The 144,179-nt window shown below is 40.7% G+C and overlaps 1 protein-coding gene and 2 long non-coding RNA genes across 3 annotated transcripts; all 3 read left to right on the top strand.

The window, feature by feature from the left end:
• Positions 1–23,418: 23,418 nt before the first annotated feature.
• On the top strand, positions 23,419–32,322 carry LOC142209565 (uncharacterized). The gene is made up of 3 exons (XR_012716947.1): positions 23,419–23,609; positions 32,102–32,168; positions 32,270–32,322. It is a non-coding gene; the product is annotated as an uncharacterized LOC142209565 (long non-coding RNA).
• A 1,236-nt stretch (positions 32,323–33,558) lies between these two features.
• On the top strand, positions 33,559–132,889 carry LOC142210010 (uncharacterized). The gene is made up of 60 exons (XM_075279041.1): positions 33,559–33,652; positions 33,777–33,923; positions 34,298–34,381; positions 36,838–36,969; positions 66,219–66,296; positions 67,312–67,461; positions 67,930–68,073; positions 68,797–68,925; positions 69,470–69,613; positions 69,897–70,040; positions 70,754–70,897; positions 71,145–71,288; positions 72,501–72,629; positions 72,934–72,978; positions 75,853–76,081; positions 77,803–77,852; positions 78,150–78,304; positions 78,388–78,514; positions 82,752–82,926; positions 83,651–83,751; positions 84,301–84,522; positions 85,365–85,539; positions 86,037–86,114; positions 86,305–86,354; positions 86,447–86,591; positions 87,507–87,617; positions 88,215–88,356; positions 88,533–88,676; positions 88,929–89,066; positions 89,312–89,413; positions 89,538–89,648; positions 90,504–90,660; positions 90,748–90,774; positions 90,864–91,019; positions 91,138–91,413; positions 91,507–91,624; positions 91,831–91,910; positions 92,003–92,043; positions 108,902–109,004; positions 110,011–110,057; positions 110,147–110,252; positions 110,956–111,051; positions 111,448–111,476; positions 111,978–112,010; positions 112,384–112,489; positions 113,993–114,094; positions 114,261–114,298; positions 114,575–114,677; positions 115,167–115,207; positions 116,199–116,216; positions 116,310–116,412; positions 116,822–116,862; positions 125,341–125,446; positions 126,350–126,445; positions 126,573–126,595; positions 127,184–127,225; positions 127,331–127,436; positions 128,288–128,380; positions 129,804–129,874; positions 131,670–132,889. Exons 1-60 carry the CDS (start codon positions 33,559–33,561, stop codon positions 131,985–131,987), a joined length of 6,639 nt encoding a protein of 2,212 aa, XP_075135142.1. The 3' UTR covers positions 131,988–132,889.
• LOC142210786 (uncharacterized) lies at positions 97,129–98,363 on the top strand. The gene is made up of 4 exons (XR_012716996.1): positions 97,129–97,237; positions 97,339–97,440; positions 98,117–98,157; positions 98,260–98,363. It is a non-coding gene; the product is annotated as an uncharacterized LOC142210786 (long non-coding RNA).
• Positions 132,890–144,179: the final 11,290 nt, after the last annotated feature.

Here is a 144,179-nt window from a genome sequence, read left to right as displayed (position 1 = left end):
CTTCAGAAGTAGGCTGAGAATCTATTCACCAGTTTTTCTCATTCCAAAATCTACAGGAGGCTGGCGCATGATAATAGATCTGAGGTATCTCAATCTCCACATCAAATGTAAGCCCTTCAGGATGGAGTCCATAGACTCAGTCACAACATTCCTTCAGCAAGAATTATTTATGGCTACTCTGGACCTGAAAGACGCCTATCTTTATATTCCCATCTACCTGCCACACCGAAAGTATCTTCAAATCTCCGTATTCATATCCGGTCTCAGGGAGCACCTACAATTCACTTCTCTCCCCTTCGGCATATCATCAGCCCCCTACGTCTTCACCAAGGTCATCGCTCCAGTCGCCACCGCGCTCAGACTGCAAGGCCTTTTTGTTTTTCCCTATCTCGACGACTGGCTTATAAAAGCTCAGTCTACTTCAATTCTCTATCACCACCTCCAGATAGCCATCTCCCTCCTGCAGAGGTTGGGCTGGCTCATCAATTGGGAGAAGTCAGAAATCGTGCCGTCTACCCAGAAAAGATTCCTGGGATTCACCATAGATTCACAAAAGAAGCAGAGCTTCTTAACCAGCCCAAGGAGAGCGAGAATAGAAGCAATACCTTTTACGGACCTGCCGCATGTCAATACGCACTGCTATGCGAGTCCTAGGCCTGATGTCATCCTCGGCCAAGGCGGTCCCTTGGGTTTTATGGCATATGTGTCCCCTTCAGATGGAAGTGTTGAGCGCCTGGAACAATTCTCCACGGGGATTGCACAAGAAGATCTGCCTTTCCCCCATTACCCGTCATACCCTCAGATGGTGGCACCAGATCTCCAGCCCTACTGAAAGAGGTGAAACTTATTTTTACGTGGCAGAAAAGAACCAAAGATGAAGTCCAAAGAGACAGAAACGGTGCCGTCCGTAGCTGAGAAATTGATTTGGTTATAACCCCGCATTATGCAGTAAAGACTTCTGGGAAAGTCGGGCATGATGTTCAGGGTGCTTCCCAATAGAGGGCAGCATAACAGAGGCACTGTCTCCCTGTTTACATCTTGGAAGACAGATTTACCTTAGATGTGGTCAGATTTATTTGCAGCGCACTCTCCCCTTCTGAAGGTCTGAAAACCTTATGATCAACTACCATGGTAGCCGGAAAGGCCTCAAGGCATCAAAAGCGTCTATAGCACGCTGGGTAATTGAAGCCATAAAAGCTTAATTTACAGCCCTAGGGTTACTGCCTCCTGCCCTTCTCAGGGCTCATTCAACCAGTGCTGTGGCTACTTCCTGGGCGGAGAATAGGGCGCTATCTCTAGACCAGATTTGCGCAGCTGCTTCCTGGTCTTTGGAGACCACGTTCATAAGCCACTACCATCTGAGCTCTCGCTCTACCGAATCTACTGCCTTTGGGCAAGCTGTCTTAAGCTCAGTCTGCAGTCAACTCCCACCCTGAAGAGATTACTTGGTATCTCCCCAGTTGTGCCGCTGGTAGGGATGACAGGGAACAAGTGATTATGAAGATAATCTTGTTTCCCTTAGTCCTAACAGCGGCACAAGACTTCCCAACCTATTTAAAAAAAAAAGAGGGAAAACCACAAAATGTGTTATATGCTTATCCTTGATGTTGTTATAGTACCTGATATTACTCTGGTATGTACACGTTTTGGGGAGGAAGCTGTGTCCTTTTAAGGGATCCTAGCCATGTGAAATTAATATTGGCTAATTAAAAATCCGCCTGTCATACCAGCACACAGGGGCAGAAAATACCCCAGTTGTGCTGCTGTTAGGACTAAGGGAAACAAGATTATCTTCATAATCACTTGTTGCTGTTGCCACCCACATTGTTATTGTTAGTATTTGCATATGTATTATGTATAAATTTGCACAGTCTGTGAGACTGATTATTGGGTATGCAACAAGAAAGCCCTTAAATAACAGATTGTTTTCAGATTAGCGCATGCTGTGAGACGCTTAAAAAACCACTTAAGGGTCTATTCACATGGAGTAAACGTGCGCTCATTTTGGCATAATACACGTGTAAAGAATACACGTGTAAAAATAAGACTCTGATTGAGTGAATGACATTTTACACGTGTATTTTGATGTGTATTTTGATATGTATTTTGACGTTTTTTTTAACGTGTATTTTGATGTGTTTTTTTTACACGTGTAAAAAAATATCATTGAATTCAATGGGAGACTCATTTTTATTTTGTATTTTGTATTTTGCCAAAATGAGCCCGTGTTTACTCCGTGTGAATGGACCCTAAGGAACTGAGATTTTTAAGATTAGCGTGTTCCCTGACACTTTTTAAAACTCTTAGTAATACATTTTTCAACAGGCAAACGAATATCCAAGGAACAAGCCATGGGGTCAGAATGATGTAATCCAAATTACACACTCTAATGTACAGAGTCAAACTATGAATCAAAATTAGTCAGCAACCTGTGTCAGAAGGGAGGGGTCTTATATATGCCTCCTCAGCTGCTAATTGGACAAGCCCAGGATACTTCTGAAGCCCTTGCGGGCAGGGCCCTCTACCCCACTGTGCCAGTTGGTCACTGTTAGTTTTATATCTGCCTGTATATTTTGTGTAGTGTATGTAACTCCCTAATGTAAAGCACCATGGAATTAATGGTGCTATATCAATAAACAATAATAATAATAATAATAATAATAATAATAATAAACTGCAGAAGCTTCCCAGGTTGACACGGTAACCTTAAAGGTATAGCAGCTGCATTGAGAATCCTGACACCTCCCCAGTTATTGGTAGTCACTCCCTCCTCTGGCTCTTGGGTCCTGGATGGATAATAGCTAGAGATGAGCGAACACTAAAATGTTCGAGGTTCGAAATTCGAATCGAACAGCCGCTCACTGTTCGTGTGTTCGAACGGGTTTCGAACCCCATTATAGTCTATGGGGAACAGATACTCGTTAAGGGGGAAACCCAAATCCGTGTCTGGAGGGTCACCAAGTCCACTATGACATCACAGGAAATGATGCCAACACCTCTGGAATGACACTGGGACAGCAGGGGAAGCATGTCTGGGGGCATCTAACACACCAAAGACCCTCTATTACCCCAACATCACAGCCTAACAACTACACACTTTACACACTCAATACCACCTCTCTGACAGTAGGAAAACACCTTGAAACATGTGTATTTGGCACTTGCAGTGAGGAGAGCTTGTCACCAGCAGTGAATTTGGCCCTTGTAGTAAGTTAAGGTTGGCACCAACATTTGTTTTGAAAATCAGGGTGGATTGAGCCTCTAACCAGCAGAGTTGGGGCAAATTCATGGTGGAGGGAGCCTCTAAACAGCCCAGTTTGGACCAATTCATGGTGGAGGGAGCCTCTAACCAGCCCAGTTTGGGCAAATTCATGGTGGAGGGAGCCTCTAAAAACCCCAGTTTGGACCAATTCATGGTGGAGGGAGCCTCTAAACAGCCCAGTTTGGGCAAATTCATGGTGGAGGGAGCCTCTAAAAACCCCAGTTTGGACCAATTCATGGTGGAGGGAACCTCTAAACAGCCCAGTTTGGGCAAATTCATGGTGGAGGGAGCCTCTAAAACCCCCCAGTTTGGACCAATTCATGGTGGAGGGAGCCTCTAAAACCCCCAGTTTGGACCAATTCATGGTGGAGGGAGCCTCTAAAAACCCCAGTTAGGCCAAATTCATGGTGGAGGGAGCCTCTAACCAGCCCAGTTTGGACCAATTCATGGTGGAGGGATCCTCTAAAAACCCCAGTTTGGACCAATTCATGGTGGAGGGAGCCTCTAAACAGCCCAGTTTGGGCAAATTCATGGTGGAGGGAGCCTCTAAAAACCCCAGTTTGGACCAATTCATGGTGGAGGGAGCCTCTAAAAACCCCAGTTTGGACCAATTCATGGTGGAGGGAGCCTCTAAAAACCCCAGTTTGGACCAATTCATGGTGGAGGGAGCCTCTAAAAACCCCAGTTTGGACCAATTCATGGTGGAGGGAGCCTCTAAAAACCCCAGTTAGGCCAAATTCATGGTGGAGGGAGCCTCTAACCAGCCCAGTTTGGGCAAATTCATGGTGGAGGGAGCCTCTAAAAACCCCAGTTTGGACCAATTCATGGTGGAGGGAGCCTCTAAAAACCCCAGTTTGGACCAATTCATGGTGGAGGGAGCCTCTAACCAGCAGAGTTGGGGGAAATCAGGGTGGAGGGAGCCTCTAACCAGCAGAGTTGGGGGAAATCATGGTGGAGGGAGCCTCTAAAAACCCCAGTTTGGACCAATTCATGGTGGAGGGAGCCTCTAAAAACCCCAGTTTGGACCAATTCATGGTGGAGGGAGCCTCTAAAAACCCCAGTTTGGACCAATTCATGGTGGAGGGAGCCTCTAAAAACCCCAGTTAGGCCAAATTCATGGTGGAGGGAGCCTCTAACCAGCCCAGTTTGGGCAAATTCATGGTGGAGGGAGCCTCTAAAAACCCCAGTTTGGACCAATTCATGGTGGAGGGAGCCTCTAAAAACCCCAGTTTGGACCAATTCATGGTGGAGGGAGCCTCTAACCAGCAGAGTTGGGGGAAATCAGGGTGGAGGGAGCCTCTAACCAGCAGAGTTGGGGGAAATCATGGTGGAGGGAGCCTCTAAAAACCCCAGTTTGGACCAATTCATGGTGGAGGGAGCCTCTAACCAGCAGAGTTGGGGGAAATCATGGTGGAGGGAGCCTCTAAAAAACCCAGTTTGGACCAATTCATGGTGGAGGGAGCCTCTAAACAGCCCAGTTTGGGCAAATTCATGGTGGAGGGAGCCTCTAACCAACCCAGTTTGGGCAAATTCATGGTGGAGGGAGCCTCTAAAAACCCCAGTTTGGACCAATTCATGGTGGAGGGAGCCTCTAAACAGCCCAGTTTGGACCAATTCATGGTGGAGGGAGCCTCTAACCAGCCCAGTTTGGGCAAATTCATGGTGGAGGGAGCCTCTAAAAACCCCAGTTTGGACCAATTCATGGTGGAGGGAGCCTCTAAAAACCCCAGTTTGGACCAATTCATGGTGGAGGGAGCCTCTAAAAACCCCAGTTAGGCCAAATTCATGGTGGAGGGAGCCTCTAACCAGCCCAGTTTGGGCAAATTCATGGTGGAGGGAGCCTCTAAAAACCCCAGTTTGGACCAATTCATGGTAGAGGGAGCCTCTAACCAGCAGAGTTGTGGGAAAGCAGGGTGGAGGGAGCCTCTAACCAGCAGAGTTGTGGGAAAGCAGGGTGGAGGGAGCCTCTAACCAGCAGAGTTGTGGGAAATCAGGGTGGAGGGAGACTCTAACCAGCAGAATTGTGGGAAAGCAAGGTGGAGGGAGCCTCTAACCGGCAGAGTTGGGGGAAAGCAGGGTGGAGGGAGCCTCTAACCGGCAGAGTTGTGGGAAAGCAGGGTGGAGGGAGCCTCTAACCAGCAGAGTTGTGGGAAAGCAGGGTGGAGGGAGCCTCTAACCAGCAGAGTTGTGGGAAATCAGGATGGAGGGAGACTCTAACCAGCAGAGTTGTGGGAAAGCAGGGTGGAGGGAGCCTCTAACCAGCAGAGTTGGGGGAAAGCAGGGTGGAGGGAGCCTCTAACCAGCAGAGTTGTGGGAAATCAGGGTGGAGGGAGACTCTAACCAGCAGAGTTGTGGGAAAGCAGGGTGGAGGGAGCCTCTAACCAGCAGAGTTGGGGGAAATCAGGGTGGAGGGAGCCTCTAACCAGCAGAGTTGGGGGAAATCAGGGTGGAGGGAGCCTAGTATTAGCAGAATTGTGCAACGCTTATGGTGGATGAGTATGAGGATGCGGAGGAATTGGAGAGGTTGAGCACAGACATGGAGTTTCATGTTGGGGTGCTTTACACAGGTGGGCACAAAAATGAAGGCTCTATCCAGTGGTGGTTCATTTTTATCAAAGTGAGCCGGTCGGCACTCTCAGCTGACAGACGGGTGCGCTTGTCAGTGATGATGCCACCGGCTGCACTGAACACCCTCTCAGATAGGACGCTGGCGGCAGGACAGGACAGCACCTCCAAGGCATATAGGGCAAGTTCAAGCCACAGGTCCAACTTCGACACCCAATACGTGTAGGGCGCAGAGGGGTCGGAGAGGACAGGGCTGTGGTCGGAAAGGTATTCCCGCAACATGCGCCTATACTTTTCACGCCTGGTGACACTAGGACCCTCCGTGGCGGCACTTTGGCGAGGGGGTGCCATCAAGGTGTCCCAGACCTTAGACAGTGTGCCCCTCGTTTGTGTGGACCGGTGAGAACTTGGTCGCCTACTGGAGAAACTGCCCTCCCTGCCGCCAACGTCACATGCTGGAAACATCTCCATCATATTCTGCACCAATTGCTTGTGGCAAGCATTGATGCGATTGGCCCTCCCCTCTACCGGAATAAAAGAGGAGATGTTGTTTTTATACCGGGGGTCAAGGATAGCAAAGATCCAGTACTGGTTGTCCTCCATGATTTTGACAATACGCTTGTCGGTTGTAAAGCACCCCAACATGAACTCAGCCATGTCTGCCACAGTGTTAGTTGGCATGACTCCTCTGGCCCCACCGGAAAGTTCAATCTCCATTTCCTCCTCATCGTCCATGTCTACCCATCCGCGCTGCAACAATGGGACGATTCGAAGTTGCCCGGAAGCCTCCTGTATCACCATCACATCATCGGACAACTCTTCTTCCTCCTCCTCCTCCTCCATTAAACGCGATGAAGCGGACAGATGTGTGGACCTACTCTCCAGCTGTGACGGATCGGATGCTATCCCTGACTCCTCTGTGTGATCTGAGTTATCCCTGATGTCAATCAGGGATTCTCTCAGAACACACAAGAGCGGGATTGTAAGGCTCACCATCGCATCCTCAGAGCTCACCCTCCTTGTGGACTCCTCAAACACCCGTAGGATGTCACAAAGGTCTCTCATCCATGGCCACTCATGGATGAGAAACTGAGGCAGCTGACTTTGTGGCACCCTAGGGTTTTGTAGCTGGTATTCCATCAAAGGTCTCTGCTGCTCAACCACTCTATTCAACATCTGAAACGTTGAGTTCCAGCGTGTGGGGACATTGCACAAAAGCCGGTGTTGTGGCACATGCAGGCGTTGCTGGAGAGATTTTAAGCTAGCAGCGGCTACTGTCGACTTGCGAAAGTGGGCGCACATGCGCCGCACTTTCACCAGTAGCTCTGGAACATTGGGGTAGCTCTTTAGGAAACGTTGCACCACTAGGTTGAAGACGTGGGCCAGGCATGGAACATGTTGGAGTCCGGCAAGCTCCAGAGCTGCTACCAGGTTCCGGCCGTTATCACAAACGACCATGCCTGGGCCCAGGTGCAGCGGCTCAAATCATATTGCCGTCTCATCGAGGAGGGCATCCCTCACCTCGGAGGCAGTGTGCTGTCTGTCCCCCAAGCTGATCAGCTTCAGCACGGCCTGCTGACGTCTACCAACGCCAGTGCTGCAACGTTTCCAACTCGTAGCTGGGGTCAATCTAACAGCGGAGGAGGAGGCGGTGGAGGAGGAGGAGGAGGGGGGTGTTCTTCTCGTGTCCCTGCCAGGAATGTTAGGCGGGGAGACGAGGTGCACCAGGCCAGTTTGGGAAGCAGTCTCAGCCTCAACTACATTCACCCAGTGTGCCGTCAGTGAAATGTAGCGTCCCTGTCCGCATGCACTTGTCCACGCGTCGGTGGTCAAGTGGACCTTTGTGCAAAGCGCGGAACTAAGGGCCCGCCTGATGTTGAGTGACACGTGCTGGTGCAAGGCGGGGACGGCACATCGGGAGAAGTAGTGACGGCTAGGGACGACATAGCGAGGTGCCGCAGTTGCCATCAGGTCCAGGAAGGCGGGAGTTTCAACAAGCCGGAACGCCAACATCTCCTGGGCCAGCAGTTTAGCGATGTTGGCGTTCAAGGCTTGCGCGTGTGGGTGGTTAGCAGTCTATTTCTGCCGCCGCTCCAATGTCTGAGAGATGGTGGGTTGTTGTAAAGAAGCGCCTGATGGTGCCTTTGATGGTGCAGGAGAAGGAGATAAGACAGGAACAGGGGAGGATGAGGAAGAAGTCAACAAAGTGGCGGAGGCAGATGAAGTGGTGTCCTGGCTCGTCCTCTGGAGTGCATCGCCAGCACAGTCAGCAGTGGCAGTGGCAGAGGCAGAGGCAGTGGCGTGAACGGCAGGCGGCCTTTGTCCTGCCGTTGCTGCCTGCCACTGATTCCAGTGCTTGGATTCCAAATGACGGCACATTGAAGTGGTGGACAGGTTGCTCTTCTCAGAGCCCCTAATCAATTTCGAGAGGCAAATTGTGCAGACAACACTATATCTGTCCTCGGCGCATTCCTTGAAAAAACTCCACACCTTCGAAAAACGTGCCCTCGAGGTGGGAGTTTTTCGGGGCTGGGTATGAACTGGAACATCTTGGGAGATTCCAGGTGTGGCCTGGCTTCGCCTAAGCTGCTGACCTCTGCCTCTAGCTACCCTTTTTGGTGCTGCACCTGCCTCAACATCCACACTACTTTCCCCGCTTGACATCCCCCCTGTCCAGGTCGGGTCAGTGTCCTCATCATCCACCACTTCCTCTTCCAACTCCTGTCTCATCTCCTCCCCCCGCACAATGCGCAGGTCAACTGGATGCCCTGACGGCAACTGCGTCACATCGTCGTCGATGAGGGTGGGTTGCTGGTCATCCACCACCAAATCGAACGGAGATGGAGGAGACTCTAGTGTTTGAGCATCTGGACACAGATGCTCCTCTGTTAGGTTCGTGGAATCGCGACGTGGAGGGGCAGGTTGAGAGACAATGAAAGGAGCGGAGAACAGCTCTGGGGAGCAGGGACAGTTGGGGTTATTGTTCTGTGAAGCTTGGGAATTTTGGGAGGAAGGAGGACAAGACTGTTGGGTAATAGGAGGAGAGGAGGCAGAGTCTGACTGGCTGCTGGACAATGTGCTGTAAGCGTTATCCGACAGCCATTGCAAGATATGATCCTGGTTCTCGGGCCTACTAAGGTTTGTACCCTGCAGTGTAGTTAATGTGGCAAGCAACCCTGGCACTGTGGAGTGGCGCAATGCTTGCTGCCCCACAGGAGTAGGCACAGGACGCCCTGTGGCTTCACTGCTACCTTGCTCCCCAGAACCATTCCCCCGACCTCGCCCACGGCCTCGTCCACGTCCCTTTCCGGGAGCCTTGCGCATTTTGAATTCCCAGTCAGAAACTGGCACTAAATGGCAGTATCAAGAAATGAGGGTATTTGTAACCCCAATATATTCTTTGAATTCCCAGTCAGACAATGGCACTATATGGCAGTATCAAGAAATGAGGGTATTTGTAAACCCAATATATTCTTGGAATTCCCAGTCAGACAATGGCACTATATGGCAGTAGCAAGAAATGAGGGTATTTGTAAACCCAATATATTCCTGGAATTCCCAGTCAGACAATGGCACTATATGGCAGTAGCAAGAAATGAGGGTATTTGTAACCCCAATATATTCTTTGAATTCCCAGTCAGACAATGGCACTATATGGCAGTAGCAAGAAATGAGGGTATTTGTAAACCCAATATATTCTTTGAATTCCCAGTCAGACAATGGCACTATATGGCAGTAGCAAGAAATGAGGGTATTTGTAAACCCAATATATTCTTGGAATTCCCAGTCAGACAATGGCACTATATGGCAGTAGCAAGAAATGAGGGTATTTGTAAACCCAATATATTCCTGGAATTCCCAGTCAGACAATGGCACTATATGGCAGTAGCAAGAAATGAGGGTATTTGTAACCCCAATATATTCTTTGAATTCCCAGTCAGACAATGGCACTATATAGCAGTAGCAAGAAATGAGGGTATTTGTAAACCCAATATATTCCTGGAATTCCCAGTCAGACAATGGCACTATACGGCAGTAGCAAGAAATGAGGGTATTTGTAACCCCAATATATTCTTTGAATTCCCAGTCAGACAATGGCACTATATAGCAGTAGCAAGAAATGAGGGTATTTGTAAACCCAATATATTCCTGGAATTCCCAGTCAGACAATGGCACTATATGGCAGTAGCAAGAAATGAGGGTATTTGTAACCCCAATATATTCTTTGAATTCCCAGTCAGAAACTGGCACTATATGGCAGTAGCAAGAAATGAGGGTATTTGTAAACCCAATATATTCTTTGAATTCCCAGTCAGAAACTGGCACTATATGGCAGTAGCAAGAAATTAGGGTATTTGTAACCCCAATATATTCTTTGAATTCCCAGTCAGACAATGGCACTATATGGCAGTAGCAAGAAATGAGGGTATTTGTAAACCCAATATATTCCTGGAATTCCCAGTCGGACAATGGCACTATATGGCAGTAACAAGAAATGAGGGTATTTGTAACCCCAATATATTCTTGGAATTCCCAGTCAGACAATGGCACTATATAGCAGTAGCCAGAAATGAGGTTATTTGTAACCCCAATATATTCTTGGAATTCCCAGTCAGACTATGGCACTATATGGCAGTAGCAAGAAATGAGGGTATTTGTAAACCCAATATATTCCTGGAATTCCCAGTCAGACAATGGCACTATATGGCAGTAGCAAGAAATGAGGGTATTTGTAAACCCAATATATTATTGGAATTCCCAGTCAGACAATGGCACTATATAGCAGTAGCAAGGAATGAGGGTATTTGTAAACCCAAAATATTCCTGGAATTCCCAGTCAGACAATGGCACTATATGGCAGTAGCAAGAAATGAGGGTATTTGTAACCCCAATATATTCTTTGAATTCCCAGTCAGACAATGGCACTATATGGCAGTAGTAAAAAATGAGGGTATTTGTAAACCCAATATATTCTTGGAATTCCCAGTCAGAAACTGGCACTATATGGCAGTAACAAGAAATGAGGGTATTTGTAAACCCAATATATTCCTGGAATTCCCAGTCAGACAATGGCACTATATGGCAGTAGCAAGAAATGAGGGTATTTGTAACCCCAATATATTCTTTGAATTCCCAGTCAGAAACTGACACTATATGGCAGTAGCAAGAAATGAGGGTATTTGTAACCCCAATATATTCTTTGAATTCCCAGTCAGAAACTGGCACTATATGGCAGTAGCAAGAAATGAGGGTATTTGTAACCCCAATATATTCTTTGAATTCCCAGTCAGACAATGGCACTATATGGCAGTAGCAAGAAATGAGGGTGTTTGTAACCCCACTATATTCTTGGAATTCCCAGTCAGACAATGGCACTATATAGCAGTAGCAAGAAATGAGGGTATTTGTAACCCCAATATATTCTTTGAATTCCCAGTCAGACAATGGCACTATATAGCAGTATCAAGAAATGAGGGTATTTGTAACCCCAATATATTCTTTGAATTCCCAGTCAGACAATGGCACTATATGGCAGTATCAAGAAATGAGGGTATTTGTAAACCCAATATATTCTTGGAATTCCCAGTCAGACAATGGCACTATATGGCAGTAGCAAGAAATGAGGGTATTTGTAACCCCAATATATTCTTTGAATTCCCAGTCAGAAACTGACACTATATGGCAGTAGCAAGAAATGAGGGTATTTGTAACCCCAATATATTCTTTGAATTCCCAGTCAGAAACTGGCACTATATGGCAGTAGCAAGAAATGAGGGTATTTGTAACCCCAATATATTCTTTGAATTCCCAGTCAGACAATGGCACTATATGGCAGTAGCAAGAAATGAGGGTATTTGTAACCCCAATATTTTCTTTGAATTCCCAGTCAGACAATGGCACTATATGGCAGTAGCAAGAAATGAGGGTATTTGTAACCCCAATATATTCTTTGAATTCCCAGTCAGAAACTGGCACTATATGGCAGTAGCAAGAAATGAGGGTATTTGTAACCCCAATATATTCTTTGAATTCCCAGTCAGACAATGGCACTATATGGCAGTAGCAAGAAATGAGGGTATTTGTAACCCCAATATATTCTTTGAATTCCCAGTCAGACAATGGCACTATATGGCAGTAGCAAGAAATGAGGGTGTTTGTAACCCCACTATATTCTTTGAATTCCCAGTCAGACAATGGCACTATATAGCAGTAGCAAGAAATGAGGGTATTTGTAACCCCAATATATTCTTGGAATTCCCAGTCAGACAATGGCACTATATAGCAGTATCAAGAAATGAGGGTATTTGTAACCCCAATATATTCTTTGAATTCCCAGTCAGAAACTGGCACTATATGGCAGTAGCAAGAAATGAGGGTATTTGTAACCCCAATATATTCTTTGAATTCCCAGTCAGACAATGGCACTATATGGCAGTAGCAAGAAATGAGGGTATTTGTAAACCCAATATATTCTTGGAATTCCCAGTCAGACAATGGCACTATATGGCAGTAGCAAGAAATGAGGGTATTTGTAAACCCAATATATTCCTGGAATTCCCAGTCAGACAATGGCACTATATGGCAGTAGCAAGAAATGAGGGTATTTGTAACCCCAATATATTCTTTGAATTCCCAGTCAGACAATGGCACTATATAGCAGTAGCAAGAAATGAGGGTATTTGTAAACCCAATATATTCCTGGAATTCCCAGTCAGACAATGGCACTATACGGCAGTAGCAAGAAATGAGGGTATTTGTAACCCCAATATATTCTTTGAATTCCCAGTCAGACAATGGCACTATATAGCAGTAGCAAGAAATGAGGGTATTTGTAAACCCAATATATTCCTGGAATTCCCAGTCAGACAATGGCACTATATGGCAGTAGCAAGAAATGAGGGTATTTGTAACCCCAATATATTCTTTGAATTCCCAGTCAGAAACTGGCACTATATGGCAGTAGCAAGAAATGAGGGTATTTGTAAACCCAATATATTCTTTGAATTCCCAGTCAGAAACTGGCACTATATGGCAGTAGCAAGAAATTAGGGTATTTGTAACCCCAATATATTCTTTGAATTCCCAGTCAGACAATGGCACTATATGGCAGTAGCAAGAAATGAGGGTATTTGTAAACCCAATATATTCCTGGAATTCCCAGTCGGACAATGGCACTATATGGCAGTAACAAGAAATGAGGGTATTTGTAACCCCAATATATTCTTGGAATTCCCAGTCAGACAATGGCACTATATAGCAGTAGCCAGAAATGAGGTTATTTGTAACCCCAATATATTCTTGGAATTCCCAGTCAGACTATGGCACTATATGGCAGTAGCAAGAAATGAGGGTATTTGTAAACCCAATATATTCCTGGAATTCCCAGTCAGACAATGGCACTATATGGCAGTAGCAAGAAATGAGGGTATTTGTAAACCCAATATATTATTGGAATTCCCAGTCAGACAATGGCACTATATAGCAGTAGCAAGGAATGAGGGTATTTGTAAACCCAAAATATTCCTGGAATTCCCAGTCAGACAATGGCACTATATGGCAGTAGCAAGAAATGAGGGTATTTGTAACCCCAATATATTCTTTGAATTCCCAGTCAGACAATGGCACTATATGGCAGTAGTAAAAAATGAGGGTATTTGTAAACCCAATATATTCTTGGAATTCCCAGTCAGAAACTGGCACTATATGGCAGTAACAAGAAATGAGGGTATTTGTAAACCCAATATATTCCTGGAATTCCCAGTCAGACAATGGCACTATATGGCAGTAGCAAGAAATGAGGGTATTTGTAACCCCAATATATTCTTTGAATTCCCAGTCAGAAACTGACACTATATGGCAGTAGCAAGAAATGAGGGTATTTGTAACCCCAATATATTCTTTGAATTCCCAGTCAGAAACTGGCACTATATGGCAGTAGCAAGAAATGAGGGTATTTGTAACCCCAATATATTCTTTGAATTCCCAGTCAGACAATGGCACTATATGGCAGTAGCAAGAAATGAGGGTGTTTGTAACCCCACTATATTCTTGGAATTCCCAGTCAGACAATGGCACTATATAGCAGTAGCAAGAAATGAGGGTATTTGTAACCCCAATAAATTCTTGGAATTCCCAGTCAGACAATGGCACTATATAGCAGTAGCAAGAAATGAGGGTATTTGTAACCCCAATATATTCTTTGAATTCCCAGTCAGACAATGGCACTATATAGCAGTATCAAGAAATGAGGGTATTTGTAACCCCAATATATTCTTTGAATTCCCAGTCAGACAATGGCACTATATGGCAGTATCAAGAAATGAGGGTATTTGTAAACCCAATATATTCTTGGAATTCCCAGTCAGACAATGGCACTATATGGCAGTAGCAAGAAATGAGGGTATTTGTAACCCCAATATATTCTTTGAATTCCCAGTCAGAAACTGACACTATATGGCAGTAGCAAGAAATGAGGGTGTTTGTAACCCCAATATATTCTTTGAATTCCCAGTCAGAAACTGGCACTATATGGCAGTAGCAAGAAATGAGGGTATTTGTAACCCCAATATATTCTTTGAATTCCCAGTCAGACAATGGCACTATATGGCAGTAGCAAGAAATGAGGGTGTTTGTAACCCCACTATATTCTTGGAATTCCCAGTCAGACAATGGCACTATATAGCAGTAGCAAGAAATGAGGGTATTTGTAACCCCAATATATTCTTGGAATTCCCAGTCAGACAATGGCACTATATAGCAGTAGCAAGAAATGAGGGTATTTGTAACCCCAATATATTCTTTGAATTCCCAGTCAGACAATGGCACTATATGGCAGTATCAAGAAATGAGGGTATTTGTAAACCCAATATATTCTTGGAATTCCCAGTCAGACAATGGCACTATATGGCAGTAGCAAGAAATGAGGGTATTTGTAACCCCAATATTTTCTTTGAATTCCCAGTCAGAAACTGACACTATATGGCAGTAGCAAGAAATGAGGGTATTTGTAACCCCAATATATTCTTTGAATTCCCAGTCAGAAACTGGCACTATATGGCAGTAGCAAGAAATGAGGGTATTTGTAACCCCAATATATTCTTTGAATTCCCAGTCAGACAATGGCACTATATGGCAGTAGCAAGAAATGAGGGTGTTTGTAACCCCACTATATTCTTTGAATTCCCAGTCAGACAATGGCACTATATAGCAGTAGCAAGAAATGAGGGTATTTGTAACCCCAATATATTCTTGGAATTCCCAGTCAGACAATGGCACTATATAGCAGTATCAAGAAATGAGGGTATTTGTAACCCCAATATATTCTTTGAATTCCCAGTCAGACAATGGCACTATATGGCAGTATCAAGAAATGAGGGTATTTGTAACCCCAATATATTCTTGGAATTCCCAGTCAGACAATGGCACTATATGGCAGTAGCAAGAAATGAGGGTATTTATAAACCCAATATATTCCTGGAATTCCCAGTCAGACAATGGCACTATATGGCAGTAGCAAGAAATGAGGGTATTTGTAACCCCAATATATTCTTTGAATTCCCAGTCAGACAATGGCACTATATGGCAGTAGCAAGAAATGAGGGTATTTGTAAACCCAATATATTCTTTGAATTCCCAGTCAGACAATGGCACTATATGGCAGTAGCAAAAATAGTGGGTGTATACAGCCCCAATTCTATTGCTAGGGGACTTGCAGGGTATTTCTGGGGTGAAGGTGGGGGGGGGCACACCGTTGGAACAGGGATAGGGTGTATATATAGGGTATACGGGAATACTCTGTCAGTGTATTCCATTCAGGATCCTGGGAAAGCTGGGTTGCGGCGATTGAGCCCGTCAGTGCCACGTTACACTGACAAGCTTCTCCCTGGAATTTAGCTCTTATAAGAGCTGTTGGTTGTCTTCTCCTTCCTATCCTAGCCTGTCCCTGCCTACCCAGAATCTAAGCCCTAGCTAACTGGACGGAAACCTCCGTCCCCGGTGAATTTCAAGCTCAGAATGACGCAAACCTGGGCGGCGCTGTTCTTTTAAATTAGAGGTCACATGTTTTCGGCAGCCAATGGGTTTTTCCTACTTTTTTCAACGTCACCGGTGTCGTAGTTCCTGTCCCACCTACCCTGCGCTGGTATTGGAGCAAAAAAGGCGCCAGGGAAGGTGGGAGGGGAATCGAGTAATGGCGCACTTTACCACGCGGTGTTCGATTCGATTCGAACATGCCGAACAGCCTAATATCCGATCGAACATGAGTTCGATAGAACACGATTCGCTCGTCTCTAATAATAGCTCCTCATTCTCTATTACAGTATTATAGTGGCCCTCTTGTAGTAGGTATGCTTCAGGTAGGGAGGTTTGTAAATCCCACTGAAGTTAGTGATCAATGTGATTCGATACATCATCTGTAGAGCAAATATGTAGGACTATGAATAAAAAATGGGGTAATGGGATTATTGTAATAGAATATAGAGAGATGGGATAGCCAACACCGCACACCATGCTATTGAAACAAAAAAATCACTGTAAAGACAAGCTGTTTTGTGTTCTTAGCGAAAATTCTTCTGAAGTTCTTTACTAAGATAATCTGGTTTGGGCTGTTTTAGTCTTTTTAAAGGTGACTATGACTAATGCTAGAGGGATGAAACAAGCAACCTGAGAGCCACGCATGGTTTAAGCCCACCATAGAAACACCATAGAAACAAAGCCATAGAGGGAAGTGAAATATATTTATTTGCTTGGGCCTTTTTGTTTGTTTTTGCAAGGTGACAAACAACTATAATGTCTTTGTTATATTTGTTAAACAATTCACAATTGAATTTCATATGTAAAACGTAGGGACTGTAGATGCTTGCAATGCAGCCTCAGTAGACATTTTACAGGATTCTATACTACCTAGCTTCTCATCCATTTTTTTTTTTAAATGTAGATTGTGAGCCCCATATAGGGATCACAATGTATATATTTTTTAATTTTTCCTATCAGTATGTCTTTGTAGAATGGGAGGAAATCCAGGCAAACACAGGGAGAACATACAAATTCCTTGCAGGTGTTGTTCCTGGCAGGATTCTAACCCAGGACTCCAGCGCTGCAGTGCTAACCACTGAGCCACCGTGCTTCCCCTTTTCTCATCCATTTTTTAAGAGCTACTGTCCTCATCCTGGGCTCTAGAAAAGAGGTCTATCTATCTATCTCCTATCTATCTATCTATCTATCTATCTATCTATCTATCTCCTATCTATCTATCTATCTATCTATCTATCTATCTATCTATCTATCTATCTATCTATCTATCTCCTATTTATCATCTATCTATCTCCTATCTATCTATCTATCTATCTATCTATCTATCTATCTATCTATCATCTCTTATCTATCTATCTATCTATCTATCTATCTATCTATCTATCTATCTATCTATCTATCTATCATAATTCATATTCTATGGTCATCATAATATGTTGTACTATGGGTTGTATGGAGTTCACTATTGAAACCTTGGGCGTGTGTAGTTGTGTAAGTTAGATGCTAAACTGACATTAACCAGATTTTGCTGCATTTTTTTGAGCCGAAGTCAGGAGTGGCTACTAAAGGAATGGGAAATATAAAGGAAGCTCAAAAAATGAGCAAAACATGAAAACAAAAAACGCTGCCGTTATTCATTCTGGGGCTTTAGCTTTAAGGGGGTATATTGGAGCTCCTGGTTGGCAACTTATTTTAACCCCGTGAATGACAATTTAGTGGATTGCATTTAACATGTTTCTGAGATTTATCAACTATAAACTGTTCAAATTCTTATATGAAATATGTTCTATACATGTGCACAATAGACCAATTTTTTATTGTACCACTATGTTTCACAATACGAGCTGTATTTGGAACAATTGTCATTTTGCTATTAATGTTCTGCATGGGTTAAATAAAGTCCTGACTTCTGGCATTTAGATTTCTGCCAACTTTTTAAATCTGTCTATCTATAGTATCTAAAAATTGTAAAAATAATAGTCTCGTCTATAAATGTACTGCAAATACTTCAGTACTAAGCACCGATTACGTGAGTTTCTCCAAGAGGTGGCATTTCAGTCAGTGAGAAGTGGTATGTGCCTAGAGGTGACTGTGTTAGAAAGGGTGTGCAGTCCTGTGGATATCCCTGTATATTGTGTATTATAAACACTATATAGGCAGAATAGGTTGCATCTGATATCTCACAGAATATAAGAAGATAATACATTAAACTAATTGTTTTCTATAAGAAGATAGGATGGTACGGTATCCTGATGCATCTTATATACAGTGCCTACACGTAGTATTAAACCCCCTGCTGATTTAGCAGGTTTGATAAGATGCAAATAAGTTAGAGCCTTCAAACTTCAAACAAGAGCAGGATTTATTAACAGATGCATAAATTTTACAAACCAAAAAGTTATGTTGCTCAGTTAAATTTTAATAAATTTTAAACATAAAAGTGTGGGTCAATTATTATTCAACCCCTAGGTTTAATATTTTGTGGAATAACCCTTGTTTACAATTACAGCTAATAATCGTCTTTTATAAGACCTGATCAGGCCGGCACAGGTCTCTTGAGTTATCTTGGCCCACTCCTCCATGCAGATCTTCTCCATGTTATCTAGGTTCTTTGGGTGTCTCATGTTGACTTTAATCTTGAGCTCCTTCCGCAAGTTTTCAATTGGGTTAAGGTCAGGAGACTGACTAGGCCACTGCAACACCTTGACTTTTTCCCTCTTGAACCAGGCCTTGGTTTTTTTGGCTGTGTGCTTTGGGTCGTTGTCTTGTTGGAAGATGAAATGACGACCCATCTTAAGATCCTTGATTGAGGAGCGGAGGTTCTTGGCCAAAATCTCCAGGTAGGCCGTGCTATCCATCTTCCCATGGATGCGGACCAGATGGCCAGGCCCCTTGGCTGAGAAGAAGCCCCACAGCATGATGCTGCCACCACCATGCTTGACTGTAGGGATGGTATTCTTGGGGTCGTATGCAGTGCCATCCAGTCTCCAAACGTCACGTGTGGTTGGCACCAAAGATCTCAATCTTGGTCTCATCAGACCAGAGAACCTTGAACCAGTCTGTCTCAGAGTCCTCCAAGTGATCATGAGCAAACTGTAGACGAGCCTTGACATGACGCTTTGAAAGTAAAGGTACCTTACGGGCTCGTCTGGAACGGAGACCATTGCGGTGGAGTACGTTACTTATGGTATTGACTGAAACCAATGTCCCCACTGCCATGAGATCTTCCCGGAGCTCCTTCCTTGTTGTCCTTGGGTTAGCCTTGACTCTTCGGACAAGCCTGGCCTCGGCACGGGAGGAAACTTTCAAAGGCTGTCCAGGCCGTGGAAGGCTAACAGTAGTTCCATAAGCCTTCCACTTCCAGATGATGCTCCCAACAGTGGAGACAGGTAGGCCCAACTCCTTGGAAAGGGTTTTGTACCCCTTGCCAGCCTTGTGACCCTCCACGATCTTGTCTCTGATGGCCTTGGAATGCTCCTTTGTCTTTCCCATGTTGACCATGTATGAGTGCTGTTCCCAAGTTTGGGGAGGGTCTTAAATAGTCAGAAAAGGCTGGAAAAAGAGATAATTAATCCAAACATGTGAAGCTCATTGTTCTTTGTTCCTGAACTACTTCTTAATACTTTAGGGGAACCAAAAAGAATTCTGGTGGTTTGAGGGGTTGAATAATAAATGACCCTCTGAATAAACTTTTCACAATTTAAAAAAAAATTAAACAAAGAAATAACATTCTTTTTTGCTGCAGTGCATTTCACACGTCCAGGCTGATCTACAGTCCAAATGTCACAATGCCAAGTTAATTCAGAATGGGTAAACCTGCTAAATCTGCAGGGGGTTGAATACTACTTGTAGGCACTGTATGAGAATCAAAGAGAGATTTTTATGAATGCTGTATCTCCAAGAATCTTCACTCATACATTGAAGCACATATCAACAGATCTTATTACTAAGTCTTTTATTATTAGACATTAATGCTCTATTGTGGTTTATTTCTCTTTAATCATTGGGCATTTCTAAATGGGTTTCATAAATCTGACACCCCTTGAAAACAAAATGCAGTTTTTCAATGATGATTTCATTTAGTAAGAGAAAAAAGGTATCCCAAAAAAACCTGGCCCGATGTGAAAAAGTAATTGCCCCCTAAACCTAAATTCTCTCCTGGATACCATCTTTAACCATTCGCTTTCTTATTGTCGGGTCCTGCAGTGCTTTGGATGTTGTTCTGGGTTATTTTGTGACCTCCTGGATGAGTCTCTGATGCCCTCTTGGAGTAATTTTGGTAGACCCACCACTCCTGGGAAGTTTCACCACTGTTGAATGAATGAATTTTATTTATATAACGCCAATATATTCCGCAGCGCTGTACAATTTGTAGGGTTCAAATACAGACAGAAAGATACATTACAAAGAAAGTTATTTTGCACAATGGGACTGAGGGCCCTGCTCGCAAGAGCTTACAATCTATGAGGTAGAGGGGTGACACAAGAGGTAGTAGAGGCGACATTGCTTATTGTCAGACACTTTTGTAATAGAGGTTGCTGTCATTACACAAACATAAAACTTTATGAACCGTCACCAGTCATGTCCTTTAACATGTGGATGGTACTTGGACATATAAAGTTAGCCTGAAATGGCATCATATCATGTGGGGTAATGTGGTTATGGGGACAGAGGAGGGTTAAATTTTGGGGATTCTAATTACGGTACGGAAGGGTTTACATTTGGAATTGTGATAGGCCTGTCTGAAAAGATGTGTCTTTGGTTTGCACTTGAAGCTGTAGAAATTGGGAGTTAATCTGATTGTCCGGGGTAGAGCATTCCAGAGAAGTGGTGCAACTTGGGAGAAGTCTTGTATACGAGCGTGGGAAGTTCTGATAATACAGGATGTAAGTGTTAGGTCATTGAGTGAACGGAGAGCACGGGTTGGGCAATAGACAGAGAGGAGGGAGGAAATTATGGAGAGCCTTGTGGATGAGAGTGATAACTTTATATTTTATTCTATAATGAATAGGCAGCCAGTGTAGCGACTGATACAGACCGGAGGCATCACTGTATCGTCTAGACCAGGGGTGCTCACACTTTGTCAGCATGTGAGCTACTGTATAACATAACAAAGTCGAAAGATCTACTACCCACTTCTTGTGGGTGGGGCCGAGGCGGGCCTGAGGGTGGGGCAGGGCGTGTCTGTGGGTGGGGCGGGGAATGTGGGCGGGGCTGTTTGGAGCATGAGAGCAGGAGACAGCGGCGTTCTGTGGCCGCCCCGGGCCCCCTCCATCCCTAAGAGCGGCCTGCAAGTGTCGGGAGTGCCTGTTCACAGCACAGGCTTAGAGTCGACTCTCAGCCTGCACTGTGAACAAGCAGACACCGGGGATCCCTGGCTGCATCCCGCGATCGACCCATACGTCCATTGCGATCGACCGGTAGATCGCGATCAACGTATTGGACACCCCTGGTCTAGACTGATAGATAAGCCTCAATGGAGTCCTAAAGCCTTCTTTGTTATCCTCTGTGGATGGAATATCACTCTGCAGTGGTTTAACCAACTGCAGAAGCTTGGTTAACTCTACTACATCTGGGTCAGGGGATAATCATACACATTAGGGAGAGTGTGTGCCTGCATAGGCGTACGGAGACTTACAAGTCATTCCTGCTCCGCTAGGGATTCTGGGTAAAAAAATATGGAAATCTATTCTCCAGGATGTAATTAGGAGAACAGTGTCTCTGTATGCTGTCCTCTAGGGGCAGCCCCCTTAACATCATGCATGACTCTGAGTTAAAAAGCCTACTGACATGATGCAGAGTTTATTGCCAAATTAGTATTTCTATTCCAAAACTCCGCATCATGTCAACAGGCTTTTTTACTGAGTCATGAATGATGTTAAGGGGGCTGTCCCTAGAGGGCAGCATACAGAGGCACTGTTCTAATAATTGCATCCTGGAGAATAGATTTGCATATTTTTTACTCTGCTACATCTGCACATTATAGGAAGAGCTCCCATCCTGTGAATGAATGTGTATGTAATGGTGTTTGCTGCTGTAGGGTGAATATGATTGATGACTCATTCATAACTCAGTCTGCACCCTGATAACCCCTCTTCTGCATCAGAGCCTTGTATCTAAAGGCTTAACAAAGGCTTAGACCTGGTTCACATCTGCGTTCAGGGAGTGTGATTGGAACCCCCTGAACGGAATACCGAACACATAAAAAATTGGTGAGCAATGAAAGCACACAGACCTTATAGACTATAATGAGATCTGTGTGTTTTCCGCGCGGTGTCCGCACGAAACAGGCAGAGAGAAAAGTAGTTATTGAAGTACTTTTCTTTCCTCATGATTCATACAGACACTGTGTGGAAAACACACAGACCCTATTATAGTCTATGGGGTCCATGTGCTTTCATTGCTCACCGATTTTTAATGCATTCGGTATTCCGTTCGGGAGGTCCCCATGTGGACTCCCCGAACGGAATACCGAACGCAGATGTGAACCAGGTCTTAGGGTTGTCCAATATAATGCCTGTGTGCCTTAACAGATTGCTGTGCATATGATATACATATACCAAAATATATTGTTTACTATTCTAATGGGACAAAGATATTGATTAGATGATGCATTTTTTGCAACTTTTTGAGTGAATAAAGTTGTTTAAACAATAATTGTTATCCCCACACCATAAGGTTATTCTGTTTATATAGTTGGGATAGCTGAAGACAAAATATTATATGAAAATAAAATATTATTTATTATCTAGAATAAATATAAATAATTCAGACAAAATAGCCTTTAATAGATTTCACAAAATGTTGTATCTTCTGAAAAAAAAAATATGGCGGTCAGAATGTAGTGAGACAAAAATAATAAAAAAAAGTGATGGTTTATCCACTAACAAAATGTATCCTCTATCCTGATGGAACCCTCATCAATCACAAGAATGTGAGTCCATGAGTTTCCTGTGTGAATGGATTAGCAGTACGCATATGTGGCAACTGCCGGGTTCACTTCAATGGAACTGACAGAGAACCTTACTCAGCATTGTCTGAGGATAGAAATAAGTACAAGTGGGAAAACCCCTTCCAGGATTACTCCTCCACAGGATGGTCACACCAAATATTGTTATCATTTAGATTTCCCTTTTTTCATTCACTTAATTTTGATAGTTCACAAAAATAAACCTTTAATATTTTTATTTTGTGCATAATTTTTTTCCTCATCTGCCTAAAATTTTATATATACATATATACAGTATTTATGTACACATTACTTCTACATTAGGATTCCTGTACCTGTTATACATCAATTCCTCACTGAGAATGCAGGTTTAGTGGAAATTTGCCCCAAGATTTCTGCTAATCCCAAATACAGTATAACAGGCGACAGCAGCTACATATATATGAATGCTCTTTAATGAGTCTAACATTTAGAGAAGAAAGTGCAGCCTTATTTCTGCGAAGTCAGAGCTGTCATTGTGGTGGAGGAACCTGTTGTACCTGTCAAAATTCTCCTCCTACTCCATTCCAATAGTCCACCTTATAAAAGGTGTCACATTGTTTCAGGACCTACATTCCACCAGGTTAGACTTGCTGGTTCAGTAATGACAACTCAGTCTCAGTAACCTACAACGCAACCCACCGAATTGGAGCTTAGTGACTAAATTTGAAGTCTACCAAGGAGCCGGCACCATGGGTGTCCTCCCTATTGTGGTTCTATCTGCCGTGTGCCTGATTAGTCTGGTAGCTGCTGAAGATGGAGGTAAGCATATTTAATATTGCATATATTAGAAACTAAATTCTGTTCTGGGTCGGGGAGATCCAGGTTCTGAAAACTTATTGGAATATAGCCGGCAAAGACAAACATTAGATTTATGGAGCCAATATGGTCAATGTAAACAAAGCAAATTTCCATGGTACAAGCATTCCAAATATAGCTCAATTTTTAAAGTAATCTCTTATGTTTATGTAAAATTATGGGAATGTTTGTAGGATTAAGTCTTAAATGGGTTTTTCCGAATTGTCAAATTGATGCTGATATATTCACCAAATATATAGGGAGTAAGCATTTAGCTCAGTTGGGGCGCAGCTAGTTTCACTCCCTTCAGTCATATATTGGTGGCTTATTCTAAGGATAGATCACCAATGTTACAGTTTCCAAAGAACCCTTTAAAGGAGGCGTCATCTGTTAACATTTATAGGACATCAATGTGGAGAGTTACAATACGGAGAGACCACCGCTACCTCTCGACACTCTCTGTATTAGTGGATATATTAGAGATTGAATCATTCATTTATAGTTTAACAAATTAATATTCTTAAAATATTAATCAGATTAAACCCTCTTTGAGCATTTTAAGTACAGTGTACGTTCGCCATAGCTTTCTACAACAATAATATGACTATGATTCAACTTTCCACAACTAAGATACAACTCTGATATGCCAGGAACATCTGAAATTAAAAATCTGTTTTATTTTTTCAAAAACAGCGCTACGCTTCTCCATGGCCGTGTCTGGTATTACATCTCATATTCATTCTACTGAACACAGTTAATTTGCAATACCATACATAGCCTAAAGACAAGATTGGCGCAGTTTCTAGAAAAAAAATCTCTTTTTTGCAATCTTAGACAATATTTTTATATGAGAAATATGATACAAGTGCTGATGTATATGGATTCAATATAAAAATAGTCATGGACATTTTATGCCTTATTTTGAGTCATTGACATGTAGTGTGATTGATAGCAACTAGCATTTTTTTTTTACGTAGATTGTCAACCCCATATAGGACTCGCAATCTACATCTTTTTTTTTTATCAATATGTCTTTGGCGTATGGGAGGAAATCCACGCAAACACAGGGAGAACATACAAAATCCTTGCAGATGTTGTCCTTGGCAGGATTCGAACCCAGGCCTCCAGCGCTAACCACTGAGACATTGTGTTACCCCGAAACTAGCAAATATTGATGTGGGTGAAGATAGCTGTCTGCCATGTTATTTATTATAGCATGGTGATCTAATGGAGAGCTTTATAGGCATCCTACGATCTTAACCAAAGCCCAGTTCAGGGAGTTTGGGAAACTTCAAATTGGAAGAGGAATTTCCAAAATAGGCAACCCCTAGTATGATTGAAGGAAAAGGTTGCAAAACATAACGCTAGTAAATCTTACTTTGTAGTTCCAAGGGGATTACAAATAGACAATCTTGAGAACAAAACCCTCAGGGGAAGAAAATCAGTGTCTTCTGTGCTTATCCAGGGAACTCTGCTCTATATATGCAGCACATGCTCTTTGGTTAGAATTCTATCCTTGACAATAAAATGTTAAATTGCATTCCTTCAGAGACACCTTCCTTCTGTGAGTGTCATTTGATTCTACTATTCCTGGACTGTTGAGAAACCAGATCATGCTGAATCTACAATGTATTCTCGTATTGTCATATTATTTGTGTCTTTAGAGAACAGGAGATGTGCCTTCCTACTACATTCTTGTTCTGCTTCATTCTTGTATATAAAAGGTCAAAGCATTAATTTTCGGCTCAGTTACAGTGTGTGAGAGGAATATATATTGGAAGTTTTCCCAATGTATATCACCAATAGAAGTCTGTAGTGTTCAACAGGACACTGTATCAGCATACTTAGGAAAATGTTGCCCAAAGGATCCCACTTGGGACCAAAATATATATCCATGTATCATGGAATGCGTTTTTTTGGATGGCTTTGTATGGAATAGCATAGTCACCTACGTATTCCATATAGCACTGAGCAGCATGGTGGCTCAGTGGTTAACACTGGTGCCTCACACCATCTACAGTCCTGGGTTTGAATCCAGACAAGGACAATATTTGCAAGGATTTTGTGTGTTCTCTCCTTGTTTGTGTATATTTCCTCCTAAAGGATACTGATAGGGAATTTAGATTGTGAGCCCTAGATGGGACAGTGTTAACAGTATCTGTAAAAGCTTTGTGAAATATGATGGTTGCATATCAGTAAGCAAAATAAATAATAAATAAAGCTCCCAAATGTATGTGAAGAGGGTCTCTGTATTGCCATACACCGGGTCAGTGGAGTCCTGAGGATATGATGTGAATATGTCCTTCCCTATATTTGTACCTGCATTTGCATGTGAACTGTGAGTAAAAAATATGCAAATAACTCTTCCTTGATGGAAAAAAGGAACTTGTTCCAGTGCCACATTTTGGATGGTAGCTTACTATAGAGGAATACCTGGTTTTCCTGAAAACTAATGACACGATATTGAATTTTTGTAATTAGAGCCAAGACAATATATCTTCTCCAAAAGGAAGAGAGACAGCAGAGAGCTGTTTCAAGTTTATTACCTCATATTGTCATTACTGTAAACACGGTACTGGCTGGTTGGGTTAGGGCCACTTCACACGGAGTTTACGCTCCGCTCATTCAGACACGTATACACGAGCGCTTCAGAACACATCCCATTCACTTCAATGGGAGCGCATGTAAAGCCGAAGTGAATGGGATGTGTTTTGAAGCGCTCGTGTATAACTGTCTGAATGAGCGGAGCTTAAACTCCATGTGAAGAGACCCTTAGAGGTCCTGGACATGGGTCAGAAGTAGAGATGAGCCGATCCGAACAGCACGCACCCATAGAAATGAATGGAAGCACCTGTGACGCTGGCCGGCCGCCGGCAAAGTCAGCGTCACAGGTGCTTCCATTAATTTCTATGGGTGCGTGATGTTCAGATCAGCTGATCCGAACAGTGTTCGCTCATCTCTAGTCAGAAGGGGTACTAGCTCTACTAAGCAAACTCCTGCCTTTTCAGGCCTCTATGGGGTACACACGAACTTATTAGTACATACCCTGCTAAGGATCTTTTCTTTTGGAAGATATATTCTGTCTCGGCTTTAATAGGAATGCTCTTTCCATTATAGACCCAATGCCCTTTAGACCAGAGAATTTACTACAGTCTAGGGATGACAATCCATTATGAGTTACATCCATTAACTGCGCAATTCTTTGTGCTGTCTCAGTAGTTTGCTACAATGTCTAAATCAATCTAAACTGTAGTCCAGACTGTTGCACTTACAAAAATTTAGGTTATACACAGTGATAATTTCCTTTTTAAGATTATAATCCCAGCTGCCACATTGCAGTGAGCTCAGTGACACCCAGAAGGTGGACACGGGAGGCAGGAGATAGGACTCTTCAGTGGAACTGGGGACCAAGGGATCGGATTTTGCCCTGTCATTGTGGGAGGTAGCAGGGCATTTGTCCAGGACAGTTGGGAGCTACATTTTTTTCCCATCCCAGTCCTGTGTAAAGTACATGCATGGTAACTTACTTAGGATTGCTTTACATGAGGCAGAGGCAGCAGTCCTGTGTAAGTTACCATGCCAGACTGAAACTGTAGCTTACACAGTACAGCTGCCTCTCACTCCATGTAATGCAGACATTTCTGCTACACAGGTCTGCCTGCTTTAAATGCAAAGGCAGCAGTGTTAAGGAAGTAAAGTTAAAGGCAGTGGGGTCAGCATTAAACTGTAAGTGCAGCAGAAGTCGCCATCACACAGTGCATTGACTCCTCAATCCAGAGGCCCTTGTAAAAAAAAAGAAAAAGAAATTCCCTGCCAATTTGGTGTACACTGCCACAGCCCATTCGGTCACACTCCATGCTTCAGTCCTCTAAATCTATGCACTCCTCATGACCGCTGAGGCCAATCAGTAGTCTCAGAGGTTGCTGGAGAGGAACTGGTGACATATGTGAGTGACATCACTGGTCCCACTCCAACGACAGCCTTTTTGGCCTCATCAGTCACGTGGGTTGCAGGGGAAATGGGGTGCACAACCAAAGGGGCTACAGTGTTAGACACTGGAATGCTGGGGACAGGTGAGTATGTATTTTTTCTTAATGTTACTCCTCCTTAAGAATAATGTCCCATAGTGCACACAGTATAACATCCCACGTTGGCTCTCACACAGTATAATGTCCCGTAGTGGCCTTTTCATGGTGCATAATTTCCCATAGTGGCCTCCACACAATATAATGTCCCATAGTGGCTCCTTGACATGGTATAATGTCCTACGGTGCCCCTCCACACACTATAATGTCCTATGTTTGTCACCTCCCTGAGCCTCAGCATATTATACGATGGGGTCTGTGCAGTGTGAACAAAACTCCTGGACGAACCTCGTGCGATGAATCTTGTGAAATTCATACTTCCATTGCTGCCCAGCGGCCTCTGCTCTGGATGTATGCTGCTGGGGCCGCTGGGAAGCACTCTGCAGCAATAGTCAGTGTAAGAGCTGGGCCTGCTGAGAATTTTCCCAGTGATAGACATGGCCACAGTCTGTAATAGAAGTGCCATCATTTTGCAATGCATTGTACTAGTGATCAGACCCATGGAGTTCAAAACCGCTAGTGCATCTAAAAATGACAATAAAAAAAAAAAAAAGATTACTTAAAAATTCAAATCACCCCTCTTTCCCTTTAATACATATACAAGTACATATATAAAGTGAAACATCCCTGTGCCTGGTCTATAAACCTATAAAAATATGCACAACCATAGTTTTCCTTCAATTCCACTCTATTCTGATTTTTTTTTTCCAACTTCCCAGTACATTGTACAAAATATTACATGGTACCATTATGTTCCTGAAAATATGAAAGTTATGGTTTTTGGAACGCAGGGAGTCAAAAATGCAAATTAAAAAAAACACCTTTGTTGGAAAGTGGTTAATTCCTGCTCCATCCACTGGTTTAAATGGTGGAAAGTGGGTCAGCAAGGAGATAAAGTAGCATCTTTGGTGCAAGCCATGACCATGCTAAAAAAATATGCCCCTTCTATACTGTTTTTCTGGTGTGAATATGATGATAAACTGTAGGTGGATTATTCTTGAACAACCATATGGTAGAAGATGGCAGTCCTTCTGGTAGCCAGGTAGCCACATAGAGGTTAGTCAATTAATCCTATACAAATAAATTTACTCCTTACCAGCAGAAATGGTTTGCTTGCTGTCATGTATCTAAGCCTAACGTAACATAGAAATATAGCATAGCTCATCTACCCTTATATATTATTTTCTTCATATCTTACAAGAGATGTATTTATCCCAGGCATGATTAAGTCAACATTATTTATACCTTTAACATATTTAAAGGTTTCTATTATGTCCCTTTTCCCTTCTTTCTTGAAGTCTTTCTTGATATGTTAAATGCTTCAGACCCACCACCACTTTGTGCATTCTGCTTTTGTACCCATTCTTTGCCTTTTGGAGGTGGGCTCTTCCAGAATTGGACACAGTATTCCAGATGTGGTTTCCATAACACTCTATACAGTGGTCCCACAAACTCTCTCTCTTCTTATTGGTTATACCGCTAGCTATACATCTGAGCATCCTACTTGCTTTCCCGGTCACTTGCCCACACTGCACATTCATTTTGAGGTTGTCTGATACTAGAACTCTTAGATCCTTCTATTCTGAACCCCTGGGCTAACAGAGCACTGCCAAAACATTTCTCAAATAGAGGATTCCTTATATCTGATTATCTTACATTTGGAAACATTGAACTTTCCTCAAATAAAGCTAGGTCTCCTTTTATGATACAAATCCTAACAGGAATATCATCACTATTAAACACTTTTGTGTCATTGGCAATAGCTAAACCATATCTGACCATCCTTTTGTTTAAGTCTCTTTCATAATACCTACTTTCTAGGTGTTGGGGAGAGTGCAAAAGTTCAGCCATTGTTCTTCTATTTAAAGGGATTCAAACATTTGAATCCTATTTTTTCTCCCTAACATGAAGTAATAGCTGTAAGAAAGGCTATTCTTCTCCTACCTTTAGAAGTCTTCTCCGAAACGCCGTTCCATAGATATCCCGGTTTTCTTCTGTGGGGAAATGATTTTTTTTTGCAGCACTGGGGGCGGTCCCCAGCGCTCAAACAGCAGTGGGGGCATCCCCAGTGCTGCAAGAAAACTCTCCAGCGCCAGCTTCTGTCTTCTTCTGGCACACCTCCCCACGATGCCTTCTTCTAGATTTTAAAATTCACGCATGTGCAGTCAGCTCTGTCATACTTGAATTTTAAATCCAGAAGGAGCTGACAGAAGAAGACATCGCAGGGAGGCGTGCCAGAAGATATCAGATGCCAACACTGGAGAGCTCTGAGTGCTGCGAGAAAACTCATATACATACCAAAGAAAAGCGGGATATCTACGGAATAGCGCCTCAGAGAAGGCTTCTAAGAATAGCCTTTCTTATGGCTATTTCTACATGTTAGGGAGAAAACATGGGATTCAAATGATTGAATCCCTTTAATAAATCTAATTTAAGTTTTTGCAGAATATATGTAGAGATGAGCAAAGTACCAAAGATTCATTTTGTTTCGGCTTTGGGTGGCTTGGATCCCTGATTCGTTTTGGTCAAATAAGGTCAGATAGAACAGGAAGTGAAATTATACACTGTGGTCTCTTCAGACCCCAGAATATAATAGGTGGAGTCCAAGGAAGGTATAAAAACCCCAAACATTTATACTCACCTTTCCTTACCTCTTTTTGGAATCCTCATGGTGTCTGGCACTCTCCTGACACCATGCACCTGTGGTCACTGCTGAGGCCAGTGGTGATATGGGCACACCAAGCATCATGACGCCATGACCCTCAGTGTGCCCATATGTCCACTGTAGCCCAATCAGAAGCCTCAAAGGTGACCGTGGGCACATGACATCACCAAGTGAGCACCAGACACTGCTAGGAGGCCCAAAAGAAGTGAGGGAAAGTGAGTATATATGTTTTTTTACTTATTTATTTTTTTACCACCCCTGGGCCTCCACCTATTATACTTGGAATCTAAAGAGGCCCCAGAGTATATCTTACCAAATTGCTTGTCATGGCAGCTATTTTAGCTTGTCCAAGACAAATTGCCAGTTATTCGGTTTAGTTATAAACTTAACAATTTGGGATACTTTGTTTGAACCTGGTTTATGACAAGTCGGCTCACCCATCTCTATTCATCACTAGGAGGCAATCTTTAAAACACTGTAAAGTTTTTAATGGTTTGTATTTGCAAAAATGTTTAACTTTTAATAGTCTACAAACTTACATTAACTCATCTTTAATTATATCTCACCCTGGATATTTGTATGCATTGAATAGATCCACTAACATCTCTATGGAATCATTAAAATCTGAAAATGTGAATTTAATAATTCAAATTAATGTAGAATAGAAATCCTACAAATAGTTAAACACTTAGATACCCTTTACTGTCATCAGGGCCCCACCAACTGATTTCTGATGCCCATAGTTACAAAAAATATAAGCCTCATTTAATAGGAAAAAATGCAAAATGTGACCTATTCATTTCATAGTCGTCTTCTGACCTTCCCCTACAGAGGCTCTATGATTTTTCAACTTTGCATATGCAGAAGATATTATAAATTACTATTATTATCTTCCAAAAACATCCATCATTTGCCCAATGTATATAATTGATTATGCGACATAAAGGTGATATTCTTTAGCACTGGCCCTGTATACTTATGGCTACCCCTTGAAGATACTTATTCTGTATCATGAGGCTCCTTTACAAATAGGAGCATTGTGAGCTGACACTTCAACAGATTAATGAATAATCTTACTGTGATTCTTCTGCACAAAACAGCGTGAAGTGTTTGCAGTGTTGCCATACCTAAGAGTGTTGTATTCTGAACATCATCTCACATAAAACCATAGGACAGAACTATGACATAGTTTCAATTCTAAGAACTGGGTGAAGGGTGTGGGACTCCCATAAGCTATGAGCCTTATGTAAACATAGCTGTTAGTCATACCAAAGAACAAGAAGAACAGAAGTAATTTATGTCTAAATTTTTATTTTGTATTCCCGTCATGTCATCTGAAGTTCATTCACATTGTATTTTATCATCATGATTGCTAATGTTTAGATAATTTATTCCATGGTGTGCCTGTACCTAGTCTATAACTCTATATATCATAAAGGCACCAAAATACCAAACTGCCTTGGCCATGTCAAGCAGGCACTGAGATATACCAGCAATTGGTAAGGATACGCCTAGCTATAGCATTACGCTTCATATACCACCACCATAATGTGTTACTCATTCATCATTTACACATCAAGGGCCAAAGCCATGGTACTGTATACATCCTATAGTTGTATAAGATGACTTTAGTGAATGTTGATCGGAGAATTTGCTTTGTTTTTTTCTCACCACATCTTAATAAAAATTTTTTTTTTTTTCAACAGCAAATTGCTATTATGAAGGGATTACTTACAAAGATGGAGAGACAGTGACAGGCAAATGCTTAATTTGGTAAGTACTATACCTCGGGATGACATCTGCCCTTCATCATATAAGACTTCATTTGAGATCCATAGATCGTGCGTAACTCGTTGCTTTATTCTCACCCATAGTGAATGTGTCAATGGGGAAATCAAGGAATGTTTATCTGTCGTGAATTGTGATGGTAAGCTGATAAGATAATGTGTTGTGTTTTTATATTATTATGGTTTAAATTGGTTCTGACAATAATAGAAATATTCAGCATTTCATGCTAAAAAAAAATAACATTTAGACCAGTATAACAGTCACTGAGCTAAAGTAAAATGTATTCTCTGAGCTCAGACCTTAAGACTCTTGCTATGCTATTGTAATTCCCAAGTCTACAATACATACTGTACCTATATGGCCTCTCCCCCTCTGGGCATTGTAAACTTAACAGTAACGCAAACTAACATTGCAAAGAACAGGAAATTCTAGAACCTTATACTCATAAACCAGTACCAGAAATGACCCATTGTAAGGATAAAATCACTACATATGTCTGGTTTACTGAAAACAAAGTACAATGAAAGACAGCAGGTAATACATTGGAATAAAATGCCCCATATTCTAAATCTTAGCACAGACATTATTATATTTAGGGAAGTTGTTATTAAGGTACCGGGGTAGTTTCGGGGTCTGGTGCATGAGGTCGACCAAAGATCTTTTTGCCATATGAGATAGATATAACTAATAATAACCTTTACTTATATAGTACTAACATATTAGGTGGCACTTTACAATTCATTGAGTACATTTACAGACAATACCAGATACTACAACATGAAAAACTAATGATAGGAACAAGGGAACAGAATTGGTGTATGTGGTGGTGAGGGGATTAAACAACTTTGCTTTGGGGTCCAGGGACATCAGTTATGTGTTATATACTGAATATTTAATTTTTATCTGATATCAATAATCATATATTGTATAATAGCTGAATATGTAGGATATATATATATATATATATATATATATATATATATATACTGCACAATGGATATTAAATCGATATGTATATCTATGGTAGACAATACTCCCCTGTACCAAGACCAGGAAGACATCAATTATAACGATGAACCAGACGTCTTTGGCAGCAGTGACAACACCCCCCTAAGACGTAAAAAGCGTTCTGCAAACATGTCTGGGAAATCAATGGGCTCGAGTAAGTTGATTCTAATCATTGGCAATATGGATCTTGTTGATAACGTGACAAGTGGTTGGTAAACATTTTGGCCAAGTTTAACAACATCAGCAACATCTTAAAGTGAAAACTCCCATTTGTACATTATGTTTAAATCTTATCCTAGGCAACATTGCTGCTGGCATTTCTGTAGGAGGAGGAAGTTTGGGTCTTGAAAGTAGCAAGAAGGTGATGATGAGCAGCAGCAGCAGCAGCAGTAGTGACGTAAAATCGTCTGTTGGAAAAGACACTACGATTATTGGCAACCTTCCCAACCAACTGCCAAAAGGTAATTTGTATATAAAATACAATGTCCTCCTTAAATATTACAGTCAATAAATCTATTCATTATACAGAAGGATCAACATATTATGCAGAATATTTAGGACACCTTGTATGTGTTTAATTTTCAGCCGACGTTAAAGTCAATGCAAGTCTCCAAGTAGGTGGAAGTACTGGTCTTGGCGTTCAAGGTGGTGTCGGAATAAAGGAATATGATGAAGAGGAGAAGAGGATTCAAGCTGAACTTAGAAAGATATCTGAACAGAAACAAAGTTCTGGTAAGTTAAATCACATTAATAGAAATATTCTGAACAATATTCTGAATAATGTAATGTTAGAGCCTACAAGAAATGTGATAACATGGTCTAAATCCATGCCATAGTCCTGTAGATATTAATCTTAATAAGATGACCATAGAACTCAATAAGCTATTTGTATAATGCACGGACAGCCACGTCCTGCACAAGACTTCCTCTATTAATTCAGAATATCCTAAGTGATGGGTTTCCTAAACCAATTCAAGAAGTTACAGACTTTGTTTAGACAGCAGTAAAACGCATCAACAAAACATGTTGTTTTCCTCCCAACAGAATAGAAATTATTATTATTATTATTATTATTATCCTGTGACATTAATGATTTGATATTGTAGCTGGCGTATCTGTAGCTGTAGCTGAAAGGGGAGGAAAGATCATTCAACAAGAAGCGACATCTGGGGAGAAGAAAGAAAACTCTGGTAAATTCACATATAGAAAATATAATAAGCTAGAAATCTATGCTATGGTTCTCGGAAGGGAAGTTCATTGTTCTCTCTTGGCTGATAAAGCCCAGAAAAGTCAGTAGATGGCAATATACCAACTTCTGACAAGCAAAGGATCATGGAATGTGGAGGTCCGGTTTGTCAACTCATGGCAGGTTCTTCTATTGTTGATAGTGTTGTCTGCTTTTTAAAAAACCTTTTAGCTAAAAGGTGCGAAAACACAAGCTGATTGTCCAACTTCTACAACAGCTAGGGATCAGCTGTAACCTGCAGGAGAGTGCTTATGAATGGCCAATTATTATTATTATTATTGTTCCATAATAGAAGTTTATGACATATCTACAGGATATTTCATAAATGTCTGATAGGTGAACGTCATACTTTTGTGGATCCACACCTATCTTTAAAACTAACCCCCCAAACCCTTTCCCAGCTCCCCCTTGCCCTGCTGGCAGCCAAACCATGGCCGTCAGTGATAGTTGGGTTTACAGAAACAGCCAAACTTTCTATGGGAATTACAGAAGCTGTATAAATTTGTGAATTTAAGTAAACCTGACCTCCGCTATCAGTGTGGCTTGAGTTATAGCTTGACCTGGGTGAGCTGGGGTGGGGGTTGGCGCAAAAGATTAATGATTAATGTGTGGGTCCCAGATGTGGTACCTTCATGTGGAAGACATTTGTGGCATACTTTGAGAAGCATCTATCAAACAGAAGAGGTATTGTCCAAAGCATATGTCTATTTAATTGTTGGAAGTGAAAGGTTATTTACTTAGGACTGGCAGACTTCTAAAATTAAGTGAAAACATTGAAAAATATATTATATATTATGATTTTTTTTTACCTAATTATAATATAATTTTTTTTGGAACTTTGCAGACAGTGAGCAGAAGCTGTTATAGTTTAGATTCAGTTAGGATTTAACTAACATAGATGCAAAGGATATTATAGTGTATCACCATTCTGTCGTATCATAAGTCATACACCTGTGTCCCCTTGGCCCTAAGAACATGTTGCCATTACCAGGCAGATTTTTTTATGTTATAGAACCCAAACTATTCTCAAGTAAGGACAGTTATACTTACTTTGTAATCTAGGCAGAAGTTCAATAAGTCAAGCATTTACAGTAACATGACGTGGGTAGGGGAGCTTAAGGGTTAAAGATTGTACAGTCTTCTGATTTATATATAAAAATATAATACTCTAAGCACAAATGCCAAACAATGTTCTGGATACTCTAGGAAGAAATATTGCTCTATGTTGACAGTCAATGGTTTACAGTTATCCTATATATACTATAGCAGAAACTATTAAAGTAGTAGTTATAACATCTGCTTTGGAAACCACCAGCTATGAAGTCCCATCTCAAGTCAGTAGTGAGGCGCAGTTCATGATCTCAATAATTTATGTGTGAAAATTATTCACATGGAGACCAGAAAGTTGGATACAACAATTCAGCAGATGGTGTAAAAGCCAAAACAATTCTGATCTTTAATTGCCTTTAATTCACTTCCTGCTGTCTATGGGGGTGTGGGATCTCTTTTCATGGTTGTTGCATTACGGTTACGGTTATTGGCTATTAAGAACCGGAGTTCACCATTAGGGCACGGGGAACTGCAGTTATTACTGCATATAGACAGGTTAGGGCATTGTTTCCTTGTTTCCTTCAACGTAAATCTTTAGACTCCTGACGAACTTGTACTACATGCAAGGGAAACACATTGAGTTCTCTTTATTTGTTAGATTATGGAGTCCTATTCCACCAAGAGTTCTGCTGGTATTCTGGGTCCTTGTTATAGGGACATTACTGTAGCCTTAATTCCCACTTGATGGAGATCGGTAATTTGACCGATATGGCCGATATGGCTCTTTAGTGAGGAAAAGAGCTGCTGAGAATACGGGGATACGTTGTGTTATTAGTCCGCATCCATTAGTTCCCTGTGAACTCAATACCACGGTGTGTTTCTCCCTAGCTGTTGTTGGTTTGTTACAGATGGGGTTTCCTTGCGTTACCAGTGAGGTTTTGGGTGAATAAGTGTCCCTTTCTGGTATGCTTCATTGTGGGGGATCATTTTGATCCTAAAATTGGCAGATATGGATGGTCTACATCAACTTTAGTGTGAACACGCACCAGGAGCTAAGAGTGCATAACCATTATACTGTTTTCCCTGTACAAAGAAGTGGGGTTTTATCTTTGTCCCTATGCCTTTTTTAGGCTTAAGCCAATTATCAAACATTTGTGAATGTGAATTTATTTTAATTTAATAGGACTGAATAAAAGTTATGTTTTAGACATATCAATGTCTTACACAAGAAAGACTTTGTAATATACATTCAGTTCCCAAGATCTTATATCCTGTAATTTTATATAGTTTATAGGATTTCATTCACAACATGTTTCTTCTTTCTTCTTTATTATCTTATTGATCTGAAAGATGGCATTCAGCTGGGTAACTTACAGTTAGGGGGTTCCCTTGGTCACCAAAGTGGGCAGACAATACACATATCTGGACAACAAGAAATTCAGGGTGGCTTTGAGAAATCAACTGTGGAAAACCGGGGAAAAAGTAAGTTTTTGGAGCCGTCAATTAAATAAAGCATAGAATATTTGTATATAAGAAATATTAGTGCACATAATGTATAGTTTCATTATTGTATACACATATATAGAGAGAATTAATTTATTTCTGTCCTTAGTATACTAAAAAATAATTGTAAAATAATTGACCAATTTATGAACTTTTAAAATTATGTATCAATTAATAATCAGCAAATTGGGAATGGGGCTTAATGAAGCAATACGTGTATCAGTATAAGAACTATACCTGAAACAGTTCATCAGGCTACTAGGGGGAAGGAGTCTTACTTGGGTAACTCCCAGCAAGCTGCATCACTATGGCATAAATAGAAAGTTAAAGGGGTTTTTCCCACAAATTTAACCATCTTTAAATTAGTAGCTAATTAAAAGTTGAAAACTAATGGATATACAAATAATGAAATCTATTGTAAAGTTTTAAAGATTTTCTATAATAAGCTTAGTGGTGACAGTCTTTTGTCTTAATTGGTTGCCAATTAATATGACTATGAATGTGGGAACTTGGTATGGTCTGTGACTTACCAGAACTGGAGCCAGGATTCCTTTATAGTTGCTATATTATATGTAGTCTCCCAGATGATCTATTCGCAATAAGGAACTCATGGCTGACAAGTGTCAGAACATAGAAAGTTCCTGCATTTATGTCGGACCCATTGGCTGCTAGGAACCTATCTATTCAATTTCCAGCTCTCTAAGGCAAACAAAGCCAACATTATGTTAAATAGAAAATGACACGTATGTCTATGGAAAAGCCGATGGTAAGCAGAGGATCCCACAGCGTTTTAAAGATCCTAAAAAGTGGATGGAATTGTAGAAAAACCTCCACTGTACAATAGTGGTCCATGAGTGAAGACCCCAATAACTCACTAGTAATGGTGATAACTCTAAAACCTGTTGTGGTGATGAAACCTATAAAAATAACTTGCTGTGGTTAAGGGAAATGATTCCAATGTTTCTTCATTTATACAGACATTATTGACTTGAACGGAGGCAAAACACTACTCTCCGACCTTAATGTGGGGGGCGCACATGGCCAACAATCTGAAAGCATTAAGATTGGTAATAGTGGGGAACTAAATGGAAAAGGTGAAATTAATGGTGGACTTGAAATAACAAGTAATCTTAATAAGGAAGGAGGAAAACGTAAGTTATTTTACCTGGTAGATTGGACATATCTAAATACCCTGTCAGGTGGAGGGATATTGTTATATAAAATACTGCATGCTGTATAGTGTGAGAAGTTTGCTATTGAGAGTTTAATCCTTGTTTTGAGAAAATATAAGGATAGTTACATGGTCAAACAAATGGTAGGATGTTGGGCATGATACATAGAACTAAGGAATATAGCCTATATACTCAACTTATTCTGTGGTGGAGGGAAGGTTTTTCATACAGGTAAGTGATATAATGGAAATGCTTTGTGTATTCAAGCAGAAATGATTAATTTTAAAGGTGTAAAAATAGAAGTTCCCATCCTAAAGGTGGGGGAAACCTTAGTGACCAAGCAAGAAAAAAATGGCAGAGAGAATTGGGGAGACAAAAACTTTTTAAAATTAATGAAAAATGAGGAATTTCTGGTGGATTAGAAATAACAAGTAAGCTTAAACGGATACTATTATTAGAATCCCATTTTTAACTAAGCCCACCTTGGAATAGACTTAAGAAAGTCTGTTCTTCCCTTACCATCAGAATTCTTCTCCGTGCTACCATTCGGTAGATATCTCGGTTTTCATCGTTATGCTAATTAGTCTCCAGACAGCGCAGGGGGCATTTCCCCATGCTCTGCCTCTTCTCTTGCGTCACTGTCAGATCTTCATCCAAAAGCGCCAACAGCGCATGTCCATCAGGCATGGACATGGCAATGGCCAATGGACATGGACAGTTGGCGCTTATGGATGAAAACTCAACAGTGACGTGGGTGAAGAGGCGGAGGCAAAGAAGAAGATGGAGGCGGCGCTGGAGAGTTTTCAAGCAGCATAGGGGACGTCCCTGTTTTGTTTGAGTCTTTGTTTCTTCATTCAAACTAATTTTATTGTTCAGAATGAAGGCAAAATAGAATTACCCAACAGATTTTACCAAAATTCAGTTTGGTAATGATGAAGAGACAAAGACTTTTGAAATAAATGGAAAATATAAACTGAAGGATAGACTTGGGTAATCAGGAGTTCAGGATGAGGGAATATAATAGAGATTACAGACATAGCGTATTTATTTATTTTGCTATGGTAGAGAAAAATCATTTTTGGTGGGAAGGGGCTGATTGTTAAAATAGCAATAAAAATCTTCTTTCAATTAAAGAAAAATAATTGATTTGGTGGTCAAACTGTAAAAAGTGAGCTTGGTAATGGTCTGGGGACAAGGTCCTTTGACATTAATGGAAAGTATGAAATTCAAAGTGGATTTTAAATTAACTGGTAATCTTAAAGGGGTTGGCCACTTTCAGACCAATATTGAGAGACAAGTGGTATTACTTCTGCCTTCTCCTCTATTCAATACACTGGTCTGAATCATGGAGGCCGGCCCATTTCTTCAACTTTTAGTAGACACATGACCACCAGATGTTTTTAAGTGTAAGCAGAGCTGCTGATTCATATCAGTACAACTCAGCCAGTGGGTATTGTTGCCACAGAAGCTTGAAGATGCCCACGTATAGAAAATTATACAATAAAAAAAGCAAATGTCCCTCAGGGATCCCTTATGACCTCATGGAATTCATTTTTACGACAGTTATTAATATTATTTTACTTTCTAGTAGTTTATCCCAAAAACTATAAAAGAAGAAAATCCCTGTAAGGTCGGGGCCCCATGTGGCAAAATCCCAGTGTTTCACAGTCCCTGCAAAGTGGATGGGATTCTAGCAAAAAATCTCCAGTACAATAGTGGTTCATGGATGAAAACCCCGAATAATTTGCTAGAAATTATGATAACTCTAAAACCTTCAAAAATAACTTGCTGTGGTTGAGGGAAATGATTTCAAGGAGAGATAATTTTCTGTAATGTAAGATAAAAGCTTTGTTTCTTCATTTATACAGACATTATTGACTTGAGTGGAAGCAAAACACTACTCTCCAACATTAATGTGGGGGGCGCACATGGCCAACAATCTGAAAGCATTAAGATTGGAAATAGTGGGGAACTAAATGGAAAAGGTGAAATTAATGGTGGACTTGAAATAACAAGTAATCTTAATAAGGAAGGAGGAAAACGTAAGTTATGTTACTTGGTAGATTGGACAGGTGGAGGGATAGTGTCACATAAAACACTGCATGCTGTATGGTGTGAGAAGTTTGCTATTGAAAGTTTACTCTTTATTTTGAGAATATATAAGGATGGGTACTTGGTCAAACAAATGGAAAAATAGAGATTGTTAATGGTAGGATGTTGGGCATGATACATAGAACCAAGGAATATTGCCTAAATGTTCAACTTATTCTGTGGTGAAGGGAAGGTTTTTAATTTTTTTTTTTTTTACAGGTAACTGTATTTGTGATATAAAGGAATGCTTTTTGTATTCATTTAAGCAGAAATCCTACTAATATTATAAATGTGAAAGTTTGTGTGTTTGGTTGTTTGTTCGTTGATCACACAGTTGAATGGATTTGGATGAAATTTGGCACATAGATAATTTGTAACCTCGATTAACACATAGGCTACTTTTTATCCCGGTAAATGACATGGATTAGCAACTGGTATGAATTTATGTTCATAAACTATGTTACACTGTTTGCACTTTGTGCTGATAGCCAGGTGTTATCTCTCTATGTAAACACAAATATAATTGTTAGGGAATTGCTAGGACGACAATTTCCCAGTAGCTGCTGATGAACCCTGGAGGAAGGGGCACAAGAGACAGTGAGCCCTGGTCTTAAACCCTCCACTGTCTCTACCTGCTTGCCAATCCAATCCTATGTAATAGGTGACAACTAGATAACAAAACCCTTCCTAAATATGTGACACACAAAACGTGGACAAGACAAACAACAACAAGGGAGGTCAGCTAGGCAGGGTTCGGTAACAGTCGAGCAATGCAGAGACAAAATCGAAATCCAAGAATTTGGTCTGAAAGTGGCCAACCCCTTTAAGATTACCTATTTTTTAAAGTCCACTTTAAATTTCATGCTCTCCATTAATGTCAAAGGACCTTGTCCCCAGACCATTACCAAGCTCACTTTTTACAGTTGGACCACCAAATAAATTATTCTTGTTTAATCGAAAGAAGATTTTAATTGGTGTTTTAAGAACCAGCCCCTTCCTACCAAAAATGAAAGACCTTGGTGACCAAACAAGAAAAATTGAGGGAGGGAATTGGGGAGACAAGTTGTTTTTTTAATTTATGGAAAACAAGAAAGTCATGGTGGATTACAAATAAGTTATCTGAGGCAGAAAACAAGATGGAGGCGGCGCTGGACAGTTTTCAAGCAGCATAGGGGACGCCCCCAGAGTTGTTTGAGTCTTTGTTGCTTCATTCAAACTAATTTTATTGTTCTGAATGAAGGCAAAATAGAATTACCCAACAGATAATACCAAAATTCAGTTTGGTAATGATGAAGAGGCAAAGACTTTTGAAATTAATTAAAAATATAAACTGAAGGATAGATTTGGGTAATCAGGAGTTCAGGGTGAGGGAATATAATAGAGATTACAGACATAGTGTATTTATTCCACTATGGTAGAGAAAAATCATTTTTGGTGGGAAGGGGCTGGTTCTTAAAACACCAATTAAAATCTTCTTTCAATTAAACAAAAATAATTGATTTGGTGGTCCAACTGTAAAAAGTAAGCTTGGTAATGGTCTGGGGACAAGGTCCTTTGACATTAATAGAAAGCATGGAATTTAAAGTGGATTTTAAAATAATAAGTAATCGTAAAGGGGTTGGCCACTTTCAGACCAATATTGTGAGACAAATGTTACTTCTGCCTTCTACTTTATTCAATAAACTGGTCTGAATCATAGAGACTGGCCCAATTCTGCAACTTTTAGTAGACACATGACCACCAGATGTTTTTAGGTGTAAGCAGAGCTGCTGATTCATATCAGTACAACTCAGCCAGTGGGTATTGTTGCCACAGAAGCTTGAAGATACCCAAGTTATAGTAGAATATGATACAATAAAAAAGCAAATATCAACTCAGGGATCCCTTATGACCTCATGGAAGACATATTATATATAAAAAAAAAAAAACATCCACACAAATGTCAAACCATGTTATGTATCAAAACAGCCAAAACACAACTGGGAATTAGGGTTGAGCCGATCTTGAGATTTCTGGATCGATTTCAAAATCCGATTTCCGATCATTTTCCAGCCGATCCTTATCGCGATCGTGAAATTTGCTCGATCGCCGATCGGGATCCGATCTTTTCCGATCCCGATCCTCAACCGTAGTCAATGCTTCTCTATGGGAAATGTCACTTGAGGGTTGGGCCGATCTTGAAATAATCTACGACCTCAACCCCGCTGGAGAAGATAGGGTTGGAATTCCAATCAAGATTGTGAAATTTACTCAATCGCCGATCGGAATCCGATCTTTTCCGATCCCAATCGCTCAACTCTACTGGGAATTCATTTTTACCATGGTTATTAATATTATTTTACTTTCTAGTAGTTTATCCCTAATAAAACTGTGAAAGACAAAAATTCCTGTAAAGGTCGGGGCCCCCTTGTGACAAAATCCCAGTGTTTCACAGTCCCTGCACAGTGGATGGGATTCTAGCAAAACACCAGTGGCACAATAATGGTTCATGAATGAAGAACCCCAATAATTCCCTAGAAATGATGATAACTCTAAAACCTTCAAAACAACTTGCTGTGGTTGAGGGAAATGATTTAAAGGAGAGATCATTTTTAGTAGTGTAAGATAAAAGCTTTGTTTCTTCATTTATACAGACATTATTGACTTGAGTGGAAGCAAAACACTACTCTCCAACCTTAATGTGGGGAGCACACATGGCCAACAGTCTCAAAGCATTAAGATTGGTAATAGTGGGGAACTAAATGGAAAAGGTGGAATTAATGGTGGACTTGAAATAACAAGTAATCTTAATAAGGAAGGAGGAAAACGTAAGTTATTTTACTTGGTAAATTGGACATATATAAATACCCTGTCAGGTGGAGGGATATTGTTATATAAAATACTGCATGCTGTATAGTGTGAGAAGTTTGGTATTGAAAGTTTAATCTTTGTTTTGGGAATATGTAAGGATGGTTACTTGGAAAAGCAAATGGAGAAATAGAGATTGTTAATGGTAGGATGTTGGGCATGATGCATAGAACTAATGAATATTTTCTAAATGCTCAACTTGTTCAGTGGTGGAGGGAAGGGTTATTTACAGGTAACTGTATTGATGATATAAGGGAAATGCTTTGTGTATTTATTTAAGAAGAAATAATTAATAGAGATGAGCGAACAGTGTTCTATCGAACTCATGTTCGATCGGATATTAGGCTGTTCGGCATGTTCGAATCGAATCGAACACCGCGTGGTAAAGTGCGCCATTACTCGATTCCCCTCCCACCTTCCCTGGCGCCTTTTTTGCTCCAATAACAGCGCAGGGTAGGTGGGACAGGAACTACGACACCGGTGACGTTGAAAAAAGTAGGCAAAACCCATTGGCTGCCGAAAACATGTGACCTCTAATTTAAAAGAACAGCGACGCCCAGCTTCGCGTCATTCTGAGCTTGCAATTCACCGGGGATGGAGGTTTCCGTCCAGTTAGCTAGGGGTTAGATTCTGGGTAGGCAGGGACAGGCTAGGATAGGAAGGAGAAGACAACCAACAGCTCTTATAAGAGCTAAATTCCAGGGAGAAGCTTGTCAGTGTAACGTGGCACTGACGGCTCAATCGCCGCAACCCAGCTTTCCGCGGATCCTGAATGGAATACACTGACAGTGTATTCCCGTATACCCCATATATACACCCCAAATCCCCGTTCCAACGGTGTGCCCCCCCACCTTCACCTCAGAAATACCCTGCAAGTCCCCTAGCAATAGAATTGGGGCTATATACACCCACTATTTTTGCTACTGCCATATAGTGCCATTGTCTCACTGGGAATTCAAAGAATATATTGGGCTTACATATAACTTCAATTCCAGGGAGAAGCTTGTCAGTGTAACGTGGCACTGACGGGCTCAATCGCCGCAACCCAGCTTTCCCAGGATCCTGAATGGAACACACTGACAGTGTATTCCCGTATACCCCATATATACACCCCAAATCCCCGTTCCAATGATGTGCCCCCCCACCTTCACCTCAGAAATACCCTGCAAGTCCCCTAGCAATAGAATTGGGGCTATATACACCCACTATTTTTGCTACTGGTATATAGTGCCATTGTCTGACTGGGAATTCAAAGAATATATTGGGGTTACGTGCACCCACAATTTTTGCTACTGGTATATAGTGCCATTGTCTCACTGGGAATGCAAAGAATATATTGGGCTTACGTGCACCCACAATTTTTGCTACTGGTATATAGTGCCATTGTCTGACTGGGAATTCAAAGAATATATTGGGGTTACAAATACCCTCATTTCTTGCTACTGCCATATAGTGCCAGTTTCTGACTGGTAATTCAAAGAATATATTGGGGTTATAAATACCCTCATTTCTTGCTACTGGTATATAGTGCCATTGTCTGACTGGGAATTCAAAGAATATATTGGGGTTATAAATACCCTCATTTCTTGCTACTGGTATATAGTGCCATTGTCTGACTGGGAATTCAAAGAATATATTGGGGTTACAAATACCCTCATTTCTTGCTACTGCCATATAGTGCCAGTTTCTGACTGGTAATTCAAAGAATATATTGGGGTTACGTGCACCCACAATTTTTGCTACTGGTATATAGTGCCATTGTCTGACTGGGAATTCAAAGAATATATTGGGCTTACAAATACCCTCATTTCTTGCTACTGGTATATAGTGCCATTGTCTGACTGGGAATTCCAAGAATATATTGGGGTTACAAATACCCTCATTTCTTGCTACTGCCATATAGTGCCAGTTTCTGACTGGTAATTCAAAGAATATATTGGGGTTACGTGCACCCATAATTTTTGCTACTGGTATATAGTGCCAATTTCTAACTGGGAATTCAAAATGCGCAAGGCTCCCGGAAAGGGACGTGGACGAGGCCGTGGGCGAGGTCGGGGGAATGGTTCTGGGGAGCAAGGTAGCAGTGAAGCCACAGGGCGTCCCGTGCCTACTCCTGTGGGGCAGCAAGCATTGCGCCACTCCACAGTGCCAGGGTTGCTTGCCACATTAACTAAACTGCAGGGTACAAACCTTAGTAGGCCCGAGAACCAGGAACAGGTCTTGCAATGGCTGTCAGAGAACGCTTACAGCACATTGTCCAGCAGCCAGTCAGACTCTGCCTCCTCTCTTCCTATTACCCAACAGTCTTGTCCTCCTTCCTCCCAAAATTCCCAAGCTTCACAGAACAATAACCCCAACTGTCCCTGCTCCCCAGAGCTGTTCTCCGCTCCTTTCATTGTCCCTCAACCTGCCTCTCCACGTCACGATTCCACGAACCTAACAGAGGAGCATCTGTGTCCAGATGCTCAAACACTAGAGTCTCCTCCATCTCCGTTCGATTTGGTGGTGGATGACCAGCAACCCACCCTCATCGACGATGATGTGACGCAGTTGCCGTCAGGGCATCCAGTTGACCGGCGCATTGTGCGGGAGGAGGAGATGAGACAGGAGTTGGAAGAGGAAGTGGTGGATGATGAGGACACTGACCCGACCTGGACAGGGGGGATGTCAAGCGGGGAAAGTAGTGTGGATGTTGAGGCAGGTGCAGCACCAAAAAGGGTAGCTAGAGGCAGAGGTCAGCAGCTTAGGCGAAGCCAGGCCACACCCGGAATCTCCCAAGATGTTCCAGTTCGTACCCAGCCCCGAAAAACTCCCACCTCGAGGGCACGTTTCTCGAAGGTGTGGAGTTTTTTCAAGGAATGCGCCGAGGACAGATATAGTGTTGTCTGCACAATTTGCCTCTCGAAATTGATTAGGGGCTCTGAGAAGAGCAACCTGTCCACCACTTCAATGCGCCATCATTTGGAATCCAAGCACTGGAATCAGTGGCAGGCAGCAACGGCAGGACAAAGGCCGCCTGCCGTTCACGCCACTGCCACTGCCTCTGTCTCTGCCACTGCCACTGCTGACTGTGCTGGCGATGCACTCCAGAGGACGAGCCAGGACACCACTTCATCTGCCTCCGCCACTTTGTTGACTTCTCCCTCATCCTCCCCTGTTCCTGTCTTATCTCCTTCTCCTGCACCATCAAAGGCACCATCAGGCGCTTCTTTACAACAACCCACCATCTCTCAGACATTGGAGCGGCGGCAGAAATACACTGCTAACCACCCACACGCGCAAGCCTTGAACGCCAACATCGCTAAACTGCTGGCCCAGGAGATGTTGGCGTTCCGGCTTGTTGAAACTCCCGCCTTCCTGGACCTGATGGCAACTGCGGCACCTCGCTATGCCGTCCCTAGCCATCACTACTTCTCCCGGTGTGCCGTCCCCGCCTTGCACCAGCACGTGTCACTCAACATCAGGCGGGCCCTTAGTTCCGCGCTTTGCACAAAGGTCCACTTGACCACCGACGCGTGGACAAGTGCATGCGGACAGGGACGCTACATTTCACTGACGGCACACTGGGTGAATGTAGTTGAGGCTGGGACTGCTTTCCAAACTGGCCCGGTGTACCTCGTCTCCCCGCCTAACATTCCTGGCAGGGACACGAGAAGAACACCCCCCTCCTCCTCCTCCTCTACCGCCTCCTCCTCCGCCACCGCCTCCTCCTCCGCCACCGCCTCCTCCTCCGCTGTTAGATTGACCCCAGCTACGAGTTGGAAACGTTGCAGCACTGGCGTTGGTAGACGTCAGCAGGCTGTGCTGAAGCTGATCAGCTTGGGGGACAGACAGCACACTGCCTCCGAGGTGAGGGATGCCCTCCTCGATGAGACGGCAATATGGTTTGAGCCGCTGCACCTGGGCCCAGGCATGGTCGTTTGTGATAACGGCTGGAACCTGGTAGCAGCTCTGGAGCTTGCCGGACTCCAACATGTTCCATGCCTGGCCCACGTCTTCAACCTAGTGGTGCAACGTTTCCTAAAGAGCTACCCCAATGTTCCAGAGCTACTGGTGAAAGTGCGGCGCATGTGCGCCCACTTTCGCAAGTCGACAGTAGCCGCTGCTAGCTTAAAATCTCTCCAGCAACGCCTGCATGTGCCACAACACCGGCTTTTGTGCGACGTCCCCACACGCTGGAACTCAACGTTTCAGATGTTGAATAGAGTGGTTGAGCAGCAGAGACCTTTGATGGAATACCAGCTACAAAACCCTAGGGTGCCACAAAGTCAGCTGCCTCAGTTTCACATCCATGAGTGGCCATGGATGAGAGACCTTTGTGACATCCTACGGGTCTTTGAGGAGTCCACAAGGAGGGTGAGCTCTGAGGATGCGATGGTGAGCCTTACAATCCCGCTCTTGTGTGTTCTGAGAGAATCCCTGATTGACATCAGGGATAACTCAGATCACGCAGAGGAGTTAGGGATAGCATCCGATCCGTCACAGCTGGAGAGTAGGTCCACACATCTGTCCGCTTCACTGCGTTTAATGGAGGAGGAGGAGGAGGAGGAGGAGGAGGAAGAAGAGTTGTCCGATGATGTGATGGTGATACAGGAGGCTTCCGGGCAACTTCGAATCGTCCCATTGTTGCAGCGCGGATGGGTAGACATGGAGGATGAGGAGGAAATGGAGATTGAACTTTCCGGTGGGGCCAGAGGAGTCATGCCAACTAACACTGTGGCAGACATGGCTGAGTTCATGTTGGGGTGCTTTACAACCGACAAGCGTATTGTCAAAATCATGGAGGACAACCAGTACTGGATCTTTGCTATCCTTGACCCCCGGTATAAAAACAACATCTCCTCTTTTATTCCGGTAGAGGGGAGGGCCAATCGCATCAATGCTTGCCACAGGCAATTGGTGCAGAATATGATGGAGATGTTTCCAGCATGTGACGTTGGCGGCAGGGAGGGCAGTTCCTCCAGTAGGCAACCAAGTTCTCACCGGTCCACACAAACGAGGGGCACACTGTCTAAGGTCTGGGACACCTTGATGGCACCCCCTCGCCAAAGTGCCGCCACGGAGGGTCCTAGTGTCACCAGGCGTGAGAAGTATAGGCGCATGTTGCGGGAATACCTTTCCGACCACAGCCCTGTCCTCTCCGACCCCTCTGCGCCCTACACGTATTGGGTGTCGAAGTTGGACCTGTGGCTTGAACTTGCCCTATATGCCTTGGAGGTGCTGTCCTGTCCTGCCGCCAGCGTCCTATCTGAGAGGGTGTTCAGTGCAGCCGGTGGCATCATCACTGACAAGCGCACCCGTCTGTCAGCTGAGAGTGCCGACCGGCTCACTTTGATAAAAATGAACCACCACTGGATAGAGCCTTCATTTTTGTGCCCACCTGTGTAAAGCACCCCAACATGAAACTCCATGTCTGTACTCAACCTCTCCAATTCCTCCGCATCCTCATACTCATCCACCATAAGCGTTGCACAATTCTGCTAATACTAGGCTCCCTCCACCCTGATTTCCCCCAACTCTGCTGGTTAGAGGCTCCCTCCACCCTGATTTCCACCAACTCTGCTGGTTAGAGACTCCCTCCACCCTGATTTCCCACAACTCTGCTGGTTAGAGGCTCCCTCCACCCTGATTTCCACCAACTCTGCTGGTTAGAGGCTCCCTCCACCATGAATTGGTCCAAACTGGGCTGTTTAGAGGCTCCCTCCACCATGAATTGGTCCAAACTGGGGTTTTTAGAGGCTCCCTCCACCATGAATTGGTCCAAACTGGGCTGTTTAGAGGCTCCCTCCACCATGAATTGGTCCAAACTGGGGTTTTTAGAGGCTCCCTCCACCATGAATTGGTCCAAACTGGGCTGGTTAGAGGTTCCCTCCACCATGAATTTGCCCAGACTGGGCTGTTTAGAGGCTCCCTCCACCATGAATTTGCCCAAACTGGGCTGTTTAGAGGCTCCCTCCACCATGAATTGGTCCAAACTGGGGTTTTTAGAGGCTCCCTCCACCATGAATTGGTCCAAACTGGGCTGTTTATAGGCTCCCTCCACCATGAATTGGTCCAAACTGGGGTTTTTAGAGGCTCCCTCCACCATGAATTGGTCTAAACTGGGCTGGTTAGAGGCTCCCTCCACCATGAATTTGCCCAAACTGGGCTGTTTAGAGGCTCCCTCCACCATGAATTTGCCCAAACTGGGCTGTTTAGAGGCTCCCTCCACCATGAATTGGTCCAAACTGGGGTTTTTAGAGGCTCCCTCCACCATGAATTGGTCCAAACTGGGCTGTTTATAGGCTCCCTCCACCATGAATTGGTCCAAACTGGGGTTTTTAGAGGCTCCCTCCACCATGAATTGGTCCAAACTGGGGTTTTTAGAGGCTCCCTCCACCATGAATTTGCCCAAACTGGGCTGTTTAGAGGCTCCCTCCACCATGAATTTGCCCAAACTGAGCTGTTTAGAGGCTCCCTCCACCATGAATTGGTCCAAACTGGGGTTTTTAGAGGCTCCCTCCACCATGAATTGGTCCAAACTGGGGGGTTTTAGAGGCTCCCTCCACCATGAATTTGCCCAAACTGGGCTGTTTAGAGGCTCCCTCCATCATGAATTGGTCCAAACTGGGGTTTTTAGAGGCTCCCTCCACCATGAATTGGTCCAAACTGGGCTGTTTAGAGGCTCCCTCCACCATGAATTGGTCCAAACTGGGGTTTTTAGAGGCTCCCTCCACCATGAATTGGTCCAAACTGGGCTGGTTAGAGGCTCCCTCCACCATGAATTGGTCCAAACTGGGGTTTTTAGAGGCTCCCTCCACCATGAATTGGTCCAAACTGGGCTGTTTAGAGGCTCCCTCCACCATGAATTGGTCCAAACTGGGGTTTTTAGAGGCTCCCTCCACCATGAATTGGTCCAAACTGGGCTGTTTAGAGGCTCCCTCCACCATGAATTGGTCCAAACTGGGGTTTTTAGAGGCTCCCTCCACCATGAATTGGTCCAAACTGGGCTGGTTAGAGGTTCCCTCCACCATGAATTTGCCCAGACTGGGCTGTTTAGAGGCTCCCTCCACCATGAATTTGCCCAAACTGGGCTGTTTAGAGGCTCCCTCCACCATGAATTGGTCCAAACTGGGGTTTTTAGAGGCTCCCTCCACCATGAATTGGTCCAAACTGGGCTGTTTATAGGCTCCCTCCACCATGAATTGGTCCAAACTGGGGTTTTTAGAGGCTCCCTCCACCATGAATTGGTCTAAACTGGGCTGGTTAGAGGCTCCCTCCACCATGAATTTGCCCAAACTGGGCTGTTTAGAGGCTCCCTCCACCATGAATTTGCCCAAACTGGGCTGTTTAGAGGCTCCCTCCACCATGAATTGGTCCAAACTGGGGTTTTTAGAGGCTCCCTCCACCATGAATTGGTCCAAACTGGGCTGTTTATAGGCTCCCTCCACCATGAATTGGTCCAAACTGGGGTTTTTAGAGGCTCCCTCCACCATGAATTGGTCCAAACTGGGGTTTTTAGAGGCTCCCTCCACCATGAATTTGCCCAAACTGGGCTGTTTAGAGGCTCCCTCCACCATGAATTTGCCCAAACTGAGCTGTTTAGAGGCTCCCTCCACCATGAATTTGCCCAAACTGGGCTGTTTAGAGGCTCCCTCCACCATGAATTGGTCCAAACTGGGGGGTTTTAGAGGCTCCCTCCACCATGAATTTGCCCAAACTGGGCTGTTTAGAGGCTCCCTCCATCATGAATTGGTCCAAACTGGGGTTTTTAGAGGCTCCCTCCACCATGAATTGGTCCAAACTGGGGTTTTTAGAGGCTCCCTCCACCATGAATTGGTCCAAACTGGGGTTTTTAGAGGCTCCCTCCACCATGAATTTGCCCAAACTGGGCTGTTTAGAGGCTCCCTCCACCATGAATTTGCCCAAACTGGGCTGTTTAGAGGCTCCCTCCACCATGAATTGGTCCAAACTGGGGTTTTTAGAGGCTCCCTCCACCATGAATTGGTCCAAACTGGGGGTTTTTAGAGGCTCCCTCCACCATGAATTTGCCCAAACTGGGCTGTTTAGAGGCTCCCTCCATCATGAATTGGTCCAAACTGGGGTTTTTAGAGGCTCCCTCCACCATGAATTGGTCCAAACTGGGGTTTTTAGAGGCTCCCTCCACCATGAATTTGCCCAAACTCTGCTGGTTAGAGGCTCAATCCACCCTGATTTTCAAAACAAATGTTGGTGCCAACCTCAACTTACTACAAGGGCCAAATTCACTGCTGGTGACAAACTCTCCTCACTGCAAGTGCCAAATACACATGTTTCAAGGTGTTTTCCTACTGTCAGAGAGGTGGTATTGAGTGTGTAAAGTGTGTAGTTGTTAGGCTGTGATGTTGGGGTAATAGAGGGTCTTTGGTGTGTTAGATGCCCCCAGACATGCTTCCCCTGCTGTCCCAGTGTCATTCCAGAGGTGTTGGCATCATTTCCTGGGGTGTCATAGTGGACTTGGTGACCCTCCAGACACGGATTTGGGTTTCCCCCTTAACGAGTATCTGTTCCCCATAGACTATAATGGGGTTCGAAACCCGTTCGAACACACGAACATTGAGCGGCTGTTCGAATCGAATTTCGAACCTCGAACATTTTAGTGTTCGCTCATCTCTAATAATTAATATTAAAGGTGTAAAAATAGAAGTTCTCATCCTAAATGTGGTGGAAACTTTGATGACCAAACAAGAAAAATTGAGGGAGGGAATTGGGGAGACAAGTTTTTTTTTTTTAATTTATGGAAAACGAGAAAGTCATGGTAGATTAGAAATAACTATTTAACTGAAAACAAGATGGAGGCGGCTCTGGAGAGTTTTCAAGCAGCATAGGGGACGCCCCCAGAGTTTTTTGAGTCTTTGTTGCTTCATTCAAACTAATTTTATTGTTCAGAATGAAGGCAATATAGAATTACCCAACAGATTTTACCAAAATTCAGTTTGGTAATGATGAAGAGGCAAAGACTTTTGAAATTAATTAAAAATATAAACTGAAGGATAGATTTGGGTAATCAGGAGTTCAGGATGAGGGAATATAATAGAGATTACAGACATAGTGTATTTATTTATTCCACTATGGTAGAGAAAAATCATTTTTGGTGGGAAGGGGCTGGTTCTTAAAACACCAATTAAAATTTTCTTTCAATTAAACAAAAATAATTGATTTGGTGGTCCAACTGTAAAAAGTAAGCTTGATAATGGTCTGGGGATAAGGTCCTTTGACATTAATAAAAAGCATGACATTTAAAGTGGATTTTAAAATAAGTAATCTTAAAGGGGTTGGCCACTTTCAGACCAATATTGAGAGACAAATGTTATTACTTCTGCCTTATAATTTATTCAATACACTGGTCTGAATCATAGAGACTGGCCCAATTCTGCAACTTTTAGTAGACACATGACTACCAGATGTTTTTAGGTGTAAGCAGAGCTGCTGATTCATATCAGTAACACTCAGCCAGTGGGTATTGTTGCCACAGAAGCTTGAAGATACCCAATTTATAGTAGAAAATGATACAATAAAAAAGCAAATGTCCCTCAGGAATCTCTTATGACCTCATGGAAGACATATTGTGTATTGCATCTTGAGATTTCTGGATCGATTTCAAAATCCAATTTCTGATAATTTTCCAGCCGATCCTGATTGCGATCGTGAAATTTGCTCGATCGCCGATCGGGATCCGATCTTTTCCGATCCCGATCCTCAACCGTAGTCAATGCTTCTCTATGGGAAATGTCGCTTGAGAGTTGGGCCAATCTTGAAATTATCTTCGACCTCGACCCTGCTGCAGAGATAGGGTTGGAATTCGAATCACGATTGTGAAATTTACTCAATCGCCGATCAGAATCTGATCTTTTCCGATCTCAATAGCTCCACCCTACTGGGAATTCATTTTTACCATGGTTATTAATATTATTTTACTTTCTAGTAGTTTATCCCTAATAAAACTGTGAAAGACCAAAATTCCTGTAAGGTCGGGGCCCACTTCTGACAAAATCCCAGTGTTTCACAGTCCCTGCACAGTGGATGGGATTCTAGCAAAACACCAGCGGAACAATAATGGTTCATGAATGAAGAACCCCAATAATTCCCTAGAAATGATGATAACTCTAAAACCTTCAAAAATAACTTGCTGTGGTTGAGGGAAATGATTTCAAGGAGAGATAATTTTTTGTAGTGTACGTTAAAAGCTTTGTTTCTTTATTTATACAGACATTATTGACTTGAGTGGAAGCAAAACTCTACTCTCCAACCTTAATGTGGGGGGCGCACATGGCCAACAGTCTGAAAGCATTAAGATTGGTAATAGTGGGGAAGTAAATGGAAAAGGTGAAATTAATGGTGGACTTGAAATAACAAGTAATCTTTATAAGGAAGGAGGAAAACGTAAGTTATTTTACTTGGTAAATTGGACATATATAAATACCCTGTCAGGTGGAGGGATATTGTTACACAAAATACTGCATGCTGTATAGTGTGAGAAGTTTGCTATTGAAAGTTTAATCTTTGTTTTGAGAATATATAATGATGGTTACTTGGTCAAACAAATGGAAAAATAGAGATTGTTAATGGCAGGATGTTGGGCATGATGCATAGAACTAAGGAATATTGCCTAAATACTCAGCTTATTCTTTGGCAGAGGGAAGGGTTATTTACAGTAATTGTATTTATGATATAAGGGAAATGCTTTGTGTATTTATTTAAGAAGAAATCATTAATATTAAAGGTGTAAAAATAGAAGTTCTCATCATAAATATGGGGGAAACCTTGGTGACCTACAAATGAGTACAAATGATGATAACTCTAAAACCTTCAAAAATAACTTGCTGTGGTTGAGGGAAATGATTTCAAGGAGAGATAATTTTTTTGTAGTGTAAGATAAAAGTTTGTTTCTTCATTTATACAGACATTATTGACTTGAGTGGAAGCGAAACACTACTCTCCAACATTAATGTGGGGGGCGCACATGGCCAACAATCTGAAAGCATTAAGATTGGTAATAGTGGGGAAGTAAATGGAAAAGGTGAAATTAATGGTGGACTTGAAATAACAAGTAATCTTAATAAGGAAGGAGGAAAACGTAAGTTATTTTACTTGGTAAATTGGACATATATACATACCCTCTCAGGTGGAGGGATATTGTTATATAAAATACTGCATGCTGTATAGTGTGAGAAGTTTGGTATTGAAAGTTTAATCTTTGTTTTGAGAATATATAAGGATGGTTACTTGGTCAAACAAATGGAAAAATAGAGATGTTTAATGGTAGGATGTTGGGTATGTTGCATAGAACTAAGGAATATTGCCTAAATGCTCATCTTATTCTGTGGTGGAGGGAAGAGTTATTTACAGTAATTGTATTTATGATATAAGGGAAATGCTTTGTGTATTTATTTAAGAATAAATAATTAATATTAAAGGTGTAAAAATAGAAGTTCTCATCCTAAATGTGGCGGAAACTTTGATGACCAAACAAGAAAAATTGAGGGAGGGAATTGGGGAAACAAGTTTTTTTTTTTTACTTATGGAAAACATGGTGGAAAAGTCATGGTGGATTAGAAATAACAAGTTAACTGAGGCAGAAAACAAGAAGGAGGCAGCGCTGCAGAGTTTTAAAGCAGCATAGAGGATGTCCTTAGTGTTGTTTGAGTCTTTGTTGCTTCATTCAAACTAATTTTATTGTTCAGAATGAAGACAAAATAGAATTACCCAACAGATTTTTCCCAAATTCAGTTTGGCAATGATGAAGAGACAAAGACTTATGAGGTGAATAAAAAGTATAAACTGAGGGATAGCTTTGGGTAATCAGGAGTTCAGGATGAGGGAATATAATAGAGATTACAGACATAGTGTATTTATTTATTCCACTATGGTAGAGAAAAATCATTTTTGGTGGGAAGGGGCTGGTTCTTAAAACACCAATTAAAATCTTCTTTTGGTTAAACCAAAATAATTGATTTGGTGGTCCAACTGTAAAAAGTGAGATTGGTAATGGTCTGGGGACAAAGTCTGTTGACATTAATGGAAAGCATGAATTTCAAAGTGGATTTTAAAATAATAGGTAATCTTAAAGGGGTTGGCCACTTTCAGACCAATATTGAGAGACAAGTGGTATTACTTCGGTTTTCTCCTTTATTAAATACACTGGTCTGAATCATGGAGACTGGCCCAATTCTGCAACTTTTAGTAGACACATGACTACCAGATGTTTTTAGGTGTAAGCAGAGCTGCTGATTCATATCAGTACTAGAGATGAGCGAACACTAAAATGTTCGGGGTTCGAAATCCGATTCGAACAGCTGCACACTGTTCGACTGTTCAAACGGGTTTCGAACCCCATTATAGTCTATGGGGGGAAATGCTCGTTTCAAGGGTACGCAACATTCGATCAAATTCTACTTACCAAGTCCATGAGTGAGGGTCGGGATGGATTCTTCTCCCTGCACAGCACTCCCGCGTCCTCTTCCGGCTCTGCATTCACTCTGCCAGGCATCGGGCCTGGGCAGAGCCGACTGTCCATGCCCGCACTACAAGCAGACATGCGCAGTCGGCTCTGCCCAGGCCGGTTCCTAGCAGAGTGAATGCAGAGCCGGAAGAGGACATGGGAGCGCTGCGCAGAGAGAAGACTTCTAAAGGTAAGAGAAGAACCTGTGTTGATTGGCAATGTATAGCATTCTGCCAATCAACGCTGGTTCTGCATCGAATCTTGACTTCGAACAGCTAGTAGTATTCGATCGAGTACGAGTATTTCGAATACCGTAGTATTCGATTGAACACCTACTTGATCGAATACTTCTCGCTCATCTCTAATCAGTACAACTCGGCCAGTGGGTATTGTTGCCACAGAAGCTTGGAGATGCCCAAGTTACAGTAGAAAATGATACAATAAAAAAAAGCAAATGTCCTTCAGGGATCCCTTATGACCTCATGGGAGAGATATTATGTAAAAAAACAAAAACATCCACACAAATGTCAAACCTTGTTATGTATCAAAACAGCCAAAACACTACTGGGAGTTTATTTTTACGACGGTTATTAATATTGTTTTACTTTCTAGTAGTTTATCCCAAATAAAACCATAAAAGAAGAAAATCCCTGAAAGGTCGGGGCCCCGTGTGGCAAAATCCCAGTGTTTCACAGTCCCTGCACAGTGGATGGGATTCTAGCAAAACAGTACAATAGTGGTTCATGGATGAAAACGCCCCATATTTGCTAGAAATGATGATAACTGTAAAACCTTCAAAAATAACTTGCTGTGGTTGAGGGAAATGATTTCAAGGAGAGATAATTTTTTGTAGTGTAAGATAAAAGCTTTGTTTCTTCATTTATACAGACATTATTGACTTGAGTGGAAGCAAAACACTACTCTCCAACCTTAATGTGGGGGGCGCACATGGCCAACAATCTGAAAGCATTAAGCTTGGTAATAGTGGGGAACTAAATGGAAAAGGTGGAATTAATGGTGGACTTGAAATAACAAGTAATCTTTATAAGGAAGGAGGAAAACGTAAGTTATTTTACTTGGTAAATTGGACATATATACATACCCTGTCAGGTGGAGGGATATTGTTATATAAAATACTGCATGCTGTATGGTGTGAGAAGTTTGGTATTGAAAGTTTAATCTTTGTTTTAAGAATATGTAAGGATAATTACTTGGTCAAACAAATGGAAAAATAGAGATTGTTAATGGTAGGATGTTGGGCATGTTGTATAGAGCTAAGGAATATTGCCTAAATACTCAGCTTATTCTTTGGCGGAGGGAAGGGTTATTTACAGTAACTGTATTTATGATCTAAGGGAAAAGCTTTGTGTATTTATTTAAGAAGAAACGATTAATATTAAAGGTGCAAAAATAGAAGTTCTCATCATAAATATGGCGGAAACCTTGGTGATCTACAAATGGGTACAAATGATAACTCTAAAACCTTCAAAAATAACTTGCTGTGGTTGAGGGAAATGATTTCAAGCAGAGATATTTTTTTGTAGTGTAAGATAAAAGCTTTGTTTCTTCATTTATACAGACATTATTAACTTGAGTGGAAGCAAAACACTACTCTCCAACATTAATGTGGGGGGCGCACATGGCCAACAATCTGAAAGCATTACAATTGGTAATAGTGGGGAACTAAATGGAAAAGGTGAAATTAATGGTGGACTTGAAATAACAAGTAATCTTAATAAGGAAGGAGGAAAACGTAAGTTATTTTACTTGGTAAATTGGACATATATAAATACCCTGTCAGGTGGAGGGATATTGTTATATAAAATAATGCATGTTGTATAGTGTGAGAAGTTTGGTATTGAAAATTTAATCTTTGTTTTGAGAATATATAAGGATAGTTACTTGATCAAACAAATGGAAAAATAGAGATTGTTAATGGTAGGATGTTGGGCATGATGCATAGAACTAAGAAATATTGCCTAAATGCTCAACTTGTTCCGTGGTAAAGGAACGGGATTGTTACAGGTAACTGTATTTGTGATAGAAAGGAAATGCTTTGTGTATTGATTTAAGAAGAAATAATTAATATTAAAGGTATAAAAATAGAAGTTCTCATCCTAAGTGTGGGGCAAACTTTGATGACCAAACAAGAAAAAATTGAAGGAGGGAATTGGGGAGACAAATTTTTTTAAAAAAATTTATGGAAAATGATAACGTCACGGTGGATTAGAAATAACAAGTTAACTGAGTCAGAAAACAAGATGGAGGCAGCGCTGGAGAGTTTTCAAGCAGCATAGGGGATGCCCCCAGTGTTGTTTGAGTCTTTGTTGCTTCATTCAAACTAATTTTATTGTTCAGAATGAAGGCAAAATAGAATTACCCAACAGATAATACCAAAATTCAGTTTGTTAATAATGAAGAGACAAAGACTTATGAAATGAATGATAAATATAAACTGAAGGATAGATTTGGGTAATCAGGAGTTCAGGATGAGGGAATATAATAGAGATTACAGACATAGTGTATTTATTTATTCCACTATGGTAGAGAAAAATCATTTTTGGTGGGAAGGGACTGGTTCTTACAACACCAATTAAAATTTTCTTTCAATTAAACAAAAATAATTGATTTGGTGGTCCAACTGTAAAAAGTGATCTTGGTAATGATCTGGGGACAAGGTCCTTTGACATTAATAAAAAGCCTGACATTTAAAGTGGATTTTAAAATAATAAGGAATCTTAAAGGGGTTGGCCACTTTCAGACCAATATTGAGAGACAAATGTTATTACTTCTGCCTTCTAATTTATTCAATACACTGGTCTGAATCATAGAGACTGGCCCAATTCTGCAACTTTTAGTAGACACATGACCACCAGATGTTTTTAGGTGTAAGCAGAGCTGCTGATTCATATCAGTAACACTCAGCCAGTGGGAATTGTTGCCACAGAAGCTTGAAGATACCCAAGTTATAGTAGAAAATGATACAATAAAAAAGCAAATGTCCCTCAGGGATCCTTTATGACTTCATGGAAGACATATTATGTAAAAAAAAACAAAAAAACATCCACACAAATGTCAAACCATGTTATGTATCAAAACAGCCAAAACACAACTGGGAATAAAGGTTGAGCCGATCTTGAGATTTCAGGATCTATTTCAAATTCCGATTTTTGATCATTTTCCAGTCGATCCTGATCGCAATCGTAAAATTTGCTCGATCGCTGATTGGGATCCGATCTTTTCCGATCCCCATCCTCAAACCTAGTCAATGCTTCTCTATGGGAAATGTCGCTTGAGGGTTGGGCCGATCTTGAAATAATTTACGACCTCGACCCCGCTGGAGAAGATAGGGTTGGAATTCCAATCACGATTGTGAAATTTACTCAATCGCCGATCGGAATCCGATCTTTTCCGATCCCAATCGCTCAACCCTACTGGAAATTCATATTTACCATGGTTATTAATATTATTTTACTTTCTAGTAGTTTATCCCTAATAAAACTGTGAAAGACAAAAATTCCTGTAACGTCGGGGCCCCTTTGTGACAAAATCCCAGTGTTTCACAGTCCCTGCACAGTGGATGGGATTCTAGCAAAACACCAACTGCACAATAATGGTTCATGGATGAAGAACCCCAATAATTCCCTAGAAATGATGATAACTCTAAAACCTTCAAAATAACTTGCTGTGGCTGAGGGAAATGATTTCAAGGAGAGATAATTTTTTGTAGTGTAAGATAAAAGCTTTGTTTCTTCATTTATACAGACATTATTAACTTGAGTGGAAGCAAAACTCTACTCTCCAACCTTAATGTCGGGGGCGCACATGGCCAACAATCTGAAAGCATTAAGATTGGTAATAGTGGGGAACTAAATGGAAAAGGTAGAATTAATGGTGGACTTGAAATAACAAGTAATCTTTATAAGGAAGGAGGAAAACGTAAGTTATTTTACTTGGTAAATTGGACATATATACATACCCTGTCAGGTGGAGGAATATTGTTATATAAAATACTGCATGCTGTATAGTGTGAGAAGTTTGGTATTGAAAGTTTAATCTTTGTTTTGAGAATATCTAAGGATGGTTACTTGGTCAAACAAATGGAAAAAATAGAGATTGTTAATGGTAGGATGTTGGGCATGATGCATAGAACTAAGGAATATTGCCTAAATACTCAGCTTATTCTGTGGTGAAGGGAAGGGATTTTTACAGGTAACTGTATTTATGATCTAAGGGAAATGCTTTGTGTATTTATTAAGCAGAAACGATTAATATTAAAGGTGTAAAAATAGAAGTTCTCATCCTAAATATGGCGAAAACCTCGGTGACCTACAAATGAGTACAAATGATGATAACTCCAAAACCTTCAAAAATAACTTGCTGTGGTTGAGGGAAATGATTTCAAGCAGAGATAAATTTTTGTAGTGTAAGATAAAAGCTTTGTTTCTTAATTTATACAGACATTATTGACTTGAGTGGAAGAAAAACACTACTCTCCAACATTAATGTGGGGGGCGCACATGGCCAACAATCTGAAAGCATTAAGATTGGTAATAGTGGGGAATTAAATGGAAAAGGTGAAATTAATGGTGGACTTGAAATAACAAGTAATCTTAATAAGGAAGGAGGAAAACGTAAGTTATTTTACTTGGCAAATTGGACATATCTAAATACCCTGTCAGGTGGAGGGATATTGTTACATAAAATACTGCATGCTGTATAGTGTGAGAAGTTTGGTATTGAAAATGTAATCTTTGTTTTGAGAATATATAAGGATGGTTACTTAGTCAAACAAATGGAAAAATAGAGATTGTTAATGGTAGGATGTTGGGCATGATGCATAGAACTAAGAAATATTGCCTAAATGCTCAACTTGTTCCATGGTGAAGGGAAGGGATTTTTACTGTAACTGTATTTATGATATAAGGGAATTGCTTTGTGTATTTATTTAAGATGAAAAAATTTATATTAAAGGTGTAAAAATAGAAGCTCTCATCCTAAATGTGGGGGAAACCTTGGTGACAAAGCAAGAAAAATTAACGGAGAGAATTGCGGAGACAAAACTTTTTTTTAAATTAATGAAAAACGAGAAAGTCCTGGTGGATTAGAAATAACAAGTTAACTGAAGCAGAAAAGAAGATGGAGGCGGCGCTGGAGAGTTTTCAAGCAGCATAGGGGATGCCCCCAGTGTTGTTTGAGTCTTTGTTGCTTCATTCAAACTGATTTTATTGTTCAGAATGAAGGCAAAATAGAATTAACCAACAGATATTACCAAAATTCAGTTTGGTAATGATGAGGAGACAAAGACTTATGAAATGAATGAAAAATATAAACTGAAGGATAGATTTGGGTAATCAGGAGTTCAGGATGAGGGAATATAATAGAGATTACAGACATAGTGTATTTATTTATTCCACTATGGTAGAGAAAAATCATTTTTGGTGGGAAGGGGCTGGTTCTTAAAACACCAATTAAAATCTTATTTCAATTAAACAAAAATAATTGATTTGGTGGTCCAACTGTAAAAAGTGAGCTTGGTAATGGTCTGGGGACAAGGTCCTTTGACATTAATAGAAAGCATGAAATTTAAAGTGGATTTTAAAATAATAGGTAATCTTAAAGGGGTTGGCCACTTTCAGACCTACTTTATTCAATACACTGGTCTGAATCATAGAGACTGGCCCAATTCTGCAACTTTTAGGTTTAAGGAGAGCTGCTGATTCATATCAGTACAACTCAGCCAGTGGGTATTGTTGCTACAGAAGCCTGAAGATACAAAATTTATAGTAGAAAATCATACAGAAAAAAAAAATGTCCCTCAGGGATCCCTTATGACCTCATGGGAGACATAGTCTGTAAAAAACCCCAAAACATCCACACAAATATCAAACTGTGTTATGTATCAAAACAGCCAAAACACAACTGGGAATTCATTTTTATGACGGTTATTAATATTGTTTTACTTTCTAGTAGTTTATCCCAAATAAAACTATGAAAGAAGAAAATCCCTGAAAGGTCGGGGCCCCATGTGGCAAAATCCCACTGTTTCACAGTCCCTACACAGTGGATGGGATTCTAGCAAAACACCCACAGTACAATACTGGTTCATGGATGAAGAACCCCCAATAATTCCCTAGAAATGATGATAACTCTAAAACCTTTAAAACAACTTGCTGTGGTTGAGGGAAATCATTCCAAGCAGAGATAATTTTTTGTAGTGTAAGATAAAAGCTTTGTTTCTTCATTAATACAGGCATTATTGACTTGAGTGGAAGCAAAACACTACTCTCCAACCTTAATGTGGGGGGCGCACATGGCCAACAATCTGAAAGCATTAAGATTGGTAATAGTGGGGAACTAAATGGAAAAGGTGAAATTAATGGTGGACTTGAAATAACAAGTAATCTTTATAAGGAAGCAGGAAAACGTAAGTTATTTTACTTGGTAGATTGGACAGGTGGAGGGATATTGTTACATAAAATACTGCATGCTGTATACTGTGAGAAGTTTGCTATTGAAAGTTTAATCTTTGCCTTGAGAATATATAAGGATGGTTACTTGGTCAAACAAATGGAAAAATAGAGATTGTTAATGGTAGGATGTTTGGTATGATGCATAGAACTAAGAAATATTTGCCTGTATGCTCAACTTATTCTGTGGTGGAGGGAAGGTTTTTTATTTTTTATTTTTTACAGGTAACTGTATTTATGATATAAAGGAAATGCTTTGAGTATTTATTTAAGAAGAAATTATTAATATTAACTGTGTAAAAATTGAAGTTCTCATCCTAAATGTCGGGGAAACCTTGGTGATTAAAGAGGACCTTTCATGGATTTGGGCACGTTCCTGACAGACTGTCAGAAACGCCCTTCTGAATGTGAAGAGCTACGGTACTGGTACCACTAACTCTTTACCCGGGGCACAGATTGGGAAAGCCGACAGTGCGCTGTATTCAGCGCACTGTTGGCTTTCCAGCATTATATAGAACTGCCTGTGCCCAATTCCACGAAAGGTCCTCTTTAAGCAAGAAAAATTGAGAGAGAGAATTGGCGAGACAAAAACTTTTTGAAATTAATGGAAAATGAGAAAGTCAGGGTGGATTAGAAATAGCAAGTGAGCTTAAAAGGATACAATCATTAGAATCCTGAGGAAATTTCTAGAAAATTGACAGTTACTGTATATAATTGACTGGATACAGTTTAGAAATTGTTGTATTGTCAGATAAGTCTTTTATGCTTAGTTCAAACTGATCTTATTGTTCAGAATGAAGGCAAAATAGAATTACCCAACAAAGTTTACCAGAATTCAGTTTGGTAATGTTGAAGAGACAAAGACTTATGAAAGGAATGGAAAATATAAACTGAAGGATAGACTGGGGTAATGAGAGGTTAAGGATGAGGGAATATAATAGAGATTACAGACATAGTATATTTATTTATTTATTCCACTATGGTAGAGAACAATAACTTTTGATGGGCAGGGGCTGGTTCTTATAATAGCAATTAAAATCTTCTTTCAATTAAACAAAAAAATTGATTTGGTAAGTAGGCGACATTTTATCAGAACAATAACAATAGCACAATAAGATAACAATATGAAGCTAATTTAGAACTTATCACTTACAGCTAGAGATAAATCTGAGGGCTTTCCTGGCCAAAAATATGAAAAGTTAAAAATCAGCATCTATATGGAAAAAGTATTTTGCATATAAATACAAAACAGAATATTAAAGGGGTGATTGTGGGAAATCATCTTAGAAGGAAGAATGAAATATTCTCAGAATTTTTCACTCTTTGTTTTCATATATAGATGTTGATATTCATTTTTTATTTTATTACCATTGTCATAATTTTTTTAAACCCCTGCGTGCTGGCCGCTCCCATTCATTCCTATGGAAGCGTGGTATTCGAAACTGCCAATTTGAATAGTATTCGTTCATCTCTAATTGCAACCCATCCCAGAGTACCTTTGATTTCATATTCTGTCCTTGAAAGATGAAAGTTACATTCTGATTGGTTGCTACAAGCAACAAAGATAGCGTTTCTTTGACACAGTTGAACAAATGTTTCCTACTAGTTTTACTGGTTCTACTTTTCTACTAGTTTTGAAAATATACCTGTATACTATTCTCTTCATACTATAAAGGTGACAAGGTTTGTTTTTTTTTTATAAGTCATACCATTCTGCTATATCAGAGAATAATATTTTTGGGGGCATTTTTAAGAACAGCAATTAAATAAATTAAATTATTCCTTTATTTAAACAGAAATAATCAATGTGAGAGGAGGCAAATTAAAGTCATCTAACCTACGTCTGGGGGGTGCGCTGTTTGACCAAACTGGAAAAACTGAGTTTGGTAATAGTGGGGAGACACAATCTTTTGAAATTAATGGAAAAAATGTAATCAATGGTGGACTAAAAATAACAAGTGATCTGAATAAGCAAGAAAGAAAAAGTAAGTTATTCATTTTCATAAATACGGACATCTGTAGAGATATCCTGACAGGTGGTGGGATTTTTGTCATCTTGTTTATTATGAGGCAGGGATGGAATATTCACTCAGCTAACTGGCTGATCTTCCAGTGGACTGAGAGTAAACCCAATAATGAGGCTGATTCAGAGCATACCAGTTATGGCTGGAAATACATCAAAATAAAAAAAAATGGAATGGTTAAAATCAGCAGCAATAGTGAAATATGTATTTTAGAAATGAATATAATATAATTTGAAGGGGTGTAAAAAAATTGCCTTAAAAGGTAGAATATCTATTCAGTATTTAATACAGGTGTTGGTAATAATGGGTTGTATTGTTATTACATTGAATGTCATTACTTTTTAAATCAGATCTTTATAATTTGAAAAGAGTCAGTATGCAACTATCCAATCTAAATGTGGGAGCTTTACTTGATGATCCAACTGAAAATATAGAGTTTGGTAACTGTGGGGAGACAAAGATTTTATAAATGAGTATTACACATGAAGTAAACAGAGGATTTAGGATATCAGAAGAAAATTTATATTTCTGAAATTTTTGTTTACTGGAGTCTGAAGGCAGCACAATAGAAAGAGAAATTGGTTCCCCAGATACAATTAAACAGAGACAAGTTAATTACAATTAACCAATGAACACCCAGACATAAATAGGACAAAGAAAGCAGGAAACCACTATTTTATTCAAGGGAGGGAAGCTTTGGTGCAGTTCTTTGGCAGTACAATACAAATTATATGGGATATATGACACCAACTGTAGAACGCTTTTGCCAAAGAAAGAATCCTCTGTCACCAGGGAATCCATTCTATAGGGCTTGATGAAGGATGTTGAGGATGCCCAGGTTGATACTCTACATATCTGTTTCAAGGGTATGTGACCCACTTCAGCGCATGGGGTGGCAGTAGACTGAATTGAATGGACTCTGACTTGGAAAGGTGACTTTAAACCAAAGAAGTGATCCACCTGAGTAAAGTGGCTCTGCTGGTTTTATGCCCCTTGTTTAACCCCACAAATTGTAGAAACTGATTTTAAGCTGTTCTAAATACTTTGGTTATTTTAATATAGGTGAATATAACATAGGTGAATACTGCCCTTTCTAACATCTAGGGTGTGCCATGTCTCTTCATCTTCTGAGGATCAGATTGAAGAATGAGAAGAGATATTTCTGAAAGATGGCATGGTTCACAAGAGTAGAAAGTTTCTTAGATCTTTTAAATATAGCTCCTTGCAAGACAGCACCTAAAGTTTACTTACATGTTGTGCTGATGTTATTGCAACAAGGGAGAAAACTTTAAAGGTCAGAAACTCCACAAATGCTTCCTTAAGAGTTTCAAAAGAAAGAAACTCTTTGAGAGTTTCCATGTGAATGAAAAGGACACTGCAGGCATTTAGAGAATGAGGGCTGTCATGTGTCACATCAGGCACTTATGTGATAATGTCAGGTGCAATCTGCATGACATCGAAAGAACGAAAGGACTATTTTTTGCCCCACTTCTGAGCAGACTAGAAATAGGCTGCGCACTTAACACATACCAGCACATTTTGCATTTCTGGCTAAGGCAGGGGTTGTTGACAATAAGTAGGAGTTTGCCCCCCTCTGCTAGACATTATTTATACTACTATTACTACTAGTGGTAAGTGCCCTGTTGCTCTATATGAAATGATCTTATCATTTAGAAAGAAGCCAAAATACTAGCTTCGCGCCGGTCAGTTTTAAAACCCATTAATTTGCATAGATTTTTTAAGTAAATTGTCAGTGCCTGTATGCGGCCTCTCCACGAGGAAAACGATTTTTTTGGCCAGACACAAAGTCGGACATGTCTGGCCAAAAAAAAAACAAAAAAAAAACAGTTTCCCCACGGAGAGGCTGCATGTGGACATCAATGGCCTAAAAGTGTTATGTCTTATGTGCACACTATTATAGCTTTTCTATTCTGTGACAAATAGCACAATTATTTGTTGTTGCTTAGATGTGATGCTATTAGATGTGATGCTATTAAAAAATGTATGAGTGAAAAGAATAAAAACAACTATAGTCCACACAAAACAATGACAGCATTCGACTAGTTAATTTGTGGTGTGGCTGTTATTAGAGTATATCCATTTACCTGTATTCCAACATCAATCATAAGAACTTCCATCATAACTCACATTTTTATTCTTACAGCAGTTGGATTTGGTGTTATTGGAAAGAAGAAATCTGGCAACGATGATTCAAGTGAAGATAATAATGGCTCAAAAAAAAGTGAGAAATTAGTTAAAAATATATAATAACGAAATCTTGTTTTTACCAACAATTTTTGATAATTGTGGTTAATACAAAGGGTAATAAAGCACACGTTCATATGTACTATTTTAAAATATCTTTGAAGACATCTTGAGGTTAAGTTGTATACAATATGCAACAATACCCCTATTTAAAATAACATAGTGTATCGGAAAAGAAAATACATTTTTGAGGTTTCAAAAATGTAAATAAGTAAACATGAAATTTAAAATCACAATCATAACATCATACAATCCCCAAAATGGAATAAATAACAAGTACAACTTTCCCCACAAAAAATACACTTTACATGGAACTATAAAACAGTTATAGGTATCAGAATATGGCAAGCCAAAGAAATTTTTAGATTTTTCAAAGTTGTGGATTTTTAAAAGTTATTATAACAAAAACTATATAAATTGTATATACATATTCATAGATACATATCACCATGATAATACTGACTTGTAGTAATACAGGAAGAAATTTTACTGTACAGTGAACACTTTAAGAACAAAACCCATAAGAAGATTATGCAAATCGAGCTTTCTGTAAATCTAGCTCATTCTGAATTTCTTTCCAGCTTCCCAGTATATCGTACCGATTATTAAACAGTATCATTATGAAGTATAATTTGTCCTGCAAAAAAATAAACCCACGTGGAAAAATTTAAAAGGTTATAAATTTGGACTGCAGGGAGTACAAATTGCAAAAAAATGAAGCTGAAAGGGGTTAAATGTGTATTTTTGTTAATCTGGTTCATTCTATATGTTTGACTGGAATATTGTAAATTCAATGGAATACAAGAATTATACTGACCCTTAGGTGACAGTCAAAGTGGTTCCTGTTTAATCCAGATTTAACAAGGGTTAGCTTCATTAGGTTTGCCAAGAATTCCATAGATCTCCCAATCCTATTGCCATGAAAAGCAACCAAGTCTAAGTTCCATGAATTTGTTTTAAGAAATAACTGAACAATCTGTTCATGCAAACAGGTAACATTAATGTTGAAGGCAATCTGAATGGCAGAGTCAGCGTCAGTCATGAAACTAGTAGCATTGGAATTGAATCCGGAAAACATGTCAATATCAATGTAAATGGTGGAGGAAAAGACTCATCTGGAGATATCTCCAAAGAAGTCAAAGGTAGGAAAACCTGAACTTTACAACGGCAGTTTGAAAACCTGTATCTCTCCAGCGGTTGCAAAATTACTATTCTCATCATGTCCTGACTGTGTAGAGGACCATAACATTTAGTATCATTTATTTATATGCAAAATGGATTGGAAAACAATCAGGACAAATACAAAACTATGAATTTGCAGATATTTTAAGATAAGATAATCCTTTAATAGTCCCACCATGGGGAAATTCAGTGTGTTACAGATGCATGGATAACACAGTAATATGTTTCAAGAAAGAACACATACAAACTCAGAATAGCAGATAGAAAAAGAGACCAGGAGTCATAGCAACTAAAAAGAAAAAAAAATCACTCTTTGATATTATGAACCAATTCTTAATTTCTTTCTTCAGTTGTCAACTGTTATGAATATCTGTTTGCAAAATACTTCAGTTTTGCTTTAATACTTTAATATCTACCTATTTTTAAAGGCACTATCAATGTTGGAGGCAAAATTGGCCAAAATCATGTAAGCGGTGAAGCAAATAGAAAGATTGATATCAACATAAAAAGAGGACATGCTGACCATTCTGAGGAAGACAGCTCTGAGGAAGACAGCACTGATGGAAAGAAAGGTAATTCTAGAAGTTTTTTTTTTTTTTTTTTTTTTTATTAAAGTGCGAATATCACTTTAGTTTTGTTATACGTTTAGGTGATCTTTACTTTGTATGCTGTGAGAAGGTGACCGGTAGAGTGGTGGAGTCACGGTATATCTCTCCCAGGTGTCTGACCTATGTGTGGTCCACGGCAGGTCTGGAGTAGGTTTCAGCCCAGATGTGAGTCCTAGGCTCGTTACTGGGCCATAAAAGGCTGCAGAGCCTGCACTTCAGGGCAAATCCTGGGAGTGGGAGGAGGTGCCTGGGTCTGTCCTGAAGAGATGAGTTTGGTGAGACTGTGAATCGTGTGGCTGGAAGTAAGCCAAACGTATAGTTAGCCTGATTCTGTATTAGATAATGCTCGGACAAGCAGGGGTTTTGTTTTGCCTTTCGCCTGACATTGAGGTTGTATTTTCTTTTGCTTATTTTTGGAACTGACGTAAAGGTTTATTTATTTTGCTATATTTTTAAATCAACCATTTGCACCAGATTTTGTGTCCCTGTCTCTGACTAGATGGGTCCGCACTATTGCTGCTACTGAGCTACCTTCCCTACAATGCTTATCCTTTATATCTTTATCTTTTTCATTTTTTTCTATTGCCAACCAATTCTTAATTTCTTTCTTCAGTTGTCAACTGTTATGAAGATCTGTTTGCAAAACACTTTAGTTTTTCTTGTGTTCATTTCTACCTATTTTTACAGGCACTATCAAAGTTGGAGGTAGAATTGGCCAAAATCATGGAAGCGGTGAAGCAAATAGAAAGATTGATATCAACATAAAAAAAGCACACACTGATCATTCTGAGGAAGACAGCTCTGAAGGAAAGAAAGGTAACTTTAGAAGTGTTTATATTAAAGTGCAAATATCAGTAATGATTTGTTAATACAAGTTTTGGTGATTCTTAGGGTATGTTTAAATGGCGGAAAATGGATTCCGCATATGAACATACCGTGCGGTTAGCCGCGACAGAATGCAGTATGCAGTACACCGGCATACCATCTCGGCATGCCATTCTGGATTAAGCCTGAATGAATGGGCCTAATCTGAAGGGATTCTTGCTCCGTTGACGTCGCGGCTAAGTCAGCCACAGAATCCGTGGCAAGATAGGGTATGTCGCTTCTTTTTTCTGCTACTAGCTAGTGGAAGATTTTTGGCAGAAGATTTTGAGGCAGATTCCACATCCAAATCTGCTGCAAAATACTCTGTGTGAACATACCCTAAACTTTGTATGCTTATCCTTTTTATCTTTATCATTTTCACCCTTTTCTATTGCCAACCAGTTCTTAATTTCTTTCTTCAGTTTTGAACTTTTATGAATATCTGTTTGCAAAATACTTTAGTTTTTCTTGTGTTCATTTCTACCTATTTTTACAGGCACTATCAAAGTTGGAGGCAAAAGTGGCCAAAATCATGTAAGCGGTGAAGCAAATAGAAAGATTGATATCAACATAAAAAGAGGACACGCTGACCATTCTGAGGAAGACAGCTCTGAGGAAGACAGCTCTGGCGGAAAGAAAGGTAATTCTAGAAGTTTTTTTTTATTAAAGTACAAATATCACTTTAGTTTTGTTGTACGTTTAGGTGATCTTTACTTTGTATGCTGTGAGAAGGTGATAGGTGGAGTGGTGGAGTCACGGTATATCTCTCCCAGGTGTCTGACCTATGTGTGGTCCAGGGCAGGTCTGGAGTAGGTTTCAGCCCAGATGTGGGTCCTAGGCTCATTACTGGGCCATAAAAGGCTGCAGTTCAGGGCAAATCCTGGGAGTGGGAGGAGGTGCCTCATTTCTACCTATTTTTACAGGCACTATCAAAGTTGGAGGCAAAAGTGGCCAAAATCATGTAAGCGGTGAAGCAAATAGAAAGATTGATATCAACATAAAAAGAGGACACACTGATCATTCTGAGGAAGACAGCTCTGAGGAAGACAGCACTGATGGAAAGAAAGGTAATTCTAGAAGTTTTTTTTAATTAAAGTGCAAATATCACTTTAGTTTTGTTATAAGTTTAGGTGATCTTTACTTTGTACACTGTGAGAAGGTGACAGGCACAGAGCTGGAGTCACGGTATATCTCCCCCAGGTGTCTGACCTATGTGTGGTCCAGGGCAGGTCTGGAGTAGGTTTCAGCCCAGATGTGGGTCCTAGGCTCATTATTGGGCTATAAAAGGCTGCAGAGCCTGCACTTCAGGGCAAATCCTGGGAGTGGGAGGAGGTGCCTGGGTCTGTCCTGAAGAGAGGAATTTGGTGAGACCAAACTGAGACTTGTGTTTATTTTGATAGTGTGACTGGAAGTAAGCCACACGTATAGTTATCCTGATTCTGTATTAGTTAGAGCTCAGACAAGCAGGAGTTTTGTTTTGCCTTTTGTATTTTCTTTTGCTTATTTTTGAAACTGACGTGAAGGTTTATTTATTTTTCTGTATTTTTAAATCAACCGATTGTACCAGATTTTGTGTCCCTGTCTCTGACTAGTTGGGTCCGCACTATTGCTGCTACTGAGCTACTTTCCCTACAATGTGTATCCTGTATATCTTTATCTTTTTAATTCTTTTCTATTGCCAACCAATTCTTAATTTCTTTCTTCAGTTGTCAACTGTTATGAATATCTGTTTGCAAAATACTTTAGTTTTGCTTGTGTTCATTTCTACCTATTTTTACAGGCACTATCAAAGTTGGAGGCAAAATTGGCCAAAATCATGTAAGCGGTGAAGCAAATAGAAAGATTGATATCAACATAAAAAAAACACACACTGATCATTCTGAGAAAGACAGTTCTGAGGAAGACAGCACTGATGGAAAGAAAGGTAATTCTAGAAGTGTTTATATTAAAGGGCAAATATCAGTAATGATTTGTTAATAAAAGTTTTGTTGATTCTTAGGGTATGTTCAAACGGCGGAAAATTCCGCATGTGAACATACCGTGTGGTTAGCCGTGACAGAATGCCGATGCAGTACACCAGCATCCCGTTGCAGCATGCCATTCTGGATTATGAATATCTGTTTGCAAAATACTTTTGTTTTGCTTGTGTTCATTTCTACCTATTTTTACAGGCACTATCAAAGTTGGAGGCAAAAGTGGCCAAAATCATGTAAGCGGTGAAGCAAATAGAAAGATTGATATCAACATAAAAAGAGGACACACTGATCATTCTGAGGAAGACAGTTCTGAGGAAGACAGCTCTAGCGGAAAGAAAGGTAATTCTAGAAGTTTTTTTTATTAAAGTGCAAATATCAGTTTTGGTTTGTTATAAGTTTAGGTGATCTTTACTTTGTATGCTGTGAGAAGGTGATAGGCAGAGTACTGGAGTCACGGTATATCTCTCCCAGGTGTCTGACCTATATGTGGTCCAGGACTGGTCTGGAGTAAGTTTCATCCCAGGTGTGGCTCCTAGGTTCATTACTGGGACATAAAAAGCTACAGAGCCTGCACTTCAGGGCAGAGCCTGGGAGTGGGAGGAGGTACCTGGGTCTGTCTTGGAGAGCTGAGTTTGGTGAGACCAAACTAGAAAATGTGTTTTCTTTGATCGTGTGGCCGGAAGTAAGCCACACGTATAGTTAGCCTGATTCTGTATTAGTTAGAGCTCTGACAAGCAGGAGATTTATTTTGCATTTTGCCTGACTTAAACAGGATTCTATCATTAAAATCCAATTTTTTCTCAATCACACTTAGGAATAGCCTTAAGAAAGGCTATTCTTCTCCTACCTTTAGATGTCTTCTTCGTGCCGCCGAGGTAGAAATCCTTATTTTTGTCTGTTTGCAAATGAGTTCTCTCGCAGCACTGGGGGCGGTCCCCAGTGCTCAAACAGAGCCGATTGTGCATGTGTAGAAGTTTGAACCCAGCTGCGGAAGAAGACGCACAGAGAGGTCATTCCTGAAGAAGATGGAGGCGGCGCTGGAGATTTCTCTCGCAGCATTGGGGATGCCCCTAGTGCTGTTTGAGTACTGGACACCACCCCCAGTGCTGCGAGAGAACTCATTTGCATACAGACGAAAACCAGGATTTCTACCGAATGGTGGCGTTGAAATGACATCTACAGATATGAGAAGACTTTCTTAAGGCTATTCCTACATGTGATCGAGAAAAAATGTGATTTTAATGATAGAATCCCTTTAAGGTTGTATTTTATTTTGAACTGAGCAATCTGAAAAAGTCAGCTCTGAAGGAAACAATGGTAATTCTAGATAGTATGTTTAATTAAAGTGCAAGTATGAATTTCATTTTGATTAAGACTATTTTGGGTGATCCTTACTTTATGGATATCCTTTATATATTTAATCTTTTCACTCAATTCTATTGATAATTGCCAATCAATTCTTAATTTCCTTCTTCAGTTGGCAATTGTTCTGAATATCTGTTTGCAAAATAATTCAATTTTGAATGATTTTATTTCTACCTATTTATAAAGGATCCATCAATGTTGGAGGAAAAATTGTCAAAAATCATGGAAGCAAAGAACAAAATGAAAAGATTCATATTAACATAAAAGGAGGAAGCTCTGAACAATCCAAAGAAGACAACTCTGGAGAAAATAAAGGTAAATTAAGATTTACATTTCTGAGTGTGAAAATTGGATGACACACAGATGTCATCGATGTTTTCTTCCAGGACCCATAGGCTTTCATTGGTGTGTTGTTAAAAAAACAAACAAAAAAAAAAACAACCTGCTACAAAGCACAAGCATCTTAATAAACACATTGAATCCTATTATCCTTTGCCCACTTATCCATTGCAACCTGCCAAATAATTCTTAATTTTTTTCTATAATTGTTAGCTGATAGGAATATCTGTTTAAAACATTTTTTTTAGCAGAATCTATTAATTTCTACCTATTTATACAGGAACCAGCAAATCTGCTAAACATGAATCATCCAAAGAAAACAAAGGTAATTATATGGCTGTGTACATAAAGCATTTAGGGCAAATTTCATGTCCTCTGTTCAGGAGTTCTGCAGTATTTTGCATTCAACATGAAGAACATGGTACATGCAAATACACTCCTCAACATTGAAATTGCCACACCAAGAAGATTGGTCTGGAGATCATGTGGGCTACTCAATGAAGGGAACGTCACACAAATCCTACTCCCAGAATTATGGTGTGGGGTGAAATATGTACCTGACCCCTCAGTTCAGGTAGACTAACAGCTCTGCGTTACATTCATCTGATTGTGGAACCAGTAATTTCTGTAAAGTGTCCTAGCAGCCATTTTTTAATAGGACAATGTCAGGCTGTATGTTGCTGGTGCCACTGTAAGCAGTTTGTGTGGCCTAAATGTATCATGGCTTGCAGATTGTTACCCATAACCAAATTGAGAGCCTACCACGTCGGAATAGTGATAAGAAAGGCTATTCTTCTCCTACCTTTAGATGTCTTCTCTGGACCGCCGTTTGTTAGAAATCCCGGTTTTCGTCAGTATGCAAATGAGTTCTCTCGCAGCATTGTGGAAGGGCCACAGCACTCAAACAGCACTGAGGGCTTCCCCAATGCTGCGAAAGAACTCTCCAGTGCCGCCTCCATCTTCGTCTGGAATGTCCTCTCTTCGCATCTTCTTCCAGAGCTGAGTTCAAACTTCTAGGCCTCGGGCAAAGCCGACTGCGCAAGCCTGCCGGCCACGAGAAAATGGCCGCTTACACTTGCTTACACAGTAAGTGTAAGCGGCCATTTTCTTGTGGCCAGCAGGCATGCGCAGTTTGAACCCAGCGCCTGAAGAAGACGCAAAGAGGGGCCGTTCCAGACGAAGATGGAGGCGGCGCTGGAGAGTTCTGCTGTTTAAGCACTGGGCCCGCCCCCAGTGCTGCAAGAGAACTTATTTGCATACCGACAAAAATCAGGATTTCTACCAAACGTCGGCCCGGAGAAGACATCTAAAGGTAGGAGAAGAATAGTTTTTCTTAAGGCTATTCTGAAGTGGTAGGCAGAAAAAATACAATTTTAATGATAGAATCCCTTTAAGCAGTACATTTAGCTAGCAAACTAGGTCTCCTTGAGCAATTATTTCTCTTCTACCCAACACTACAGAGTGGTAACATGTACATAAGATGTTACAAATGGCAAAGGTAGGATACAGATACAATACATAGTACTAATAATCTTCTCACACCCAAACCCTGTGCCTGTTGGGTGGTAACAATAGTCTCCCTAACAAGGGCAATTGTATTATCAAAAAACTAGTCCTGTAATACTTTATTAATGCCAAATAATACCATTATCAATACTAGCCAAGCAAATGATCAAACAACACCAGTTAGTTCCCTTCCCTTGCAAAACAGTCAGGTAGCAGAGTGTGTTAGCAAAGAAGCAAAGAGGAGGATTGACACCTTGGTAATAAAATAAAGAAAGGAAGCAAAGATTCATCTTAGGAAGACAAATCCAAAGACAACAAAGGAATTGCTACTGTATCAATATATTATCCATATCAACAAAATTAGTATAGCCTGAAATAATGGAATGGGCTGGAATGCAAAGCCAAATAGTTGCCATCTAGGATGCCATTGAAGTAGTGGAACCAATATATGATCTTGGTACTTGGGTCCTATGAATGCTTCGCTTCTGTTGTTCTGCCCAAATCCAATAATTCATATGTTATAATCCATTACAAACAATAACTGCTGTTTACCAAATTTTTTCAAGTGCTTCAAATTCTTCAAGTAATATTTTATCATTTAGGCTTTCAATAGTTAATGGTTGAGGTCATTGTGCCTTTAGGGCCATGGCAAGTGCCAACTAAGAAGGCAAGACAGCGAAAGAGGGAAGGGTGGGAATTATGTGTCTTATAAGAAAGATCATACTAAACCAAAGAAACGTAAACTTTGAACTATTTTCTAATAAGACCAAGTATGGTAAGCTACTGGAGAGACATTTCGTTACTGCTACTTCTTCACATTATTTGAGGCATCACTTGCACTTATTTAGGAAGGTCCAAAAAGGAATGTTTTGGTGTTGACATGATATAACCTTCCTGTTGTATGTCATTACATAGTTACATAGTTACATAGTAGGTTGGATGACGGCATCAATCTATCAAGTCCAACCTATAACCCTACAATCCCCTACAGTGTTAGCGTGTTACAGTGTTACATTACTAGATACTATTTGCAGGCTTTGTTGTCAAAGCTACTTTAATTATAATGGAAATAAATTTTACCCATGAATTTCCATTTACTTTTAAAAGAAAACGATGCAAAGTCATCATTTGAAGACGTAGACCTGGATATTGGCATTTTACCCACTTATAGCCCCGATTTCACAATAGAATCGATGATCATCCCTCAGACTGCACATTTGTTGTTTCAAGGTAATAGATCAAGGGTGACTGAAGACGTAGAGAGTAAGTTCATGGCCAATTGACATTGCATCTCACCATTATGAATTATTAAACTACAGTTTGGATACCTCTTTAAGTGACCTAGCTATAAAGAAACACTTATCTGCATAAAAAGTCACAGTACTGGAAATTGTATAGTCCATGCAATAGAAATGTATGGTGGCTTACATTTCTATATGATGCCAACATTACTGAATCATGGCACTGGTTATAAGAAAACCAAAAAACAAATTTAATAAAGATGTGTGCCATATTTTTGCACAAAATAAAGAGGTATAAATGTATATATGTCCCTAACTTCTATCGATCCTAAATAAATTCTCTATATTTCATTTATGCGCTCTTATCCATATGATAGTGCACATAGTAACATTAAATTATGTAATTACATCGACTTCATACTCCTAATTTTTGCTTTTAATATGCTTTGCAGGAAAACAAAATGAGCCCAAGGAACCAGTCAATCCTCCTAAACCAGTGGAACCCAAGGAACCAGTCAATCCCCCTAAACCAGTGGAACCCAAGGAACCAGTGACCCCCAGTAAACCAGCAAAACCTGAGGAACCTAATCCTGCAACAGTTCCATCTTCGAGAGAATCTTGCACATTCAACACAAATTCTGTTCCTCATGGATGGACTGCCGAGCTTGACTGTGCTTCATGGTATGTTAAATTCTCATTATTTTACATATGTTTGTAGGGTTGTCTTCAGATCTAGCAGAGAAATAGAACAATAATCTTTGAACAGTATGTATCTCCCAACCATGTCCTTCACGACTTGTTTACAAATGTGAATCATTTAGGTGTGCTCATGGCTTGGAGCATGCAGTAAGATTTAAAATGCCATATGGGTCATATACAGTAGGTGGCCTCCCTAAACCTAAACATATCAGGTATAGAAGAGACATCATAAAGGATATCCCCTTCACTAAAGTTTTTCCTCAATGAGAAGCAAGTAGAGGACTCCATGTCACCATATATACAGTATAATCGTGGTGATGTTTCTATGACATATATAGATGGCAGAGTCATGCATCCACTTTTCCCATTGGCTGCATGGTGTAGCTTTCATTTTCCCACAGCAGAAAATACAGTATAATGAAATATGTGCTGTGATCAGTTGCTATTGGTTGCTTCTCCCTCTTGAGTCCCATTTGAGTACCTATCCTGGGCATTAAACACTTAACATGAAATGGCGACTGTGGGACTTAAATGGCTGCAGAGGCTGCTTCAGGCTTAGATATCCCCACAAATGTGATTGTAGGGTTCCAATGCCTTTACATGGCAGCTGGGAACCTAATGAAAAAAAAACCTCCCCCCCAGGTCTGCCCTCAATTTTACCTATTAGATTGTGTCAAAGGCATGACTTTATACACGTCCCGATAGATTCAGAAAGACAACATAACACATTAAAAAGGACATGCCTCTCAAAGGCATAATTGTCTCACTGATCAACATATTTGTCTTGTCTATCAATATCCCAGTGATCACAAGTTACCATTGAAAAATCTACACTTAGCTGATTTACTAACTCCATAACAGTCAAATTGATGTAGAAATTTTAAAAAAAAGTTATGGCTCTTGGTATGTGATGATTAGGGTTGAGCCGATCTTGACTTTTCATGGTTCGATTTTAAAATCCGATTTCCGATCATTTTTCATTCGAACCCAATCTTGATCCCAATGCAAGTCAATGGGATTTTTTTATTAATCGGAGATCAGATTTTAAAAGCAATCCTATTCACTATACAGCATAGAATCTAACAATTGTTAGAATCCACGCTGTGTAGTGAATCACTAAAGTAGCGAGATGATTTTTTTTAATCCTCTGGCTACTTAGTCCCCCCTGGTGTCCACTTACCTCCAGAGATGGCTGATCCGGTGCCCGGTGCCTTCCTTCTTCTTTGCCTCGCTGCAGCTGCACGCTGCTCTTCTCCCTTCGCTGCCCCCTCCCTGCCAGGTTAGGAGAGTGTGGGCGGGTACTGGGAGGGGAGAAGTCACATCATGTCACACCTTTGTAGCATATTCCTTTTCTATACTGTGCCACCTCATATATAACTTTGCTTGGCGAGGTTCACAGGTCAACTGATAATACCATTTGAGTATGGTAAATGAGTGACTGTATGGAAATTTTCCAAGGGTAACTTGATTATTGGCAGGCAGAGATGCCAAATCTGATATATGATCAGCTGCTTACAGACAGTGATGCCCAGTACAGGGTCTTAGGGGACATGTTATTTTATTTGCTATGTCGTTCACTTCCTAATGTGTTGTTGGGTGCAATGAAACAAGTACTTGTTGTATTTTATGTTTCATGTTTGTAATCCACTGTGATATCCTACAATTTCAGTCATAATAATTTATGGAATATGTTAACTTTATAGCACGTGCAATGATGGTGATCTGACCTGTGTGAAAAAACTGAGCTGCTCAGGTAATTTTTTTTATTTATTACTTCTGTCAATTATTAATTTACTTGTTAGGAATAAACATTGGAATATATAAATGATTAAAATGCCTTGTCATCCAGGGCACAACCTGTACCCGTATTTATATATTTACTAACTAGCCCCACTAGAGGAGTATAAGGTTCTTTTATTGCAAGAAATCAATATATTATATCCATATATGTGGTCATTAGTTTTGTATTTTGCATAGCTTCTCAATCTAGTATGCCATGGTTGTAATACAAGTTTCACAATGTGTGATGTCTTTGCATCTTCCATTCCAGGGATATGTTCAGTAACCGGTTTTCAGATGATTCGCACTTTTGATGGGACACTGTATGAATCTCCTGGCGATTGTAGTTACATTTTGGTCAAGACCCCTGACTTCACGATCAGCTTGAGCAATGCACTTTGTTCTGAATTGGGTGGTAACAAATATGTAGGTATTCAACTCTGGTTTACAGAACCACAAACTTTATTTAACCTTATAATATCCTAATCTAGTTTATTCATCTATTTTAGGATGAGCATGCAGTTTGTATTAAATCTGTGGATATCTATATCCCGTCAAAAGCCAACTTAAGGCTGCTTTACACCGGAGAAATCTTGGCATCAGGAGAAGCCACAACTCTTCCTTATTCTATTTTAGGTAGGTGAATACAGCCAGTTTATTGAATATGGAGATCACGCTATCAGTAAAGCTTTTCAGGTGAAGACCTCTACTAGAGATTAGAGATGAGCGAACAGTGTTCTATCGAACACATGTTCGATCAGATATCAGGGTGTTCGCCATGTTCGAATCGAATCGAACACCACGTGGTAAAGTGCGCCAAAATTCGATTCCCCTCCCACCTTCCCTGGCGCCTTTTTTGCACCAATAACAGCGCAGGGGAGGTGGGACAGGAACTACGACACTGGGGGCATTGAAAAAAATTGGAAAAAGTCATTGGCTGCCGAAATCAGGTGACCTCCATTTTAGACGAATAGTGGATTTCAAATCCGGGTCATATGAGAATGTGAACTTTGTGACTATGAGACAGGGATAGCTGTACAGGCAGGGATAGCTAGGGATAACCTTTATTTAGGGGGGAATGTTATTAAAAATAACTTTTTGGGGCTCTATCGGGTGTGTAATTGTGATTTTTGTGAGATAAACTTTTTCCCATAGGGATGCATTGGCCAGCGCTGATTGGCCGAATTCCGTACTCTGGCCAATCAGTGCTGGCCAATGCATTCTATTAGCTTGATGAAGCAGAGTGTGCACAAGGGTTCAAGCGCACCCTCGGCTCTGATGTAGCAGAGCCGAGGCTGCACAAGGGTTCAAGCGCACCCTCGGCTCTGATGTAGGAGAGCCGAGGGTGCACTTGAACCCTTGTGCACCCTCAGCTCTGCTACATCAGAGCCGAGGGTGCGCTTGAACCCTTGTGCACACTCTGCTTCATCAAGCTAATAGAATGCATTGGCCAGCGCTGATTGGCCAATGTATTCTATTAGCCTGATGAAGTAGAGCTGAATGTGTGTGCTAAGCACACACATTCAGCTCTACTTCATCGGGCTAATAGAATGCATTGGCCAGCGCTGATTGGCCAGAGTACGGAACTCGACCAATCAGCGCTGGCTCTGCTGGAGGAGGCGGAGTCTAAGATCGCTCCACACCAGTCTCCATTCAGGTCCGACCTTAGACTCCGCCTCCTCCGGCAGAGCCAGCGCTGATTGGCCGAAGGCTGGCCAATGCATTCCTATGCGAATGCAGAGACTTAGCAGTGCTGAGTCAGTTTTGCTCAACTACACATCTGATGCACACTCGGCACTGCTACATCAGATGTAGCAATCTGATGTAGCAGAGCCGAGGGTGCACTAGAACCCCTGTGCAAACTCAGTTCACGCTAATAGAATGCATTGGCCAGCGCTGATTGGCCAATGCATTCTATTAGCCCGATGAAGTAGAGCTGAATGTGTGTGCTAAGCACACACATTCAGCACTGCTTCATCACGCCAATACAATGCATTAGCCAGTGCTGATTGGCCAGAGTACGGAATTCGGCCAATCAGCGCTGGCTCTGCTGGAGGAGGCGGAGTCTAAGGTCGGACCTGAATGGAGACTGGTGTGGAGCGATCTTAGACTCCGCCTCCTCCAGCAGAGCCAGCGCTGATTGGTCGAGTTCCGTACTCTGGCCAATCAGCGCTGGCCAATGCATTCTATTAGCCCGATGAAGTAGAGCTGAATGTGTGTGCTTAGCACACACATTCAGCTCTACTTCATCAGGCTAATAGAATACATTGGCCAATCAGCGCTGGCCAATGCATTCTATTAGCTTGATGAAGCAGAGTGTGCACAAGGGTTCAAGCGCACCCTCGGCTCTGATGTAGCAGAGCCGAGGCTGCACAAGGGTTCAAGTGCACCCTCGGCTCTCCTACATCAGAGCCGAGGGTGCGCTTGAACCCTTGTGCAGCCTCGGCTCTGCTACATCAGAGCCGAGGGTGCGCTTGAACCCTTGTGCACACTCTGCTTCATCAAGCTAATAGAATGCATTGGCCAGCACTGATTGGCCAGAGTACGGAATTCGGCCAATCAGCGCTGGCCAATGCATTCTATTAGCCCGATGAAGTAGAGCTGAATGTGTGTGCTAAGCACACACATTCAGCACTGCTTCATCACGCCAATACAATGCATTAGCCAGTGCTGATTGGCCAGAGTACGGAATTCGGCCAATCAGCGCTGGCTCTGCTGGAGGAGGCGGAGTCTAAGATCGCTCCACACCAGTCTCCATTCAGGTCCGACCTTAGACTCCGCCTCCTCCAGCAGAGCCAGCGCTGATTGGCCGAATTCCGTACTCTGGCCAATCAGCACTGGCTAATGCATTGTATTGGCGTGATGAAGCAGTGCTGAATGTGTGTGCTTAGCACACACATTCAGCTCTACTTCATCGGGCTAATAGAATGCATTGGCCAGCGCTGATTGGCCGAATTCTGTACTCTGGCCAATCAGCACTGGCTAATGCATTGTATTGGCTTGATGAAGCAGTGCTGAATGTGTGTGCTTAGCACACACATTCAGCTCTACTTCATCGGGCTAATAGAATGCATTGGCCAATCAGCGCTGGCCAATGCATTCTATTAGCGTGAACTGAGTTTGCACAGGGGTTCTAGTGCACCCTCGGCTCTGCTACATCAGATTGCTACATCTGATGTAGCAGTGCCGAGTGTGCATCAGATGTGTAGTTGAGCAAAACTGACTCAGCACTGCTAAGTCTGCATTCGCATAGGAATGCATTGGCCAGCCTTCGGCCAATCAGCGCTGGCTCTGCCGGAGGAGGCGGAGTCTAAGGTCGGACCTGAATGGAGACTGGTGTGGAGCGATCTTAGACTCCGCCTCCTCCAGCAGAGCCAGCGCTGATTGGCCGAATTCCGTACTCTGGCCAATCAGCACTGGCTAATGCATTGTATTGGCTTGATGAAGCAGTGCTGAATGTGTGTGCTTAGCACACACATTCAGCTCTACTTCATCGGGCTAATAGAATGCATTGGCCAGCGCTGATTGGCCGAATTCCGTACTCTGGCCAATCAGCACTGGCTAATGCATTGTATTGGCTTGATGAAGCAGTGCTGAATGTGTGTGCTTAGCACACACATTCAGCTCTACTTCATCGGGCTAATAGAATGCATTGGCCAATCAGCGCTGGCCAATGCATTCTATTAGCGTGAACTGAGTTTGCACAGGGGTTCTAGTGCACCCTCGGCTCTGCTACATCAGATTGCTACATCTGATGTAGCAGTGCCGAGTGTGCATCAGATGTGTAGTTGAGCAAAACTGACTCAGCACTGCTAAGTCTGCATTCGCATAGGAATGCATTGGCCAGCCTTCGGCCAATCAGCGCTGGCTCTGCCGGAGGAGGCGGAGTCTAAGGTCGGACCTGAATGGAGACTGGTGTGGAGCGATCTTAGACTCCGCCTCCTCCAGCAGAGCCAGCGCTGATTGGCCGAATTCCGTACTCTGGCCAATCAGCACTGGCTAATGCATTGTATTGGCTTGATGAAGCAGTGCTGAATGTGTGTGCTTAGCACACACATTCAGCTCTACTTCATCGGGCTAATAGAATGCATTGGCCAATCAGCGCTGGCCAATGCATTCTATTAGCGTGAACTGAGTTTGCACAGGGGTTCTAGTGCACCCTCGGCTCTGCTACATCAGATTGCTACATCTGATGTAGCAGTGCCGAGTGTGCATCAGATGTGTAGTTGAGCAAAACTGACTCAGCACTGCTAAGTCTGCATTCGCATAGGAATGCATTGGCCAGCCTTCGGCCAATCAGCGCTGGCTCTGCCGGAGGAGGCGGAGTCTAAGGTCGGACCTGAATGGAGACTGGTGTGGAGCTATCTTAGACTCCGCCTCCTCCAGCAGAGCCAGCGCTGATTGGTCGAGTTCCGTACTCTGGCCAATCAGCACTGGCCAATGCATTTCTATGGGGAAAAGTTAGCTTGCGAAAATCGCAAACTGACAGGGATTTCCATGAAATAAAGTGACTTTTATGCCCCCAGACATGCTTCCCCTGCTGTCCCAGTGTCATTCCAGGGTGTTGGTATCATTTCCTGGGGTGTCATAGTGGACTTGGTGACCCTCCAGACACGAATTTGGGTTTCCCCCTTAACGAGTTTATGTTCCCCATAGACTATAATGGGGTTCGAAACCCATTCGAACACTCGAACAGTGAGCGGCTGTTCGAATCGAATTTCGAACCTCGAACATTTTAGTGTTCGCTCATCTCTACTAGAGATGGATAAACATTAGTGCTGCATAAGGAGCCCTTCAAACATGAAGCTTCTTAATGTCACTATGATTGTGTTAACTGCAGATTTAATATATAGTATGTTACTTTTCTCCCTAGACACTATTACTGTCCTGAGAAGTTCTTCCACCTTCCTGGATGTGGCAAGCCCATTGTTTAACCTGCAGTATGACTTTAACCTTAACCGTCTATATGTTATCCTTGAGGTCAGCTACAAAGGTCAAACCAGTGGCTTGTGTGGTACCTATAATGATAATCGTAATGATGACTACAGGTAAGTTTTTTACACATACCTAGTTATTAATATCTTATACCTGCTCAGGAGACTGAGGGCCTTTGGAGTCCAGGGGGCACATCTTAGGGCCTTTTCATACCAGTCAGGGTTAGGAATAGACGTGACAGGCTGGTTAGAAGGGCCAGCTTTGTCCTGGGGAGCCCCTTGGACTCAGTACAGGTAATTGGCGACAGAAGTATACTGTTTGCGATGAGCTCCATGCTGGAGAACAACTCCCACCCCATGTATGAGACCGTCACAACGCTGGGCAGTACTGTCAGTGACCGAGTGCTTCAACCCAAGTGTGATAAGTAGCGCTATCGGAGATCCTTCCCCTCCCAACCGCGGTCAGCCTGTATAATCAACATCAGGCTAAGCAAAGATGTAGGAGGGGATAGAGCATTATATAGGCATTCTTGTAATGTCTATCTCATGTATCGCCACTTTAGACCTTGTAGTACGCATTAAACAATTCAGTTTCCCTCAACTCCTGACCATTATTCAGTTGTGAGGGAGGTTTGGTTTGTGATAATTTTGTTTGAGAAAGCGTCTGTCATATATTAAGCAGTATACTGTATGTAGTGCATCATGGTGAATCAAAAGTCATAAAAGTATATAAATATAGTAAGGGTGAACTAATATAATAATAACATTTTTATTTAATTTGGAAATAATATTTGAAACAGCATTTTTTTATATTATTATTTTCTTTTGTGTATTGCAGAAGTTCCAATGATATCACAGAGACTGTATCCAGTTTCTTCAGCAAATCCTGGAAGACACAGTATCAGTGTTCAGAATCTAAACAACAGCCAGAAGACAACGGTAACTATGATATCACTACAACTGAGAATATAATATATTCTTACATTTAGGCATAGAAACTATCCAGTTGTAGTCTAAAAACATACATGTAATAGGAAATGAGGTTATTTTTCTGTTATTTCATCATTGCATAAAATATATATTAGATAAATTATATTAAATTAATTTAATTAATTAAACCATGAAATCTGACCTTTTGACTGTTAGGACCCCTTCCCATCCATTCAGCCATATTTACACCTGGTTTGCAAATATTTGTGACGTACACAGTGTATATGGATTGACTATGGAACTTAATCTTCTACCCATTGTGGATCTGAAACAAATCTCCATCAGAGCATTTCCAGAAAATATATTTTGTCTTTGACCTAGACTTCAGAGTGCTGTGTAACTATTGTTTATAATGAGAATGATAATGATGGGGCTATAGAAGACTATGCTTAACTAGTCGCACAGGGAGCAATTACACTCTAATGCAAGTCCTGTCTTTTTACAACTGTTCTGCTTGTCTACATAGAGTTGACCAATTTCCGCTTTTCTGTCCATCAGATAGAAAAGTAAATGCTGATGTGATCTGTACTGATGCCTTGGAAAGCTCCATCTTTGAAGACTGCACTCTTCTGATTGACATCCACTCCTACAAGAGCTCTTGTGTGAACAGTTTCTACAACAATGAAGAGATTGGACTTTGTTCAGCTTTGGCAGACTATGCTTATCACTGTGCCCAGGCAGGGATATTTGTTCCAGTTAGTTCTTCATTCCCAGACTGCAGTAAGTTTGAATTTTATTGGCTATTGTTGAAAAGTCGATTCATAGCAATATAATCCATAGAAACATTGGAGATTTATTAGTATAAAGGCAACCTGACACCATGAAAATACTATAGGATATTATAGAGCAGGAGGAACTGAGCAGATGATATATAGTTTGGTGGGAAAATATTCAGTATAACTTGCCATTATTTCATTCATTTCGCTGTTCTTTCTAGGCTTAGAAGGTGTAATTGAGATCAGTAGGCAGTCCTAACAGTGAGTGACAATGCTATGCCGTCTATGGCTGTGTATGCTAATATATCTGTTAGGACCGCCCACTAGACTCAATTACACCTTGCAAGCATAGTAAGAACAGAGAAATAAATGACAAATTATACAATGTGTTTTCCCACAAAACTGTATATCAGTCTGTTCAGTTGCTCTGTTCTCTTGCTCTATAACATACTGTCTGCAGATTATACAGCTTTCATGCTGACAGACTCCCTTTAACTATGCCATCAAATGGATTGCATTTTGCTAACTGTTAGCTCCTCAGTATATTTATTATACCAAACAGAAGTTTTTGTATCGAAACCCTAAATGTCGGTCAGTGATGTACACTACAGTCTACAAGAACCATGTGCCATGATGGACATTAGAATTCTAGATATAAATCGTATAGAAGTAGCCTTCTGAAGGACCCATTCTCAGCCTTATTTTACTGTGAATGAAGTGATCCAGTGATCCACCATTCACACTGCAATGGAAAAGGAACAAGGGTCATTTATCATGGCGTACATTTAACCTGTATACCATTGGACAGAAAAAGCCCTTAACCACTATTTTTCATTCTCCTTTCAGGTCCAGTTTGTGAAGGGGAAATGGTTTTTGCCACAGAAAATACATTCTCACAACAAGACTGTGCCGAATTTACTTCTACTCTCCGGAAAATTACATCTTCTCTCCCACTGAATGAAGCTTGCGTCTGTCCACCTGACCTCTACTATGATTCTTCTCTGAATGCATGTGTGCCCGGGTAAGTCTTGTTTTATTTTCTAGACTAATAACGTTTTCCCATATGTTTGTACACTCATTTGATGGAACAATGGGGCAGATTTATTATTGTTTTATACCAATTTTCTGGAGTAAAAAAGTTGCAAACCATACATTGTCGCAACTGGCATTTTTGTGTTGCCCACACTGGCCTATATGGTACTGTAAGACTATGTAAGCTAAGAGTTGGCATAGACTTCATGCTATCCAGGTGCATGGCCCAAAAAAGGGTGCACCTGATTTGTTAAGAGGGGGTAAGCACCTTGTGATATATGAGGTGCATTCTCCACCGGACAGGGGATATTAAAACTGGTGTTAAAAATGCCAGTCTTTATAAATCTCCCTCATTATGTCTTGAGAGTCCAAGCATTAACTCAACACTTGACTTGATATATCACTTGATCTAATGGTTGATATACTATTATAGGCTATATTTGTATTGATTTGTATTGACTATTCAGCCATACTTTTTTCTTATAGAGATTCTTGCCCTTGCTACAACAACAACCGTCTATACAAAATTGGAGAAACTATAACCCAAGCCAATGGACAAACATGGTAAGGAATATATTTGCTAACCACTTCCATGATTGTAGTAGAGTAGTGCAATATATTTTATATAAGAATATAATGGACATAATGGACAGCTACCTTTCAGCCCTGAATTACATCAGCATTATGTTAATGAGTCATCATAGAAAATAGTTATTATTGATAAATGTCTTTTTTCTATTGTTTTGCATGATAGCCCTTGCGAGAGATTATTGCAATGCGGTGACGAAGAAGAACCACCAGCTGGTAAGATACAATACACACAATTCTGATTTTGCACTCATGGTTTATCTCACCTTATGATTCACTAAATAAACCTTGTTTTGCTGTTTTGACAGATGTGGAAGATTGTTCTGAGCATGAAGTATATTCAGATTGCTTTGTTGGCACTGGAAAGGCTTGTGAGCCCACTTGTAACAACTTAGCTTTATTTGATCAGGGATGTACCCTTCCTTGCCAGCCAGGATGTATCTGTAAATCTGGGTAAGTAAATTCAATGCCTAAGGGCTGTGGTCTATGGTTTTATAAAAGGAGTTTAATGCAAGGTTACAGAATATAGGATAGCTCTGATCATATTTATGCAGCTGTCATAAAGAGTTCATAAGTGACCACTGAATTTTAAAGGGGGTTTCTTGGCAAATTATGTTGATTCCCTATACTTAGGATAATTGATCAAGATCAGATTGGCAGATGTCTTACATACGGGACCCCCACAGATTTGCTGTTGTCAGCAATCAGTATACAGAGAACAGAGCCAGAAGCCGATAGCTGTGTTCGCATTTAGTGTCTGTGCAGTGTTACCGCTTCTATACAAGTAAATGGAAGTCAAAGTACAGTAACTTAGCACAACCATTACATAGAGAAAAGAGCTATCTGCTTCCAGCATTGTTCTCTGCATAGGGGCTGATCACCTGAAATTGATGACCTATTCTCAGGATATCATCAATGTAATTTTTCCAGAAAATACTTTTAAATGGTTTAGATAATCAGGCTAGCCTCTATTAGGACATATACATTATAGAGGAAGGTCCTCTGTTTGAGACCTCCTACTAGATACAATGAGAAGCCACTGCTAATATATATATATATATATATATATATATATATATATATATATATATATATATTACCACACTTGCCTTTACAGGGGGATTGAACAGTTACGGTGGGCTTTACCATACAATAGAATTTTATTGCTGGTGGTCTCTACTACAACATGAACAGCTAGGGGATATCCAAATTGTCCTTTTAGGGTTGTCCTTTGAGTAATAGCAGAGAAGGTTAAAATACTATTCAATGCTTGTTAGGATAAGCTAAACTTGTACAATTTACTGAATATTCACTGCATTTGGAGGATATAGAATTTAACAAATGTGCTAAACTTTAAACTTGTTTTAGTCTTTTGAGGAACAACAATGGAGACTGTGTGCCACTGAATCAATGCCCTTGTATGCACGGAGATGACATATATAACGCAGGAGAAACACTAGCCCAGGGCTGTAACACCTGGTAAGCCACCTCACATATTCTTGTCACCCTTGTCTAGGATGACCTTCATTATTACTTCTATATACAGTTTAATCCCAAATCTTACATTTTATTTCAATGTTAATTGGAAAATGTTATCTGTGTTAAATTTGCATATTTAACAATGCTATTGGTTCCTTAAGTAGCTTTTTTCAGGGAGTCCCCTTGGGGTTTACTCGAATGGAACACTGAATGCATTGAGAAGCTATAAGCAATGAAAGCACACGGGCCCCATAGACTATAATGGTGGTCCGTGTGTTTTCCGTGCGGTGTCCGCACAAGTCATGCTGAGAAAGTAGTTCATGCAATACTTTTCTCTCCACATGTTCTGTGTGGACACCGAGCTTAAAACACACGGACCCACATTACAGTCTATGGGGGTCTATGTGCTTTCATTGATCACTGCTTATCAATGCATTCAGTATTCTATTCGGGGGGTCCCCAAGCGGACTTCCCGAATGGAATACCGAACACAGATGTGAACCAGACCTGACTTAATACCATAAATTCAAAATAACATAAATTACATTCCAAAAATAGCATAAAAAATTATTCACTTTTTTTTTTTTTTTATTACAGCACATGTGAAAATGGGAAGTTTTCATGTACTACTAATCCATGCAACAAAGTGTGTAATGCTTATGGTGGATCACAATTCCTCCTCTTTGATGATGTTTGGAAGACTTTTGCCACAAGAGATTGTGCAATTGTGCTTGTTGAGGTTAGTTGTGAAAATTGGAATATAGACTTGAAAGGTTTTATACATAAAAATATATCCATAGTGTCCACATCTACTGTAAAATGTAAGATTATTAAAAGTCACCTAGGAATCCTTAACCGTATTAAAGCACCAGAAATACAAGTGTAGTTACATTGTCCTTTTATTTTACATTCTAGTCTCGCAAAGGCGAGAGCCCATTCTTTAAGGTTGTCATGCGGAATGATGCCAATGAAGCCCTGGGAGGAGCTCTGCTGAAGAAGAAGATTTATATTGGATTTGGAGGAGCAAGCGTACTGCTGAGTGAATTTGATACCACAGTGGTAAGACTTGGGTAGAACTATCTAGTAAAGATTTTCTTAACTGGTATGGAAAACCAAACGTAAATTTCATTTCATTTTATACATTGTGGATATTGGTAACATTTCAGTAATGAAATTAGATCCTCCCACCCCCACATTTTTTGTAAAGAGTTCAAAATGAATCAGTTTAATCACAATGTCCATATTTGATTTATTCTTACATTACTACATGTAGTCCATCAATGAATGTTTTTTGATGTTTCTGATCTGTAGGTACATGAACTAGGTAGTACAACTCAACTGAGAACGTATAGATCTGGATTCTATGTGGTAGTCCACTTCCTGGAGGGTCTTACTGTGTACTATGACCAACATCTAGATGTTATCATTCAATTGGAACCCCAACTGCAGGTAAATTACTAACTAAAAAAATAAATGCAAGACCCAGCTGGATAAAAGAAAGCATTGACTATGAAAGCTTTTATGGAGGCTACTATCACTGTATGGTATGCTACTTAACGTGTTTTTGTATTACACCGAGGAATACTGATATGGCTTATAGAAGTAAATATCTACTTACAGTATATATCTTATTAACTGCATGCATAGTCACTAACCCTAAAGATTAGTAACAAAAATATTCTTTTTGGATACAGGGCAAAGTTCAAGGTATGTGCGGCGATGCTGATGGAACCACAACTTCCGAGCAGGCCATTAATAATATGGCTCAGTATGCTTCTCAGTTTCTGGTTGATGAGGTAGGTGACCATTCACACTAATGGATAATGTCACACAAACACACATACTTAGTTCCAAATAGTTTTATACTTGCAAACACGCATACATTTTGAATAAAAATTGTATCCATCTTTTCACCAATAGTGTCCCAACCATGAGGCAACTAAACCTCCTCCTACTGATAACCAGAAGAAGTTTGTCGAGGAACGATGCAATCTACTTAAGAGTGAAGACTTCTCCGAATGCCACACAGTGGTAGGATTTGTTCTTGACTTCTAGCTTTTTCAGTTACAGACAGTATTATTTTCCAGGTATTTTTTGAGAACTACCGTATATACTCGAGTATAAGCTGACCCGAATATAAGCTGACCCCCCTAATTTTACCATAAAAAACTGGGAAAACTTATTGACTCGAGTATAAGCCTAGGGGGGAAATGCGGCAGCTACTGGAAAATTTAAAAAATTTAAATGGTCAGAGTTTTTGGGTGCAGTAGTTGCTGGGTGCTGGGAAAGGGGAGGGGGTGTTTTAGTTGTCTGTCTGCCCCTTCCCTGAGCTTGAGGACTGTTTTTTCTTCCCCCACTTGGAATTCAGTCTGGCTGAATATAGGGGATCTGCAGTGCTCCTATTAACCCTTTCCTAACGGTAGAGGAGCAGATCCCCTATATTCAGTAGACCGGACACTTTCAGATACAGGGATACCTAATGTGTATGTGTTTCACAGTAATTTTCTATTTTTGTATGTATTCTAGGGAAAGGAGGGATTTAGAACTTTTATTTCTTTTAAATCTTCTTTTTTTTTTTTTGCACTATTTTATGGGAGATTCTATACAATGATATTGTGGTTGGTCATAGACCCTCCCCCCTCCTAAAAAAAAAAATAAAAAAATTCTTGCTGACTCGAGTATAAGCCGAGGGGGGCTTTTTCAGCACAAAAACTGGGCTGAAAAATTCGTCTTATACTCGAGTATATACGGTATAATATTACTGAGAGAGAATCAGTAGAAAGTTGACAACTAGGGTATCTATGTACTGATAATGGTATTTTTATTACTTGAAGTAGAACAATTTGTACTGTAGAATCCTTGTACTGATGACATTTTTCCTTAAAGGTGAACGTAGACCCTTATTACACAGCTTGTGTTGAGGAGACGGAGTCCTGCAGAGAGGGTGAAAGTTGTCTTTGTTACTGTACTTCCCTGGCAGCTTACGCCCGGGCCTGTTGCCGTAAGGGTATCACTATTGAATGGAGAAGCCCTGACACATGCCGTAAGTCCATCTTTAAGAATAGTTTATTATTGTTTCATCTCTGAAACCAAATAGATTTTTTAAATGTGCTTTTTTGCTTTGTTTCAGCATCTCCTTGTGAATATTACAACAGAGGTAAGATATAGCTTCTTTTTAGATGACATAACTAAATGGGCTAAGATTAGAATTGTTTATTAAAGCTAGAATTTACTGTTTGTCTTAAGATTCTGGAAAAGGTCCATACCGCCTGTTAATGATGAACAGCAAGACTTTAGTGGTTGACTATGATCATCAGACTGTGTCTCTGGATACTGTTGATACTACTGGGAATCTGAAGGCTAGTTTTATGGTTACTCCAAGCCTTTACGTGGACCCACAAAGTATGTATAAAATATCAAACTTTTCGTCAAATTTCTTGTAACCTTAAGGTTCACATTTGAGCCTTATATGTCATATATAGCTTGGATAGATAAATTGAAATGTTCTTTGTTTGTGTAGATGGTAGAAAGTTGATCTCCTTGGAGTCTGCAGAACATCACAACTATTTCATAGTACAGAATGATGATGGAAGTCTAAGCCTGCAGAAATGGCAACCAAGTGTAGAGTTCCGTAGAAAGGCCACTTTTGTTTTGAGACCAGACCGCTGGGTGAAAGGCTTTAATGCTTTGGAATCGTTTTTGGCACGAGGACAATATCTTTCCCTCGATGGCGATGAACTAGTTATGTCAAAGGTGAAAACAGCAAATATGCTGCAAATGAGCTTCCAACTGATTGGTAAGCCCCTTCCCTCAACCTGTGCCTTACCTCGAATGTATATAACTGCTATTTTACTAACATCAAGACCTAAACATTGACTATTGTTTTCAGAGGAAACCTTTGGCTTGCCATCCTTCTCCATATGCACCTGGAAATATAGAGCCTGTGGAAATCCGTGCATTCCAACATGTCAGGATCCTCTCGGTACCAAGTGCACATTGACTCTCAAGTAAGTTTCCTCTAACATAAGGTATATTATATAACAATTCTACCAAAAATATGCATTCAGTACAAGTAGCTAAATGTGGATTTTACTGATCATTTTACATGGCATTGATCAAATATATTCTATTTCTATCAAAAATATTATGACAATGAATATACTTTGGAATGTCTATAGCAAATAATTTACTGTTATATTTCCTACGTTTGTAGGGTTGAAGGTTGTTACCCTATGTGCGCCCCTGGAATGGTCTTTGATGAAGTCACTAATCGTTGTGTACAGTTAGAGGATTGTAAGTTCTTATTTATCTACTATTACGGCCAAAACATTGAATGCTGTGTATAGGAATTGATGGGTCTACTAACTTTAATCCATTTTCGGCAGGTATTACTGTAGCCATTGGGACCACTCCAGCACCAGCAGAGGTAAAATATACCATGTATCATGTTCACAATCAGATGATGATATGATTACCGGGGTTTAGTAGTCTTTTCTAAAGAACGTACATGTGCATGTGCCTCTATGAGCTTACAGATGAATCAATAGATACTTATATAAATATTCTCTTTTACTGTAGATATGTACTCATGTTACTTGTAAAGTGGATCCTTGTGCAGAGGGAGAATATCTTCAGGAAGTCCCCTCAACAGACCCCTGCTGCCCACAATATATCTGCCTTGGTAAGTTTACTATGGTAACTATGCTATTAGTAATATCTGCTCCAATGACTACAGCTATATACATTGCATAGGTTTTGTAATTAGCCTACATTGTGCAGTAGTAATCTAACAGTCTATATATGACAATATTATCTGATTTTGTGTTTACAGTTTTATCCACACTTCCTCCCCTCATCACAACGGTAAGATTTATTATTCTTAAAATACTTAAGAATAAGGTTAAATTCTAGATAATCTATATTAGCTTCACTATTCCACACAGACCTTTGTGCTAATCCCTAATCTCCGCTGTTTAATCATAGGTAATACACCTTATACTATAATATGGACTGTCCACACAGACACAGACCTTCTCCACGTTTTATGTGTCGTGTGTCCCATATCTTATTATTTTATCATGTTGACTATACTACAAACAGGGGAGCAGATGTCCACACAACTAATGAGATTCTAGTTGCAGGATATAAAGTAACAAATAGACCTATTTGAATATGGGACTGTTTATCTGTCCTGGTTTGCATACACAATGCCCTATGTATTCCCATATTCCCAAATTACAAAACATATTTCATAGTAATTGTCTATTCTGTGTCTTGTTTTCAGCCTGAATGCAAAAATGTTAAATGCAAAGTGGATTCCTGTGCCCATGGGGAATACCTACAACAAATTGATACAAAAGACCGATGCTGCCCACACTTTGTGTGCATTGGTATGTACTTATTATAGCCAAACATCAAAGTTACATCTTTTATTATCATATACTTTGTCATATAATTATATTAGTGATATATAATATCAATGAATTAAATATTTTCTAATGTGCAGTTGGTCCAATGCCTATAATAAACATAATAATGTTCAATAAAATATTTTTTTTTTTGTATTTCAGGAACTACAACGCCCATACCAAAGGTTGTAACTAAGGTACCTTACTGTTATTACCTTATACCGTTGCATTAAAGAGGTTGTTTAATAATAATAAAAAAAAATTCAAGGGGGCCACACGGTGGCTCAGTGGTTAACACTGTAACCTTGCAGCGCTGGGTCCTGGTGTTCAAATCCCGCCAAGGGCAAAGAACCATCTGCAAGGAGTTTGTATGTTCTCCCTGTGTTTGCATGGATTTCCATCCCATATTCCAAAAAGACATACTAAAAGGGGGGGGAAAAGTACATTGTGAGCCCTATGTGGGGCTCACAATCTACAAAAAAAAATAAAAAAAATTCCTTTCCATAGGTCGTACTAGCACATATGGAAATAATAGAGGGTAGCCAGAACAATAAATTGCTAAGCAAGACCAATTCACACTCAACTTGATGTCAATGAGATATCAATAGCCATCTATATACACTGCTCAAAAAAATAAAGGGAACACTAAAATAACACATCCTAGATCTGAATGAATGAATGAAATATTGTCAATGAATACTTTGTTCTGTACAAATTGAATTATGATGACAACAAAATCACAAAAAAATCATCAATGGAAATCAAATATATTAACCAATGGAGTCCTGGATTTGGAGTCACCCCCAAAATTAAAACACATCTCCAGACTCTGTCACATCTGGAGACGCCGTAGAGAGTGATCTGCTGCCTGCAACATCCTTCAGCATGACTGGTTTGGCAGTGGGTCAGTAAGGGTGTGGGGTGGCATTTCTTTGGAGGGCCGCACAGCCCTCCATGTGCTCGCCAGAGATAGCCTGACTGCCATTAGGTACCGAGATGAGATCCTCAGTCCCCTTGTGAGACCATATGCTGGTGTGGTTGGCCCTGGGTTCCTCCTAATGCAGGATAATTCCAGACCTTATGTGGCTGGCGTGTGTCAGCAGTTCCTGTAAAATGAAGGCATTGAAGCTATGGACTGGCCTGCCCTTTCCCCATACCTGAATCCAATTGAGCACATATGGGACATCAATGTCTCGCTCCATCCACCAACGTCATGTTGCACCGCAGACTGTCCAGGAGTTGGCAGATTTTTTAGTCCAGGTCTGGGAGGAGATCCCTTAGGAGACCATCCGCAACCTCATCAGGAGCATACCCAGGCATTGTAGGGAGGTCATACAGGCAGGTAGAGGCCACACACATTAATAAGCCTAATTTTGACATGTTTTAAGGACATTACATCAAAGTTGGATCAGCCTGTAGTGTTTTTCCACTTTAATTTTGGGGGTGACTCCAAATCCAGGCCTCCATTGGTTAATAAATTTGATTTCCATTGATGATTTTTATGTGATTTTGTTGTCATCATATTCAACTTTGTACAGAACAAATTATTCAATGACAATATATCATTCATTCAGATATAGGATGTGTTATTTCAGAGTTTCCTTTATTTTTTGAACAGTGTATATATATTTTTTAAGTTTAGAATATTATCTATGAACTATTATGCATAAATTTTCTGTGGAAAAGTCTCCAGACTCTTAAAGAGTCTTTTTTTAACAACTTCTTCTATCATGGCCTATGAGCCATTTGTGAAATGTATTAGTGATAATGGTCCTCGACCTTTAAAATATTCTCCATGGGGCAGATAAACCAGGTTTGTCTACCACAGAGAAGAACCCATATTAACTCTTGATAGATAAATAAATATATAAAGGCTTGTATGTCTTGTATAATTTTATTGACTTGTGGTTTAGGTTTGGTCATATTAAATAACACATATACAAGGATGTAAAAATAGAACACTGAATTATTCTCTGTTTGTACTGTTCGATTTAGGAATCATGCAAAGATGTCATATGTACAGTGAAAAAATGCAGTAAAGGGCAATACCTACAACAAGTTTCTACATCAGACCCCTGCTGTCCTAGCTATGAATGTATCGGTAGGTGTTGTAGAGATGTAACAGTGTTATTCAACAATTTGGAGTTGTTACGCTTTCTAAAAATACAATAAGCTTTAGGGGGCGTTTACACTACCGCTGCTGTCCGCCCAGTGGTTTCCATCCTAAACCCCAGGGAAACTGAACAAGGAACGGCTTGACGGCGGTCAGCTTTAAAACCCATTCATTTGAATCCATTTTTAAAGCTAACTAATGGTGTCCGTATGCAGCCTCTCCACCTGGAAACCGTTTTTTTTTTTTGTTTTTTTTTGCACGGACACAAAGTCCTACATATACAACTTTATGTTTGTGCAAAAAAAACAGTTTCCAGGTGGAGAGGCTGCATACAGACACGGATGGTTAGCTTTAAAAACCCTTTCAAATGAATGGGTTATAAAGCTGACTGCTGTCAAGAGGTCCCCTGTCCAGTTTCCATGGGGTTTAGAATGGAAACCCCTAGGCAGACAGCGGCGGTAGTGTGAATGCCCCCTTACCTACAATCCTATGGAAACTACAGGTTAGGACTTTTGCATGTCACCAAGGTACACAGTCATACTTTGGCAGTGATATTATTCTAAGAGGTTTCTACACCTCTATGTAATGCCACATATTTGTACAGAAATTTTTTAGTTTCCATTCTGTGCAATTGCATATGACTAAATTCATGTAATACTCCATCACATGCCCTATTGGGGCTGATTATTTCACCAAGAAAACTGGAAAATTGCAAATGTGACTATGTGTCATGAGAGTGTGATGGCAAGAAGGCCTGTTTTTTAGCCATGGATCCTATTGAGTATTTATCCATACAGGATACCTCATTGAAAAATTCACAAGTGAACTTTGTTTAACTGACAGGACACTTACTGTACGTATAACGATATCACAAGTCGTGACAAACCTCTGCTACGACTGTTTGTATAGTGGTTATTAAATGACTGCTTATATAGAAGATTGGTGGGGAAATAAATCTAATCACATCAATAAGAACTGTAATATATATTGTGTATGTCGTAATAATTATCATTATTAATATTGCCTTTGATACTTTTTCGTGTAGACTTCTTACAGACATTTATTGTACAGTATCTACATTAAATATGTGTATTTGCTTTCTATTTACAGAGCATCCTACAGTAGTGGCACCAACAAAGACTACAATTCCTCAATCAAATGTAATGATCTTCACGTATTTCTGTTTAAGGTTAAGGCTCCACGTAGTGAACCACAACCAAAAACCCTATGGCAGTTTTTCCCTAGTGCTTTTCATAGAGAGTCCGCAGAAGAACATTCTTGTAGGAAAAATGGTGCATGCAAATAGTTCCACAAGCGAAAAGACCTTTTAAGGCTAAAGCCCCATGTAACAAGCCAAAGTCGATAAATGCATCACGTTTTTTTTTCTCACCATTTTTCACAGGAAGTTTCTGCTAAAATTATTCCTATACGGAAAATGCCAGGGTTTCCATAGGTATAACAGACATGGTGCGATTTACAAAAATGCAATGAAAGCATGTCCACTACGGATATTTTTCTGCAATGGGTGGAGGGGATTATAGCATGAACCCATCCACTTTGCTGGTACTGTAAAATGTTGCGGTTTTTACTGGGGCACGTGGCCAAATAACAGCGTTTACACTACATGGGGCCCCTAAAAGGGTTTTTCCATTAATGATATTTAGCACCTGTCTACAGGATTCCTAGTAAATTTCTGATCACTAGGGCCCCCTAGAACAGTAGTCCTATGCTCCCCATTCCTCCTTATTACATGACTGAAGTGAAGAGGAACTTAAAATGGAGGGTAGGGTGGGCAGACATGCTCCAAGCATTGTCTTCTATAGCACTGATAGGAACAAACAAGTGTTACGTACCACACATAAAAAGCATATTTTGATGGCAGTAATAGTATTGTCTAGAGACATGGCATGTACTAGCCAAAAATATTGTCTTATTTAAATGTGTACTGTTGTATATTATATGCCATATTAATATATCATATACATTTTAGGAATCTTGTGAAAATGTCCTATGTGAGCCCCCAGCCAGATGTACTAAGAATGGCGCTGTCCTTGTAGAAGTCCAGTGGGCAGATGATTGTTGTCCACACTATAAGTGTCGTAAGTCCTTCTATACATCAAATGAGCTTATATTACTTTAACCAGTGTACTTTATCTGAAGACCATGTCAACCTATCAATGTATTGTTTTTTTCTTTTCAGAATGTGAGGTAGACTGCAAACCTCCTCCTACATGTAGAGATTCAGTTCTACCATTAAGAATTGGAAACCCTGACGTTGACTGCTGCCCAACATATGTGTGCAGTAAGTACTCCGAGAAGGTGTCAAATATTAGTACTTGATCTGGTTAAGGGGCCAGCAACCTTTTTTGTGTGATATGATGATAAAAAAATAAATAAATTAGATATAAAGTGTTATGTAATAATCGTATATGAAAGTCATATAACACAATCCATATCAGCAACCGATGAATTAGTTGAGAAGGCTTACGTTTCAGTGTGATAATTCCCTGGTGATAGGATCGGCTTTGGTATAATCTGAGGACTCAGAGTGGACATTACACAGCCGCATCTTTATGTGGAATGAATTCATACGAACCTTTCCAGCTTTGTTGAAATGAATCAATGTCCACTTTGGCATGTTCTGATGTCTTATTATACATTGAGACTTGCTTCAAGGTATACAAATAATTGCTGCCCTTTGAGCAAGCTAGCTCATGCCCAGATACAATGTCACACCTCATGTTCCTCCCTTTGTACCTCCTTTACTAGAACAACGCAGCTGAGACAGCCCTGTGCCAGGTAGACATGCCTGAAGTGCCAACTTTGGCGCAGGTGTCAGAGGTTGCTGACCTTTGATCTGCTTTAATGATCCTTCCAACTGTTAAGATTCAAACTCAGATGATTCAATTGATTGATTATTTTATATAATATATTTTATAATAATTTCAACTGAAATTAATCTTGTTTTTTTGTAACAGTCTACCAGCCCCCTACCTCAGCTCCAGCCAGCACTATCAAGGTACAATGATCCATTTCAATACATTTCTTAATAGACTGATAGAAGTTTCAAGCATTTCACTGATGGCTGGAAGTTCATGCTTTTTATCTCTGTTTGTTTCAGAAGGACTGTGAGGATATCTCCTGTACTGTTATTGACTGTGATAAAAATAGCAGGTTGGTGGAAGTGCCATCAGAAAATCCATGCTGTCAGGCATATGAATGTGGTAAGTATTTACTTTTTACCTTTGCTAACTAACACCTTCAGCACCAACTCCCTTATATTATCTAAGATGTCCTAAGTAGTTGACATTACTGTCTATCTATCTATCTATCTATCTATCTATCTATCTATCTATCTATCTATCATCTATCTACCCACCTATCTATCTATCTATCTATCTATCTATCTATCTATCTACCTAACAAGTGAAAGTTCAGAGTAGCAGCCCATTTTTACTTTATTTGAACTATGATAGTGTTGCCTTTTTTGTGACTATCAAATTATTTATCAGTCTATGTTTCGACTATCTATCTATCTATCTATCCATCCATCCATCCATCCAGTCAGTGTCAGACTGTGGTGCATAGGGTACACCAATAGAATTCATTGCAGGGCCTCACTCTACAGCTAAATGTAAATCTTTACTATGTCTAGTTCAAAAATGTATAAAACCGCACCTACACAGGTTAGATTTCTACCAAATCCTTATCTTGGACTGTTTCTGTGCTGTGGCCCCCTTTGCTCTGTGAGCAACATGTCTAGTGGTGGGGCCCTGCTGTGACAGCAAGGAGATGGGGCCCAGGATGGATGAGAGTGGTTGGCCTGTCTCTTTGCCTAGATGTTCTTTCAGCCACTCAATGCATCTCTATATAATGTACTGGATATGGTGTATAATGGACTGGGTAGTTTGTTACATATTCTACCCATTCATTACATGGGAGCATAGGCTGTGTGAAATTCTATATTCTGCCTACCTGTATGTAGTGTAGTCAGTGTACCGTGCCATGCACTGTTCTTGTGGGGATTCAACGTTTGCCCCTCCTCCTGCTGGGGAATTCACCAACTCCCCTTTGGAACAGTCCGAGCTCTATCTATCTATCTATCTATCTATCTATCTATCTATCTATCTATCTCATATAAGAACTTTATTCACCTGTTTAGAAACCTCTTCATCATCATCAAACTTTCTGAAACTATTTAGCAGACATTACATTACCTTTACAAGATATTCTATGATGTATCTGTATTAAATACTTTTTCTTTTCTGATAACACATTTTTTTTTTTCCTTTTCTTTACAGTTCCTATTGTTACTACTGTAAGTATATAACATATACTGCACAAATGAATCTTTAAAGCTTCCAGGTTTACATGACATGCATTAAAATTTGTTCTGTGTTTTAAGCCAGGACCCTATGTGGCGGAAACCCGCAGAAAAAAACTGTGGTGTTTTACAGTCACAGAAAAGTGGATAAATCCCATCCCCATTTGCGGGAAAATATGCGGTGTTGACATGCAGTGATTTCCCTATATTTATAATTGAAGCAGAAAGTCTACAGAGGAAACCTCTGCAAACTTTCTGTGCAGAGTACTGTGGGAAGAATGGCGATACATTGCCCTCTTGCATGTTGCAGGTCTTCCTTGGGGCAGATGAAATCTGCTAGCACGACATTGCAACATGTTATATGGCTAGAAATTTCCAAAAAGTGTTAGAAGAACACAACCAAGAACACAACCATTAATTCCCCAAACTTGAGGTCAATTGAGCTTTTGTGAGAAGACCTCACTGGTCGTGTTCACTGTGTCTGTCCTCTCCCCCATGCACCCTCCATGCACTGCATGGATGCACAGCAGTCAGTATGTCTTCGGATATTTGAGACAACCTACCAGCATCTTAGTGAGTCACACTCAGCCTCTATACCTGCTGTCTATGCTGTACACATCGGTAACTCTGGATACTAGCTGGTCATAATAATGTGACATGACTGTATATATAGCCCAGCCATTAGGTATCATAAGGAAAAAATAGTACCTGACATACCAAACTAGGAGCGCCACAATTTTATCATGCCATGTATGCCCTAAATACAAACATCCTATGACACTGATGATGAATCTTACTTTTGTATATTTGCTGAAAATTCTAATTATATATGGTTGATTTCTAACTTTTTTTTTTTTTTTTTTACAGACCCCATCCCCGCCGGTATGTAACATTAGATATTATTTTGTTCAGCAATGTGTATATGTAATAACATGAATGACAGATGAATGTGGGCTACAGTTGAATAGATTTTGTATTTCTTGTTTAGGTGGATGATATATTAATAATATGAATATTTATTTCTCAATTTTGACAGTCATGTGATAAAAGCTCATGTGATGTAGCGCACTGTGCCTCTGGTGATAAAGTCCTGGTGAAAGACAATCCAGGTGATCCATGCTGTCCGTTGTATGAATGTGGTAAGTACAGAACATTTTCCCACATTATATAGAGCACTCCACATTGTCCGCTAATCTATAATACTGTGATGTACTAGCAGAGAGTCCGGATCAGTATCCTGGGTGAATCTGGAGACACCATCCTCATTTCCTACACACACAGCAGCCACAGTGTATTTAGTATAGTATACGTGAAAAGATGGTGTAATCTCTCAGTGAGACTGAATATCCATTGACTGTCATGTCATACTCAATGCGGTTATTCAGTGAGTGTGGAGATTCTGAGCAGTGACCTAAAGAGTATTAAAAGATGGGCATTTCTTAACCAGATATATTACAAAGTTTATTATCTTTGTATTTACTATAAGTTTATAGATAAAGAATATAAACAATACTCTGTAAGAATTATTCATATCATTCACCAACAAAATATGTTATTTTCCTGATAAAGTTATATATAATGTATTATAAGGATCAAGCGCTAAGTAACTTTTTTTTTATTTTGTAGTGTCTCAAAAAACAACTACAGCTCCTCCTGTATGGGTCTCAACAACTGATGTAAGTATACCTATACCTATACAAATATTACATATACTGTAGTGTAATACACATAGTGACATTTCTTTCATCACTTCAGGGTTGGGCCAATTTCCTTGGTTCAGAACTGGGCACATTTTTGAGATTTTTAGACATGTGGTTTTGTATTTGGGTTAATGAAATAAATTTAGCATCTATTTATGTTGACACAAAGGGTTTTAATTTTATGTTATTTTTTATTGTGCTGATTGGGAAATGTCTTTTTTCCCCAATTTTCTTTTAACACAAAGCACTATAGCACTTTAAGGCTAAGGCTCCATGGGATGTCCCGCAGCTATAAAGCACTGCTGGAAAAACCATGGCAGGAACACATTGCACTTCTTCCCGCAGCGCTTTAAACGAAAAGTTTGCAGAATTTTCCTCCATGGACTTTTTGTTGCAATTACACCTATAGGAAAACCGCTTGTGTTTCCGTAGGTATAATTGACATACTGCGATTTCCAAAATCGCGCCAGTTTTGGAAATTGCGGCGTGTCCACACAGCGTTTTTTTTTCCGCACAGTACAGTCCACTTTGCCTGTGCTGTAAAATGCCACTATTTTTCCCGTGGCATTTCCACTGTGGGCACATTGCGGTGTTTTGGTCCTGTGGGCTAAAGCCCCATGGTGCGTAAATGTAGCATTTTTCCTGCTGCAAAAAAGCTGCAGAAAAAAATACTGCATTTTGCAGTACCAGCAAAGTGACTGAGATTCTAGATAATCCCATTCGCACATTGCCTACAAAAAAGCACACTCAGTTATGGTAATTGTTATGTGACACACAGTGTCATGTCATCGGGGTTAGGGCTAGATCCTGTGATGAGAATGTGGTATTGCCATTTTTTTAAAAATTTTACTTTAAAATCATCTGGTCCCTGTCATGACATTATGGCACTGCTATATCTAAGTACACAGTGCTCATTGAGCATTGCATACACAGCGATTGGTAATACAGGGATGGTAATAAACAGTCCCTGCCATGTCTCTGAGAGGTATGGGTGTAGTAACAGCCAGCTCCCTGTTTCTGCAGTTGCGTAGGTAAGTTCTTGCAAGGTTAAGAGTATATATATATATATATATATATATATATATATATATATATATATATATATATATATATATAGTCAATGGGAAGTCCGTAACCAGTTAGTCAAGTGTCTAATAAACCAGGAGATCTGATAATCCATCACTTCTTCTGGCCCAGAATTGCAATAAAAGGTGAACAAAGACAATTGGCAAATTTATAGTGGCTACACCTACAAGGCTCAGATATATTTGTAATTGATTGGATTCTATACATGTTACAAATAGGCTGACAATGAATTTATTTCTAGGTTTGTGACAAGGTTGTTTGCAAAACAGTTGAGTGTCTCATGAAGGGCTCTAGAAAGGTTTTACTATCCATAGAAGGTTGCTGTCCTACTTATGATTGTGGTAAGTCATCTATAAGACACTTACTACATTGCATACTAGCATCCAAGACATATATATGTTTTGTATTTGTATTGTAGTGTTCCTATTAACAAGAGAATTTCCTTCTTGTTCTTTCTACAGAATGTGACCCATGTTCTCCTCCTCCGTTTTGTGATGGAGACAAGCCAATCATGAGAATTGACCCAGAACACGAATGCTGCCCCACATACACATGCCGTCAGTATTCATTTATATCATTATTACAACACTTTAGACATGTAACAGAATATACAGAAAGAAATATATTATTTATATAACAACCCTTTTCTATGCTTGTACCTATATATCATCTGCATATCATGGAGGGGGTTCCCCTCAGTCACTGCTCTCCTCTTTTAGGAGAGAGTTACCAAGTTAAATAAATCTCCATGTTTTATATTTATGGTTAAAGTCCTTACTTTCCTTTACAGCTTCTCGATCAGGGTTTAAACCATCTGTAAGTACAAAAAAATGACTTGAACATATTAGCATTTAATAACTTCACAATAAGCCAATTACTATATTGTTTTGGGTGATGAAGGACATGAGATATATGATATATATATGGATATATAAGGATATATGAGATCGATGCACATACTGCAATTGGCATAGTTGCCGTAAGCCGCAAAAATGATCATTTTCACTGACAACAAGCAGAGATCTTAAATTAACAATTTCTGGTGTAAGGTATAGAGATGAGCGAACAGTAAAATGTTCGATATTCGATATTCGTTTCGAGTAGCCGCTCAATACTCGACTACTCGAATCAAATATCGAACCCTATTATAGTCTATGGGTGGAAAATGCTCGTTTCAGGGGTGGGCAACATTCGATCAAATTACACTTACCAAGTCCACGAGTGAGGGTTGGGCTGGATCCTCCGAGAAGTCTTCTCCGTGCAGCGTCCCCGCGGCATCTTCCGGCTCTGAATTCACTCTGCCAGGCATCGGGCCTGGGCAGAGCCGACTGCGCATGCCCGCACTACAAGAAAATGGTCGCTTACGGTCAAAGCGGCCATTTTCTTGTAGCGCGGGCATACACAGTCGGTTCTGCCCAGGCCTGATGCCTGGCAGAGTGAATTCAGAGCCAGAAGACGCCGCAGGGAAACTGCACGGAGAAGACTTCTAAAGGTAGGAGAAGAACTAGCGTTGATTGGCTGACTGTATAGCATTCGGCCAATCAATGCTGGTTCTGCATTGAACTTTTCCATTCGAATAGCGAGTGGTACTCAATCGAGTACGAGTATTTCGAATACTGTAATATTCGATTGAATACCTACTCGATCGAATACTACTCGCTCATCTCTAGTAAGGTATAGTAAATTTGTCAGGTAATGGAAAGCCCCTCTCCCATCAAACCCCACCTGTGGAATTGTAGCAGAAAAAAACACAGTATTTTATAATACTATATAGAATAAAATTTCAGTGGAAAAGCATGTATTTTAGAAAAATGCGGCATGTTAATTTCAACTGCAGAATCACAAGTATTTTCCCCATATATTTAATAGGGGAGAAAAAACATAGAAAATAATACAACAAAAATGCAATGAAAAACACTGCAGAAAAAAAAAACGTTTTTATCTACATTTCGTTATATGAGGCCTTAGCCATAGAGTTATATTATAAAATTAGGCTGCCTGTAGTTAATACTAGGGGAAGCTTAGGATAATGTATTACAATGTACAAAGGGTGTCTATCAACAGAACTCTCCCTATGAAAGCAGAAAGTTATGCTCCTACTCAAGTCCCCTAATAATAGTCAGCATCTATTGGCTAATGATAGGTTTTCTTTTCATTACATGTTCTTCATATATCCTGAAAAATAGATCATTAACATTGTTATTATGTTGTTTTGTTCTATAGACTCCTACACCAACACCTCCTAAGGTAAATGCCTTGATATTATAGTTGTTATTGGATTTTTCTAACCTGGTATACACTGTTACTGCATACAGGATAGTTGATAATTATTTCTTGTATTACTAGTATGACTGAAAAGGTAAAGACATTTCTAATTCTATAGTACAATAGTCTTAAGGTTGTCACAATTTAAAGTCAACTCTGAATAAATGTGCCATCATTGTTCTACTGATGATAGTAAAGATAGAAGATTGACATGACTTTACTTTGATATGGATACAGTAAATACTGTACATTCCAAATGAGTTTCAGGTATATTTTCTAATATTATCACAGTAAGAAAATGATTTTCTTGATATTTAGTTAGGATAGTGTATAGAGATGAGCGAGTAGTATTTGATCGAATACCTCCTCTGCATAGTTATTGGTGTACTCGGTCGAATACCACGTGGTAAACGCAGGAAATATTCGATTCCCCTCCCACCTTCCCTGGTGCTTTTTTTTTTTACACCATTAACTATGCTGGGGGAGGTATTCAATCAAATACTACTAGCTCATCTCTAATAGTGTACATCTATACGTTATGTCCAGATGTTTCCTCTTTGTTGATGGCAAATTAATCTCATTGGATTATATAATCTGTACACCTATTCTTAATTCTTAATTTCCACAGAATCCAGTCCTGACTACACCAAGTTCTACTCCGGTAAGCTAATATAGATAGATAGATAGATAGATAGATAGATTATAGATAGATAGATTTTTTTTTTTTATATATATACACTTCTTGCTTAGAGTGATAGTATGTTACAAATGGCACTCTATATTGTTTTATAGGATCTGTGTAAAAATGTTGTCTGTGAACCTGTGTCATGTGACAAAGGCTCAAATCTTCAAGTCGTCGAATGGGGTGATAGGTGCTGTCCACACTTTGTCTGCGGTAAGTGGCTTTATATAATATACACGGACACATAGAGCAGAAAAATAAGAAACATAAAAAAAGCTTATTTAGACCAACTTTACATGACTGTCATTACAGTCTCATCCATCCTAGGATGTCAGCAACAGACTTAAAAAGAGATAGAATGATTCATTTGCATTCATTTCATTCTAAAAACAAAACAAAACGTCAGAAGCTGTCTTGAATCTTGCTTTTCACTTTTCTAACTGAAGAAAGCATCCTGCAGTCAAGTGGGTGCTGATGGAAGATACTCTGTCTGCATCAGCCCTTCAATCCTCAGTTAACTCCATTGCTGTCATCCATTGGAATGTAATGACAGTCATGTGAACTTAGCCTTAAACTCAAAATTCAATTAAAGCTATGGAATAGTCAAAGGAAACAAGGATTCCTAGCTAGGTATGAAGCTGTTTGTAGTCTTTACCTGATGAAGGCAGGCACATTCTGTTTACAATGGTTGTTGATAGTCAACTGAACCAGGGATTCCCAGTTTCCCATGCTGGTACTTGCCAGGCCTGAGGCTGTTTGGCATCTGACATCTGACAGGGGCTGTTACATAAAGCTTGCAATGACTTTCAACAGTAAAACGATTGAATATATAACAAGGAAGACATAAGCTGTAGTGCTATAAGGGTTGGGACCTTTATATTGTCATATATTGTTAAGTTGTAATGTGAATATGTCCTCTTTGTTTTTCAGAACCTGTACCTCCAACTGTAAGTGCAAATGATTTCAGAATCTTATTTATTCTCAAAGCTTTGATGGTCTTAGCCCTGGGTATCCATAGGCTCTGTTAATGAATGGGGTCTGTTTGTTTGATATTTTCTTAAACTCAATGTTAAGGCTCCTATACAATTTACCAAAGATACTCATTTAGGGGGTTATCTCATAAAAAAAAAAAATATTACCCCTTCTCAGGTCAAGTGATAAATGATGGGAAAGCAACCATTGAGAACCCCCTACTCACTAGAATAGGGATGATGAGTATGAGAACAAATGGATCAGTGGTCACACAATGCTTCATGCTGCTCCTTTCAGTATCTGATCTGTGGAACTGAGAAAGATAACCTAGTACTGTAATTAGCAAATGCCTGAAGAATGGAGACTTGAGACTGTCTCTGTAATGATCATGGGGGTCCCAGTGTCGGTGGCCATTGTGATCATACATTTATCACCTTTCCACAGAATGTTTTAAATTGCTTGTAAGATAATTCTTTAAGCTCAACCAAATGGACATGTTATTTGCATGGAAAGAGATAGGAAACCAATCAGTCAAGTTACTGGTCAAGAGTTTTCTGATCCCCTCCATTAAAGGGTTTTTCTGAGACTAAAGTATTGATGAACTATACTTAGGATGGGTCATAAATATTAGATCATCAGGGTCTAACACCCTGGACCTCTACAGATCAGCTCTTTGAAGTGGCAGTGGCACTCCGGTGAACACCATTTCCACTTTGGAGGCCATGTGACGTCACAATCAGTTACATGGCCTGTTTGCATCTTAGTCTAATTCAAGTGAAAAGGTCTGAGCTTGTAGATCAGTTATAGCCACTAGGGAATTATGGAACTATGCTTGGTAAATAGTGAAGAAGCCACAATCCTTGTCCAAATGTTGTGGTCTCTTCAAGTAGCTGACAGATGGGAGTTGTCGGGTGTTAGATCTCTACTGACCTGATGTTAATAAGGATAAGCTATTAATATTTTAGTCACCTTAAGAACATCAATTAAAACCAAATGAACTAGTAATTTTTCAGAAGGAAAGATATATCCAAACAGCTAAATTTGATCAATTGGGTTGCAATCCAAATTGTTCACTCCATGTTTCACTTGCCATTGTTAATAGGAGATAGTTGGTTTGTTTCCCTAGACACAAGCCCCTTATTAACAATAGTCAGCATCTATTGGCCAGAGTTAAGTTTTGTTTTCATTAAATATTGTTCATATACCTTTATAAGTATATCATTAACATTGTTATTATATTCTGTTGTCCTACAGCCTTCCCCAACTACACCTCCTCTGTTATGTTTCTTGAACTCTGCTCAAAGAGGATTTGTTATAGTCTGAATTTTTTTTAACTTGGTATACACTATTATTATTATTCTTTATTTATATAGCACCATTAATTCCATGGTGCTTTACATTTAGGGGTTTACATACAGTATACAAAATATACAAACAAATATAATACTAACAATCAGCGACTGGCACAGTGGGGTAGAGGGCCCTGCCCATGAGGGCTACAGTCTATGAATCTACTACTGTACTAGTACACACTATAGCTTAAAAATTCACAGATCACCGGAACGCATCTCTGTTCAAACTGTGATTATTTACTGACACTGAGCAAAGGCTGAGAGAACGTTACAAAGGGAACCTGTCAGTTAAATAAATAAAGGCCTTCCCTATAGTGCTGCTCACTGGACTTTCTGCTGAAAAGCCAAATTATAAGCTTTTAAAACCTTAGGTTGGCATTCGCAAATTTACCTCAACTAGTCATGGGGGGGGGGGGAGCAGCAATCTGAGAGCCTGACAGTTAGGTGATCAGGCTGATGTTAGACAATGAGGGGCATGTCAATCATGTGTGATTTAATGCGAAGACTCATGGCTATCTGAAGCTTCTCTCCGCCCCCATGACATATGCCAATTTAATGTTTTAAAGCGTAATTAAACTTTTGTTCATTTCTTTCGTAATTCCATAGTCCAGGTGAAGGGAACAAACTTTGCGATATATTCCACTAAAGTATTATGCCTGTGCTCATTTCTCCTGTCTTTACTTCATATGTGATTCATTCTGTCCTACTCTGTACACAGACAATCTCAGTTTACAATGAGGTCTATGGATAGGTGAAGAGTGAAAGGAGAACGACAGATCTATGAGGAGGTCTACAGTATTAACTGAGTCATTTACTAGTCAGGAGAAAGCTGGATAGTAATTCCTGATAACCCTGCTGTGTTGTGATGAAGGATTGTGTCTGTATATGGCAGATGTATCTCTGTTTGAGAAGCATTCCATTTCCTCTACTCTCCATAGAGTTCTATTGTACAGATTTGATCAGAAGCAGAAAGTGGCAAATAAGTAAAAAAAATGCACTTTTATTGTATAACATACATTGCAAAGTATGTTATTTGCAGATGAACTATAGATTTATGAAAAAAAAATATTTACAATTTAAAAGCTTCTAACTTGACTTTTCAGCAACAGAAACCTTAGAAAGGGACATCTTATAAAAAGTCATCACTTGTTATACTGGGACTAGTTTAAAGTGGAAAAACCACCACTTATTAAATGTTCTGGCATTGTTGTGCGGGTACACCGCACCAATATTAACCTATTGATGATTGTAAAAGCAGGGAATTCAAAATACTACAAAAGATTAATAATTAATAATAATTTGGTAGTAAAGTAGAAATAAAGAGGTGCAAGTGCAAGAGACTGAGACGGCTAATTTGCATCCATGTCCTTCTATTCCTACAGTCATGTGAAGAAATCATATGTCATGTACCAGTTTGTCGCAATGGTGAAAAACTAATTGTGAAAACAAACTCTGATGATCCTTGCTGCCCCTTGTATGACTGCAGTAAGTTTTCTTTTCGGTTTAATGTAATGCATTGTAATGTATGTGTTAGAATAGAGCATTGTGTGTAGACATGTTGTGCCCTCAAATAAGAGAGAAACACTTTTTCTTGCGACTCTCTACTTTGGCTAATTGGTGATGGTGAAGTTGTTGAAAGTAGCCCACCTTTTAACTCAAAAATTCTAATACAAGGGCAGGATGTTGACAACTTTTATGTAAAAATCAAGACGTTTCCACTAGTAGTTAATTAAAAAGAAGTGTTTAACAAGTTTGTAAAATGACTTCTGTTAGGGAATTGTTAGGACAACAATTCCCCAGTAGCTGCTGAACCCTGTAGGAAGGGGCACAAGAGACAGTGAACCCTGGTCTGAAACCCCCTACTGTCCCTTCCTGCTTGTCGGTCCTATCCTAAGTGATAGGTGACAACTTGGAGATGATCCTTTCCTATATATGTGACACAAACAACAACAAAGGGAGGTAATCTAGCCAGGGGTAAGTAACAGTCAAGCAATGCAGTGTCAAAATCGATATCCAAAAGAGTAGTCAATAGGGAAAGCCAGGAGTCAAGAATCAGAATACACGAAAGAACAGCAAGAGAAAAAGCCAGCACGCACAAAGCAATAGCAAGCATCAATGTGAATGTGAGAAAGAATAAATAGGGAGGAAGAATCCGCCCTGGAGTTGATAGGAAGGCCTGTTGTCAATCACAGGACAAAGCAAAACTTGACTCTTAGAGGAGCAGATGGAAATGAAGGTGAAGGAGATGGGTGTGGTGGAAAATCAATTAACAGGGTAAAGGAACAGGACAGTGTTCAGACAATGCAACCAAAAACTGTAAGCAAGTTTTCAAACTTCACATGCCTCCTGAGCCGCAGCATGTGAGCAGAGGGTGGCGCAGAGACCAGAACAGGTAGAGATGTTACAACTGCATAGAAAAATGTAATTTTATCTTGTAATACTTCCAGTTGCTATAGAACGCTTCATAAAATGTCCTGCTTTTTTTTTGCAGTAAAACCACCAACTCCACCACCTACTCCTGGATCTACCACAGTAAATGTTAGTATGATCCCTCTTCCTGGCTGATGTTTATCCTCTAGATTATCCTCTGGATTTTTACTAACTCACTGTATTTATTGTTATTTTAGGTGAAATGTGAAGATCATGCTTGTCCGGTGGTTGACTGCTTTAGAAAAGGCTCCTTTAAAGAGTTTGTCGGAGGAAATGACCCATGTTGTCCAGAGTTCAGATGTGGTAAGTTATAACTGGCAGGAAGAATATGATGAATGTAGTTACACCTTTGGAGGGTAAAATTACTGGAAGACAAAGTAACAGAGCTGATGAGATGAACTTTGGCTTTACTGTTATGTAATTCCCAATATAGTCATAAGTCAAGGCTTTGACATGGCTAAAAATGTGCTCAATATTTGCCAAAGAGAATACAGAAAATTCGAGAAAACTAAAACAACTCCAAAACCCATTTGTCATCATACTTTGAAAGCATGGTAAAGGTATTGGAGACCCCATCTATTAGCTACAGTATTCTGGAGGACCCAGGATATCCATACTTTACTTGTTCAGTCCACTAATGATAATGAAGCCTGTGTAATGATTTAGTTATCCCGTGATTTTGCAGCTGTGGAATTGAACACAACGACCCTCAAGGAATTGCATCAAGACGACCCTCCTAATAAAAAGAGATTACTTGAAATGAACAATGCCTTTAAAAGTATCGATGCCATAAAACGTTATACTATCCCTTTCATTCTGGGTCAGAAGATTTCAATACTTGTTAGTGTATGGAACATCAGAATTTCAGGTCTACTAGATGCCTGATTAAAGAAATTCATTGTAACTAATTATAACTAGTATCAGGTATATGTAAGTAGATATTAATGTGATGTGGTAGAAAAACAAAATTGCATTTCACCAAACCCTCATATTGTTATCTTTACAGTATGTCAGCCCTGCAGTCCTGTTCCAAACTGTGGTGATTTTAGCCCAATGGCCGAATTTGACCCAGACAGAGAATGCTGTCCAACTTACACATGCCGTAAGTAAAAATCTACTTAGAAATAAAAATGAAGGCAAATATGTATATCATTCTCTTTTATGAGCTTTATACTATATATATTATACATTATATTACAATTTGGAACCAGTGGTTTCACAATTTTTGTAAAGGGGATCATACAGTGGTGTCAATCAAATGTAGCATGAACCTATAATCTCCTTAAGACACACAGAAATGCATACATTATGCATTTAATGCCGCTCTATGATCATTGCATAGTAGATCACTATATTTCTCAAAAACATGTTGGTTATGAAGTAAAAATCCTAAATTAAATGTAATTTTTGCATTTCTATCCTTTTTCTTTTCACTTCAGCTGTTATTTCCATGAATAAAATGTCTCTGACTCTGTCTCTGTTTTATCTATTACTACAGCAACACCGGCACCTCAAATAAAAACAACAGTAAGTACATTGGTGTTTGTATGATTCTTTATTTTTTTTTATAGGGATTCTACAATCAGAGATAATACTAAGACTACCCATCTTTGTGGCATGTCATAGTGAGCAATGCCCTATAAAAACTAAACAGAAACGTACAGTCATTCCTCATTTTGTATGAGACCCCCAGATGCACACGGGATGGTGGGTGAGGAGGGTATAGGGTTCTATATCATAGTTGCTGGTGTTATTTATAAAGAGCATTTACAATGTCCTTTTTCTTTGAACACATAAAACAATGTAACTGACATTGTATGGTTGCTAGCATTTGCATTATGTGAAAATTCTAAAAAAAAAAAAGGTTAAAAAATTAAAAATCTCAGCCTGTAGTCTGCGGCTGGAAGAATTTGAAATGTTATAGGGCAAATCTTGAGCAAGATGGAGTCCACATGTAAATCCTGTCTTTGCTGCTGTGGTATTGCTGTGTAGATCACTCACTTTGTTCAATTTACTTTTCCATTACAGACTCCTCTCATCACTACTCCGCCAACACCCACTGTAAGTTACAGAGAGAGTACACAAAATATGACATGTACTAAGAAAATGGAACATTTATTCCTAGATATAGTTGTAATGTAAAATCATAGATTAGAAATAAGTGGACAATTGAAGGAGTTGTTAAAGCTATACCCAGAATACTTACACACTGAAGAGGAAACTAGGGTGTAAGTATTAGTGGGCAGATGTTGTGGTTGTGGTGAGACCCATATGCAGAACCTGGTATTATAAATGATGTGTGCAAACTATCAGGTTGGATATCTGTGGAGGCAATGGCAGTTTATGTTTAGTGATGTGACATAATGATGGGATTTATCTATAATAAATATATGCACTTCTATCCACACAATTAATATAATCTTGTCTCTTACAGGATATCTGTAAGAATGTGCTCTGTGAACCTGTGGTATGTACCAAGAAAGGCGCTACTGTCAAAGCCAGCACCTGGGCTGATCAATGTTGCCCACGATATACGTGTGGTAAGTGTTTCTATCACCTAGGCTTTCACCTATTATTCAATAAAACTTAATTATTAGGAACCGAATAAGGTGCATGAATTAAAATTGGATGACGTACACAACTATATACACATTTATCAAGAGTATTAAATTTATATATCTCTGTGTAAAGTGCCGATGTGATAGTGGAGCTACAATGTTATAGTTGTGTCACTTCCTTCAATTAAAATTCAATTTCTCTGCTCCCTGTCTTGTTTATCTAACATATCAGCATCCTCAGTGGTACGAAGTGCAATGGCATTGGTGTGAACTGTCTTCTCACTGACAAGTTTCAAAGAGGACCTTTCACCATCTCTGCCAACTCCAGTTGGTAGGTGCTGCTTAGTCTTTGTAATGCCAGGGAGGCAGTGTCAGGCAGGGGAGACCCCCAGTCAGAGGCAGCCAGTGTCAGAGATCAGAATTAGACCCCTTTGTCTGCTACTGCCTGACACCGCTCTCCTGACAGTACAGAGCCTATATAAGATACTGTAATCCTTTAATAGTCCCACAGTGGGGAAAGTTCAGTATGTTACAGCAGCATAGTAATAGAGATACAGGATAATACACAGTAGTATATTACAGACGTAGACACAAATATGCTGAGAAGAGAAGATATACTAGGAGTCCATAGCAGCTAAGGAACAGAAGAAAGAATACATATATATATATATATATATATATATATATATATATATATATATATATATATATATATATATAGTGTATAAAGCACCAAAACATTCACGGTGGAGGCTCGAGAAAAAATTTCAACTGTGCCAGAATCAGTGGAGCCTATTAGCAGATGCTAAGAACTAGGTGTAGTTACTGTCAGCCTTCTGAGGATTGAGAATATATACATGACTGAGAGTGCATTACTATACACAGATAAAGATGTGTTTAGCGATTTTATCTAGTCAAGATGAGAGGGGGAGAAGTGGCCATGCATTCAAGTAGCTCTCTTGAAGTCTGAGGAGTCACTCGCTTAATGGTCTACACTGTCCCCATAGGCTTACAGTGTATGTGGAGTGAGCCATGCACATGTGCTGTCCCTTCTCCTATACATGACTGAAATAGGGAGTCAGGTACATTCCAGTTGCCAATATTGGGATGGTCTCCACCAGCTTTAGAGAAGGTGTCCAGGACTATGATATTGCTCGTTGTGGTCTCTTCACTATTTATCAACCTAAATAGTGGCTGTGCTTGGTCTTCAACTGCGTTCATATGAATACCCCTGAGCTGCAACATGGCCACGTGACCAATGGACGTAATGTCACTGCCTGAGAAGAGAAAATAAAACTCAATATCAGAGTCCCAGACAACCCCATAAATCTAGCCTCTTATGTGTGGATTCTCACTCATATTAATTCCCCAGTCTTTACCTATTATTTTGATGCTAACAGAATTTCACTTCCCATACTTTGCAGTCATGATTTAGACTCCCTTGGTGTATGTACTTGTAGTAGTTTACATTGTGTTTTGTCACAGAATGCAGTGAATTTTGTGACCCCCCTCCTAAATGTGAAGATGGAAGCCCAGCAGTCAGAACTCAGGACCCTGAAAGCTACTGCTGCCCAGAATATGAATGTCGTAAGTGATCATAAAAAACCACAAATATTAGTGACTCCACCGCACGTAGTATAGAATATATTATTGTTACCAATTAAGTAATCCAATATGTTCTAGTGCAAGAATTAGATACTAAATGGCATTTCCAGTAATTTATTTTAAAAAATCTCTTGTATTTTGTTAATAGGAACTCCCACAACAACACCGTCTACTACTACAACAAAGGTATGACGTCGCTCCATTAGCTGTAACAGACCAAGACTATTTCTTGCAAGGCAATATCACAATGTCACATTAATTGTCATAAATAACAAATAAAATGGATAAGATAGTTTTGTGAGTATTGGGTTTTTTTTTTTTTTTGTAGGGGTAGCTAATCCATGAAATAATCCATCTTAATGCCAAGGGCTTCCTATGAACTGCTTAATTTACACCACAAAGGTTTCCACTGCAGTATAATACAGATCAATAAGACTCTATTTTTATGTATTTTTGTTACAGTCAGTATGCGATGGCGTTACCTGCACTGTCCCATCTTGTGGAGCCGATTCTACCCTTATTGAAGTCTACACAGATGACCCATGTTGCAGGACCTTTGAGTGCTGTAAGTCAAGATCTATTCATTTATAAGCACTATAAGACTCATGTTATACTTTATTATGGGGTATAAGGAATGGCATTTAAAGGTGACAGTATGGTTCCCACTATAATACCATCACCAGGAGATCCTCCCGACCTTCTGAAGCTCACAGGGGGTCGTCAGTCATAACAGGAGTGGTCATTTCTAGACAATATCTTTAATTATATCAGTTGTGTATGTAGAAATATATCATATTCAAATTAATTTAATATATAAAATTACCAAATACTTTTATTTGTATATATGTAGCGAACTTTAACTTACTGTAATATATATACTAGAAGTTGAATATTCAATGTTTTATTAAATGCTATAATTGTCATCTGTACCTGCTAAATATATTATATCCTCCCTATCGTAATATGACGGATGGTTAGCCTTGGTTTCTGCTGATGTTACCTCATATAGAATGTATTATGAACTAATGTCCATTTATTGTGTTTTCTCCCACAGTGTCCCATACAACAACTGTAAGTCCACACATGTTTCATTTTGTCTCTCTTTTATAGCTAACATTCTGTTAGATTTTTTGGTATCAAATAGTTAATTTCATTCCCATAGTGTTTTTAGCAATAAAAATATTTTAATTGAAGAAGTTTAAGGGTTAAGTATAGCTGTCCTTGTCCATTTCCAAGGCTAAGGCGAGGCTCAGGCTGGTCTTATACTGCACCTGCAGGAGGAAAGCAGTAGTAGATGGCAGTAGATGGCAGGCTAGATCTACCAGATGTAGTGGTCTCAAGCATATGGCAAAAGGACTGGAAATGTCTGTACAAAACAACCCCTGTAAATAAATTAGATTTTTTTTATACAGTCAGGGTTGACTTGTCTTCCAGAGTCCAGACTGTGACACACTAATGGGTTCCAAATCAAAAGAAACCTGATCTTAAACTGAGTTTAAAGGAGTTGTGCCAATATCCACATGTCACTGGGTCCCCCATTGATCAAGAGGACAGGGGACTGACAATCCCCTCCTATGGGGCTGTAGATGCAGCCATAGATTACAGTGCCGGCAGCCCCATAGAAGTGAATGGAGTGCCTTAAGGGAACTTTCATTTCTCCGTCCTCCTGACATTGGGATAATGAGACACTTATTCCCTGTCTGTAGATAGGGGATAGTGTCCATAACAGAACAATCCCTTTAACGCTAGTCATTGACTGTAGCACTATCTATATAATATACCGTTACCTTATAACCTATTAGATCCTATTGATATATCCTGTGTGTGTAATAATAACAAGGGTAACAATAATAAGTGGACAAGTTCTGTATAGACGGTGACTGGGCCTAAGAATCATCACTTCTGGTAGGCACAAAGCTATATGCTAATAATACTTGTCACCAGAACGTCTCTGTAGTTTCCATTGACAATACCTGAGGGTCGGGTTGGATTTGTCTGGATAGTGAAGGCACATCTATGCTTTCATCTGATAAGGAACATGTTATTTTGCTTCATCATATTGTAATGTCTCTCTTTTATTTTACAGCCTACACCACCCCCAGAGGTAATTTTCCCTCATGTTAGCATTCACTAACTTGACATCGAGCCGACATTCTTCTGTTACTTACATGAATATTTGTTTCCCTTCATCCAACAGATTTGCACTGACTCCAAATGTGACCCTGCCAATTGTGATGAAGATGCAACAGTGATAGTGAAACCTAACCCAGATAATGAGTGCTGCTCCATCTATGAATGCAGTAAGTAATGGCTATTCATTTGTTAACCTCTTTTTTATACACGACAAATGCATCCAACTGAGAAAATATAATATATTCATGACTACTAGGATATCTTGAATGGCATTGGTGACTTAACCCTTTGCGCCCTCAGATTAAATAGTTGCCTGGGATGAGCCTACTGCCACTATTTTTCCTGGCCATGTCTGGTATCACATCTCAAGTATACATTCTTCTACATGGGGCTAAACTGCAACACCAGACACAGTATATAGACATAAGAGGTGTCGTAGTCAATTCTGTTAAATGTTCCAGTGTATTATTCTGCTTACAGATCATGGAAAATATCATTGGATTTCCCACCATTTATTTGTGATATTTATGAAGCAAACAATTATGATTTTGTTCGTAACGATTTTTGATTTTACAGGATATACAACAACACCATCTCCTACGACAACCACAACACCTGTAAGTATAATCCGCAGTTTCCTACTAAGTTATGTCTCATACGGTTTGTCTGCTGGTAAATAGTCATGGCCATAACTATATCATTACAGGGAGAGTGCAGTGACGTTGTGTGTACAGTGAAACAGTGCACCAAGGAAGGAGAAAGCCCAGTGTTTGTTGGCTGGGAGAACCATTGCTGTGGAAACTACGAATGCCGTAAGTGACTTACTACTAGGGGCATGCTGTCATTAATCATCTAATATAGAGGTCTAGAGCCAATGCCTCTCAGAAGTGGAGGTACAGATCGGGAATCAGCGCTATAGACCATCTATTGTGGATGTGAATTGTTAAAATAGAACTTGATTACAAAGGTTTTCCTCTATTGATCTTACAGAGTGTGAACCATGCAAACCGTCACCCTATTGTGATGGGGATACGCCAATTGTCAAAATCGACACAGACACTCAGTGTTGTCCAAGCTATGAATGCCGTAAGTACTGGGCACAGTTTTACAGTTTTTGCATGATCCTCTGCACATTTGTACATAATATTACTATATGTCTTATATTATTAATGAGAAACTTATGATTAACAATTTCCTTCTTTATTTCAGCAAACCGTTCTGCTCCCCCAGTAAGTAAATTGATACTAGATATGCATGGTATTAATTAGATTAGATTATTATATAATTGTTGAACCAGTAAAGGCAATAACAAGCTATTTACCTTAAAGGGCAAATTCATTGGAGGATCTATTTCATATCTATTGTGTAATACCATTTTTAATCTATAGATGTCACTATGGCTTGTAGTTAAACTGACATAGTTAACCATGGGCAAGGCAGATCATACCTTTGTACCATGTGAACAGTGCCCTATGAAAACTAAACAATTATGTACAGTTACGTCCAGTCACTGCCACTTTTGAAATGCCAGTCCGGAGATAGAACTAGTCAGGCTCATTCATTCATCCAGTTATGCTGTATGGCTAATGGGTAGGGTTGAGCCGATCTTGACTTTTCAGGATCGATTTTAAAATCCGATTTCCGATCATTTTTCATTCGAACCCGATCTCGATCCCAATTCCGATCCCAATGCAAGTCAATGGGATTTTTTTACTAATCGGAGATCGGATTTTAAAAGCAATCCTATTCACTATACAGCATGGAATCTAACAATTGAACGCTTTAATTGTTAGAATCCACGCTGTGTAGTGAATCACTAAGTAGCCAGAGATTTTTTTTTTAATCCTCTGGCTACTTAGTCCCCCCTGGTGTCCACTTACCTCCAGAGATGGCTGCTCCGGTGTTCTTCTTCGCCTCGATGCTGCTCCACACTGCTCTTCTCGCCTCGCTGCCCCCTGCCTCCCGGGTTAGGAGAGTGTGGGCGGGTACTGGGAGGGGAGACGTCACGTCTCCCCGCCCTGTACCTGCCCACATTCTCCTAAGCCACAAGCCCTGCCTTCCTAGCTCTTTAAACACTAACCTGGGAGGCGGGGCAGCAAGGCGAGAAGAGCAGCATGGAGGGCCAGCGAGGCGAAGAACACCGGAGCAGCCATCTCTGGAGGTAAGTAGCTACTAGAGATGTTAGTTTAGTCTCCCATTAGAATGAATGAAGGCAGCCGGCGCGCAGAGGGTTAAGTCTGTGTGTCGGCTGCTTCCATTGATTCCTATGGATCCGCAGCGGAGCCTTCACACTGAATATACACTATATACTCAGTGTGAAGGCTAAGCAAAGCATTGTAGGAAATAGTAGCGATCTCGATCCCACCTAAAAAGATCGTGTTCGGGATTCCGATCGTGATCGTGAATTTTTCTCGATCGCCGATCAGAATCCGATTTTTTTCTGAACACGATCGCTCAACCCTACTAATGGGGTACTTTAGGTTTTTCATGCTTTATGGGACACATTGGGTATGTTACCTGACCCCTTGTTCCCCCCAGCTCGGACTTGTTTGGCATCTTGTGACAATTTATAAATAACATATTTAAAACTGAAAATATGAAGCTGGAAGAATATCATATGTTATTTGGCAAGTCTTGTGTAAGATGAAGCCCACATTGTAATCCTGTCTTGTTTTGCTGAAAATACGTTTCTGTTTTTTACAGACTCCTCTCAGCACTACTCCCAGTGTAAGTTACAGAGAGATTATACAAACTATGATATGTACTAAGAAAATGTTGCATCTATTTCTAAATACAGTATATAAAATGTAATATAAAATGGCATATTAAGAATGCATGGATTATTGAAGAATTTGTGAAAGCTATATTCAGAAAATATATACATGCTAAAAAGCAAACAAAGGTGTAGCAATAGGGGTGCAAATGTTATAGATGTGCTCAGGCCCATATTTAAGGACCAGGATTATATTTGATGTGTGATAGTTGGGTGACCTTGTTATAGATTGTCCACTCAGTCCCAGGAGCTTCAAGTTATTCCTAACAGCAAAACCTGTTACCTTTGACCCTGCTCACGGTTGTCCCATTATATCCCTTGGGGTTCCTAAGCACTCTTGCTAGTGAACTGAATATGCATACCCACCACCTGTGATAGTATAGTAAACCATCTACTAGGCAACAGCTGGTAGGAAAAAAAGATATTTATGTGGAAGCTAACCGGTTGGATATCTGTGGAGGCAATACCAGCTTAGGTTTTGGTGATGTTAAATAATGAAGGGATTTATTTGTCTATAATAAATATATACACTTCCACCTAAACAGCTAATATAATCTTGTCTTTTCTGATGCATTTTATTCCAGAATACCTGTAAGAATGTGCTCTGTGAACCTGTGGTATGTGCCAAGCAAGGCGCTACTGTCGAAATCACCGGCTGGGCTAATGACTGTTGTCCACGTCAAACGTGTGGTAAGTCATTCTATGAAATCCTGTATGAAATAGCTAAAGTGGCTCCAAAATGAAACTTTACTAAATGCAAGACTTAATTATAGGGAAGGTACATGGGACACATACCTGGAGTCCTTCACCAGTTTGTGAATCTAAATCTCCACCATTTGGCCTAAGGCAAAAAAAATTATACCCTTTTTCCACTAATCATTCAATAAATTGTAATAATTAAGAAGCCAATAATTGGTGCATAAATGAAAATTGGATGAAATGCAAAACTATATGCACAATTATCAAGAGTAATACGTTTATATATCTCTGTTTATAGGGAGGGTAAATGGGACACATGTGTGGGGTCCTTCAAAACTTTGAAAACCTAGGCCTCCACCACCTAGCTTCCTTGCAAAATCCACTTATTTTCTCCTTCATTTACTATTTACCCTCTTGACTGTCACTATTTATATGGATAGTGTATACTGTAAATTGCTCACCATGGGTCAACACCTATATAGAAAATGTGGTCCTTGATGTGTCAAGATGCACGCTTGTAGCTCTCTTGAAGTTTAAGCGAGTTACTAGCTCATTTGTCAACACTGTTCCCATAGGCTTACAGTGTATGAAGTAGGCCAAGCACATATGCTGCCCTTCCTCCTTTACATGAAAGTAGGGAGTCAGATAGATTCCCATTGTCAAAAGTTGAAGAGTTCTCTCCATCCAACCTTAATCTGGCTCTAAATCTATGGACTCTTCATCTTCATTTCCAAGTAATTCCATATGATTTTGATTCTGACCGAATTTCACTTCTAATAATTTTCATTCATGATTTACTGTAGATTTACATGGTGAATGTACTTATAGCAGCTTACATTGTGTTTCATTACAGAATGCACAGAGTCATGTGATCCCCCTCCTGTGTGTAAAGATGGAAGCCCACCAGTCAGAACCCAAGACTTTGAAAGCTACTGCTGCCCTGAATATGAATGCCGTAAGTGACCAAAAGATATGTGACTATAAGTGACTCCACCATCTATAGTATTGAGCATATTATTGTTACCAATAATGTCATCTCTTAAATTCTAGTACAAGAATTAGATTGTAATTTAATAAAATAAATTTATTTTATTCTGTTTATAGGAACTCCCACAACAACACCGCCTACTACTACAACAAGGGTATGACTTCCCGCCAACATCTGTAACAGGCTGATTAACCAAAGTTTTTCTTGCATGGCAATTTCTTCCAATATAACATTAGTAGTTATAGATACAACTAAAATGGATTAAGTATTTTGTTGAATATTGAGTTTTCTATAGGGAGAACTGTTTCATGAAATGATTCATTTAATTTCTTCATTTGCACCATAAAAGTTTCCACTGTAGTATAATATAATACAGATCAATAAGACTCTATTTTCATGTATTTCCATCACAGGGAGTATGCAATGACGTTACCTGCACTGTTCCAACTTGTGCAGCAGGTTCTACCTTGGTTGAAGTCTTCAAAGATGACCCATGCTGCAAGACCTTTGAATGTCGTAAGTAGACATGAGCGAACACTAAAATGTCCGAGGTTCGAAATCCGATTCGAACAGCCGCACACAGTTCGACTGTTCAAACGGATTTCGAACCCCATTATAGTCTATGGGGGGAAATGCTCGTTTCAGGGGTAGGCAACATTCTATAAAGTCATACTTACCAAGTCCATGAGTGACGGTCGGGCTGGATTCTTCTTAAAGTCTTCTCCCGTTGCAGGGTCCCCGCGTCTTCTTCTGAGTGGAATTCACTCTGCCTAGGCATCCGGCCTAGGCAGAGCCGACTGCGCATGCGCGTATATGCGCGTGCATGCCCGCGCATGCGCAGTCGGCTCTGCCTAGGCCGGATGCCTAGGCAGAGTGAATTCCACCCGGAAGAAGACGTGGGGACGCAGCGCGGAGAAGACTTCGGAAAGGTAAGAGAAGAACCAGCGTTGATTGGCAAAATGTATAGCATTCTGCCAATCAACTCTGGTTCTGCATCAAACCTTAAACTTCGAACAGCTAGTAGTGTTTGATCGAGTACGAGTATTTCGAATAACGTAGTATTCGATCGAACACCTACTCAATCGAACACTACTCGCTCATCTCTAGTCGTAAGTCAAATTCCCCATATCTAGGGTGGCTAGACAATGGGGCAGATTTATTAAACTGTGTAAAAGAAAAATTAATTTAGTTGCCCTCAGCTTTCATTTTCCCAGAAGCAAAATACAAAACGAAAGTTGTGCTGGAACTGGCTGATAAGGCCAACTTAGTCAGTTTTCTTTTTAGACAGTTTAGTAAATCTGCACCGATATATCCTCAACTTCATCAGTTGTATACTCAGAAATATATTATATTAAAATGTATATAATATATATTGCCAGTGTTATTACATGTATAATATAGCAAACTTTAACTTGACTCCTAAAAAGAAAGGGGGAAGGCTAAGTTCACATCTGTGCACTGTGCTAGTGTTCCCTTTAATAGATTTACTATAAACTAATGTCCTTTTGTTTGTTTTTATTCCACAGTCCACCCTCCACCAAAGGTAAGTTCACAAATGTTATGCCTATTATATATTCCTTCTACCTTTTCCTATTTTGTTAGTCATACTTTCATGTCCATAACAGCAAATATTACCTGCCCTAGGTATTTCCCATAATGTTTTTAAGAAATATACTATTTTAATTGAAGAAATTAAAGGCTGAAATATAGCTACCCTAGTTATCTGTAATTGCCCCCTCCCTCTACCCTAGACTGCCCTCATGCTGGTCATACGCTTGAAATATTTATCTGCAAATCATTGGCTTGGACTGTCAGAATATAGGCCATGTTCTATTTATGCCCATTTTCACAGACCCCTCCATACAACGTAATGTATGGGGAATCTGTGAAAACAGCTACCCCTCGAATACAAAACAGTCATAAAAACTGAAAAAATGTTTATGGCTTCTTTGCACCTCCTGTGAATGTAGCCTAAGTAAGCACAAGATTAATGGAACTTGTAGCTCAAGCAGTAGAGTTGCTGACTTACATATATCATCATCCAGGGTTCAAAACTCCTATCAGACCAAATGGAAAAACAGTAGAATAAAACTTAAAATAAAGTTTATTTATATATATATATATATATATATATATATATATATATATATATATTTAATGAGATTATATACCATATATTTTAGGAATTACTAACATTATAGAATGAAATTAAATATACTTTATTAAATAACAGTCACAAAAGATAGAACATAACAGACATATTTGGTGTCACAATAACCATAATGAACCACACAGTAAAATGAATACAATTAATAACCGTCTGAGGCCCAATATTGCTATATGGGATCTCAGTATATTTATATTTTATAAAGGGCACACCACTTGAATAGACCACTCCTACTTTTGCAGCAAAAGTCCATTTGAAAATCATCCTTTGAAGGGCTTTCCTAGGTTGATGCTTTTAGATATATTGGCTTCCGCCTCTGTAAAGTAAATTAAAACACCATATGTGTGTACAATAATAACAAAGGTAACAATTACATTATAAGTGGAATTGTAAAAATTCTGTATGGCTGTATGCTATATGACTTGTAATGCAAAGTCTCTATAGGTTCCAATGAGAATAACTGTAGAGCAGGTTAGATTTCTTAGACATGTCACATATACCGTATTTTGCGGACTATAAGGCGCACCGGACTATAAGGCGCATTACCCATGAGCGCCTTATAGTCCTGCCTAGGTCCATATATAAGGCGCACCGGACTACAAGGCGCAGCGCTGTCCGGTGCGCCTTATATGATTGAAAGCGGCGGCCGGCAGACTTTGCCGGCGGCCGCTTAACCCCCCGCGTGCCAGCCGCTTCTATTCATTTCAATGGTACGCTTCCATTGAAATGAATGGAAGCGCTCGGCACACGAGGAGTTAAAGGGATTCTACCTTTAAAAGAACTTCCTTCTTGATCACGTCGGAATAATCTCCTTACCTTTTTACCATAGCCAGCGCCGCCTTCTTCCGCAGCTCCGTCTCTGTCTTCTTTGGGCCTCATGGATGACGCATGCGCAGTCGGCTTTAACAGGCTCTCGCAGCCAGAGCCGACTGCGCATGCGTCATCCATGAGGCCCAAAGAAGACGACACGGAAGGCGCGAACACAGCTCAGGGAGAAGGCGGCGCTGGCTATGGGAAAGGTAAGAGACGAATAGTCTTTTAAGGCTATTCCGACGTGGTTAGGGGGAAGAGGTTCTTTTAATGGTAGAATCTAGAGTTGAGCGAGTACTGTTCGGATCGGCTGATCCGAACAGTACTCGCTCATCTCTAGTAGAATCTCTTTAAGCAGCGGCCGCCGGCAAAGTCTCCATGCCGCTTCCATACATTACAATGAGAGCGCGCTATTCAAATAGTTAGAGATGAACGAATACTATTTGAATAGCGCGCTCCCATTGCAATGTATGGAAGCGGCATGGAGACTTTGCCAGCGGCCGCCGCTTAACTCCTCGCGTGCCGCCGCTTAACTCCTCGCGTGCCACCGCTTCAAGCCTTATATAAGGCGCACCGGACTATAAGGCACACTTTCGATTTCTGAGGAAATCAAAGTATTTTATGTGCGCCTTATAGTCCGGAAAATACGGTAGTCTTTAATCTAGTGAGGGATGTTTTTCGGTTGCTACACCTTCCTTCATCAAATTGTAATATTTTTCTCTTATTTTACAGCCTACACCACCAAAGGTAATTTCCCTTTATGTTCATATTAACTAACTTAACCTTTAGTCATAGGCTAACTTATTCCTAACAGACTTCATCCTGTTACTTACATGAATATTTGTTTCCCTTCATCCAGGAGCCTTGTATTGAGGCTAAATGTGACCCTGCCAATTGTGATGAAGATGCAACAGTGATAGTGAAATCTAACCCAGATAATGAGTGCTGCCCCATCTATGAATGCAGTAAGTAGTGGCTATTCATTTGTTAACTTCCTTTAATACATAGAAAATGTATCCTGTGTGTCTCAACTGAGAAAATATAGTATGATGACTATATTTTATACTATTATATGAAATACAATCTGATTTTGGCCACTTATTCCTTAACCACTTGAATATTTTGAATAACCTTTGATTTACGTCTTTCACACCCTAGTACTAATGTCGTTCACTGCTTCAAGCCCAAATAGTCATATTTAAGTAAATGATGCTGAACTGCAATACAAGACATAGCCTATAGACAAAAGAAGTGCTGTTTCTGGGTAAAAAAAAAAAAAAGTAAAAAAAATCATCAAATCTTCTATGCAGAAAAGTAGTGAAATATAGTTATAAATCAGTGCTATGGTCTCGCCACTTTTGGAAAGTGGGCGTGGTCAGGGACAGGGAGTAGGCCATCTTCATGAGTTTGAAATTCATATATTTATAGAAAAAATATAATCTTTAGAGTTCCATGAATTCTCCATGGTGTATTTGTGATCTTTATGAAACAAACAATGAAGATTATATTCAGACCGATTTTTGTTTTTACAGAATATACAACAACACCATCTCCTTTGACAACACCTGTAAGTATAATCTTCAGCTTCCTACTAAGTCATGTTTCATTTAAGGTCTGTCTGCTGATCAATAGTCATGGCCATAACTATATCATTACAGGAAGAGTGCAGTGACGTTGTGTGTACAGTGAAAGAGTGCACCAAGGAAGGAGAAACCCTAGTGTTTGTTGGCTGGGAGAACCATTGCTGTGGAAACTTCGAATGCCGTAAGCAACCTAGTACTAAGGGCATGTTGTCCACTAATGTCAATATAGTGGTTCCCAACCAATGTCTCTCAGCTGGAGAAGTACAGATTGGGGACCAGTGCTCTAGACCTTGGCTTCTCAAACTATGAGGCAGGCCATACTGGTGAGGCGCAACTTGTTGTCTGGTGCAGTCAAGGGCCCTACCAGTGTCAGCTTAGGCTCAAAGCAAGGACTCGAAACTGTTCTCAGAATGCCAGCTTTGCATTATCAAGTCTCCGTGGCTAGTAAGACTGAATGACCTGTGATAACATTGTTACCAAGAGTCCATAGGTCCTTCACCCAAGAGCAGTTCAGCTGGAGTCTTCAAGCAGAGGTATCATCACTGATGCTAAAGATACAGGGCTCTTCAATTATGTCCTCTCTCTTTTGTCTCTGTTGTGATGATGCGCCTCACAGTGTGGGAGGTATGGAATTGGGGATCCATTTGCTTCAAGTTTGTAAGTTTTTTGGGGGGGAAGTTGTGGCTGCCAATGGGCAAGAGATGATAAAGGGGAGATTGTAAATGTCATTAGAAGAAGCAAAGATTGGGGGGCAATTCTACTACTACTGATGCTATACTGCGGAGTTTGACTCTTCTCATTAGGTATTTTTTGCTGTACTGTGGTATTTGGGACAACTAGGCATATATTTTTTGTTGGACTTTGGTGTTTGGAGCTGCTGACATGGTATTTTGAGCTGCATTGTGGTGTTTGTTTGGCACTTCATTGTAGTATTTCATTCCTGGCAAGTCCATGACAAATGGACTGGAACAGCCCAAGTAGAAAAAGTTTGAGAAGCCCAGTTCTAGGATATGTATTGCTCATTTGAGTGTGAACAGTTCAAAAAGAACTTTATTAAAATTGGTTTACTGTCTTCACCTTATAGAGTGTGAACCATGCCATCCTCCACCTTATTGCAATGGACAAATCCCACTTGCAAGTATCAATACAGACAGGGAGTGCTGTCCAACCTATGAATGTCGTAAGTACTGAACACAACTTTATAGTTTTAGCATCATCTATCGCACATTGGTATATGGCAATACTATATGTATTATCTTTATATATGAGCAATCTCACATTGACAACACTTATCTTCTTCATTTCAGCAATCCCTCCTACTCCTCCACCAGTAAGTAAATTGATACTAGGATATGCACAGTAATAATTAGATATGTATATTATGCTGGGTTCACACTAGTACTGGCATCATTGTTCGAGTCCATTGGGTGGAACCCAAACAACTGATATGTGGACTGATAAAACAGAGGTTACACATGAAACGCGGTGAACCCAACTGCCTATAATGGGGTCTGTAGGGTTTTCGTCATTTTAAAACTGAAACCGTCGGAGGAAAAATTCCTCCATGCAAGACCTTTCTTCTGCCAATTTTCATCAGACACTAATGTGAACATAGCTTTATATGAATACTATGTCTCTCATAAAGCCTATGTCCACCTAGACATGTAGCCTTATAAGGATATTACGTCTCTCATAAAGCCTAAGAAACTAAGGTTTTGCCATTATCCAGGTGGTATTCTTTTTTATATTTGCTATACCGTACTTATTAGTCCTTCTGGATTTTAGTTTGCCTGGAGAATACAGTATGCAGAAATTAAAACAACAATCTTGCTTTATTGTCCACTAGATGGCGTAAATGATTCATGGTAATTTGCAGATTTCCTCATACTGACTTGTATTCTCTTATGACTTTTTACAGGAACTTCCTTCTACAACGATCCTCCACACCACTAGTCGGAGTGTAAGATATCTATATTTCCTGCTACCTCATAACAAACAATATCAGCAATAATAACAATAAGTGGCGTTTCTGACTTCTATGCTCTTATGATTTGTTAATATACAGATTACCTGTGTGAACAGAGTCTGCGCACCGAAGATCTGCAAAGAACATGAGAAATTGGTTACTCGCATAAATCCATCTGACCCATGCTGCCCAATCCAGACATGTGGTAAGTGTAACACACAATGTATACATATATGTATGTGTGTAGGAAATAGGGCAAAGTAGAGGCAGGGCACAGCTAGCCAGGGATACCTTTTATTGACCCTGTGTTTCTGGTGTGCCATATCGTGCCCAAATATTAGTAATAATCAAATAATACTACAGGCATGTTACCTAAATAATACTGCCCAACAATAACCTCAGTGAAGCAGCATTCTGTGAATTTGCCTTTCCATAGGCTTGGGGACTAAGCATGGGACAGAGGGTGTACGATGTGAAAGCACAAGCCATTAGGGTCTGTGGTATCTCTTAGTACTTTGCACGCTGCAGGGAAAAATCGATGTGGCGAAAAAACGAGGCAGAAATGCATTGCGGTTTTTCTCACAGCGCTTTTCACAGAAAGGTCGCAGAGTTTTCCTCTGCAGACTTTCTGTTTCAATTATACCTATAGAGAAACCACCAGTGTTTCCGTAGGTATAGCTAACATACTACGATTAAAAAAAAAAAAAAAAGGTTTTGGAAATAGCAGAATTTCTAGTTCGCGTGTTTTTCTGCAATGTGTGGATCCACTTTGCAGGACCACAAGGGGCCCTGGCCTAAGGATACAGTCATGCTAACACTATTAATGTCCATTAGAACAGACATTAATTGAAATAATGCAGATAGAGCACACATACTATGACAGATGAAGGCAACGCACATCTATAGTGGTAGGGTGAACATCTCCTTAGTAATAACAGAGAATGCACAATTGCAACATAGAAATACCTATCTTTGAATTTACCTTTACCTGCCTTTACCGTTATTGTATGAATTAAAAAAAAACTCTTTTTTTTTTTTTTTTTTTTTTTTAAACAGAGTGTTCTTGCGACACGATACCAGCTTGTGCCGATGATGAGCAGTTAGTAGCAGTGCAACAGAGCAAGCAGTGCTGCCCCAAGCTGAAGTGTGGTAAGGAAACAAAAAGTCATGCAACTTGTTTCTTTTTGAGTCTTTATGATTAATTTTTTCCAATGGGACATTGCACCCTTTCATCCCATCACTGCCACAGGGTGAAACAAACATGAGACAAGATCATATACAGTTATTCAGTGTCAATAGCCACCTATACAGACCCTACCTGATCAGATTCCTGTAGAGACGTGCATTGCCCAAGACATTATATTATTGGCTTTAAACCAGTTTTAGTAGGATCAGAAAATTATCTACGGATAGTATCAGATATTTTGTCTTCAATTGGTCTAAAATGCTGGAGCTGGGTTCAAACCTAAACAACCCTGTCATGCCCCTGATAAGGACATTTGCGGAATATGAAATATGATAATGTCTAAAAATTAAAGGAGGTGTCTGGGATAAAATGATAATTTAACCCTGAACTAAACAACCTCCCCCCGCCTAACTTCTAACTTACTTAATAAAAATCGTATATTTGCCCAGATCGCCAGGGCAGTTAAGTGATTGCACCAGGCACATTTTCTGATTTTCCAGCGACATTCCATTTCCCTGTTTCCAGAAACGGAAATGGAACGTCACCAATACTACCTATCCCATCAAACTTATCAAATATTCAGGGCACGAAACATCACTTCCTTCATTTCTGCCTGCGCATTAGAACCGGAGTGCCCGCAGACATGAAAAGTAGAAGGATCTGGCCTCACACACATCCATAATAGAGCCGCACTCAGGGTTAAGTTATACATTGTAATGTCTGCAAATCTGATTGGATGATAGTCATCGATTATGAAACTTGTTACTCTAAAATAAATGAGATACTGTGAAGGAGCAGAAGATATTCACACAAATCAGAGTGCGACACCCTGTCTTCTGTCCAGCTGGAACCAATCATCCTGACCCTCCATGATACTAAAGATTTGGAGGCATGCAAACAATGAGGCAGATCCCAAGATTTGGGGAACCTAACTAAATTCTGCCATACCAGTTCTATAACATAACTGCCCATAAAATAGGGAATAACATTTACAATGTTTGCTGATCTTTAAAGCCACAAAACAGCTTAGGCCCCAGCTACTGGAATGAACTTCTTAAACCCCACACTCTTTCCCGACCTCTAAGATAGACAGACAGACAGAAGTAATATACCAAGCATCTAGCATAAAACATTTAGAGACAGAATTTGTTGTCCTTCTGGCCCCAGTCTGTGAAAGTATAACTGGGATCAATTGGAGACAGATATATCATCCTTGGACACATATAAAAACAAGACTTAAAACCCAACATGTTTAGCTTGGCTCTGAAGGACAAATAACCCAGGAACAATCCTATGAGTTCAGTCTTGACATTTTACAAACGTACAACTTATCCTTGCTTGCTAAGTCTTCTAAAATTCATCATATACTTTACTTTTCAATTCCAGAGAGAAAGAGGGATGAGTGCCATATTGTGCCCATCCATGTGAATATAAAATCCGGAAAATGTAGCGCCAAAGTAAGTATAATCACTTCATACACTTTAGTTAATCCTATGGTCTTTATTTAAATGTAATACGTATATATGGTAATCTATGGTATGGTAAGATATGTGATGTCATAGTCCAGATCACCTTGTACAGTCTATCAGTATAATCTTTAGTGCAGTACAATATAAATGAACTATAATTTTTACAAACATTATTACTTTATTAAAGCTGAAACAGTGGGTCACATTGAGTCCCCATAATTATGTATTATGGAATCATGAAGACTGTACCACCATATGGTGCCTTTATAAGGCACCGTTATCCTTCCTAGAAGCAATACATGTGATAGGAAAATAATTGTGCAATACAGCCTATGCTTGAACATATATAGCTGGAACATATAAAATCAGAGGCATGTTTAGGTTCATAATGGCCCTATAGCAGCTTATGGTCTGTCATATAGCCGTGTATGTGTGGGCCCTAGTGTAAGTAAAAGCAGGAGTTCACACTACCATTACTAATGTTCATTGCTGTCTTCTATCATAGAATGATTGCAACGGACATTAAAGGGATTCTACCATTAAAACCTCTTTTTTTGTGAATAAGACGTAGGAAGGCTATTCGTATCTCACCTTTAGATGTGATCTCCGCCGCGCCGTTCCTTAGAAATACCGGTTTTTACCGGTATGTAAATTAATTCTTTGGCAGCAATGGGGGCCCCAGCGCTGAAAATGTGATGGGGGCGTCCCCACTGCTGCTCGAGAACACGATCCTGCGACGCCTCTATCTTCGGCTGGATCCTCCCCTTCTCTGTCGTCTTCCTCCTGCATCAACTCAGACGCCTGTGCATTTGGCTTTGCCAGTGAGACACTAGTAGAGCCGACTGCGCATGCCGGCCGGCGGCCATTTTTGGGAGGCCGCTCTTGCTCTTGTAGTTCAATGCAGGAGCGGTCTCTCAAAAATGGCCGCCGGACGGCATTTGCACTCGGCTTTGCTGTTGTCTCACTGGCAGAGCCAACTGTGCAGGCGTCGGAGGTGACACAGGAGGAAGATGATAGAGAAGGGGAGGATCCAGCCGAAGATAGAGGTGTCGCAGAACCGTGTTCTTGAGCTGCAGTGGGGACGCCCCCATCGCATTTTCAGCTCTGAGGCCTGCCCCCATCGCTGTGAGAGAACTAATTTGCATACCAGTAAAAAACGGTATTTCTAAGGAACGGCGCGGCGGCGATCACATCTAAAGGTAAGAGATGAATAGCCTTTCTAAAGGCTATTCTGACATCTTATCGACAAAAAAAGAGATTTTAATGGTACAATCCCTTTAAACTGTCACAGAGAATGGTCATAGACTGATCCTGTGTCCGTTCCCGTTGACACTAATATAAATAACATGACGGAAGCTATCTTCTATCATTTTTGTTTACTTTTATAACAGAAGATAAAGTCATGCATGTATCTTGCTTTATCTTCTGTATCTTCCATTACCAAAGTAAAATAACATGATGGAAGATTACTTCCATCATGTAGTTTATATTAGTATCAATGGGAACGGCCACAGAATCAATCTGCGTTCAATCTCTGTGACAGTTTAATGTCCGTTGCTATCATCCTATGACAGAAGACAGCAGCAGAAATAAATAATGGCAGTGTGAACTCCCTATTACATAACAATTAGACTTAGTGATGTGTAGTTATGTAGTCTATGGTAACCGGAAGCTAAACATCATTCTTAAATTAACTATATTTATTGTGATTACTATTCACTGTTTAATAATTGTGCTCTCACATTTCCACATCATTGTTACACTGTTTATTCTTTCTGTACAGGTCATACTATCTTCTTGTAGTGGATACTGCCACTCCAGCACAAAGTATAGCAAGTTCTGGACCCCAGTTTCTCAATGTCGCTGCTGTTCTGTAACAGAAACTCGTCCCAAGACTTTCGAATTGCCATGCTCAGATGGCACAAAGGTCCACAAGACAGTGCATGAAGCAACACAGTGTGGGTGCAACACATGCTCTGAGGATGAAGGAATCCCTTCTGGATACCACAGTGGTGATCACAGTGGTAGTGGTAGTGGTAGTGGGGATGAAGGGAGTGGGTTCACTATGTGGTCACCCTTTGAATACAGAAATTCAATTTAAGGATGTAACTATATCAATTCCCACTAAGAAAACATTACCAAAGCTGCTGCTCTAAACTCTGTATCATTTTATAAGAGGCTGTCTCTCCCCACACCCTTGCTGGTAGAAAACAGTATTTTTTACTAATAGTAGAAAGTACTGTAAAGATTTTCTATTTTCCTCTTAAAGTTTCCTCCACCTACTGGCAGAGCCAACCAAAGAGACCATATGGTTTGATGTAACATCTCACATTGGGAAAATTTGGAGTAATCGCATCATCTGGGTGTATATCAGGCCTGTTAATAGCCATCCCATAAACTACGTATCTTGACGTCATGCACTATTTGCATGCTCCCTAAGGAGTATTGCACTGTGTCACTACCAACAGATTGCTCAGTTGTGAGTATGGTAAAGGCTTGCGCTTTAAAGGGATTGTACAGGATTAGAATAACTTGCTTTTATCCAGAGACATTGCCACTTCTGTCTAAAGGTTGTGAGCGGTATTGCAGGTTAGCTTCATTGAAGTGAATAAGGCTAAGCTGCCATACCACATACAACGCGAGGACCTGAGAAAGCAAGCATGGTTTTCTAATTTAGGAATTCCTTTTTAACTACTTTCATGCCAAAGCACTGTAAAAATGAAGGTTAAACTGAAAATGAAGGATATTTGTAAAAAAAAAAAAAAAAAGTATAGTTAATGTTTACATATGATGTACATAATGCAAAATGATTCACCCCATGAGGTTGTAGTGCAATATTAAATTTGTAAAATTGTAATATTAACCCATTATGGCTCTGTTAGAGGTGGGGACTGAAGCAGAAAAAAACCCCCAAAAATTACTGTTGGACTGTGATTAATAGTTACTTCTATTTACAATACAGCTGTTATGGCAGATTTGTGAAATTTCTCTGATTTCTGAAATAAATGACATTCTTACAATTTTCTCTTTTTGTAATATTTCTTGATACTTTACGCTGTTTTTTTAAAATATTTCCGATGGGTTATTATAATAAATCACTTGGACAGCCAAATGTTCTATATTAGTTTCAAATAACCCACTGAAATCTTTTTATATTGTAAAATTGGAATGGTTTTGAAAGCAGGGAGTCAAAAATGAAAAGGGAAGGGGTTAACATTTACAACCCACCAAAAATTAGGGGGAAAATATTTGCCTGTGTCTGTTTCATATAAACACTGCAGTTATATTATATATCAGTGATTTAAAAAATGTGTCAGTTTGCCTGGTTGAAAAATGATGTACAAGAAATGGCTTTCAAAAATGTGTCCCCAGAAAATTATCCCTTTGTGGGAGCAGAATGCCACACCAACTTGACGTTATTATTGGAAGATGCAATGATGGATTTTTTTTTATTTTTTTTATTTTTTTAAAATTTGATTATTATGATGTCAACAGTGTGGCGGTCTCGATTGAATTGCATGACAATTGAAAAGGGAAGAATTGGCTTTTTTTATTATTTAAAAAAAAAAAACAAGCTGCCACCGTAGTGTTGGAGATGGATGTGTGACAATTACAGAATTTCAAGAAAAAAAATGTGGCACACTGTCAGTGAGCCTGGCCTGCCAGTTACAAAAAAATATATAAAAAGCCACCAAAAACTATTAATTTATATTTTATTATGCCACAGCACCATATCATTGGAGGGATGAATGAATGATAAGTACAGAATTGAAAAATTAACTAAAAAAAAAAGTATGGTGGAAAGCAGAGGTCTGGATATAAACTGCTTAGTTAAAAGGAAATGTGGAATATTTTCTAGAATGTAAAAGAATTATCTGATGATAACAACACTTGGTAGCCAGTTAGGACATGGACAGTCATTGGGCACATGAGTGCAACTGTTGTGTTATTTTTTAAAAAAAAATTATGGCTGTGTACCTGGTTTAAAAGTGATGAAGAAGTGGCTTAAAAAATGCCAAAAATGATCCCTTAGTGGAAGCGAATGCCACAGCAACGAGTTACAAATACAGAATTTCAAGAAAAAAATGTGGCAAACTCTCAGTGTGTTTTGCCCTTCAGTTGATAAATGAACAATTTGTAAAATGCCAGCCACCACAAATTATCCCTTTATGGCAGCAAATGCCACAGCAACATAGTATTGGATAATCAGAAAATTTTACAAAAAGTTCCTGTGCAATCAGTGTCACTAAAGAAATGTAAGGCAGGGGGTGTGAATGACAGTTCCCTGTCGTCCGTACCAGCGGCATAATGTGGGGTATTTCTGCCCCTGTGTGCTGGTAGGACAGGCGGATATTTAATTAGCCAATGAAATGCATGGCAGGCCCTATAAGAGGGCACAAGAACCTCCCCTCTGCATGTTTTTTTCTGTCCTGTGTGGACAGAGGACAGGTGGGAGGACTTGTGTCCTCTTAGAGAAGCTCAGCAGGATCACTCACCTCCTGAGCGGTTGTTTTCTTCTTGTCACCTTCTGTGCCCTGCGGGGGAAGGTGCTTCTTAGCCATGTGTGGCTATCCCCCTCTATCCACCCCTCCCCCCTCTCTTCCGCTTCCCCCGCTCCTTGTGACTTACCTGACATTTTGGTGAGAGTCCGGGGACTCCGCATGCCGCCTCTGGTGGCCGCGCGGACTGCCGGCGGGTGGAACCACACTGTTGTGTATCCTGTTCCCCGCCGGCCGCTGTAAGCGCGCACTTCTGGTTTCGCCGGAAGTATCATGGCGCCATGACAACGGCCTGGCGCCGGCGGCCGCTCGCTCAGGGGAGATTCAGGCCTTATTAAAGGCCAGAAAAGACGGGAAGATGTGGGGGTAAGTGCCTGGGTTAAGGGCCTCTTGGGTGGGGGGGAATGTATATCTTTGCAGACCCCTGATTACAGGGGTAGTTGTCTGGGCAGGTTGCCTCACCTGCTTTGATTGTGGCTCCGCCCACTTCCAGCCGGCCAGAATTAAAAGGCTGGCTGGCCTGGTGTCAGACACCTTCCTGCAGTATCTGCTGAAGGCGTGCGATTGTGGTGTTCATTGATCTTGAACTCTTTGCCAGTTTGCAAACTTTATTGGGATCCGTCACCCCGCTGTCCGGTCTACAGGACCTGGTAAGATCTACCCTTTTTTAAAGCTGGTATGATGTCATGGTGACAGTGTTGCATGGTCTATTATCTCTCTGTAGGATATGTCATCCTCTACTACCCCTCCTGGGGATGGTAGGAGGAAAACCTCTTCCAAGAGGAAACATCTTTCCTGCCTCGATTGCGACACCACGCTCCCTGATGGTAGGTAGCGGCTTGAAAGGTTGTTCCGTGCGGGGTACTACTGGTCCTATAACTTGCCTATTATTTTCAGGCTATGAGTGGGCCCGTTGTCGCGGGTGCAGAGGTCCTCCATCTGTGGAGCCCTCTGCCAGAGATATGATGGCCTGGGTCAAGGAGATGGTGAGTTTGGGCATCGCTTGGGTAAATAGTTTTTCCCTTGCTTGTACTCTCCTTTTTGTTTTGCAGGATGATTCCCTCAAGGGGATCCATTCCACCTTGTCTCAGCTCACCAAGAGACCATGCTCTGAGCATCGTTCCTCGTCTCTCCCCCCCTTGGAACATCTGCGGGTGGCAGAGGAGGAGTCCTCCGAGGACGACTCAGTCATTTCCAGCAGACCTGCGTTCCATTATGAACAAATGGGCAGGCTGCTGAAGTCCATCCGGTCTACAGTGGGCCGAGATGTTGACGGGGAAGCCTCCACGTCTGCCTCTGGGGGACATATTGCCTTCCATGCGGACGCCACGCTGACCGACCTTATGGCGCAGCAGTGGAAACAGCCAGAAAAAGGACATTCGCTTTTCAGGATTTTCAAGAGATTATTTCCTGTTGACACTGCCCAGTGGGATTCCTGGGGGCCTACCCCTAAGGTGGATTTGGCCGTAGCAAAGCTGTCCCGCAGAACCCTGGTGCCCTTGGAAGATGGTTTAAATCTTCAGGACCCTCTGGATCGTAGGGTGGACTCCGTTCTGAAGGTCTACTCAGCTTCCTCTGCACAATCCTCTGTGGCCATAGCCTCCTCTACGGTTGGTGACTTTTTGTGCAACCGCTTAGCTGCCTTGGAGCGGGATATAGACTCGGGCGTAGAGATGAGATTCTGGCCTCTATGAAAAGAGTTCATAGGGCTGCAGATTACTTGGCGGAATCCTCCTGCCATCAATTAAAAATCTCTGCCAAATCTATGGCGTTGTCTACTGCGGCCCGTAGACCCCTTTGGCTAAAGCTTTGGCAGGCAGATTTTGCGTCTAAAGCAGCTCTCTGTGCTCTCCCCTTTGAGCCGGGAAGGGTGTTTGGCCAAAGCTTAGACGCCATTATGGAGGGATTAGCTGAAGGTAGGGGAAGGTCCCTACCTCAAGCATCCAGGGGCAGACGTGCTCCCTCTAGAGGCAGAGGTTCTTCCTCTAATTATAGACACCTTCCCAACAACGGCGTTCTAGATATCGCCCTAGGGGAGCTGGTCGTGGTGCTTCCAAGCAGGACACCAAGAGGAAGCCTGAGTTTTGACGTGGGGCAGCTCCCTGTGGCCCCCCTTCCTGTGGGAGGACATCTTTCCTCCTTTTCCAGAGCATGGTTCACCCATATCCAAGACCCATGGGTGTTGAAGATCATACAGCACGGGTATCACATCAACTTTCATCTTCCACCTCCAGATCGGTTCGTTTCCACCCGAACTCTTCCACCTTCTCAGCAGGCCAGTCTAGAAGCCTCGGTCGCCGAATGTTACCAAGGGCGCCCTGGAGAAGGTACCAGCCAGTTTCCACCCCCCGTCTTTCTGGTCCCCAAGGTCATCGGGGGCTGAAGGATGATAATATATCTGAGGTACCTCAATCGGTTTATCAGGAAGAGGTCATTTCGAATGGAAAACGTGGATTCCGTGGCTGTGTTTCTTCAGCCAGGAGAGGTGATAGTTACCCTCGATTTGAAGGACGCCTATCTACATGTCCCCATTGCTCATTTCCACAGGAAGTTCCTCAGAATTGCCGTCTCTATGGCCGGCCACAGGGAGCACTATCAATTCACAGCTCTGCCATTCGGCATCACATCCACCCCACTGGTATTCACCAAGGTGATCGCTCCGGTCGCCGTGGCCCTCAGACTTCAGGGTCTTTTCATCGTCCCTTATCTAGACGACTGGCTACTGAAAGCTCAGTCTCCTGCTGCCCTCCTCCAGCAGCTCAACCTTGCCATCAACTTCCTACAGGAGTTAGGATGGATTATCAATTGGGAGAAGTCCGAAATCGTTCCATCCACCCGAAGAAAATTCCTCGGATTTATAGTGGATTCAGAAGCAATGCAGATCTTCCTCTCCAGTCCAAGGAAAGAAAGAATCCAAGCCAGTGCACGATTCCTATTGCGCACTCGGCAGGTAACCATCCGGACCGCCATGAGAGTTCTGGGCTTGATGTCATCCTCGGCCAGGGCGGTCCCTTGGGCTTATGGCATTTGCGTCCCCTGCAGATGGAAGTGTTGAGAACCTGGAACAGGTCTCCACAGGGATTGCACAAGAAGATCTGCCTTTCTCCCGCTACCCGTCTTTCCCTCAGATGGTGGATACACCTGAAAGACGGAAGGTCCACAGTCCCGACAGTGTGGACCCTGTTGACAACAGATGCATCCCAGTGGGGATGGGGAGCCCATTGTCAAGACAAAACTGTACAAGGACGATGGAGATGTCCGGAGCTGGGGTCATCCAATCTTAAGGAACTCAGAGCAGTGTACCTGGCCCTAGTACACTTTGCCCCAGAATTGAAAGGCAAGTCTGTCAAAATCCGGTCAGACAATACGACGGTGGTAGTCTATATAAACAAACAAGGGGGCACCAGGTCACCAACCTTGCTGAGAGAGACGAATCTCATATTTGCCTGGGCAGAGAAGAATCTGGTCCAGTTATCCACTGTTCACATAAAGGGCTCCCTGAACATAGTAGCGGATCAGTTGAGTCGGGGTATTACCGTATCAGGAGAATGGTCTCTCAATCCAGACGTATTTCAACAGATCGTCCAGAGATGGGGTCTCCCGGAGGTCGATCTTATGGCTACCCGACTCAACGCCAAGGTGGGGACCTTCTGCTCTCTGTACCAGGAGGACAATCCCTTGGCGGTGGATGCCCTGTCCATCCCATGGAGGTTCAGGCTGTTTTACATATTCCCTCCAATTCCAATCATACCGAAGGTATTGATAAAAATAAGACAGGACCAAGCCTCGGGAATAGCCATAATCCCATTCTGACCAAAAAGGGCTTGGTTTGCTCAGCTCATACAAATGAGTCAGGGCATATATTGGAGGCTTCCCCCTCTCCCAGACCTGGTAACCCAAGGAGAGCTGAGATGCCAGGATCTGAGGAGACTCAACCTGACAGCCTGGAGGTTGACCAGTCCCTATTGAGGAATAGAGGATTGTCACAAGCCGTCTTGAAGACCCTATCCAGCGCCAGAGCAGATTCAACTAACAGGAACTACCATCGAATAGGTAACATCTTTAATGCCTGGTGTCTGCAGCATCAAGTGGACTCCACCGATCCCCCTACGGAGGCGATCCTGGACTTCCTTCAAGACGGACTAGACAGAGGTCTTGCTGCGGCCACACTCAAGGTACACGTAGCGGCCCTGTCCACCTATCTGGGGAGGCGTTTGTCTCAGGATTCCTTAGTGAGCACCTTTATTAAAGGGGCAACTAGACTGAGACCGGTGGTAAACACCCCTGTCCACCAATGGGACCTTATTCCGGTCCTGAACGCTCTATGTGACCAGCCATTTGAACCTCTGGAAGAGGTCTCCCTCAAATCGCTAACCGGCAAAATGGCGCTGCTATTGGCAGTCACAACTGCCAAACGCGTTAGTGAACTACAAGCTTTGTCCGCTGAGGAGCCATATACCACCTTTTTCTCTGACCATGTACAGCTTAGGTTCCTCCCTGGGTTTCGTCCCAAGGTGCCATCTGCTGTAAACATGAACCAACTGATTTCCCTTCCAGTATTTTTTCCTTTCCCTTCTTCTGCTGAAGAAGAAAGATGGCACAAGCTGGGTGTGGTTAGATGCCTGCAGATCTACTTGCAGCGTACTTGCCCCTTTAGGCGGACTGAAAACCTGTTGGTCAGCTACACGGGGAAAAACAAGGGCGCCAAAGCTGCCAAAGCTACAATATCCTGGTGGGTTACCGAGACTATTAGAGTCGCCTATACCGCCCAAGGAATGTCGGCTCCATCTTTCCTTCATGCCCATTCAACCAGGGCAGTGTCCACCTCACGGGCAGAAAGAAGTGCTTTGTCTGTGGACCAAATATGCGCAGCTGGCTCTTGGGCATCTGAATCCACCTTCATTCGGCATTACCGCCTGAAGGACCAAGTGGCAGATTCCACTGCCTTTGCCCAGACCGTTTTAAGTTCGGTCATGGGTTAGTCCCACCCATCTTCGGGACCTGCTTGCTATATCCCCACATTGTGCCGCTGGTACAGACGACAGGGAACAACTGATTATGAAGATAATCTTGTTTCCCTTAGTCCTAACAGCGGCACAAGATTTCCCACCCTGGGAATCATATCTTATGTATAAAACTGTATATAAATGTTATGGAGGTACTTTTGTATTTACAGGCAGAGGGGAGGTTCTTGTGCCCTCTTATAGGGCCTGCCACGCATTTGATTGGCTAATTAAATATCCGCCTGTCCTACCAGCACACAGGGGCAGAAATACCCCACATTGTGCCGCTGTTAGGACTAAGGGAAACAAGATTATCTTCATAATCACTTGTTCCATTCAGAAGCAGCCAGTGTCAGAGCTATAGTTTTTGCCTCCTCCTGCCTGACACTGCCCACTTGACATTTCAGTTCCTAAATAGTACGTAAGGCACCAAAATTACCAGCACAATGCCTAGGAATGGTGGGGGCTAAAAACAAAATTCCAACTGTGCCTGAATCAGCAGCACCTATTAAATGATGAAAAGACCTGTGCCTGGCAGATAGTAAAAGGTCATCTTTAAAAGTATTACCCCAACAAACCAAACAACAAAAAAATATACATTACATCAGAAATTGTGGGTAGCTTTTGATGTGAACACCAAGGTGTTCGATGTGTAAATGTAAAATGATTGGGCCCAAGCAAAGCTCTTTTCAATCCAACCCAGCCAGAGAGATTTTTTGGGCTAAAACAACTCATGTCATGTACAACAGGATATGTGATATCTCTCTATATTATAAAAATTAATTTCTGTCTGTTCTCTATTGCAAACCAAATGACTGGACCGATCTTCACCAAATTTGGTACAGAGATACTTTAGGTATCCATGAAGGTTTAAGATGAGACTCCAACTCGCTCGGACGCACCGTTGCTGAGATACAGCATTCCAAACACAATGCCCCCCCTTGGCCAATACAAACCTGCAAGTCTTTCACTCATATTCCAACTGCAATACACACGGTCACTCCACATGCACAATACAACACTGATATCCAAACTGAGATACATGCATCAGAGGATTAGATACACAGATTAGCACACAGTATCACACACCAGAGGATTAAATACGTGCTTCTGCACACAGTTCCACACACTGAAGGATTAGATACGTGCGTCTGCACATGGTTCCTCATGCCGAAGGATTAGATACACGCGTCTGCACACAGTACCACATGCCAAAGGATTGGATATGCGCATCTGCACACAGTTCCACACACCAGAGCATAAAATAAGCACGTCTGCACACAGTACCACATGCCGTAGGATTAGATACGCATGTCTACACACAGTTCCACACTCCAGAAGATTAAATATGTGCGTCTGCACACAGTTGTACATGCCATAGGATTAGATACACATGTCTGTACACAGTACCACATGCCATAGGATTAGATACACACGTCTACACACAGTTCCACATGCCGTAGGATTAGATACACACGTCTACACACAGTTCCACATGCCGTAGGATTAGATACACACGTCTACACACAGTTCCACATGCCGTAGGATTAGATACACACGTCTACACACAGTTCCACATGCCGTAGAATTAGATATGTGCCTCTTCACACAATACCACACGGAGAGGATTAGATACATGTGTCTGCACACAGTACCACATTTTGGAGGATTAGATACATGTCTCTGCACACAGTACCACAAGCCAGAGAATTAGATAAGTGTCTCAGCACACAGTATCACACGGGAGAGGATTAGATACGCGCGTCTGCAGACAGTACCATATGCCAGAGGATTAGATACATGCGTCTACACACAGTACTGCTTGCCGTAGGATTAGATACGCGCGTCTACACACAGTTCCACACGCCATAGGATTAGATAAGCACCTCTTCACACAATACCACACAGGGGAGGATTAGATACATGCGTCTGCACACAGTAGCACACGACCGAGGGTTAGATATGCGCGTCTTCACACAGTTCCACACGCTGAAGGATTAGATACGTGTTTCTGCACAAAGTACCACACGTGGGGAGGATTAGATATGCACTTCTTCACACAATACCACATAGGGGAGGATTAGATACACACATCTGCATACAGTTCAACACGCCGGAGGATTAGATACGCATGTCTTCACATAGTACCTCTGCCAGAGGATTAGAAACGTACGTCTGCATATAGTACCACATGCCGTAGTATTAGATACACGCGTCTGCACACAGTTTCACACACCAGAGGATTAGATACGCGCGTCTGCACACAGTACCAAAGGCCGGGTAATTGGATACATGCGTCTGCACACAGTACCACATGCCAAAGGATTGGATATGCATGTCTACACACAGTTCCACACACCAGAGCATAAAATAAGCACGTCTGCACACAGTACCACATGCCGTAGGATTAGATACGCATGTCTACACACAGTTCCACACTCCAGAAGATTAAATATGTATGTCTGCACACAGTTGTACATGCCATAGGATTAGATACGCACCTCTTCACACAATACCACACAGGGGAGGATTAGATACTTAGATACGTGCGTCTGCACACAGTACCACATGACCGAGGGTTAGATATGCGCGTCTGCACACAGTTCCACACGCTGAAGGATTAGATATGTGTGTCTGCACAAAGTACCACACCAGGGAGGATTAGATATGCACATCTGTACACAGTTCAACACGCTGGAGGATTAGATACGCATGTCTTCACATAGTACCACCGCCAGAGGATTAGATATGCGCATCTACACACAGTACCACATGGGGGAGGATTAGATACGCGCATCTGCACACAGTACCACATGCCAAAGGATTGGATATGCACATCTGCACACAGTTCCACATGCCAGAGGATTAGAAACGCACTTCTGTACACAGTACCACATGCTGTAGTATTAGATACACACGTCTGCACACAGTTTCACATGCAGGAGGATTAGATATGCGCGTCTGCACACAGTACCATACGCCGGGGGATTGGATACATGCGTCTGCACACAGTATCACATGCCAGAGGATTGGATACGTGCATCTGCACACAGTTCCACACACCAGAGAATTAAATAAGCACGTCTGCACAGTGCCACATGCCGTAGGATTAAATACTCGTGTCTGCTTACAGTTCCACACGCCAGAGGATTAGATACGCGCATCTGCACATAGTTGTACACGCCATAGGATTAGATGCATGTGTCTGCACACAGTACCACATGCCGTAGGATTAGATACGCATGTCTACACACAGTACCACACGCCGGAGGATTAGATATGTGCATCTGCACACAGTACCACACCAACAAAGATTAGATACAGTACTACACGGGGAAGGATTAGATACAGCTTTACTCCAGGTATCCATACAACTGATCACAAGTTTTTCACTGATATCCAAAATGAGATACACATAATCACATGAGGCTTACGGACATACACACAAACAACATACAAAATACACCAGTGCAAAACTGGACAATTCTTATGGGGCCACTACACAAACATAAAAGGTAATATACCCGTGCGAAGCCGGGTCCTCCTGCTAGTATTTGATATAATGTAAATGCAACCTCTATTTTTCAAGGAGGACCACATAGCCTCCTCATTATAGGTTGAATGCTCATAGAAACATTATTAAAAAAAGGGCTTCTTAAACACATAGTTACATAGTTAGTAAGGTTGAAAAAAACATATGGGATGGGAAAGATAATGACATTCTATGCATTTTCATAAACATCAATGCTATTTTTCTATAAAAAAAATACCTCCAAGTCTTTTTTAAAGCTATCAGTTGAGATAAGCTATTCCACATATTCACAGCCCTTACAGTGAAGAAACCTTGTGGCCACTGGAGAATAAAGCTTTTTTCTCCAGAAAGATGGCTTGTGCCCTTGTCTTTTGAGGGAATTTTACATGTAAAAGCCTTTGCCCATATTTCTTTTTTTACCCAGCGGGTCCAAGTGGGAAGCTGTAATAATTAGAGGTGAGCGAACAGTAAAATGTTCGAGATTTGTTTCGAATAGCCGGTTTGGGGTTTGTAGTACTAACATGCTCAGCTGGGCTATTCCTTAGTACTACTAACACGCTCAGCTGGGCTATTACACTAAGGAATAGACGAGCGTGTCAGTAGTACTAAGGAATAGCCAGCTGAGTGTGTAGGAGATGTAGGAGAGCTGGCAGATATGCAGCAGACTAACACGCTCAGCTTGGCTATTCCTTAGTACTACTAACACGCTCAGCTGGGCTATTACACTAAGGAATAGCTGAGCTGAGCGTGTTAGTAGTACTAAGGAATAGTCAAGCTGAGCTAGTCATGTTAGTACAGGAGGAGTAGCTGGAGGAATAGTTGGGTGTAGTGCAGAGCTCTTTCACCTCCAGTGTCTGGAGTAGCCGGGCTAACCGCACGGGCTCTGCTATATCTCGCTATAGAAATACATTAACCAGCGTTGATTGGCCAGTGTACGGGCATTCGGCTAATCAACGCTGGCCAATGCATTCCTATGGGAAAAAGTCAGCTTGCGCATATCGCAAGCTCACAGGGATCCCGACAAGATAGAGCCCCAAAGAGCTTGGTGAGTGACATTCCCCCCTGAATAAAGGTAATCCCTAGCTAACCCTGCTTGCAGATCTGTCCCTGTCTCACATTCATATAGTTCACAGTCCCAAATTAGTCTAATGGTAAATCCAGCATTCGTCTAAATTGGAGGTTATCTGTTTCCGGACGCCAATTCCTTTTTCCAATTTTTTTCACTGCCTACGTTGTCGTAGTTCCTGTCCCATCGAAGG

Source organism: Leptodactylus fuscus, chromosome 6 (genome assembly GCF_031893055.1).
Source record: "Leptodactylus fuscus isolate aLepFus1 chromosome 6, aLepFus1.hap2, whole genome shotgun sequence".
In the NCBI taxonomy this organism is placed as follows: Eukaryota; Metazoa; Chordata; class Amphibia; order Anura; family Leptodactylidae; genus Leptodactylus; species Leptodactylus fuscus.
This window is presented reverse-complemented; position numbering and strand designations above follow the sequence as displayed.

What these genes read in the sequence shown, in the direction of transcription:
- LOC142210010 (XM_075279041.1), top strand. Translation starts at nt 33,559, where the DNA reads ATGAGCAGCAGCAGCAGCAGCAGTAGTGACGTAAAATCGTCTGTTGGA. An exon ending in CTGGATCTACCACAGTAAAT is followed by an intron (nt 110,058 to 110,146) that starts GTTAGTATGATC and finishes TTGTTATTTTAG; the next exon opens with GTGAAATGTGAAGATCATGC. An exon ending in CTGCTCCATCTATGAATGCA is followed by an intron (nt 116,413 to 116,821) that starts GTAAGTAATGGC and finishes TTGATTTTACAG; the next exon opens with GATATACAACAACACCATCT.